General features: G+C 46.2%; 11 protein-coding genes and 2 long non-coding RNA genes across 23 annotated transcripts in view; 9 read left to right on the top strand and 4 right to left on the bottom strand.

Moving 5' to 3' along the window:
• The window catches only part of lhx5 (LIM homeobox 5), a 20,960-nt gene extending 19,467 nt beyond the window's left edge, over nucleotides 1-1,493 (top strand). For both annotated transcript variants that reach the window (XM_076029549.1, XM_076029547.1), the window contains exon 7: nucleotides 703-1,493. In XM_076029549.1, the coding sequence (XP_075885664.1) occupies nucleotides 703-1,052 (350 nt within the window). In that variant the 3' untranslated portion in view covers nucleotides 1,053-1,493. The remainder of the gene's footprint in view (nucleotides 1-702) is intronic.
• Nucleotides 1,494-12,366: 10,873 nt separating this feature from the next.
• On the bottom strand, nucleotides 12,367-16,530 carry LOC142890473 (beta-1,3-galactosyl-O-glycosyl-glycoprotein beta-1,6-N-acetylglucosaminyltransferase 4-like). Its single transcript, XM_076029540.1, has 2 exons — nucleotides 16,067-16,530; nucleotides 12,367-14,908 (listed from the first exon to the last, which is right to left on the bottom strand). The coding sequence occupies exon 2, from the start codon at nucleotides 14,905-14,907 to the stop codon at nucleotides 13,621-13,623; it is 1,287 nt and encodes a 428-aa protein (XP_075885655.1). The 5' UTR covers nucleotide 14,908; nucleotides 16,067-16,530; the 3' UTR covers nucleotides 12,367-13,620.
• A 2,617-nt stretch (nucleotides 16,531-19,147) lies between these two features.
• Nucleotides 19,148-30,877, top strand: LOC142890469 (3-hydroxy-3-methylglutaryl-coenzyme A reductase-like). Of its 2 annotated transcripts, none has more exons than XM_076029528.1 (20): nucleotides 19,148-19,287; nucleotides 19,761-19,966; nucleotides 20,073-20,184; nucleotides 21,034-21,121; nucleotides 21,214-21,298; nucleotides 21,419-21,524; nucleotides 21,626-21,732; nucleotides 21,913-22,032; nucleotides 22,379-22,509; nucleotides 22,593-22,828; nucleotides 22,950-23,104; nucleotides 24,031-24,225; nucleotides 25,338-25,496; nucleotides 25,601-25,758; nucleotides 26,728-26,833; nucleotides 26,929-27,099; nucleotides 27,783-27,923; nucleotides 28,008-28,166; nucleotides 29,170-29,324; nucleotides 29,439-30,877. In XM_076029528.1, exons 2-20 carry the CDS (start codon nucleotides 19,805-19,807, stop codon nucleotides 29,467-29,469), a joined length of 2,577 nt encoding a protein of 858 aa, XP_075885643.1. In that variant the 5' UTR covers nucleotides 19,148-19,287; nucleotides 19,761-19,804; the 3' UTR covers nucleotides 29,470-30,877. The 2 variants fall into 2 exon arrangements, with proteins under 2 accessions (XP_075885643.1, XP_075885644.1); XM_076029529.1 differs by having other exon boundaries at nucleotides 19,182-19,287; nucleotides 19,716-19,966.
• LOC142890471 (ceramide transfer protein-like) lies at nucleotides 30,554-50,373 on the bottom strand. 7 transcript variants are annotated; one of them, XM_076029533.1, is made up of 19 exons: nucleotides 49,628-50,373; nucleotides 47,998-48,132; nucleotides 42,623-42,739; nucleotides 42,468-42,530; nucleotides 38,715-38,822; nucleotides 38,464-38,599; nucleotides 37,269-37,349; nucleotides 36,991-37,148; nucleotides 36,806-36,898; nucleotides 36,603-36,689; nucleotides 36,384-36,476; nucleotides 36,051-36,116; nucleotides 34,323-34,418; nucleotides 34,094-34,226; nucleotides 33,934-34,004; nucleotides 33,150-33,278; nucleotides 32,939-33,068; nucleotides 32,569-32,705; nucleotides 30,554-32,480 (listed from the first exon to the last, which is right to left on the bottom strand). In XM_076029533.1, the coding sequence occupies exons 1-18, from the start codon at nucleotides 49,736-49,738 to the stop codon at nucleotides 32,578-32,580; spliced, it is 1,935 nt and encodes a 644-aa protein (XP_075885648.1). In that variant the 5' UTR covers nucleotides 49,739-50,373; the 3' UTR covers nucleotides 30,554-32,480; nucleotides 32,569-32,577. The 7 variants fall into 7 exon arrangements, with proteins under 7 accessions (XP_075885648.1, XP_075885647.1, XP_075885651.1 ...); XM_076029532.1 differs by having other exon boundaries at nucleotides 38,464-38,602; nucleotides 49,628-50,372; XM_076029536.1 differs by lacking the exon at nucleotides 42,468-42,530.
• Nucleotides 44,863-124,492, top strand: LOC142890478 (uncharacterized). Its single transcript, XR_012927077.1, has 3 exons — nucleotides 44,863-44,872; nucleotides 123,473-124,145; nucleotides 124,478-124,492. It is a non-coding gene; the product is annotated as an uncharacterized LOC142890478 (long non-coding RNA).
• LOC142889888 (uncharacterized) lies at nucleotides 57,730-61,303 on the top strand. Of its 2 annotated transcripts, none has more exons than XR_012927018.1 (3): nucleotides 57,730-57,813; nucleotides 58,734-58,844; nucleotides 61,032-61,303. It is a non-coding gene; the product is annotated as an uncharacterized LOC142889888 (long non-coding RNA). The 2 variants fall into 2 exon arrangements; XR_012927019.1 differs by having other exon boundaries at nucleotides 57,736-57,817.
• On the top strand, nucleotides 64,529-101,421 carry LOC142890470 (synaptic vesicle glycoprotein 2C-like). Its single transcript, XM_076029530.1, has 14 exons — nucleotides 64,529-64,876; nucleotides 73,084-74,001; nucleotides 82,191-82,371; nucleotides 84,967-85,118; nucleotides 91,104-91,237; nucleotides 92,857-92,946; nucleotides 93,036-93,146; nucleotides 93,243-93,331; nucleotides 94,246-94,410; nucleotides 95,786-95,919; nucleotides 97,106-97,309; nucleotides 97,559-97,718; nucleotides 98,432-99,218; nucleotides 99,291-101,421. Exons 2-13 carry the CDS (start codon nucleotides 73,395-73,397, stop codon nucleotides 98,613-98,615), a joined length of 2,211 nt encoding a protein of 736 aa, XP_075885645.1. The 5' UTR covers nucleotides 64,529-64,876; nucleotides 73,084-73,394; the 3' UTR covers nucleotides 98,616-99,218; nucleotides 99,291-101,421.
• On the bottom strand, nucleotides 104,226-108,432 carry LOC142890476 (proteinase-activated receptor 3). Its single transcript, XM_076029544.1, has 2 exons — nucleotides 107,554-108,432; nucleotides 104,226-106,561 (listed from the first exon to the last, which is right to left on the bottom strand). Exons 1-2 carry the CDS (start codon nucleotides 107,618-107,620, stop codon nucleotides 105,489-105,491), a joined length of 1,140 nt encoding a protein of 379 aa, XP_075885659.1. The 5' UTR covers nucleotides 107,621-108,432; the 3' UTR covers nucleotides 104,226-105,488.
• On the top strand, nucleotides 113,111-115,786 carry LOC142890472 (proteinase-activated receptor 1-like). The gene is made up of 2 exons (XM_076029539.1): nucleotides 113,111-113,294; nucleotides 113,855-115,786. Exons 1-2 carry the CDS (start codon nucleotides 113,219-113,221, stop codon nucleotides 115,078-115,080), a joined length of 1,302 nt encoding a protein of 433 aa, XP_075885654.1. The 5' UTR covers nucleotides 113,111-113,218; the 3' UTR covers nucleotides 115,081-115,786.
• Nucleotides 116,858-119,660, top strand: f2rl1.1 (coagulation factor II (thrombin) receptor-like 1, tandem duplicate 1). Its single transcript, XM_076029543.1, has 2 exons — nucleotides 116,858-116,980; nucleotides 118,140-119,660. The coding sequence occupies exons 1-2, from the start codon at nucleotides 116,902-116,904 to the stop codon at nucleotides 119,201-119,203; spliced, it is 1,143 nt and encodes a 380-aa protein (XP_075885658.1). The 5' UTR covers nucleotides 116,858-116,901; the 3' UTR covers nucleotides 119,204-119,660.
• Nucleotides 121,381-123,641, top strand: f2rl1.2 (coagulation factor II (thrombin) receptor-like 1, tandem duplicate 2). Its single transcript, XM_076029542.1, has 2 exons — nucleotides 121,381-121,552; nucleotides 122,283-123,641. The coding sequence occupies exons 1-2, from the start codon at nucleotides 121,486-121,488 to the stop codon at nucleotides 123,374-123,376; spliced, it is 1,161 nt and encodes a 386-aa protein (XP_075885657.1). The 5' UTR covers nucleotides 121,381-121,485; the 3' UTR covers nucleotides 123,377-123,641.
• Nucleotides 124,493-126,536: 2,044 nt separating the features above from the next.
• On the bottom strand, nucleotides 126,537-127,436 carry ch25hl2 (cholesterol 25-hydroxylase like 2). Its single transcript, XM_076029525.1, has one exon. It carries the CDS (start codon nucleotides 127,434-127,436, stop codon nucleotides 126,537-126,539), a length of 900 nt encoding a protein of 299 aa, XP_075885640.1.
• Nucleotides 127,437-131,441: 4,005 nt separating this feature from the next.
• s100z (S100 calcium binding protein Z) lies at nucleotides 131,442-135,539 on the top strand. Of its 2 annotated transcripts, XM_076029524.1 has the most exons (3): nucleotides 131,442-132,574; nucleotides 132,676-132,843; nucleotides 134,698-135,539. In XM_076029524.1, the coding sequence occupies exons 2-3, from the start codon at nucleotides 132,703-132,705 to the stop codon at nucleotides 134,851-134,853; spliced, it is 297 nt and encodes a 98-aa protein (XP_075885639.1). In that variant the 5' UTR covers nucleotides 131,442-132,574; nucleotides 132,676-132,702; the 3' UTR covers nucleotides 134,854-135,539. The 2 variants fall into 2 exon arrangements, with proteins under 2 accessions (XP_075885639.1, XP_075885638.1); XM_076029523.1 differs by having other exon boundaries at nucleotides 131,442-132,843.
• Nucleotides 135,540-139,290: the final 3,751 nt, after the last annotated feature.

The following is a 139,290-nucleotide window of genomic DNA, read 5'->3' as shown; positions in this document are numbered from 1 at the left end:
TCCAGCCTGTCGATGAACTTGTCAGAAATGAGAAAAGTCCAGCCTGCGCTTGACAAAACAATGAAGTAAGAAAAACAGGCCTTAGGACAGCCCTTTGTGATGTCACAAGGAGCCCTCATACCTCTCCCATTTACAGTGCCTCATTCCAGGTTTCAATCTAACTCCTTCAGACCAAAATCCAGCTGCTTTTGCTGTCCGAGTGGATTTGCAGGCAGCTGTAAACAGCGGGCTAATAAATATGTTGGTTTTTTTCTTCATTTTTGTTATTACTATTTATTACATTATTATTCGTGCAAGGCTGGAGTGCTGGATGAAAAATAAAGACGTGGGTATATCAGGGGACCTTTAGGTGTTTGTGCAACTCGGGAAGCCGCGGCGCCACAGGTTTTTGCCGCGAGCTGCGTCGCACTTGCCTGCAAGACTGGGGGGGGGGGAGCTCATTTTGGAATTCCTCATCCAGATCCACAAGTTTCCCCCGGTCGCACGGCTGCGAGCCCAACGAGTGAGGGAGACGAATGCGGTGGGCGAAAGGCGGGAGAGCTGAGGTGGAGAATTGTTTATGCACTCAAACGAGGCCGTCGGACGTGAAATTGGACATGATCAATTCCGCCACTTAGCCGCAGGTGAAGGGGGCTGCGGTGTGGGACCCTTGGAGTCTTTTGAGAACGCGCATGCTAACGCTCCCCCCCTCTCTCCCTGCAGAGTACCAAGGCGACTACTACGGACCTGGGAGCAACTACGACTTCTTCCCCCACGGACCTCCATCCTCTCAGGCTCAGTCTCCGGCCGAGTCGCCCTACATCCTGGGCTCCGGCCCGGGAGCCATCGAGGGATCGGGCCACCACCCCTCGGACGACCAAAGGTTCACGGACATGATCTCCCACGCAGAGACGCCCAGCCCCGACCCGGGTTTACCGGGCTCGCTGCAGCCCGTCCCAGGGGACGCTTACGGGGGCGGCCCCAGTCCTCCCTTCTCCTTGGCCAGCAACTCCAGCTACAGCGCTCCCATGTCCCACCAAGGCCAGGAGATGGGAGAGACCACCGCCTGGTGAAGGACGACAAAAAAAAAGAGAACGCTGGAGGAGCGACGGGGCAGCTGAATGTCGGCCCTAGTCAATTCAGGAGAAAAACTGGCAAAGGGGACAAAAAGAAAACGCCGCACTGCAAAGCGAAGAGAACTTCTCGTTTCTACGGAGGACTTTTTAACAAAAACGAAAAAAAAAAAAAAAAACGAACAAAAAAAGGAAAAAAAGAAAAAGAAACGTGGACTGATTTTCACAAGCGATGGACCTTGACCTCTGATGAACAGGTATCGTTCTGCCGGCCCGTTAGACAGTCCAAAGCATATCCCTCCCTGGAATACTGGGCTTGGATTAGACAGATACAAATAATTCTCGCCTTCCTCTCACGCTAACGTCGGCGTCGCGTCTGAAGCTCGCGCAGGAGAAAAAAAAACGCCAAAGGGGGGGGAGGGGTCATCTTTGGTTTCGCCCGTTCTGTTTCCGTTGCTCCGCGCGAGCCTCAATACATTGCCTTCATAGCTACACACAATGCGGCGGCGGTGGCAGCAAATTGCTGTTTTTATTTTCGTCATTAATTAGTTAGCACGCCGGTTAGCTTCGCAAAACCGCTTGATTTTCGACTGCATTGGGAGAAAAAAAAAATGTGTTCCAGTACCTCAGGGCCCAGAGTGATGACTTCAAATGACTTCCTTTCTTTCAACTACAGACCACAAGCCCACATAAAATCTTTTTGTTTGTTTTTTTTTGTATGAATTCGTCTGCAACAAAATACTCTTTTCAGTTAAAGAAGAAATAAACGGGAAAAAAAGAACTTGTTTTCAGCCGACGACTGGATAAACGAACCGGTTGCTGCGGCTCTAATTAAGACGCCACGTTTAAGTCCTTTTGAAACCTCAGCGAGTCAAAATGTCAAAGTCAAGGCTGCTGCTTGGCGGATACGGGCGCGCACGCACGCACACACACACACACACACACACACAAAGGCGCGCACGCATTTCTGATCTCTGGCACAAATCTCGCCCATCTCGGAACACACAGGAAAATGTCTCCTCCATCATTGTTCTGCCTGAAAACGTCTCCGACATTATTCAAAGCGTACACAATTTTGAAGACACTGGTACTCACTCAGGCACGTACACACACACACACACAATCGTGCGCGCACCCTCAGCCACACACACACACACACACACACACACACACACACACACACACACACACACCGCCAGCCAGCCAGCCAGCCAGCCAGCCAGCCAGCCCTGATAGTTCTGCTCTGCTTCACCTGACCTTCCTTTTGTTACTGTCCCTATTAAAAAACATGTTTTAATGGAAATGATTTTCAAAAGAACATTGAACCCATAATGGAGAATCTCCTTCAACAGCTGAGGTCTCCTTCCTCTAAAGGGAGAAAACAAAAGAGGGGGCAGACAACATCTGTGACATTACCGCCGTCTGCTCAGAGGCACTCATTGCCATCTAGTGGCCTTAGAGCACACGCTGAATTAAGAATCAGCTCAAGAGCGGCGGCAGCAGCAGTGGGGGTCCGACCGCGTGCACCATGCCGACGTCTCTGTGTTGCAGAGCATTGTTTTGTTTTTTGTTTTTTTCACATTTTGTTGTTGTTTTTGTTTTTGGCCCCGGCGCTCTGAATAATACACTTATAATACACTTTCAGGGCCGAGTGTTATCAGGGCCTCCCCTTTCAAAAAGTCAGCCAGCCTTTGTGGAGCAACTTTAAAAAATAAAAAAAAAAACACACAGGAGAGGAAGCCACGCTCACCTGCACATTTTCTGTTTTTATGAGTTGTTTTTTTTTTCCTTTTGCTCCGTTTCACCGCGTTTCACCACCTCGTCCGGCCGTCCGTCCGCAGCGGCTTCACTTGAATTATTGTTTTGAGATCGTCCCTGTTCCACACGGCGTCCAGAGACAATGTGTCCTCTTTTCTTTGTTCTTTTCTTTTTTCCTGATGTACCGAGATGTTCCTAGACACACAAGTGAGTGCGCGTTCATGTGGGTCTGCCTGAATGTACTGGGTGTGTGTGTGTGTGTGTGTGTGTGTGTGTGTGTGTGTGTGTGTGTGTGAGAGAGAGCGAGAGCGTGAGTGTATATGAGTGAGTGAGCATTTAAGATGTGGGGCGGGGGGGGAGGGAAGGCTGTATTATTTCTGTAATGTAAATAGCACTGGTAATAAAACCTTCTCTGAAAACTTGAAGAGCTGCGTTTCGTCTTCTGCAAGAGTCCGGCTTGCGTGCATGCAAAACTACAAACTACAACGCAGGCATTTTCCAGATTTTGAGATTTTTTTTTTTTTTTTTTATTATTGTCACAAAACAAAGAAATCCTACGGTGCGAATCGCAATGGAGTGAATAATGAATTCATTCTTGCGCACCCCCTCCCCCACCACCACCTGAGGGGGAATTAGATCAGCCATCGATTTGAGTTCTCCGAATCAATGAGGCCAGTTTTTCCCCGTTCGATCAACGACGAGCGAGACAGCGCGCAGTAAATGCAGCGGGCTAATTTATCGTACGCACGCCGAGAGGCGGCCCAGCGGAAACCAAACGAGTCCGATTGATTTCGACGCTGCCGTGTTGTGCGAAATTCACTGAAGCGATGTTTTCGAACACGTGGCCTGTCGTTTGAATGAAAGAAAGCGGAATTAAAGTTTCTGGAAATCAGTGATGTCACAAAGGGCTAGCGGCAAGGCCTTCTGTCTGTGCGAACGAGGTCCATAGGATTTTGCAGGAGGCCAAAGTGGAATTTTTCTTGGTACCAATAAAGTTATTTTTAAATGTTTTATAAAAATAAAAGCATGTGAGGCAGCTCCAAACAGGGAAAAAAAAAAAAAACAATCACCTGAGGATGCGTCCAACGTGTGGGACCCTCGTTTCCAGTTTGCGCGCCCGAAGCTTGTTTTCCGCAGAACAGCTGCCTGAGTGCGGGAGACACGAAAAGAGGCCCGACAACAACAACATCAACAACAGCGTTGCACAACACGACCAGCGGCCGATTATGAAACGCAAACATGCTGAGTGCGTGAGATCTGAAGCGCTCCCACGTCTCCTCTCATCGTTTCCCTTTCGCCACAAACCACAAATTCCCTCCATGACTCCCCCGCCCCCCCCCCCCCCCCCCCACCGACGGGGGTCACACTCCTGACCCCTTTGCCCCCGCCCCCTATCCCCCTCTTTATCCTCCTCCCCTGGCAGCGAGCCCCGCCCCCTCCTCCCTCTCGGCGGGGCCAGGTGCGCCAGCAGACATTGGCCCAGGTCTGCAGTCATTTTCCCCCTGACCGGTTTTAATGTAAAGGGTAATGTGAGAGGAGAGGAGAGCGGCAGACACTGTGTGTGTGTGTGTGTGTGTGTGTGTGTGTGTGTGTGTGCGTGCGTGCGTGTGCGTGTGCGCGCGCGCGCTCCACCGCCGCTCCATTACCGTAGAGGCTCTACATCCGAGTTATTTATTTCATCTTTGCTCTCACATTGTTTACTCTCCGGAGTGTTTTCCTTCACTCCACTTTTTTTATTACCCCCCCACCCCCCTCACCGCCACACACGCACGCGCGCGCGCGCACCGCCGGGCGAACTTTCAGCGGCGGCGGGTCTCTCCTGCGAAAAAAAACAAACAAAAAAAAAAAACAACCTCAGTCACCTTCACCCTCCCCTCACCCAGCAGCAGCAGCGCCTGGTTATCACTGTCGCCCACGCACGCACCGGGCGTGCACGGCAACTCACACGTCACACGCGCGCGCGCGCGCCATTGCCATTAACATCAGTGCTTTGGTAATCGATGTGTTTGTGACGCTGCTGCGGGAGGGAGGGAGAGAGGAGGAGGAGGAGGAGGAGGAGAACCGGAGTAGCCGCGATAAATCACCGGCTTGTCGTCTCCCTCCTGCCTCGGTAGGCGCGCGCAGGCGCACACGCACGCACGCACGTGCAGGCGCTCAATTGGCGTCACCGTATGCAGCTTTCATTCACTAAGTATGTAAAAAACGCACGCCGCTGTCCGCGTGTGCGTCTCTTGCTTTCTCTCTCTGTCTCTCAAACACATGCACTCTCTCTCTCTCTCTCTCTCTCTCTGTCTCTCCCTCTCTCTCTGTCTCTCTCTGTCTCTCTCTCTCTCTGTGTCTCTCTCTCTCTTGCATACACACACACACACACACACACACACACACACACACACACACACACACACACACACACACAGGGGCCGTTGGCTCCCCCTCCCACTCTCTTTACCGCCTGGGGTGGGGAAATCCTATTACCCTATGAAGAGGAGGAACACATCATTAATTACACCCACATATTCTTTTACACACACACACACACACACACACACACACACACATATTTGTACTCCTGGCACAGTTTGCATCATGCACACACACACACACACACACACACACACACACACACACACACACACAGAGCTCGTGGCAAACCTCACACTCAGCTGTATCACGCTGATGTGTTTTGCCGCGCACCACACGGTGGAACCCAGGATTGTGTCCTTCTCTTTTTTTCGCACCGACGCGCAGGGGCCTCGGCTCCGCCAGAGGAATACGTCAAGGCGCGCGAGCCGGCAGACTTGCGAGGGGCGCGCGGAGAGATTTCTGCCGACACGGGATCAGGCAGATCGGGGGAGCGACACGGCGGCGTCACCTCCGAGATTTATCGCCCCGCAGCCTCCGCGGCCTCCGCGGCCTCCTCAAGGTTCGGCAGATGGATGGGTGCCACCGAGCGATCTATGCCCGTTGGTTTTAAAAAAAATAATAAAAAAGAGCCGTTGGGGGAAGAGGAGGAGGAGGAGGAGGAGTGACAAGCAGCTGTTTATCCACACCGGTCAGTCACGTGAAGTCTCGGCTGCGCAAAGTAATTAACCGGCTTTGTTTGTCCTTCCTTGGGGGGAAAATTCTTTTTCAAACGCATCAAAGGTCGTGTGTTTGATCCTTTTCCTGTGTGGCAGTGCAAACTCAAAGATCTGCAGGAAACAAAAAAAACATCACTTCCTGCTAAAACTACTTCCTGGTTGGCCCGACAACATGTCTGGAAAGGGCCCAAAAACAAGAATATAGTCGTTTTTCAATATTGTACATACATCATACATTAAACAAAACGATAATTATGATAATATCCAAGCGAGTTGAAAGGTCAAGAACATGCCTGGATGCCCTTTGTGACATCACAAATGACCGAAAAGCCGATTTCACAGATGATGAAAATCGTATCTGGATATCCCTGTTAGGAAACACAATTTTAAAGAGAGTTTATGATATGTTTTGTACATCATGTGACCTTTGACCTCTATTTATACTTTTTTTTTTTTCTTGTGTCTGAGGTGTTGCCCTACTTGGCCAGATCTCCCCTTGTGGAAGAGATCTTCGATCACCAAAATAGAGATCTTTGATTACTAAAAAAAATTTAAAAATAAATACATACATGCGTAATCACAACCAATCAATCAATCAATCAATCAATCAATCTGTTTTACGCCATCGCTTTGTGTGGCTATGGGAGTCCAATCCCAGCTGTGTTTGGGACGGAGGCGGGACTGAGGGCTGGACAAGAGCAGTGTTGCTGGGATTACTCCTTGAAAGTAATCCAACTACTGATTACTTCTTTTAAAAAAAAAAAAACTAAACTACTTTATTTCATAAGTAATCAATTACTAATCACTTTAGTTAAACATAGACATAGATAAAGTGACAGTTGAGAACGTCTCGTTACCTGCACATTAACGTCCAACGAACCACAATATGCTTTCATTTAGACGAGATGAACTCAAAATAATGTTTGTATTTCCAGCCACAAACACAATCACAGTTTTTGTCTTTTTCTAGTTTTGGTGCGTCGTCGCATAGCAATGACGTCGCATGCACGGCTGCAATCATCAATCAGCGACGTCGTTGTTTTCGGTTGTTTTTCTCAATTTCAGACATTTTGTGGATAGTGAGACATTTTTAGCTTGCAAAATATGTCGGCAAAAGTAATGGAATCATCACTCTATGGAGTAATCATGATATAATTACCAGTTTTGACACAGTAATCACGTTACATCGCTCCGTTACCAAAAAAAAAAAGTCGTTTAAATACAGAAGTGGATTACTCGGTAATAGATTACTCACCAACAGTGGACAAGAGAGACAAACATTCACACCTGTTGACGATTATTGTAATTCTGTCTTTGGAGTGAGGGAGGAAGCCACAGACACGCGGACAGACAAAGACTTCCTGCTGCGAGGCGACACGCCGCACCACGCCGGTGCCACATGTGGTTTCAACCACACATTGTTCATGCACCTATGTGGAGTACAGAGTGAAAGTTGTGAGGTTTTCATTTGTTTCTTTTTCCATTGCATTTTTTGGGAGAGTTTTTGTTTTGTTTTGTTTCGTTTCTTGTGAAAAAAAAAACAGTCAGAAAGTTAATTTATGTTCGGGGAAAAGCTACAGTAGTGTTTCCATTAAACAGGCTCGACCTCGGTTCATAAGTGTCTGCCGCTGGCACAAAAGGCTTCAGTGAGACACGAGAAATCAGTTTGCCGTGTCCCCATGAATTCCATACCAGCAATGTCTTCCACCTTTCACCCGTCTCATTCATCTCCACGTTCGTCGCTCTCATTCTAAGAACGCACAGGCGTGAACGTGACAAATCCACGCGCAGGCAAGAGGGAAGAGAGAGAAAGCGGCCTCCTCGCGGTCCGCGCGAACGGCCCCCTGCTTCCTGCTAAACAGCCGCAGCGCCTCCAAGCGGTCACTGACTGTCACTACACACAAAGGGTGGCAAAAGTAAAGTAAAGGTCACGATAACGAGCACGAATAAAATATTTCCTTTTATGCTCACTTTTTTTTTTTTTTTTTTTTTTGGATCAAGGCCAGATAATAAAAACCAAAGAAAAAGTAAATTACCAAAAGCAATGATGCCAGATTTTTAGGAAGAACCTTGGATCTTTTCTGTGTAAATTTTCTCTTCACATGTACTTGCATGTCATGGCATGTTTTGCCTTTTAAATATTTAAAGTGTAAACAATGTTGCTGTTTAACGCTTGGAAATTCTCTCATGGCTGAAAACACAGTCATCCTTCTGTTATTTGCTATGTTCAAAAAAATCAGGGGTACAAAATGAGACACAAAGGCATTACATAAACATACTTTCGTTTGCGATGAACGGTTTGGAGCTTGTAACCGTTTTTAGGCTTTGCGCACGTTCTCACGCCCACAAAGCCAGTCACTTACACTTTTTTTTTCTCTCATTTAAGTTGCACTTCCTTCCTTCTAGTTACTGACGTGAGATGCCACAGAGTCCTGTTCCAATCCGATACCAAGTCAAACTGAAGTTGGTGACACTCGAACTGAAACTAGCTGTGCGATGACAGAAAATGACGGATTACCTCTGACTGTGTGGAACTGAAAAATACCTCTTTATGCCATCAACTTTTATATTTGATTACACCACAGTGTAGTTTGAATGGCTCCACTCCAAGCAACAACAACTATTATCGGTAATAAGTAGCATTACTTTGATCAGAGTACGTGTTTTTAAAAGACAAGACGTGATTTTTCGAAGTACGTGACACAACTTTGGTCGGCGCAAAGCGTTGAATGTCCTCAAGCTGCACGTGATCAAAAAGGAGAAGCTCAAAACAATTGTTGGTGACGAGCCAGGATAAAAAGTGGAACTCGGCGGCAGAATTTTATAGATGGATTAACGGAAACCAACTTTTGCCGATTCATTGTAGCTCACAGGAAATGACCCAGGGGCGGTAGCCTGGATTGTGCACAGACAAAAACCTCTTGCACACTGTTTATAAGAGATCATAAGCAGAGACAGATTATGTCAAGATCTGCAGTCATTTTCCCCCTGACCGGTTTTAATGTAAAGGGTAATGTGAGAGGAGAGGAGAGCGGCAGACACTGTGTGTGTGTGTGTGTGTGTGTGCGTGTGCGTGTGTCAGAGACAGATTATCCGTTGGCCGAAGCCAACGGATAATCGACCATTGACAGTTTATGGCGCATTTATCAGCTTGATTACAGGCAAAGCAGTTTGCCCATAATCGCCAACCAGTTCGCGTTGGTTTGCCACACCAGCAAATTAAAGCGCCGACCTGAGGGCACTGCTACAAACTCGTCACCAAGCACATGTTTAGGTTGAGAGAATATTCTGTCTGCTCTCTGGACCATCTGTTCTGCCCAGAGAGAGCAGAGGTCATTTAGCTGGACACCAGCCATTTTTGTCATTTGTCATTTGACGCTTCTTATCAAGTATTCACATTCTCTACTTGAGTATATGTATGTATATATATATATATATATATATATATGTATATATATATACATATGTATATATATATATATATATACATATGTATATATATATATATATATATATATACATATATATATATATATATATATATATATATATATATATACATATACATATACATATATGATGTATATATCCTCTGATCTAAAACAATCTCCCTCTAAAATATCATCAACTTTTATATTTGATTACACAACAGTGTAGTTTGAATGGCTCCACTCCAAGCAACAACAACTATTATCGGTAATAAATAGAATTACTTTGATCAGACTACTGTTCGTATTTTTAAAACATGACAATGTTTTTCCTTCCATCTGGGAACGAGAAAGTGCAGATATTTGTGTACAAATGTGGGGAGTAAAAGTAAAAAGTCGTCAGTCACATTGCATTGCATGTGCATCGGCTGAACGCAGGGCGACGCTGCTCAGACCACAGAGCCACCAAGACACGTTTGTCTTCGTGCCTGCGTGCACTTCTGTTTTTACCTCCCCCCTCACTCTCTCCCCCCGTCCACTTCTGCACCGCATGAGAGAAATATTTGCAAACCTTTCTCAGGTCGAACACTTGAAGCCCACATTGATAAGTTGCATTATAAATGAAATCCCAGCTCCAATCACAAAATAAAAAAAAAAATAATAAAAAATACTTCCCTCTGAAGTCAGAAGAAGTAAACTAAGGTTCAGTGTTTGGACTTTTACAGGACTTTTTACAGGACCAAAGGACACTGTGTCGCAAAGCAGAGAAGCCTCTCACGGGGTCTGAGGTTCAGGCGCTGAAGAGCAAAACAAGAACTTTTGGTGCGACCTGGGAAAGTGGCTAAGTGGTCATGTGAGAAATGTCAAGCTAAAAGGCCACGTGTCCCAGTGTGTCCTGCAAGTTCTCATTAAAAGAGTGAATTATCGTCGGATTCTTTCTTTTCTTGACAAAACTATTTTTAGACTCGCAAGTCCTCCCGTTGAGATCAGTGCAAGCAGGAAGAAACCTCTGGATATCGCTCACGTCTGCGCGCTGGCACGCCAGCTGCCCTCGCGGCTGGATCTCGTACACTTCAACACAGAACTTTCTATCTCTTTTTGCACAGACTTTTTTTTTTTTTTTTTTTAAACAAAACTCAACATTTTTGGGACACTTCATCGGCCTTGGGAAGTCGTTGCTGCGCGACCTGGGAGACCTTCTATACAGTCACCGCGATCAATAGACCGAAGTAACAAAGCGGCGTGAATAGAAGGGAAGAAAAACAGGCCTGCAGTGAGAAGTTTCAACGGCTTTCAATATTTTAAACTCTTTCTCCTGTCTATTGGTTTGTTCTGTGGCTGGAACACATGTGGTAATTTGGTGGGGGCGATTTTTCATCGGCAATAACCTCAGCCAAAAATGAGTTTTGCTAGCAAACGCTAGCAAGACAAAGGGAACATATCGGCGCACTGTTCGCGAAGAGCCGGAATATATCGGCGTTCATCTCCTCCTCTGCCGCTCATGACTTCACTCTTACACTCGACTCAATGTTGAGGCACCAGCCGACAACCGGCTCAAAGTCAAATGCGGCCAAAACCAAAAACCTTAAATTTCTGCTCGCACATTAGCATGAAGAGGGATCAGATTGCATTGTTCCCAAACGACAAAGTTCGCCCGTTGGTCAAAAACTTCTGCTTCCAGACCGATTTAGTTCCTTTCCTCCGGTTTGAATAGTCACTTCCCCCCAATCGCAGTTGGTTTATTGCCTTCAGACTCGCCTTTAAATTCTCCTCATAGCAGAGAAGGGGTGAGGGAGGGCGGGTGAGCAACACAAACACTTGACACTCGTCCGCGCAGGTCCGTCCTCTCATGTATCGCGCACTAACTGGAACTGGATCATCCCTTAAAACTAATTATTAATAACCCGGGAAGGGGTTTGGTTTGGTTTGGTTTGTCTTCTTCTTGTGTTCCTGCAACTTAATAACCTTGCAGGACTGCGTCAGTCAGCGGCAGGGCCTCACTGCCGGTAAACAACACCCTGTCTGTGGCGCGGAGGTAGTAGTTAGAGACTGGATATTAGGTATTACCCCCCCCCCCAAAAAAAAAAAAACAGGGATGTGCAACATGAGGAAACCCGTTCTGTTATTCACAAACCATTGACTCGCCGTCCGGCTGGAAGCCACACTCAGCACCTGATTTGAGTTATGGGGAAATCCAGAGCACATTGGGTGAAAGGCCATCAGTGCAACAAAAAAAACAATGACTGCAGGATGCTGCCAGATAAAGGTAAGGAATCAAATAAACAACTCCCTTGAAGCAAAACCTCCCTTGCACACTGGAGCTCATTAACAAGCCAGAAATCATTGATAATTTGAACTTTAGACAACACGGTAGATGACTGATGGCTGACTGATGACTAACGCTCCTTTCAAAATTTGTTTTTAGGCCCGTTCCGTGTCAGCACGATCCGGGAACTGTGGCGTGGGAGAGGTGGTCACGCTCAGCAAGGAGCCCGACCGGGAATGCGGAAGCACATTTGTCTGCACGTCGATGTAAGAGACAGAGAGCAACAAAGGAAACTCTCGGGTCCTCAAGTCGCCCTCGGCCTGGTGTGCTTGGCAGGGCTTGTACAAACACGCTCCCACGCTGAGCAGTTTTGACTTATCGGCAGCGAACTCCCCCCCCAAAACACACACACACACACACACACACACACACACACACACACACACGCACCTCTCGCTAGACAGAAAAGCCTCTGCTTAGCGTCTGCTCTCCCGGGCACATCACAAGGCCCACGGGAGACAGGAGCGTCGAGTCTGCGGCCCAAAAAAAATAAATAAAAAGTCACAGCGCAGCGGGTCGCAGGCTGCTATTGTTGAGGTAACGCAAGTGAAGCAAAAACGTTTGTGTGAGGAAAAAAAACAAAACAAAACCGAGCTGCATTGTTTGTTGCGCCGCGTTTGGGCCACCGATCAGCTGACTCACCGTCGACTCCCAGCCGTGCTCTGAAACAGAGGGGCAAGCCGCCAATAGCCAGGACTTCCACCACTGCACGCAGAGACGAACAGACGACTCGTTCACTGTTTTCTTTTTTTTATTGATCCTCAAAAAAGCTCCTGGAATTTTATAAACCACACACTGAGGATTCCTTTTCGGTCAGAGGATTATAAGTTATACCTGGCTGATACATTAAAAGAGGTGCCCAGAGTTGAACAGGTCACAGGATGTGTTAGGATGGGGAGGGATGGTGTTATTTATATTACAATATTCTTTATATTTTATTGAGTCACTGTCACAAAAACCAACATTAGGCAACTTCAAAATGTAACTTTGGTCCACGTCATAATAAAAAAATAAATTATCTTTATCTTTATAAATATAATTTAAGCACTCAAATTGCACTTTGGATGTGGGCTTTAAACTCAAACATACACACACAGACACGCATACAATGAACTAATCTCAGCCCTGGTCTGTACCTGAGAAAACATGATTGAATGTCACTAAGATGTGTGTGTGTGTGTGCGTGTGCGTGTGCGTGTGCGTGTGCGTGTGCGTGTGCGTGTGAGTGAGAGAGAGAGAGAGAGAGAGAGAGACAGAGGGACAGAGAGTGAGAGGGAGAGAGAGAGAGATGACAACATTTTGACATTTCCAAGCTGACCAATTCCGAAACTTGTTGTTTCCAAAGACCAGAAAAAGAATCCCTGAGAATCAAGAGCGCGGTTAGTGGGGTTCAACTTCACTTCCTGTTTAAGGTTGTCTTCGACATGGCAACAGGGCTGAGGAGTACTGAGGAGCCTCTTGACTATTTTCATGTAAACAAATTGCCTGCCTCATTTTGGATGCGTCATGTTTTTTACAAGGGAAGCTAAACGTTTAATCCTGCTGCAGCTCCGGTGACAGCCACTTAGGCCTGAGCCCTTCCTTTTGTGCTTCCACGCTTAGCGGCGGGGCATGTTCATGCTGGTTCAGATGAAGGGACAGGACGGGAGCGTACAGGTAAACTTATCCATTAACGTGTGAACGTCTCAGTCCTCCTCTACGTAAAAACTGCAAAAACTGGTTCTTGAACGCCGATTTCTCAGCGTCTTAACTCGCTAAATGCAGTGTTGGCAAGGTGTTAGCTACGTAGTGAAAAAAATGATATTTGGTACATTCGAATGCAGTGTTTGTGTCTGTCTGAGTGTCATCCACCATGTGCTACGACACATCTGAGTGAGTGTGTCATGTTTAACCACGACCCTTTGAACTAGTCCTGCCGTACGAGAGGAAGGAAGTCGTCTCGTAAAAGAAGATGAAACCTTTGCGGGGCCTCAGCCTCAGCTTGGCAGCCCGTCGACACCCGGGCATGTAGAAGCAGTGAGTGTTTGGAATGACCTTCGCCTGTCCTCCAGCCTCTCCTCCAGACACTGGATGACAACGGGGTCCACTTTGGGGTCAAACTTATTGGCGAAAAAGTGTCCGTAGTTGAGCAGCCAGCGCAATTCTGCCGCGCCGTAAACGCAGACGCTGCGAACGTGCTCACCCGTGCAGGGAGGGTACAAGTTCCCCTCCAGGTACGACCACTTCACCAGCCTGGTCCTGCTCATGAGGTCGGTGATGTCCGGCTCCGATCGGGGCACCTCGCCCGGTACGCCCGGCATTCGCACCAGGCTGGCCCAGAAGTGTTCATCCGGGGAGAAGGTGTCCTCCGACCAGGCGAGGAAATCTTTGGCCACGTCCGAGGAGTGCACGTGCGCGATGAACTCCCGCGACAAGATGAAGTAGGCGTTCCCCGTAAACATCACGATGCCATGCGGGGGCGGAGTCTTCCTCTGCTCCGTCTTCACCGGCACCTTCTGATACTCGTAGTTTGCGTCCTTCAGCACGTGGTGGAAGGTGAACCTCTCCTCCTTGACCGCCGTGGGCCGGCTCGTCTCCAGCATGCTGTACCCGTCCAGGTTCCTCAGCTCTGCCACCAGCTCGATGTTGGACTTGAGGGGCAGGTCCTGGCCGCAGAGGTTGATGACGTATTTCCACTTGACGTCCGAGCTCAGGAGGTCCGAGATGCAGTTGAGGTCAGCCTGCAGCCGGCTGACGCTCGCATAGAAGACGGACTCCCGCTTGGAGGCGATGAAGACATTGGGCAAACAACGGGCTAAGCCCTCCATGGCTGAGATGAACTCAGGGGCCGACTTCTGGTCGTAGTGGATGCAGTAGATGTTGTCGGGCGAGTACGCCGCTCGGAGGACCCTCTCCACCATCCAGGCCGACTTGTGCACGACCAGAGAATAGGCGAGAGGGAAGTCCGCCTCTTCGTCCATCACGCACACGTCGTGGTATCGGCGGAACTTGATGAACGACGGGCAGTCCGAGACCAGGGCCACCAGGCTACCGTCCTCGTCCTCCAGGTTGTGCTTCCGCCTGATGACCAGGGATTTGCCCACCTCCACCGGGTCCATGTCGTAGATGGCCGAACAGTCGATGTCGTACTTGTGAAACGCCGGTGACTTGGGTGGGCGGTGCTTCCAGTTGATTAGGAGCAGGACGGAGAAGCAAGACAGCAGCAATAGGGCCAAGAGAAGCAACTTCCCGCCCGACGTGCACGACCAAAATCCCACAACCATCCTGCAAGCGACAGAGACAACGCACAAAGCACATGATTTGAATTGACCATTGGAACTCCGGAGGCAGTCGAGCGCAACGTCGGACCTGAAAGTCGTGCGTGTGAAGCAAAGCCTGCAGCTCTGTTCTTACCAACATGTGCACTAAATGTTTACTTTTCCCCACACACACACAGTATCAATTTGCGGACCATCTAGCTTGCGGGGGGTAAACACTGGTACACAAAATAGCTTTTTTTCTTAAGTCTATTTAGGATTTATAGGCTTTATGATCTGTTCTGATAATGGTAATAAGTCCATGTCACTCAGCAACATAGATGGCAAACATGTGGCAGCAGAGGAGAGCTGCGGTTGCGGTTGGTTGACAGAGCAGCTTTAGCGATAACATCACACTTGCATAATTTTTCCTCCACTTAACTTACCGCTCCAACACCATTGTTTGGATGAGCTGCATTTCAGGGATACCAGAGTGGCAAAAAGGAACCCAGCCCTAACCATTGCCCATGGCGGAGCGAACAACAAATATACGGATGAGTTCCGATATCTTCATCACCATTCACGCCAGGACGGGTTTCACGACAAAGCAGCGAACTTTGTTTTACTGCTTCTCATCCGCGCCCTGCATATTCATTCCCACTTTGTCATCGCTGGTAATGTGTTGATAGGACGTTTATTGAACTTCACCCTACTATTACAGACAATAACACTCCAGCCTTTGGCTCATTATTGCAGAGTACATATTGTATAACAGTGTTTTCATCGGGGTATATATGAATCCAGACGCTCAGAAGGACCCTGTTGGGTAATAGTCACTGACGTTTTCAGTGTTTCTCTTCTGTCAGTAAGCTTTGCTTCTTTTGCTTGTTTCACTTTTCAAAAAAAAAAAAAAAAAGACAAAGAAACCAGCCCTTTGTGACGCCACAGAGGGCGCTGGACACCCCCTCCTCAAAACTTTGGGACATCTCCAGCCAGATGCTACTGATAAGACTACGCTTTTTCCCCTTCCAAAAAAAACAAAAAAACAAAAAAACTTTAATCTCCACCACATTTCCTCTAAAAAAAAAAAAAAAATTAAAATAAATAAATAGAAATGACCCCTTTATGATTTTTTTTTTTTTTTTTAAGTATTATTATTATTTCTCTGTAGATGAAGCGAACTCACCTTGCTCCATGGGCAGCCCCACCGGCCAGTTTTGCTTCCCGTCGTCACGCCGGTGAAAATGTCAGCTCAAGAAAACTCGAAGACGCATTTGGGCTCCTTTTTTTTTCTTTTTTTCTTTTTTTCTTTTTTTTTTTTTAAGTCGCTCTCGTTTTCCAGAAATGCGTTAGAGGAAACGAACGCATGTTTGCGGGCATTTTCCTCCTACTTTCTCTCTATTTACGCGCGGCTCGCGCGGCGGCAATATACGCAAAAGTCACACCATGGCCATCAGTTTGTCCTCCGGCGGACTCGCACACCCTAAAAAAAACACATGCAAATAAGTAGGGACCTGACGTTTAGAAATGTTGTGTCTTTCTAGTTGTGCTTCCCTCGGTCTGTTTGTGAGTGTGTGTGTGCGCGCGCGGCGAGAGGAGCGCCTACAACCCGGAAAAGAGGGAGGCGCACGCACTCAGCGGCAACTAAATAGTGGAGACAGGTATGGGGAGGAGTAGGGTTGTCATAGAGATGTCGGTTGCTCATTTTAATACCTGTGTGTGTGTGTGTGTGTGTGTGTGTGTGTGTGTGTGTGTGTGTGTGTGTGTGTGTGTTTGTGGGTGCGGGCCGGAGTTAACACAACACACTCACCAGATAAAGGGGAACTGGGAACTGTTTTCTTCCGAGCAATTTTAGATTTGTCTGGTTTTCATTTTGCATACTCGCTATATATAGATTTTATGTTATTACCCATGAACAGGCTGATAGATCTCTGGTTGATCAGAAAGAAAAAAAAAAGTTAAACAGAAAACGTTCTAGATCAGTGGTTCTAGAACATAAATTTGCAATGTTTACATTTTCTGACAGTGGTTATTCAAAAAAAAAAAAAAAATGCAATTCCTAACGTCCCAGTTCTTTTGTTCTCTTTGACAGTTACAATTAAAGGAAAAACTGTTTAAAAAGAACTAACTATGAAAACATATCACGTCAACGGTAACTTGTTTGTCATAGTATTGGGAAAGAAAACGCAATCAAATAGACCTGGGGGAAAGAATACAATGCCACCACTGTTGATAACCACATCCCACTACTTTCACACCTTCCAGTCTAATCAAATGGATATTGTTAGCTTGTCGTCAGATAAGCTTGTCGCACTGGAGGTGACAACCTCGAAGGGGAAGCAGACTCAACAGAACTAACTGTTTGACTAAATTTTGACTAAATTCACTGTGTGTGTGTGTGTCTGTGTCTGTGTCTGTGTCTGTGAGAGAGAGAGAGAGAGAGAGAGAGAGAGAGAGAGAGAGAGAGAGAGAGAGAGTGCGTTTGTGTGCGCGCGCACACATTGTTTAGGGATACTCGACCAACTAGTTTTCTTACATTAGATTTGCATGTCATACGTTTTACGGGTCAGAGGATTAACATCAGGAAATGTCAGCCAAGTATGCTTGTATTGATTGGCAAAGAAGATTGGGCCAGGCAGGCCTACCCTGCTTCAGAAGAGAAAGTGTAACTCTGTATAGATCAGCAAGTTTGACAAATATCAGTACCAAAAGAATTGTTTATGTGGATTATATGTACATTACATGGGGTTCAGCGTGCAATAGTACAGTATTCTGAATTGCAGTGTGTACTGCAGTGAAGCATACTATTGTGGCACTGTCATTGTGTGCTCGGTTATTGAGCTCATTATTGTGTTGCGGTCAAAATGACATGCCACGTTTGTTTGTCACAGTGCAGAACACTGTTTTTCAGTTGTTGTTGTTGTTGTTGATAACTGTTCCTTATTAGGTCTGATTTGCTGCCTCGGGTTTTCTGTGATGGCTCAGACAAAAGAAAAAACATCGATACAAAGGAAAAGAAAATCTTCTCATATGAAAAATAGCCCTTTTGTTTGATTTATTTTACTACGTCGTCATTCTTGCTCTTTATTTGCTTGTTTTTTTCAGGAAAAAAACATATCCGTCCAGCGTTTCTTATTACTGTCAAGTCTAATAGCCACAGGCCTCTGTGAGGATTGCCTCTCAGAGAACCAGCACTGTAGGAGACGGTGTGAGTTGCCCCACATTACTTGTTAATGTCATTTTGTACCTAAGTATTACAGCGTTAAAATAATATTTACGCCTGTCTGGATTTGGTTTACAAAAACTGATTTCACACTGGTTGCATGCACGAGCAGGATCTTGCAGTCCTCTGGCTTGATATGTCAGACAAACACTTACGGGACTGTCCCACACAAATTGGTGGAGCCCACGCTTCAGACACGCCATGTTCCAGTAAAGGTCCAGCGCCCCCCACAGGAATATCGCGGGGTGCGATTTAACTGCGGTAACTTTACATCTGAGTCCTCTCGTTCTCAGAAAATGTCAATTTCCCTTAAAATAGCTACTAACAAATAAAATGAGATCAGACACATATATTGAGAGGCAACACATCAACAACGAGTATAAGGATGCCTAATTAGGATAGACGGCTAAGGGTGCCACATGAATATGTATTTTAAACTACGTGTGCAAGCAGGGATCGGCAGGACCTCGCCGTACTTATCAACCATGTAATAGCCTGTCTGTCGACTTGTGTGTTGAATAGTGTTTAGAAATGAACTCCCAAGGCTTTGCCCAAAGAAAGACACTTAAGCCCCATATAACCGTCTTTGTAGATGTAGCTTAATATTTACTTGGTGGCACTTCAGTCTTTGAAAAAAAAAACAAACAAACAAACTCAAAATGACATTTGTTTAGTTTCAGGATGGCCTGTTAAAAGAAATAACAACATCAAAGCCACTACGGCCGCAATATGTGATTTCATGACGAAGCATTGCTCCCCACACTGTCCACATTAGAACCTGTGTTTTATTTATTTATTATTTATTTACGCCTTCCTACCTTATTTGTCCGCGCATTTTTTTCCCATGTCTTTTTTTTTCTTCTTTTTTTTTTAATCCGTTCATAGGAAACTGAGACGAATTACCCTCATTGCCGTGTGTCTTCCGTCGTCTTTACACGAACTTTGAAAGGAAATTAAAGGTATTCCAAAAAAAATAAAAAAAATAGAACAAGACGTCACAGTGGTTGCGTCCTGCCTCTTCAGCCAACGTTATTACGCGCTTACGTGAAACGTTACATGATGAGTTCCGCATCGCCATATCCGGGCAATTTCATCAGAAGGAAGTGGCTAGCAAAGTGCTTCCTTCTGGGGGTGTTATCGCCATGGGAATCGTTCTCTGACACGTTCAGTTTTTGTTTAAATTTGTAAGTACCTTCTTAAAAGAAATATTTACTTTAGTTTGTCGAGTAAACACGTTGAAAAAAAAAAACACCCTCGAAAGACTGCTGTAAAAAATGGGGTGTGACGGCTTCTGGAGCTAATGCTAAGCGAGGCTAAGACTGATGCTAATCGAAGAAAACGTGAAGCTAACCTCCAGTGTAAAATGACCACTAATTAGTAAATGTGAACGAGTCGAGTCATTGATTTATCATTTGTGCTTTACTAGCTTAATGTCTGCGGCTGCGTGTGAGCGTTCGGACGTGTCATCGGTCATTTGCGTTGTCGTGAGGGGCGTTATGGTTTCAGTTCAGATAATTGCGTCAGTACTTGTCGTGATCACGACGCGACCCTCCACTTTATCGAAATCCTGCTCATCAACAGTCTTGTTATTCCCCCCCCCGTGCTACGTCAGGTTCCCCAATGACTTTGGTCATCATTCACTGTCGATCCCCTGTAGGTGAGGCGGTGACCTTTAGGGATTAGGCAAGACGTCCCGAGACCATGTTGGCTCGCCTGTTTCGGCTTCACGGCCTGCTGGTGGCCTCCCACCCTTGGGAAGTCATAGTGGGCACACTGGCCCTCACCGTCTGCCTGGTGTCCATGAACAGCCTGGCTGCCAGCAAGCAGATGTGCACCTGGAACGAGTGCCCCAAAGTTGAGGAGGTGAGTGTGAATGGGTGTGTGGGTGTTACCGATCATAACAAATACGAGCGTTGATGAAATTTTGCAGTGCTTTGACCAACACGCACCTGTCACATTTTCTTTGCAGAAACCTGCCAGCAGTGACGTAATCGTCTTGACTGTCACTCGTTGCATGGCCATCATTTACATCTATTTCCAGTTCAAGAATCTGCGGCAACTGGGCTCCAAATATATACTGGGTCAGTAAGGTTGGGCTTGTTCCAGCACAGAGATGCCTTTGGTGTGTCTCTATCACATAAGTTATATCAGCCACTGAGAGCAGCATAACCTGTCCATTAAGATTGAATAATTCATGACCGCATTTTAAATACCCTCTGATTTTGTGGAGAAAATACCAACACAGTCTCACTCCGAAGAAGGCCCACACTGACTTCTTGTCAGAACCCCACGACTGCGCCTCCCGTCACTCATAAGACATTCATTGCGGTCCAAAGACGACGCCCAAAATGTTATTGAACGCTAATGTTATGCTAAATTTTTACAGTGTCCACCAAATGGACTCTTGCAGTTCTGTAACTAAACAATATAGGAACTGAGATATTTAGGATCTGTTTGCCTTTAGGGCTGTAGAGAAAAAAAAATTCAGAAAGAAGCTTATTAGCAAACGTTTTGGATTGCCAACGCATTATCAATTTTATTAGTGATGTCTGATATTGACATTTTTTTTTACCGATATCTGATATCCCGATGTTGTCCATCTCCTAATTTCCGACACCGATATCAACCGATGTATGCGGTCGTGGAATGAACACATTACGGCTAATTTGTGTTGCGATGTCCCGCTGCATGCAGCGACAATAATAAACGTAACAACTTCAAGCTTTTCCAAATAAAAATAAACATTCTGGTCAAAATAATAATCGTCAATTACAAACAAGCTATTATTTTTTTTTAGCAGCCAGGCCTGTATTGAAAACACAAGCAAACCCATCGAGACAAAGTCAACCATTCCAAAGACCGTTTCTGAGCGTGATGCCTGCTCGTTACCCAATTTCAATTTCAAACGTCTTCTCTCTGTCTTTCTGCAGGTATTGCAGGTTTATTCACAGTATTTTCCAGCTTTGTCTTTAGCACAGTGGTGATCCACTTTTTTGGGAAAGAGCTGACCAGTCTTAAGTAAGTATTCACTACAAAAACGCATCATCGAGTTCAACTCGAAGCGCAGATTGGTGGATTCCGTCATTTCCGTTTGCCTGGTGTCTCTGCAGCGAAGCCTTGCCCTTCTTCCTCCTGCTCATCGACCTGTCCAAAGCCTGCGCGCTGGCTAAATTTGCCCTCAGCTCCAACTCTCAGGTAACGGCCACGCTGACGAGGATTCCTGGGATTCTTTGGGGTGTTTGTTCCCCGACGAACCGAATTAAGATGCCACCGGCCATTTACATTTCCGTTCTCTCCCCTTGGCCTTGGCTGCAGGAGGAAGTGAGGGAGAACATCTCGAAGGGCATGGCCATCCTGGGCCCCACCTTCACCCTTGACGCTTTAGTTGAGTGTCTGGTTATTGGCGTTGGGACCATGTCCGGTATGTTTTTGGTTTTCTTCTTCGGAAAGTGCCCATTGCGCTTGGTGTGAAGTGAGCCGAAAAAAATAATGCGACTGTTTCCCTGTGCTCTTGTTTTGCAGGCGTGCCACAGTTAGAGATCATGTGTTGTTTCGGCTGCATGTCCGTATTGGCCAATTACTTCGTCTTCATGACGTTCTTCCCTGCGTGCGTCTCCCTGGTGCTGGAGGTGAGGACCCAGTCTAAGTCTCAGTGGAAATGCCCGACCGAGATCTGCGTGTGTGTGCGCTCATGCTCGTCTGTGTGTGTGTGTGTGTGTGTGTGTGTGTGTGTGTGTGTGTGTGTGTGTGTGTGTGTGTGTGTGTGTGTGTGTGTGTGTGTGTGTGTGTGTGTGTGTGTGTGTGTTTAGCTCTCCATGGAGAACCGTGAGGGCCGTCCAATATGGCAGCTGAGTCACTTTGCTGGTGTGCTGGCTGAAGAGGAGGACAACAAACCAAACCCAGTCACCCAGAGGGTTAAAATCATCATGGTGAGTTCTCTCCCACACCAGTACGCCGCTAATTTGAAACCGCAAATGAGCAACGCTGTTCAAAACGGACGTTTCCCCCCGTGAAATAAAAAACAAACAAACACTGCACTGGGAGTTCTTACTCAGAAAAAAAAACACACACAAAGGAGAGAAAAAGTTGCTCATCTCAAAAGTTGCTCATCTCAGCGAAACAACATTTCACAGCTTTTATTGTGACTTGAATCCGTTCAGAAACTTTACAGCCCCCACGGGAGCGTTTTTCCGTCTTTTATCGATCAATTCCTTTAAGTTGTATTTCTTAGTGGTTTGTTTGTTTTTTATTGTTTTGTTTTTTTTTATTTATCAGTCTCTGGGCCTGGCCTTGGTTCACACGCACTCTCGACTCGCATCTGAAAGTCGAAGTCAGAACCGCACCGCCGAGGGTCCCGTAGCGAAGAGGTTCGAATCGGACAACATCTTGCGCCCTAAGCTGACCAGGTAAAGGCCTTTACATCATCCACTTCCCAAACTGCGACCTTTTTAGACATTTAACATTCGCCGCCGCCTCTCTGTCCTCCAAGCATGGACCTGGAGCAGGTGATCACTCTCGGCCTGGCGCTGCTCCTGGCCGTCAAGTACGTCTTCTTCGAGCAAGCGGAGGCGGAGTCTCTGCCCTCCCTCAAGAGTCCCATCGCCGGCTCCCCAACACTTTGCTGCGGGAGGGACTTTCCAGCCGCGAGAGCCCAGAGCAACGCCTCGTGCACCGCCTCGGCCGCCTGGTCGTTCCCAGAGGCGAGCGCGGCGCTCCCGGAGAGCGGTGAGGCCTCTCGTCGACCTCCCACGCAGCTTTGTATTTCAAATCCTTGCGGGCGAGCAGCGAAAGCCGCCGCACACACACCGTTGCATCACGGCCGTTCCTCCTCATTTCTGTCCGACAGACTCCACTCAGAACCCGTCGGCCTCGGGAGAAGACAGCCGCCGTGCTTCAGCTCGGGAGGACTCCTCGCCGTCAACGTGCCAGGTTTCGCAAAGCGGCAGCGGTTCAGACGTTCGGACACTGAAGGAGTGCGTGGCCATCCTGTCGGATCCTCAGGTGAGGCAGCTGCAGGAAAATCCAACCAGTGACACAGAAACATGTGATATTTGTTTGTTGTGATATACACTACCAGTTAGGGAGGTCCGATATTATCGGCCGATAAAGGCATTAAAAATTGATATTGGGGAAAATATCGGTATTGGGGGAAAAATGTTACAAAAATATGACTTTTATTTAAATTTCTCCCGAATTCAGTAGTCATGCCAAAGAACGAATTCCTCGAATTTCCTGATATGACTAAATGGTAAATAACAATACGGCCGTTCTTTACTCGACTCTACTACGCTTGACGATGTCATCAACCCGCATCAAAGCATAACGGCAAGCGACGCGCGTGTTTCAGCAGAGTGGTTTCAGTGGTGGCTGGCCGCTAACAAAATAGCTCCCTCGTAACTGACGACATCATGCGGGACATCACAATAGAAATTAGCCATAACGTGCTAATTCCACGACTGCATATATCGGCATCGGTTGATATCGCTATCGGAAATTAGGCGTTGGACAGTATCGGGATATCGGTATTAAAAAAAAAAAGTCTATCGGACATCACTACCAGTCAAAAGTTTGGACTCACCTTGTCATGCATAGTTTTTTTTTATCTCATCAACTTTCTACACTGCAGATAGATACTGAAGATATCAAAAATATGAGCAAGATATTTAGAATTATGCAGCAAAAAAAACACGTTAAATAACTCTACTCTGAACGGTGGCTATTTTAAAGAATTCAAATATAACAGGTATTTGAGTTATTTTACACTTTTATTGTGTCCTACATAATCCCACATGTGTCAACGCGTAGTTTCGATGCCTTCAGTGAGAAACTGCAATGTCAATGAGATTGAAAGGAAAGACATTGAATTCCTAGGGTGCGAACTGAATGGTCGCGTAAGTTGTCTGAACGTTCCCGCTCTTCTTCCCCAGAGAGGCGCCAGTTTCCTCAGCGACCAAGAGGTGATGAACCTGGTGGCCTCGCGCAACATCCTCAACTACAAGCTGGAGGCCGTGTTGGAGACTCCGGAGAGGGGCGTGGCCATCCGAAGAGAAATCCTGTCACCCAAGCTGCCCGTTCGCTCTGCTTTGTCTTGTCTTCCCTACAAGGACTACGACTATTCACAGGTACTGACGCGTTCTCTCTCTCAGGGCGTTTACCCACTATCCCTGTGCGGCTAGTGCCAGCCCTTCGCGGTACGGGACGGCTCGGTTGAAAGGTATTTCCATAAGCCCGACTAGTACCTGAGCGTGGGCGGAGTCACGGTTGCAAGGCGAACCGAAGGTTTTTTTTGTGCCTCCCGTGTCCCGGAAACCATAGGATTCACTTTTTGTATTAACCGTGGTTTTGTTTTGTTTTGTGCGAGGCATTTTCATAGGGCTTAGAATGATTTTGTTTCATACTGTTGACTTGTATCAAAACACTGTCCTCGAAGAGAAAATGTAGACGCTGAAACGATCACCTTGAGTCTCACAGTCGTTTATTATTAGACAAGAATACAGAAACGTCTGTAGTTTGCCCATGGTACAGTTTCATAATCTTTTCAGTTTTTAATACGTGAAACTGTAAAAATCCACACGCGGGGCATTTAAAAAATGGCGGTTTTGGTCTTACGTGAGAGACTGCCTTTGGCTTTCGTCAAAACTTTTACCCAATCAGTGCCCTGCACGTTGCTACGTCACCCATACGGTGTCAGCTCTGCTCGCTTCGAAACCCCAAGGAGGCAGGTACCAAAATCGTAACCCCTGGGACCGTGCTGGGGCCCGTGGAAATGCATCAATACCGACCCGTACCGTACCGAGATGTTACCGAGGGCGCCTGTGGGTAAACGCCCTAAGGTCCCGCAGAAAATGGCTTCCTCCGCCCTCTGTTCCCAGCTTCCTGCCAAAACAATGAAAATCATGCTTTAGATCTTTCGTCCTGCTAAAGCTGATAACCTAATCGGCGTTAGGAAGGGAGCAGAAACAAAGTAGCCAGGAGACGGAGACTCAAGAGGAAGCAATGAAAAACTTGGCTGCATTTGGTTGCATGTCCCTTCTGGCAAGCTTTCGGTTGATTCTTTGGCCACTCCTCTTGACAGAATGGAAACAGTTCAGTTAAACCTGTTGACTCTCTGGTATGGACTTGTTTCTTCAGCACTGTCCACGCGTTCTCGAAGGGGTTTAAGTCCGGACCTCATTCTATCATTCTAGCCTTCCATTACCGCTTTTCACTTGTGTCCCGTTTGTGCCCCCTGCAGGTGACGGGAACCTGCTGCGAGAACGTCATCGGCTACATGCCGGTTCCGGTGGGCGTGGCCGGCCCCCTCCTGCTGGACGACGCGCAGTTCTACGTCCCCCTGGCGACGACGGAGGGCTGCCTGGTCGCCAGCACCAACCGAGGATGCAGAGCGCTCTCCGTAAGCGAGCGCCCTGTGACCTCGTCGTCGTGGCTCATTTCTGCCCGCTGACTTCCTCCCTCCCCCGCTCCCTCCCTCCCTCCCTCCCCCCCTATCCTCCGCAGCTCAGCGGCGGCTGCCGCAGCAGGATCCTCGCCGACAGCATGACCAGGGGTCCCGTGGTGAGGCTGCCCTCGGCCTGCCGGGCAGCAGAGGTCAAAGTCTGGCTGGAGACCTCGGAGGGATTCAGGGTCATCAAAGAGGCTTTCGACTCGACCAGCAGGTCGGTAGAGCAGCGGGTTTTCAAAGTTGGGGGCCGTCAGGTGGCGCTAGCGAGGCCTCCGAAAATCTGAGAAAACTGCACCGAGATGAATAATATATACAAATAAATATATACAAGTAAAATATATATACATATGTGTATATGTATATGTATATGTATATGTATATATATATATATATATACATACATATGTGTGTATGTATATGTATGTATATATATATGTATCTGTTAATAATTATTATTAATAATTAGATTATCTTTTAATTATTGTCATCATATATAATCTATAATCAGATAATTGCCTGCCAGTCAAAAACTGTGTGTGTGTGTGTGTGTGTGTGTGTGTGTGTGTGTGTGTGTGTGTGTGTGTGTGTGTGTGTGTGTGTGTGTGTGTGTGTGTGTGTGTGTGTGTGTGTGTGTGTGTGCCGGTTTGCGCCACTCATCGAGGTGTTTTGCTCCTCAGGTGAGCCTAGCTAGCGCAAAATGCACAACAAGTCTGTGACAAGGAGACTGAAGGAACCGACAGTTCAGCTGTGGGAAAACACTGCCGCTAAAAGAAAACTTGAGAATTGGCCTGGAAAATGTAAGGCCGGAAACCTTAAATATGGCTTGACAGCCATAGGGAACAACGGCCATGATTATCAACATGCTAGTTGATGTTATTCTTATTCTAATCAAATGTGACAAATATTGAATAGCAAATATAAGTAAGAAGAAAAAAAAAACATTCTAAAAGTTGATGTTCCTTCACATATTTTCTAGTGTGGTGTGTTGGTTTGCGATGGAGGCCAGAAGCTGAGGTTGTTTGGTGGTTTGTATTTTTAGGAACCCCTGCGGTAGAGAGAAAAAAACAATAGAACACAATGCAGACTTAAAGCTGTGTTAACCTTTTGTCGCATCAAATGAAATGTTTTTTTTGGTGTTTTTCTTGTTTTTTTTTTTTTTAAATGTTGTTTTTTTTCCCGGCAGGTTCGCTCGCCTGGAGAAACTCTTCGTGGGCTTAGCTGGGAAGAACCTGTACATCCGCTTCCACTCGCAGACCGGAGACGCCATGGGCATGAACATGATCTCCAAGGTATCGCCAGCCGTTGCCGCCGCCGCCGGGTTCAACGTGAAGCGTCCGCCGCCCCCTCGCCTTCTAACCGCCTTCTTTACGCGCGCTCCCCTCAGGGGACGGAGCAGGCCCTGCACCGGCTGCGGCATCAGTGTCCCGACGTGCAGGTGCTGGCGGTCAGCGGCAACTACTGCACCGACAAGAAATCCGGCGCCATCAACTGGATCATGGGTCGCGGGAGGTCGGCCGTCTGCGAGGCCACCGTTCCCGCCAGGGTGGTGCGAGAGGTACGGACACGTCGGACCCATTGTATCGTATCATATCATTTCAATAATCATGCAAGTAATTATATTATACTGATTGTTTATTATACTGCACAATTATTAGTATTATTATTATATTATTTTTATTACATATTATTATTATTTTACTGATTTATTATTATTATTATTTCTATTATCGCTGATATTAATGGTATAGTTTCATTGGTTTGTCAATATCTAAACAGAGTGCTAGAGAGATGAAAACAAACGCGCCTTAAAACTGCCTCGAAATGCAAAATAACTTAAAAGAATTTTACACATGCATTTCAAACCGTGATGAATCGCAGTTAACTATGAAGATTCTGCGATTATAAAAAAAAAAATTAATCAATACCATTAATACAATATGTGTTATAATATATTATATGGTACAGTATAGTATCATATTGCATAACAATGCAAACACCCTTACCCATACTTTTCCACTTTTTAAATCTTTTTAACTTGAGTTTTAATATTTTCGTATGCGTATTTGCGTGCGCAGGCCCGTAGTGTTGAGGAGCCACGCCAACATTTCACGTGGCAAATAGAATCTCTGAAGACTTGAACTCACGGGATCAGATCGGTTTTTCTAATCCTCTCAATCAACGTCTTATCAACCCCCTCCCCCATCAAACAACCCCCCCCCCACACCTCATCCCCCCCAGGTGTTGAAAAGCAGCACGGCCAAACTGGTGGAACTGAACATCAACAAGAACCTGGTGGGCTCGGCCATGGCCGGCAGCATCGGGGGCTTCAACGCCCACGCCGCCAACATCGTGGCAGCCATCTACATCGCCTGCGGGCAGGTAACGGCCAAGCGGCCGCGCTCGCGACCCCTCGTCAGCGCGGGCTGAACGACTAACGCCGTTGCGACACTTCCGCCGTTCCAGGACCCGGCCCAGACGGTGGGGAGCGCCAACTGCATCACGCAGATGGAGGCCGCCGGGCCGGCGGGCGAAGACCTGTACATCAGCTGCACCATGCCCTCCATAGAGCTGGGAACTGTGGGAGGAGGCACCAACCTGACGCCCCAGCGGGCCTGCCTGCAGGTAGAGTGGCCTCGGAACCCTGCGGCCCGGGTCACGGCAAAGACTGGCAGCACCACTCCTCTCCCTTCTGATCCGTCTCATTTTAAGTGTGAAGAACGGCGACGTGTTTTCCCAGGGACCACAGATCAGAATCGGAGTTCTTTATTGAAGATAGGGTTGCAAATGATCGATTAATCGTTAGTTGATTGACCTTAACGATCAATTAACGATTGATTGGTAAGCTGCGATTTTTTTTTTTTTCCTGAGAACCTAAATTTCACAATGAAAAATGTGTAAGGAACACATTATTTAAAATAATGTTGAGGGTCCAATGTGACCCATTTTCACATTCGAGAACAGTAAAAACACCCTATACATTTATCCTCTGACTTGAAGTTGACCTCTAATGGCTCACATTTCAACCTTGTTTTTGTTTTTGTTTTTTAAAGTTGTTTCAAAGTAACTTGTTCTAGCTATATTATGACCATCACAGTATCTACAGGTGAATTGCTCTTTCCTGCCACTACACTGTTATGATATTAACTACCCATGTAAAGAAATGTTCAATTAATTGCGATTAATCTATTAAAAGTCTAATTGAAAATTAATCGATAATCAATTAATTAACATCCCTAGTTAAAGATTAAAGGAACATTTATTTTTAAGATGGAATTTAGGAAAGTGTACTGAACAGTTGAACCTTACCTTACGTCTTTTTCTTCTCCTCCCCCTACACCCCCATGCAAGCTGGCTCGTATGATGTGTGTAAATTGCGCTATTAGCAAGTAACTATGTTATCTCAGTGTAGAGCTGTATTTTTACCAGTTGTTTTGGCAAATTTAGATAAGAGGCTCCAGGAAAAATGAAAAAACAAAACAAAAAGAAAACTCCCTTTTTTAAATACTGTGGCTTTAAGAGCAAAGTGGACCTCAAGACCTTTACACAATATTGTGTAACGCTATCTAGCTGGTGATTTGACAGCTCTCTGATGTCAAACTGTGTGTGTGTGTGTGTGTGTGTGTAGATGCTTGGAGTCCAGGGCACCAGCGCCAGCCAGCCAGGGGAAAACGCCCGGCAGCTGGCGCGAGTGGTCTGCGGCACGGTGCTGGCGGGGGAGCTCTCCCTGATGGCTGCCCTCGCTGCAGGACACCTCGTCAAAAGTCACATGACCCACAACAGGTGAGAAACTTCACACAACCCCACCCCCATTTTTTTTTTTTTTTTTTTATGTAATGCTTTTGTCGATTTTGTTAGTTGACACTTCCACCTCCACCCTCTCCGTTTCCCTCTCAGGTCTAAATCCAACTTGTCCCAGAGCTCCTGAGTGGATGCGACCTCCCCCATCTAAACCCTTTAAACTCCAGAGTTCGACCAAAGCACCTTCAACGGAGGACGACCTCGCCGTGAGGACGCACGCGGCTGCAAGAGTATCATGAGGACGCGGCCTCGGATGGGAGGCTGTGGCTTGTGAACATTCGGAAAATGAGAGACTTAACAGGATAATGATGCCCAGCCGTGTGTGTGTGTGTGTGTGTGTGTGTGTGTGTGTGTGTGTGTGTGTGTGTGTGTGTGTGTGTGTGTGTGTGTGTGTGTGTGTGTGTGTGTGTGTGTGTGTGTGTGTGTGTGTGTGTGTGTGTGTGTGCCCGCGCCCAGAGCCAGACTTTTGATTTTGTTGCGGTTACGTCTTTGTGCCATTTGTTTGCCATTATTTTCGTGTTCCAACAGAGCCTTCCCTGTTATTTGCACTGGTCTTTCAGGCAACTGTGAATTATTGATGTGGAGTCGAAGCCACAGTAACAATAAGAAAAATCCCCAGTTATATTGTGCCTCTTAGCAGCCAAAAGCACAGCTTTCCTTGTCCCGCCACGGCAAGGCGTCGGTCGGTATGGTACGGTTCTGGTTCTGACCCGCGACAGATCTCGGCTCCTTCTGTCGTCCGCCAAAAGCTTCCCCGAAGTCGGATCCACCGACTCACCGTCTGAATGTACGTTACTAATTCAGTGTCATAATTCTGAACTTGCACAACCCCTGATGGATCGGTCGGGGTGTTACTGTATACTGTGTATACTGCAGCCTGAACGTTGCTGCTCGGCTTGGGGAAGAGGTCATGAAACTGCTGACTAGGCGGCTTGTGAAAGCGGGTAAACTGAAGCCATATGACGTAGTTTGACATTGATGGCTACTGCAGTAAGTGACGGAGTGAAAGCTTCAGGAGTGGCCTTAATGCATTACGATTGCGGGTGGGGTTAATTGTTGCATGTTCGACATAGAATAATTAATTTTTTTTAATTTATTTGTGGGTTTTTTTCTCATACTTGACAAAGCTCTTATTTTGAAAAAATAAATAACACTGTCCTTATTTTATCCGCACTGGTGTCAAATGAACAAAGGAAACGAGGGAAACAAACTGGAACTTGATGAACTGGTTTATTTCACTTTTGAACAGGGCAGAAAAGTGACTCTGTCACAGTACGTGTGTTAAGTTTCTCCCACAACGTTAGTACGAATAGAGTATTTACAGAAAAGGAAAAAAAAAAGTCTCTACATTCAGCTTTCACAACTCGTTAGCAATGAATGCTGCAGCTGAAAGAGAATTCAGCTCATCTGTTTCCACCTAGAGGCGAAATCCTCCCTGGCATCACAGTCTGTCATTAGCTCTGAAATCACATTGTGTAAACTGGAAAATGAAAACAAGCTACATCTCTTTCTGATATGACCAAAACTGGGGGGGGGGGGGGGGGGATAATAACACTCGTGCTGTTCACAGGTGAAAGTAGAATTGAAATGGACTCGGAACGTGCGCGGATATGCAGTCGTAAACGTAACTGGAGAGGCTGCAGAACTTCCTAAAGGGTTTGCGTTCGCGCCGTTTAACGGGCTTCCACCACAAGATGGCGACGGCCAGAGTCAACATCCTCGAGTACGTATGCAGACAACTACAGCCAAATGCAACAGGAACCTGTGAACAATAGGTCCGTTTTGGGACCGGCGAAAGAGATCTCAAAACGCTTGACAACAGCGACAGGTTTTTAGTTCTTATCGTGCCAGTACACAGTGGAACAGAGACAGGCAGCAGGGCACAAACAGATGTTGAAATGATTCCTGGCTCCTCTTAATACTAAAATTTGACCAAAAAAAAAAAAAAAAAAAAATCCCATAAGCCCTCTGTGGAAGAACATGAAATGTTTCATCGGGTTTATTCATTCAGTGAGTTTAGTGCAGGACAAATTGTCACTCCGACAAAAGGAGCGGAGACGGTAATGCGGGTAGATTCAGCCATCAGGCACTTGTCTAGTGTATTCGGAAGGTGCGCCCCCGGCACCGCCCGTCGCATCTGCAACTATAACTTTCCCGTTACACTAAGGCATTTGGGCTCAGCTCTGTTATTAAAACGGTTTCTGAACCTTCAAGGAAATGCTCGCAATACTTATTTACAACATTCAAAATATGTGCTGTGACACTTTTGACATTGAAGCAATGTCCCGATTATAAATCCAAGCTCGTATTGTACACGGACTCTGTTTTTGTACATTTAAATACACACTGAGGGGAAACAAAAACAAACGACAACCAACTAAAGGCTCCCATCAACTTGTCGCTCCGTCGGCACCCACACGGGGGGGGGGCGCTTTCATGAGAGCGACATGGTCAGGGAGGTCAAGTCTTGCATCATCGGGGGGGTCACGAGTCGCCGACAGCCCCTCTGGACTCAACGCAAGTAAGATGATAGTCATCTCAATCAAAGCGGTTCCACTAGCAAAATATAGCAGCGTAGAAAGAAGCTGGGGAATGGCGTCTCGTTAAAAACAACAGTCAATTCGAGATTAGAGCGAGAAATGGTGACGATAAAATATTTCTATTAGCAAAGATCCGTTTCTCTCTCTCTCTCTACGTTTTTTTTTTTTTTTTTTTTTACAAACCAATTATAGAACATAGATACATTTATATATTAATATATCTGTTAGAAAAGAGACACAGACTGATGTGTTGGCTTCTCTTCAGGGTACATTTGATTGACGGCATTCCGTGGGAGCGGGAGGTCAACCAAGTGTCGCCTGAAACCGTCCGAATAGCAGCAATTTGGAGTCTCATCACAATTTATCTGGAAGTTGGGATGTGTTTCAATCAAGCATTTGCTTCTACCGCGAGAGTTTTTCAAGGAGTTGTCCGAATGCAACCGCTAGAGGGCGCCACTAGACCATTAACCGGCGCCTCTAGCCTTGAAGTGGGGGAGGGGGGAATTCAATGACAGACTCGTTATCCCGGCCGCAGCAGTCAGCCTGAGGTTTCCTCTAAAGCCTCACGTGCCGCTCCCGTCTTTCTGCTGTGTCACCGCTGCAAAACAGAGGAAGGGCTGCGTTGTTATTTTGCAAAGAAAAAAAAAATCCGTGCCGAGTTGCAGATGCGTGGAGTTCCTTGCTACCTGCCATCCTCAGAACAGGATGGGTTTGCCGGCGGTCTTCTCCTGCACGTACGAGGTGAAGCGCTTGAGGAACTTGGGGTACTCCCGCTTGGCCACAGCCCTGAGCACAGAGGCCGGGGCCCAGCCTCCGGGGTTCACTGCACGCACAGTGACATGAAAATGCAGTGTCAATAAAGGCTCAATTTCAGAGGAAGAAAATAAGCAGTTCCAACGTATAACCCTCTGATTTCCAGGCCGTTCTATACATATGTTGAAAAATACATTTCAGAAACCTCATACTAGTGCTAATACGTGCTAATATCCCTGCAAGAGAACCAGCAGAACTGCATTGCCTTGTCCAAAGCGTTTGTGTTGTAAAAACAGGACCCACCGTTGGCGACGTAGGTGATTTTACACAGGATGTTGTCTCTGCTGATCTCTTTGTCGCCCTCTGGTGGGCTGACGAGCGTCTGGCAGATCATGGCAATGTTGATTTTGGCACGGACGCACCTGCTCGACGGCTGCAGGAGGAGAGCGGAGAGTTTGGATCAGAGCCGGCGGCGGCGCTCTCGCTGGTCGTCGCGAGAGTCACCTGTGCTCACCTGCGCGTCGTCGTGGTCCACGGAGAAGTTGCAGACCAGCCACGTGTCCGGGTCGTTCTCGTTGTTGGCCAGGATCTTTCTCATGGCGGACAGGTACAGCACGTCCCTCTGAGACGCAGGCCACACCCGCTGCAACACACACCGTGCCATCAGCGCGCACTCGGAGCAAGTTTGTCGACTCCGGAAGGTCCAGTGTGTAACATTTGGCTTGATTTATGATTTCTCTATTGGTCAAAGCTTAATATACTGCCCATAAATGCACTAGTAAAAGCATATAATCACAGCACAATACAAGTAATGTGGTTTTCCTATCCTAAGAAAGGTTCTCATATATATATATATAAGAATATAGACAGATCAAGGGTCTTGCTCCCAGTTAGCTGCCATCTTGCTCTGCCATATTTCTAAGGAAGCCTGGTGTGGACAATCCAGACCACCTGACAGCTCGTTAGGTAATTAGGGTGACTGCTTGCGTCTTTAAATAAACCAACAAAGAGGAGGGTGAATGAGGTATTCAAAGCGCTGCGCCTCACTGTCAAGCTCAGGAGGGGGGATGAAGAGTGACAGGCGCAGCAAATCTAAAATGTAACCACTTGATGTCGCTCTTTCTTCTTCGAAAATCTCCAAATATTATAACGCTTAACCTTTAAGTCATTTTTTTCCCCCCCAGCTTAAATACACACGGTAAGAGGCCAGCAGAGGGTGCTGTCTCACCGTTTGGGGCTGCTTATAAAGCTGTGCGTTGTTTTCTGCTTTGTTTTTGGAATATCTGTGTTGCTCTCACCTTGTGCGTCTGGTAAATAATGGCCGCGTTGTCCGACAGCGCCTCCACAACGTTGAAGTTTTCGATGGTGGCTGAACGAGACGAGGGGACAAAATGTGAGAAAGGGCCGTGCGACCGGCGCGGGTTTCCAGGCCGGCGTATTCACTCAGCGTGCACTTACTCTCCCAGTCGTTGCGATAGGTCGTATCCCAAAAGTAGTGGCACACCTCGTGACCGGTCACCCCCCGCACCGAGTGAGTGGCCTTCAGTGGGTCCAGCACGATGCCGTTCTCTTCCACCTCTCTCCTGTAAACCTGCGCACACGGTGGCCGACAACCGGATCCCACTCGTCATCATCCGTCGGGATTTCAAATCTCGACGCGGAATCCAAAACGTGACCTCCTCCGTACCTTCATCTCGCCCTCCTCCACGACCAGCTGCCAGTTGGCATCTCCGCCCATATCCTGCAGCGAGTAGGTCATGTGATTCTGCACCATCTCCTCCACCTTGGAGAGGGGACTTAGATTAGCGCGCGCCATTGATTGCGGAAAGATGCATGAACGTGGATTTTGAAATGACAACAGTGTTGAGGTGAGAGACGGGCAAAGCGTGACGCAGGCGGCGTTGGGAGCTCGTGATACTTTAACCCCGGTGTTTGTGAGTCTGCGACTGTTTAAACTGCAGCGGGCGCGCCTGTTGCGTTGCACCGCGGCCCACCGTTGAGCAACGTCGCATCTCAAGCAGGGGAAACTCGCACAATTTGGATTTCATGGCGCCGAGGCTTCTCGTAACGAGCATTTGGCCGCAGGGAGCGATAAAAGGTAAACAAACAAATAGGTAAACGGAAAGTGGCGGTGAGCGTTGAACAAAAGGGAGACCGGCACGGTCGGGCAACTTTCTGGAATAACGTCCTCCCGAGAGGAGATGGGACGACGGGGAAGCAACCGCATTGAGACGATGAGGCGGCTGAGGCTGACGGCTGGAACGTCGGCTCAGCTATTGTTGCAGCGTGATGAGCCTTTACTGGCTTAATCAACAATTAGACTAAGCTGAGATCCTTCCCTTGGCAGGACGGTGAGAACCAACCGGGTGCAATCGCGTCAAAACTTGTTTTTTTTAAAAAGAAGTGACATCACTTTAGCCGCGTTCAGACTGCCAGCCGAAATCCGATCTTTAGCCCATCCAGATTGAAACCGGATGGCTCTTTTGTAGTCCGAACAGTCGAAAATGACGTCAAATCCGATTTTTGCAAAAACGGATTGAAACCACCTTCGGGAGGTCGTTTTTCAATTCGCGTTTGGACAGATGGGTCTCAGTGTGAACAGCTCCAAACACACCGATCGGTGTTTAGACCGTCCGTGACGTCACTCTACTCGACGCCATACCCAATGCGCCACCAGAGCGCACCATTGGAGCGGACAGAAGAAGTAGGAAACAGCGGTCCCTGGACAGAGGAGGAAGCTCATTGGCTCGTCAGTGTGTGGGGAGATACAGTAGCTCCATTCAAGCCAAGCTCCAGGCCATGTATCGCAACAAGTGGCGCAGTCGCAGTGATATGATGTCACACACTGCACGCGACGCTGGACGACGCCTCCGCTTCGAAGTCGTTGCTACAGCAACCTGTCAGATGGGTCAATAATGTGGCCCAGTCTGAACAGAGCCAGATCCCATTTGGACACTTGCTAAAAACAGTGTGCACGGTCAGCCCCTAAAAATCGGATTTCAGAAGGAATCTGTTTTGAATCAGATTCGCCTGCAGTCTGAACGCAGCCTCTGTGACATCACAGAGGGCACACCGCCAGGACTGTGTATTTTAACCGCAAGCGTAGAAATAAAGGAGGGGGGTTTTCTTTCATTACTGGGGAGTTCACTGGCAGACACATTTCACTTTGCTTGTCACACAAACTTTTGACACCACACCAAGCCTGCGAGCAACCTCGGTCGTCTTTAAATTTCAATACAGGTTAGGAAACACACACACACACAGGCGCTACGCTGCCGGGACGTTAAAGGGACCTTGGGGTTCACACAGTTACTGGGGATTCGACAGGCGCGCAAACATTGACTTTTTAAAGTCTCAACGGGGAAACACACGGGGAAGCGGGGCAGGTTAGTCTTTAGTCTTAGCGGTGAGTTACCTCTGCGCTGAATCTGTGGGCGTCGTGAGGAGGGGCCATGAGTATCAGAGAAGACTGACTACGAGGCTACGGTCAGGGAGATGAGAACGGAGGGCAGTGGATGATAAGAGATGAAAGCAGAGAGTTAGACCAAAAAAAAACAAAGGAGAGAGAGAGACAGAGAGAGAGGGAGATAGAGAGAGAGAGAGTGAGAGAGAGAGTGAGAGAGAGCATCGGATGTAAAAAAAAGAAAAGAAAAGTGAAACAAGTGTGAAATGAGGTGGAAGAGGAACCGAGGGAAGTGGGGGGGCGTGGGGGGGGGGGGACCAACTGGAAATGAAAAGTCTGGACAACCTTGTCTGAGAACCGATGTGCGCCGCTGCTGGAGTAGACGTCTCCGGGGGGGACGGGGCTGCACCTCTGTATCCTCGTCTTCTCCGTCTGACACTGGACACACACAAGTTGGGGTACACCATGGAGGAAAGTCCTTCTATACCACCAGGACGCCTTCAAACGAGTGAAACATATCCAACGTAACTTCTGCAGACGCTGCTCTTTAAATGGTGAACCCACCTGCTCTTCTATTTTGTCCTGCCTGTCCAGAGCCGCTTCAACTGCGTCGAAAAACTCGTCCTCGTTGATGAGACTGTTGGGTCCCTCCTGTCAATAGAGCGGGGGACGGCGGGGGGGTTAAAGGTCTCGATGCTTCAAGAAGTTCTTGCAAAGACCTCGGAAGTTCGAGCCGATTTACGAGTTGATTTCGAAAGCTACGTCACCTCGTAATCGGGGCCTCCAAAGTGCGACTTCTTCTTCAGGTCATTGAGCGCCGACTTGCAACTGTCCTCTATTCTTCGCCTCTTATCCATCTCCTTGACGCACGCACAGATGCACAAAAGTTTACTGCCGTCCGACAAATAAAACATACAAGTCTCAAGGCTAATTGGATTTCGGTGTTAGCTACCTTCTCCAGTCTCCTCTGCCAGCTGTCCTCCCTCTTCACCATAAGATCGATACAGTGCGACAGAGTGGCCAAGATGCCGGCTGTGGTGGCTTTGAACGTGATGGCCTCGCCCTTAAAGTCAATGCCATTGATTCCTTTGGGAGTCAGGGACTGGAAGACTGCAAAAAACGACGCAAACAAGGCAGACGAGGATCTTAAGCGGCGGCTAACTCCTTCAAACTCAGTCGCAGTCGTTGCCGTCTCAAGCCTTCGAGCAGCTTTAATATTTCACGACTCACGCTTTTCCTTGCTGCCGTTGCCGTGCAGGAACTCTCCGTCCGTCCGAGTGCTGGGGAAGTCATCCTCGTCGTCCTCCACGACTGAAAGACACAGGCAGACAGTGTCAAACGCTGCAACACACGATCCTGCTCCCGCGGGGCCCGACTGAGTCATCCCCCGGCAGGCAGCGTGCACAACTTCGGCCCGGAGCCGTGCACACTGACGGGCGGTGGAGACAGTCGGCCGTGCGGGACAGGACCACAATGGTCTGGTTTCATCTTCAGAATGGACAGAGGCTGAGAGACGGAGGTGAGCGGAACAAAAGCGGGGCTTCATTCAGTGTGGTCATCCGTGGGTCGGGCGCCCAGTCAGTCCAGGCTGAAATGAGACAATGTTCAGCCGGCCGAGATGGGGGATGGGGGGTGGGCGGGTGAGGGGGCTGCTGGAATTGCCACTCTGAGTCACCAGCACACACATGGACTTGATGACTTTTTTTTTTTCTTTTTTCAAAAAACAAACAAAAAACTATTTTATGGTTTGTTGTTGTTTAATTTTTCATTGGGATTAGGGATGTTAACAATTAATCGATTAATTGTTGATTAAGAATTTAATCGATTAGATTAAATTTGTCGCAATTAATTAATTGAACATTTACACGGGTGGTTAATATTATTATAACAGTGCAGTGACAGGAAAGAGTAATTCACCTGTAGATAGTTACTTTTATATTTATTTAAATTTAGATTATCAGGGGATCATCGATCGATAAGGTCAATCAACTAAACGATTAACGAGTTAATCGATAATTTGCATGCCTAATTGAAATGAGTATTTAAAATGGGCGTCGATGTTTTTACTGGAAGCTGTTAAAACGCTGATCCATGAGCACTTCATGCCAGGAGGCTGGTAACTGTTCAAATATTGGTCCAGCGCGTTGACATTTATTTGCATCTAATGGTAACACAGTGTATTACAAACCACGTTGGTCATGTTGTCTCACGTGATGTGAAGTCTTTCTTACGTGACTGGTGATTTCAAGGTAAGCCGTCAAGTTTGTTTTTCTTCTTAACATGACTATGTAAGACTAAATACAGGTATGCGTGTAGTTTATAGTATGCCATGCAAACACCTTAATTGTTATATACAGGGCCCCTCAATATACCTTTCATTCAATTAGGCATTCAATTGAGTGATTGATCATGTCAAGGGTCTTACTTTTATCCCTCTGCAACTCATCTTTGGACTCGGCGTCTGCGCAGCCATCGAAGTACTTCTGCAGCGTGTCCACCTGCCTGCACAGGATATCTCTGAAGGTCTCCATCTCCGCCAGCTTCTCCCTCAGGCTGTGGCCCTTCTGGACGGACGGCGCGGCGACAAGAGAATTTGGCAGAACGTTATCAGGCTGAACGCACGACACAAGTGGAAACCCAGACACTGTCAACGGCAGCTGGGGAGAAAAAGCTCACCTTGAAGGAGGATGTGGAGGTGGCGGAGTAGCCGCTGGTGGCCGAGGTGAGAGACAGCATGGAGCCATGTCTCCGCAGACTGGACTCGGAGCCGTAGCCCGAATCCGCCTGTGCGTCAGGTGACGGGAGAGACAGAGAAAGTTGCGTGATGCAGCGGCGAGAGCGAGCCTCCCAATCAGTCCATCAGTAAATCCCAATGAAGACTATATGTGACACAAGCGGTGCGTTTCACCGTGACTCGCTGAGACACATCCAGTGACACGCAGTGCAAGCGTAACTAATCCTTTACTGGAACTGATCTAAGTCATCTCTCTTACTGCCGTCTATCTGTCCTCATCTCGCAAAAATAAACACAAGCAAACAGGTTCAAATTCCCACGTTCTCGTTTCAATGACAGCACAGTTTGCTGTGCGTTTTCGATCGCACAGTCAATTAAAACCCAGTTACCCTGAGTTCTGTGTGTGCTCTGTGTTCAGCAGCATGTGCTGCTGTCAATGTTTCTTTTGCGTAACTACGCATCGCTGTTGTTCCAGCCAAAGCCCCCCTGTGCACTTTGTTCTCGGAACTGGAGAGGCTCAAAATGTCTTGCATGTCAGGTTTCTCATGCCAAAAAAACACACACACATAATGACTGACAAAACATTTGACCTCAGTCATATTCAACTAACATAGCACTAAAATATTTATATATATATATGTATATATATATATATATATATATATATATATATATATATATATATATATATATACAGTGCATATTTAAACTTTTTTTTTTTAAAATAAAAAGCAGCTGTGATTAAGTAATCCATGATTATCTGTTTACACAAGTGCTTTATTTGAAATGAAACCTAATCTGATTATTGTTTCTTTGCTTAACTTTCTATAATGAGATTACATAATAGCAACTCCATGTAATCTCCTCACACAGCAACAAGTTCCCTTTATGTTCCGTTCAGTTTTCTGCTTTGGCTTAAACAATTTTTTTTCCCCCCTATATGACTTTGAATTTGAAGTAAACATGAAGAGAGATGGAGTCAAAAAAAAAAAAAAAAAAAAAAGAATTAGTATTGAAATGTTTTGAGAGCAGGGAAGCGTTGACGCATAGCTACAACAACATGCCACAGATCCAGTGGCCATGGCGACACCAGTAAATAGACCACCGACTTCCCGTAAACCCTCGCTGGTGCCTCTTCTGCTCTTACGTAACGGCTTGGCACTCGAAAATAGACGAGTCAGCGGCAGCGGCTAACGGGACAGGTTTCAAGCAGCGCCAGCGGGGAAGGGACGCGTTTCCCCTTTAAGAAACACTCCCGACTTCCGCCGGCAGAGGGCGGCAGATGGACAGGCACGTGACTGCCGTGTTGAACGAGCCTGGGGTAACTATCGGTCAGCGGCCAGAAGTAACTCCGCCCGCGTTCGCGCGGCTCTCGGGCAGAGAGCCTCGCGGCCTTTAGCCAACACACTGCCGGCTGCCCCACTGATAGGCAGCACAGCCTCACCGTATGGCGGCCGCTTAATCTGTCTGCTGACGGAACAGGAACCAGGTTGCTTTGCGACAAAACAGTCGACAGCACCCGCAGCGGCTTGCTGGGCAAAAGGGCGGCAAGCCACTGCGGGCGTGTTCGGTGCAAAAAATAAATAAATAAATAAAAATAAAATGCGATTGAGTCAATCACATTTTTATTCCAAATGCACGATATTAAAGCTTATCAACACCCTCCCCCCCAGCCGACGTGTGAAGTCCAGACTGATGAGAAAAGTGTTGCAAAACGCAGAGATACCTCACCGACAGCTCACCCAGGTTAGTGACAACACACCCAACCCAGCCAGGTGCTCGCTCCCACGGGCCCCTCCTCCTCAAACTTTCCGAGGATACAATGCAACGGTTTTAGCCAGAGGCTAAACAGAGGGATAATTATGCTGCTTTGTGGATGATGAATCATGCCAGATTGCCTCACTGGTTATCATATTGGGACTTTGAGGGCTCCGTTTGTAAGGCTGTCGTGAAGAGAGATGTTATTCTGATGTGCCCACTTGATCTCATATCTTCCCCGCATCAGTTGTGATATTGCCCCTTCCTGCTCCTTATGCGAATTCAATGCCAATTATTAGTAGTATTTATTTGAATGACTTCATCTGACATAAAATATTTGTTTCATTCATTCCTTTAGATGCTTGAAAATGTTACACATTAGAAGTAGAGAAAATCATTCAGCGTACACGCAATTTCAGGAGGTAACAAAAAGTAGCAGATATCTGAGTGTATTTGTTATATTGTATTAATTTCTTTTTGCTTTTTTACGCAATGCTACACAAACACCCCTCATTTAAGACTCTTGTGGAAATGTAGCGCTACGTGGAACTTGTGCACAAATATCATGATTCAAAATGAGAGAAGTTCCAGTCATATAATGTTTTTCAAGAGGAGTTTTTTTTTCCCTTCAAACACCATAGTAGACTTTTGTGACCACAGTTTCCTTGAAAAACAAGAGTTATCCTGGAAACAAGCTGTTGTTTGACTGTGACCATCTTCTGTTGATGATTTAATCTGAAGGAGGGGGGCGAGGGGGGAAGGAATTTGGTGTATGTTGCGTCTCCCTGGAGACACTGGGAGGCTGAGTGCTGTTGTGAGTCTTGCGGGCTCAGAAGTGGGGGAAGCGGAGGCAGAGTTTTTCAGCAGTGAGTCACGGCGGGTGTGGCCGCTGGCGGCCCCGCGGTGAGCCCCCGTGTGCATACATAATTCTCTCCGTCTGACTCACGGTGCCTCTCTGATGCTGGGGTGAGTAAGCCGGGAGGGGCGGGGGGGGGGTTTCCCAGTGTCAGGGCCGCGGGTGAGCGTGCACGTGCTAAAAGGTGGGGCTCACAGCCTCCTCATCACTCCCAAAACTGAGTCAATGTTATTTTATTTTTTTTAAACTTGTTTTAAACTGTTGCCCACTTTGGATTACAGCTTTAAACAAGCAAACCTTTTTTTTTTTTCTAAATACATGTTTCTGTTTCTCTTTTGCTGAAACGGGTGTTAAAGCAAACTAACGCCAGATGCCACTTCAGCTCCTGGCTTTCATTTCCTAATTCAGAGCAGGCTTGTATGCAAAGGCCTCAGGACAACCGTTCCTTCCGATGTCTTCTCAGCTACTTCTACTCTTGACTACGCTACGTTGCCCTTTTCGACTTGCCTCCGCGTTGTCAAGCGACCCAGTTTCCGTCTGCTTCCTCCGGTGCCGCACGTGCGCGGGAATAAATGTGACGTAGCCGCTGAGTGCGTTTCGCGTCGGCCGTCCCGAGCAGGGACGCTGGGACGTCGGCGTTAACGCGAGTCGAAGTGCAATGCGAGTCTGCGGACTGCTTGAACACAGATGCAAAACCAGTTATGTCATGGCGGGCGGCTCTTTCCCAGTGGCTAAGCTGAGCTGGATTTTTAAAGTGCAACCGCTATTCTGTGCGTCTCTCATGGCGCTTCAGAGCAGCGACTGGAGCTTTCTTTGCTTTACTTCTGAGGCACAGACTGCCCGAAAACCCTAGGGGCCAAATGTTTGTTCGCGTTCGCGGTGTTAGGAATCCTCCAACAGCAGTGTCAAGAGCAAGCATGGATCTCTCTACGAAGCCTGCATGCTCTCGTGCAAAAGTGGTTTTGTGTGCTGCATGAACAGAGGTGTACAGGTGGACACAAACACAGGGCACGTGCTGCGCCCGCAGCCGGACTCGGCCCTAATTGAATCCTAATGTCCTACAGACATTGACAAGACGCACCAGTGGTGGAGGGATGATTATTGTCCCCTGGACGCCTTTTTCTCTCCTGCCCTCTCTGATACTCTGATAGAAACACACACACACACATTCACAATTTACAACACACAATTGGGTTTTTCAGCTTGTATTGCTTGTCTGCAGCTGAGACGACTTACCCTGTGCAGCTCAATGGACTCGATCCACTGCTGTCTGTGCTCGGGGTCCTGCGCTCTCAGGTACCACACGCTGTCGTTTACACTGATGTCCAACCGGCACTCGTCAAACTCGTGGGGCTAAGCAAAAAAAGAGAAAGAGAAGAGCGTGAGCAGATCGGTCAGGTGTCTTTTTATATATTTTTCTTTTCAGACTATTTAGCAGCGGTAGCCCGGCATGAAAAATTACGATGGGAAAATTCAGGATAATATGGAACCTTTGAGAGAAGTAAGTATCCAGTATGTTGCCAGGACCAGTAGTTAGTTAGTTCATTTATTGTCCACAATGTGGAAATTTGTCTTTGGGCTCATAAAACAACAAACTGGACGGCAACAACAGCAACAACGCTGACACACAAACATCCTCAGGGCAAAAAAAACAGGACAGCAGTGGCGATTACATTAAAAAACGCATAGGCGAGACATGGTGGTCAGTGCTCCAATGGCAATAAAGGCAATACGGTTTGCCTTCGGTAGTTTGTATCGTCTACCAGACAGAAGAAGTTCAAACTCCCTATTGAGGGGATGAGAGGGGTCGTTTACAAATACAGTATACAGTCACAGTCCTTGTAAGGCAATATAGAATGCATTGCCAGTGTATGGGCCAGTATTTGAATATGGCAGATGGAGCAAATGTTTATCCAATCACTTTGCAGGATCTTTTTTTTTTTTTTTTTTTTGAAATAGTGCTCTTTGGAAACATCCCCGACTGAACCAACTTATGTCGGTGCCACCTGTTTTCAGGCCACGCCTTCCTGCGCTGTTCACAAACCAAAAAGGAAAGGAAGGAAGTCGAATCTGTTCCCTGATCAGCCGCAACACGTACATGGCTATTAAAAGTGGAACTGAAATAGCGAAACATTTCACCTCCGCAACGTGCCGCCACCACCACCACTACCACCACTACCCCTCTTTTCAGATAGCGTCGACCGCTTTCAACATCGTAACTCAGCGCGGTCGCAGTGATGTCGACCGGACCCGACCTCACTGAAGCCCTATCTGCTGAATACATCACAGAGAGAGAGAGAGAGAGGCCGAGGAGAACGGAGGCACCGTGGACCGCATTGAGCGATAATGTCTCTTGGAGGGAGAAGTGGCAGATGAGCGGCCTTTTAAGGCGAGTGGCGGTACGAGATGTCGTCTCCGCAGCGCTCTGGGGCCACCCGTAAAAAAAAAAACGCTGCACGCGCTGCACGGGGGGGCTGCACGGTGGACACTTTGACGAGGGACTCGTCTTGTGTATTGAGTCCGGCGGATGGTTACATAGACGTCAGTAGGAGAAAAAACAAAAGAAAAGACTGCAGCTGCGGAAACAGCAGTCCGGCTGGGTGAAACTAGTGCGCGCAATCACGTCATGCATGAACCATCACAGCACAATTTTTTATAATTAGAGAGAGACAAATCAAAGCTGCTGTGTTTCTATGACCAATGCATTTCCTCTGGATAGCCGTTATCATTACTGATGCTTTGGGGTTGGGACCGGCCCATCGAGTCCTGCAAGCTCGCAAAGCTGATTTCCCCCTTCCGGTGTGCAGGAGCGCAGAGGCGGCCCCGCGCCAAGTCATTACTGAAGACTGGGCTCAGTTCAGCGAGCTGGCAATATGACAAACGGCCCACTGTGGTGGTAGTGGTGGTGGTGGTGCCTTTGGAGCAGGGGGTCGTCGGAAGGAGGGCGACGTGCGCGCGAGGAGCCTCGCACCTGGCCCGCCTCGACCAGACGCTCGGCTTTTAACCACACACAGTTCAAGCGTTACTCGCGGCCACATGCGTCAAGGTTGGACGACAAAATCCCAGTGTTAAGCATCAAAAGTCAAGGCGTACCACCGGACTGAGGGGTGGGGGGGGGGGTCAAGGGCTAATCGGCTGACTGTCCTAGGGAGGAAGCCAGAGTGGGGCCACTAGGGATGAGCTGCTGGGTTCCGAGGCTACGGTGAACAATAATCCATCACAAGAAGGTCAGCGTGGCGGCAGCCTTGCGCTTCACCAGTGACATGACGTGCTGGCAGTGATCTCAGACCGGACTCCGCGTCAAAGATAAACCAAAAAAAGAACAAGCCTGGCTGGGCAGGCACTGCTCGCTATGTGAGGTCACTCTGATGAGCGAGGAGGGGATTTCTGAGGCCACGGACGCGCGGGAGCAACAAAAGCAAAGGAAGAATCTGACAAGGTTAGAAAAAAAAAAAAAAAAGGACGGCGCTCAGGCAGCGGCAGTAAGTATTCATTCCGTCCTGAGAGCTGCGTTCCACCGCGCCGCTTTTTCAACGAATGTTCTGAGCGACCGTCTAAAGGGAGAAGCGTGGCCGTGCAGGACGAGCGGACGTAAATTTGTGGGCCCCCACACCGGATTGTGCCGTAACGTCCTCGAGACGCATCAGGACTCCAGTTTGATGCATTAAAAAAAAGAGAAAAAAAATACTGCAGATTTTGCAGTGCTGCTGCAGCACTTCCCTTGAATAGACCGTCTGGCTATAGGAAAGGCCCGACGCTGTCATAATTCTAAACACCACTGGCGGCTGGTGCCCTTTCATTCTGACGACTCCAACTGGGGGGGGGGGGGGGGTTGTTTTGTGTAATAATCAATTACAGCGTCCTATAAAAAGGGAGGAGATTTGTTCCAAGACTCCATTAGAGATGTTAATTGTTTTTTCCGCCGGTTTACTTTTGTCTTCATGATTGCAGTGTAACAGGCGTTGTGAATGACAAATTTGAGACGAGACAAAACAGTCTCAGCTCTTCTTCTCCCTTCCAACTCCTCTGGAGTTGGTGTATGTGTTGTGTTCTCAGTCACAGAACTGAATGGATGGGATTCCTTCCAAAAAAAAAAAAAAAAACTATCAGGTTTTGGGCCACTAATAGGTATTTTTTAAGGGGACTTTGACCGATACATCTGCAGAGAGACATTAAAAGCGGTGCAGTAAATCCCCAAATTTCTATTACAGTCACTTCAACTTAAGAGTTATCTCCACCGCTGTGGAGCGTCAGGAAAAAAAAATAAAAAAATCTTCCATTCTGGCTGCTACCAAGGACATTTCTCTTCAAGTTCACAAGACGGACTCGCAAAGAAGTCCAAGGGAAACGCAGCGAGACGGAAGGCTACTTTTGAAAAGGATGCCGTCCAGAACGTCCATCATGGAAACGCCCCCCCCCCCCCCCCGAAACATAAACACAGAGTCGGGGCTATCTGGACCTTGACCCTCTTGGTGAACCCCCCCCCGCGCGCTGATGCAGCGGAAGTTACGCGGCTCCGGGGAAGTCGAGGAAGAGCCTCGACTTCCTGAACGAAGACACTCACGCGCTTTCCGGCCCGAGCCTGGCGTCACTCTCGCCGCACTGCGCGACCTCTGCTTGAACTTCGGCCGTGTCCCTGCGACTCGCGGTCAAGCGCCACAGAGGTTGCGCGCCTGTGCTGGAAATACACCGTGGAGAAAAAGCGATGCGCAACCTTGACGGGCAGAGAAGGCACGATGTCACGTTGTCCGCGGACCCAAGGCTACGCGAGGCCCGCCTGCTTGTACATCTGTGTGATTGACCTAAAAATGTCGACGGAGGCAAAACCCCCTTTGGGAGGCACTTATGAGGGCGTATTTTCCATGACACAGTTGATGTCCCGGTCGCCCGTCTATATTTGGCGCCCGGGATTCACTCTCGTCCGAGATGCAAACGTAAGACGTAAAAAATAATATCGGAAACTCTGATGGGAAAATAAGCGACGGGATTTTAGCGATCCGACAAATAAATCCGCGAGTCCAGGGCGGCCCGGTGGTCTGCGCTCTCTCCGAGAGACCCGCCGCTGCGCATTTCCACTGGGATGAAAAATGACGACAGCGAAGTGCCACGTGAAGGTTAATATTTACATAGGCTGTGAATGAATGAAGCTGAACAAATACGGCAAATAGCACAGAAAGCGCCGCCCCCCGGGGCGGTCGCCGCCGCTTTCGGGCATTTGACTTATTCATTGCCTATTGTTGCTGTTCAGTGAGGGAGTTAAGAGTGAGAGGCAGTCAATGAATGACCCGGCTCTCTTTTGAAAACAGGAACGCAGCATTAAAAATGGATGCGATCGCAACGATTGCCTTTTCTTCTTTTTTTTCCCCTCTCCGTGCTCTGACTGATTTGCGCAGCACATTTAAATGTGAAACAACACATTCTTAACGCTGAATAGAGACATCAAAATGAACCAAATGGCCTGCCCGCGTGTCTCGATCCATTCCGCGCAGTGACGAAATGTTTCCCGGCTAATGGCAGGGTTTTATAGGTGAAGGGTTACCGCACAACGTGCTGTTTTGAAACCAGAACGGTCACCTGACAGAGCAGTTACCCCTGCAGCATGACTTGGGATACAATCAGCAGTTCTTAGTAAAATAGGTTCTTAGTGAGAAAAAAAAAAAGAAAAAAAAGAAACAACAGCTATTCATAACCTGCAGTTGAACAGCAAGCATGAAAACCTTCCTCCGGATTAGAATGCTATGCAACGCTGCAGGCCTCCGAAAAGCTCTGTCATGAATTGAATAGAAACACGTGGTTGATCCCTGACATCTGATTCAAATACATGATAATACAAACAAGCAGTTTTTTTGTTTTGTTTTTGTTTTTACTTTAGTTTCTGAAAGGTTGCAGAAAAGAGGGACATGCAAGCAAGTTAGATTGTGCATTTTGTTGTCTTTTAAATCAGATGTTGCATTTCAGTTTATCGCAGGCAACAGCACCTTTTGCTCTTCCAAAGTCAATTATCGTGGACAAGAGCTTGCGTCTTCCCCCAGCTCACTTGTGCGAGTGTCACACCTCTAGCCTCACTGCAGAGCAGTGTCTGTGCGAGAGTGTGAAAAGCAAAAATTGCTCTCGACAGCTTTTTTCTTTTTTTCAACAGACGTCTTCGTGATACCACCGGCGCCTGCGAATGGGCGGCTACCGATTCACCAGCCTCAACGTGCATTTACATACACCTGCCAAGCGTGTATTCCGCAATTTGTTTAGCATGATATCATTTCAAATGACTCGGCTGCTACGGAAAAAAGTTTGAGTGACCTTGAACAAAGAGGACGGACAAACCTCCACAGAAGTCTTCGCATCTATTAGCTCGTCGGCGAGTCGCACTCTCTCAACTAACCTGGAAACCTCACTGTGGTTGGAACAGGTACCACACATTCTCAGAAGCAATTGTGACACTTCCTCTATGACCCACTTGCACAACTAACAGCAGTTCATGCATACCTTTTTTTGCCAGTGTGAGTCACATTCAAGAGCTTCCAAAGCGCTCTTGGATACACTCTGGCGCTTTGTGATCAACAAAGCGACGGCGTTACAGGGGGAAGTGTGTCAATATTTTCAGTTGTACTCACAGTAATGACAGCCTTGCTGAGGCAGAGAGAGCCCCGGCAGCCGTACTCAGTCTCGTCCTGTGATTTGTAGTAGCTCAAGGTGTTGTTTTTCAGCACGACCCAGCGGTCCTGCCATCCATGGATGTAATTTGTCCACTGGAAATGTCAAAGGGGGGTAAAGTTAGTGATGTAACAGTAATAACTTGAATATGATAAAGAACAAGTGAGTGTGTTAAAACTTTGTGAGGCAAAACTGAAATTTGACATTCTAGTAATGACGCCAAACATGTTTGTAATTTGTTGTGAGGCAGCTAGTTAGGGTAATTTATATACAACACAATATAAGAATCAGTGTTGGCGAGTAATCCATTACCAAGTAATCCACTACTGTAATTAAACTACTTTTTGAGTAACAGAGTAATGTAACTAGAGTACTGTGGCAAAACTGGTAACTATATCACGGTCAACAATTCCGTTACTTTCCTGAAATATTTCGCAAGCTAAAAATGCCTCCTTATGCACAAAATGTCGGCGGCGGCAAAAGAAAGAAAAAAAAAAAGCGATTGTGTTTGATAGCTGGAAATGTGACAATTAAGTTTGATCGTGTTTTTAGGTAAGACTACACAATTTACACGTATGTGCTGTGGTGAGTATTGCCCAACCGTTGCCCTCTTCCCTGCACTGTGACCATGACATCACCAGTTTTTCAAGAAGTCACTACTGGTCAGCTCCCCCGCTAGACTGACTAATCCTCATGAGGTCCATGACGCGTGGGAGGCTTAGTATGATGGAACAGGTGAGCCTCCCTGGATACAGATCTGCTTAATCTAACAATATGCTTGGTTAGCGGGTCACCGTGCAATCTGTTTACAGAGTGGACAGTGGGATTAATACCACATTAGCGAGCGAGCGAGCAGCTTAAGTCATTAAATCCATGGCCGACGTGTCCAAAACAACTGTCTTGCACAACTGAGCAGAAAGCATATGGCAAAATAGGTTTCCAGGACATAGCCTTCCATTACATTTAACTGCCTGTTGAACAAAGAGGACAAACAACGGCTTGCAGAGGCGTCATTATACACGTTCCCTCAAGTTTTGCTAGAGTTTTTAGGACCGATAACAGTGCATGTGGCCAATAACAGACGATATTTTCCGATTTGCATTCATGCCAAACACAAGGAACAGACAGGTGGTGGTTTGTGTGTGTGTGTGTGTGTGTGTGTGTGTGTGTGTGTGTGTGTGTGTGTGTGTGTGTGTGTGTGTGTGTGTGTGTTTTGATCTTATACATTTGCCATGGGAGCAAAATAGAAGGAAAATTAAAAGCTGTCATCATCACTGCTACGGTATCAGCAGCCTCAGCTCGCACAACCCATGTCTGAAATTAATATGCAAGTAAGAAATATATATAACGACTTAATAAAACCTAAAATAAAAGCCACTTGGATCACTGCTGTGGCGTTTCCAAGGCTATTTTCCATCTCTCTGCGGAAGGTGTTTCTCGCTGTGGACAATGTTGCACCGTCGTTAGCTTGCGTGGGAAAACCCGGAAAACTCCTCGATCGGGGGAGACGCGACATGCGATTGGCCGCCAGATTGGCTCACATCGCCACGTTTTGTTCTTTATCGGAGTAATTAATAGAAAACAACTCACCTTGCTGAGCACTCCGCTCAGGTCGACAACGCCAACGTGATGCCCGGGCTCCTCTCTCGGCTCGATGTCCTCCTCGGAACCGGAGGAGTTCCAGCTCTGGTTGTCTGACATTTTCCGCCTCTGACTAAACGCGTGTTTTTTTAAAAATAAAAATAAAAACACAATAAACTTGGCACGCGCTCACGTCCGGCTAGTGAGAGTCGGGGCTGACGCTTCCAATGGTCAAAAACGCTTCAGCGGAGCATCGCGTGTTGCTCATCGATTGTCGAGCGGGCTCCGAAGTGCGCGCGGCGGAAGGAGCTCGTGACGGGATCGATAACCAGCGGGCTCCCACTGCGCAACTTAAACGGTGTTAGCTAGGGAGTTAGCTAATGTCCTCCTTAGCTAAAGCCCTCTCCAATACACGTTAGCTGTCAACTCGACTCTTCCGTGTTTTTTTTTCCTGTCAATTTAATTCTCCGCCGTTTCGTTAAAATTCTGGAATTTGCCGAGCGAACGCGGAACGTTGACGAACCCCCGTAACGTGAGGCAGGCAGGACCGTCTGCTCGGTGCTGGCTCCGTCGTCGCTGGCTCTCAGATAAACGCGGCGGCCGCGACAGCTGCTGTTTTCCTGTGAGGACCTGTGACACCTCTTCTGTCCAACGCCATGTTCGACTGACGTGCGGGGCTTCTTTTCGCTCGGTGGGTGGGTGCGCGAGAGGTCCGACGAGCGTGCTGCGCACTCTGCGCAGGGGCGCTGGCTCGTGTGACGTCATCAAATCGCTCCTAATCCCGTAGCCAGGCCCCGCCCACTGTTTTGAGAAGCTCTGTAAATAGACCGAGCGGAGCGGGAGACCCGTATCTTTCTCAACAGTGAGCGGAGTGAATCACCTAAAGACGACGTCCCTGATGTGTATAATTTCATTGTATATACGTAATTTGCGTTTAATATGTTTTTTTGTTGTTGTTTTTTTTTCATTTATTATATCTGTAGACTCTTGGTTTTCTGTCATCCTCTGGATACAGTATGTCTGTTCTTAAAGGCCCAGTGTGTAAGATTCAGCAGCATCTATTTATTGGCAAACCATTGATTCTGATGGCTTCTACGAGCAAACAGTTCATTAAGTGTTGAACCTTTATTTAAAAGTGCCCTGTCCTCAAGTGTCCTCATGGTCCTCAAATGGAGTTGGTAAAATACGTTTTGGGGTTGATTTGAATGAAATCAAAAGAGTTCTTAAGTAGTTGTTTTTTTGTTTTGTTTTTTTCATTTTGGTTGGGCTGGTGAAACCGTAGGTTACCTAACAAAATGGGAGTGCGGTCAGACGCCAAGAGCCTCAGAGTTCAGGATGCAGTTCAAGTTGTTTTAATTCAGGAGAATGTGTGGCTGACATGAGTTGTTTCACTGTTTTTTTTTCTTCTAGAAAAAGGTAAACACAAATATATACAGCTTAACTTAGCGTAGTTAAATTCAATTCCAAACAATATAAATATTACAAATTAAATCAACCCGAATGCCAAAACATTAAACAAATGTATGGAAGAAGAACTTACAAATAACACAGTGCCAACTACGACGCTGGTTTGGTGGAGGGCTGCAGGTGTAGTGAGAGGAAGACACACCTGCAGCCACCCAAATTTTATGCCTTCCAGCAGGAGGGATCAGATCCATCTTTTCCTCCACCTCTTCCAGTTCTTCCTCCTCCTCTTCCTCTTCCTGTTCTTCACTACAGTAGTTGTTGAGTATGTTGCAAGTAATACACGTGTGTGTGTGTGTATACACACAAATGCATATATAATTGTGGCACGCAGAAGAGGGCCCAGGCAGGCTTTGAACCCTGGACCCCTGGGTAACAGTCATGTGCGCTAACCAGTCGGCCAAAGGGAGATCCCCTTGGCCAAGTAGCCAGGCCACATGATCAATTGGATTGGAGGCATAGTGACAGGACCCTCAACTGTCACATAAGATATATTAATTTTCCTCATGAAAGATCATGCCTTACTAATGGGGCCTCTCGCTCACATCAATTGAAATCTACTTGCGTGCTAAGTAGCAGTCAGCTGAACTGTTGACATTTCTTGAAGGCATGTACCCCGTGCTCCGTGCCAGACAGGATAAAGGAATCCTGTGAATGAGAGGCAAAATATCCCCAACAAACTTCTATAGTTTGGTTGTCCAGTACTATGGCACATAGGAGACATTATTTGTTCCTCAAACATGTGATCTATTTCCTCAATCCCTATCTTCTGAGGCCCACCTCTCGGTTGTCCTGACTATTGGCCACAGATTGATTCTGAGTTGTGTAGCTCTGGGCAGTAATAGGGCAGTAACACTGACTTAGCAAGCAATTCAGATTGCTTTAATGGCTCATTCACTGTTTATGATCAGGCAACATGTCTCAAGTTAAAGTATAATTACACCATCTGTGGCTGTAAAAGTGATTTAATTAGTGGCCAAAGAGTCATAGGTTCGATCATTTGTTAAAATTTAAATCGAAATTCAAATAAGAAAGGAAAACCAGCGTAGTCAACACAGTGTTTGACTTCAGTTTAGAGTAAAATAAATCAAATTCCTTCAGAAATTCATTCAAAGACTTTTCCTTTCTCCCTCCCTCTTCTCTCTTAGCCAGGAGTCATGTGACAATCCTTGTGGAATTTAGTCTGTACACACACACACACACACACACACACACACACACACACACACACACGCACACACACCCAGTCAAACTAATAGTCCTGTTTTGAATTAGGGGAGCATCTCAAACCAAATATCCCCGAATTAGGAGAGGAGAGAGGAGTGAGGACAAGACTAGAGTGATCAGCTGTTGGCGTGTCATGAGACTTGCAACTCTGATAAAATCATGAGACCTGGAAACCAAGAAACCACAAGATTTGTGTTAGCCGCACAATGCAGCGCATTGAGAGACAAAAATGAGGCAGAGGCTGAAATTGCAAACACAGATAAGTCAGTGAGCAGAGTTTTGAAAAGCACAGACCGGTGGATTGGTGGGTGCTGGATCCACACCGTTCCTACCGTGCACCTGTCACCATCTGCGGGAGCCTTCAACGATTTTATACAATATTGTGATTTCACTGTTCCACTTTAAAAGAAACGTTCACAAGATTTGCGTCAGCAGTCTGTGTGAAAAGTTGGCAGTTTCTGTCCTTATAGCATTCCTTTCTCTATGAATATATTTTTTTTTCAGTCTAACAGAAATCAGATGTGATGATCCAATTCAGGAGAAATTGGGCTGCAGCAAAAGTAGGGAAAAGGGCAAGATGAAGCTCTTTTCTCTGAGTCTCTGTGGGTACAATACCCTTTCGCTTTTAGCCATAGGAGACTTTCATTCTTCATTTCTGGTCAAGACCCTGATAATCCTCCCAGTCACATGACCTGCAGCTGGCACTCTGCAGGGAAAGTCCATGTGCACGACCTGTTTGTTTACTCGTTTATTTGCGGACTTGATTCAGCTGTGCCAATATGCAAGTTGGCCCCGATTTAGAAGAACTGTGATTCATTTAGGGACCAGGAGTCGGGAAGCATGACTCAGGCAGGCTGTTCGGACGGTAATGTGATTAAATCACATCCCCTTCCAGGGCGCGTATACCTCATGGGTCAGCAGTTACAAGTGGGTGAAAGTTAAGGATGCAGCTGATCCTCCTGGATGGATTATTCTACTTCATGTCACTTTCATTTTCTGGTCATCAGCTGACCATGTGTATTCGTGTTCAGAATTTGCAGCTGTTTATATATATCAAAATAAACCAGTTTTACACTTTGCTTTTACCATTTAGTTGCTGGCTAAAAAGAAACCGATGATTAACAGGTTACACCATTCGCATGTGGACGTGACTGCCGAGCACCAGAGTCATGGGGAAAGACTTAGTGGAGAACGGTCTTGCATAAGGAAGCTCAGAGAGGAACCTGAATTTGCGTCTAAGCGCGCCCTCTGGCGGCGGTTATTGGTTTGCGCTCGTTTGTGTGCGTTCACCTCATTGAAGTGCTATGGTTGTGTCTTCAAAGAGTCAACGGAAAGGCAGGAGGAAGTAATAACTTTCTGCCAGGATGTGTGCTTTCCTGTTTGATACAATGCCGTACAGTAGGCCATTGGATTTTCAACAAGATAAGAGAAACACTTACACTTGTTTTGTTTTTTTTCTTTTAATATATTGGCAAGCCCTTGATTCTGATGTCTTCAATGCGCAAAGCATAACAAGTTTTGAAGTTTTGAATTTTAATTTGAAAGTGCACAGGGGGTCCTCATGGTCCTCAAATACAGTTTTGGTGATATATATATATACATATATAAGAAAATCACAATAATGTAGTGCGTAGTGCTTTAGGCAAGGATTGACGTAGGTCATATTTCCCTTCCAAACAGTGAATGTGTCATTGTGGAAAACTAAAGGAAGGCGATCGAGGCAGCCACTGTCTGAGTGGATTTAGCTGAGGGGCGAGAACACCTAGAAATTTCAAATGGTCTTCAGCCAGACAGATCAGCGCGGACTCATGCATTATGGATGAGCCGCGCTCGCTGTTCTTCTGTCTAGACAAATGAGAAATGTTTGCCTCGAGTGGCTCCAATTTCCTCCACAGAAACCGAACGGGATCACTGTTTAATATAATTTATATTTAATGCATCCTTCCTTCATTCCTTCCGTCCTCTTCCCTTCCCTCCATCTTCCTCTGAAATCCTGTTGTGAATTCCTACTCCCTATAATGCATTATAATGTATTTATACCGTGAGACATATTTTCCACACAGATTCACCTGATTAATTGAAATTCTATTTCCACAAAAAAGTTTCTTTTTCTCGGTATCATGGATGATCCTGAAGAGCTTTATTGTTCAGCCTTTTTTTTTTTTTAATAAATATATATATACCGTTTGACCAGTAGAAGGCAGTGTCGTTGTATTTTGATCACCCCTGTCTCTCAATATTCTTGTAACTTTCAACTGTTATGACTATAAACGACATTTTTTGACTGTTATAGTACAACAAAATAGTAGCATCATAGTCGTTCAGTTGTACCTGCTACTTTTTGAAAGCACAGAGATGTGCTGCCTTGTAGAGATAATAATTAACCATGTTGCCCATCACCTGTTCAGACATTAAAATCCCTTGCAGTTATTTCCCGCAATTTCACAGTGCATGTTTATGATAAGTGAGTAATCCAAACAGCAACAGTATTACAAGCGGATTTAAGGAATTCACTGAAATCAATTCCATAAAACTATTATTCCATAAATAGCCAATTGAAAGCATTTCAAAGGGATATAATAGCTAAGAATAATTGAAGAAATGTTTTTTTTTGGCTATATAAACTAAAAAAATAAAGAAAAGGAGACAACTATTGTGTGTTTATTTGCTAATAATAACAGCTATTTTCACATCAGATTGATGAGATTAAGTTTGATTTCAGAAAACTGGGATAACCATTTTCATTGTTTACAGTGCGCTTTGCCAACATTTGATACAGGCAAATCTTGCACCTAAGTAGAAAAGAAGTTGTAGTGAAGTAAAGTAATTGCAGCCATCGTCTGAATTCCAACCGCTAACATAAATGGACTTGAAATCGAAGACAAAAGGCAAATTGCCAGCATTAGCATTACATTACATAAAACCTAATTTTCACCCTGAAGACACACATAAATACGCATACACATACACACACACACACACACACACACACACACACACACACACACACACACACACACACACACACACACACACACACCTGCAGCCCCCGCCACCTCGTCCCCTGCCCCCATTTAAGGCATTTTGTCACGGTACACTTGCTCAGCTATTTCCATAATGGTATACAGAATGTATCCTTTCTCCTGAAAGAGGATACATTAAGCTGCTGAACTGTGTAGCGCTTCATAACAAAGAAACCCACCGCCTTTCCAAAATTAGCCGGGGAGGGTTGGCTAACATTAAACTGTTTCCTGATGACTCAGTGCAAAGCGGAGACTACCTACTCTGACTGCCTACCTCTTCAGCAAGCGTAATGGAAGAATCCTAATTTTTGTTTGCTGCGAGAGTGTGTATGTGTGTGTGTGTGTGTGTGTGTGTGTGTGTGTGTGTGTGTGTGTGTGTGTGCATGCGCGCGGGGGGAGGGTTTGTGTGTGTCCCCTCCCTCCTTCCCCTATACTTTAGAGACACCGGAGCAGAACGCCGGCCTGAAATACAGCTCATTTGTCAGTGACACGGGAATGCTTTGACCTTCCCAAGACAGGCAGGCTTTGCCAACTCAGCGATTTCTCATTCTCCGCGAATTACAGTCGTCATCCGCATGAGTGAGAATGACTCTACTAATACAAAGCGAGCGGTATAATAATCATGGGCTAAAGCAAAAGCTGGAGATCTGGGAGCCGCGCAGCTCCGGTGCTGAATACTGATTGTGGTGGATCTGTGTTAGTTGTATAAGCTCCCGCAGTTCTGTTCCGTCTGTTCATATAGATCAATGCTGATATGAGGCAGTGCTTTGTCTTTTCTGTTTTGTTTTTTTTTTTGCGGGGGGGGAAGAGAGATCGTACCCCCAAACAATGTTGGATCAAGTCCAATGTGATGTCTACGTGGGCGGCAGCAGCTGTTTTCAGAGTATGTTTGTGTGTGGACAACACCTGTAAATCAAGTTCTGGGGCAAGTTTTCTATTGAATTTGCCTTCAAAAACTGACAGCAGTGCAGAAATACAACGCCTCCCTTTGTTACAGACAGATGTGGTTCAGCACTGCTGCACACCTGTTTCATGTGGTAGATAATAACACTAAGACCAAAACAACAACACTGAACACATAGGAGTGATAATAATAAAAAAAAAAAATCATATTTGTTTTCTGCTACTTGTTGCACAGTTTATTTTTGCATGTTCACATATACTCGTGCTAGCATTCTGTTCCTGATGAGCGGAAAAAAGAAGTAAAATATGCTTTTCTCAATTCCAGGGGAGTTCATTGTTAAATACACAAATTGTCAAGTCTACAAAATACCTTTGTGTTTTATTTACTAAACCCTCAGCAATAGCTATAAAGAGAATAACATGGAATATCCCATGTACAGCACTGAGCATAGAGCTTTCCTGCACCTGTCAGGTATGCTGTGGATTTCTTTGGATTTGTGATTTATTATTATTATTATTATTATTATTATTATTATTATTATTATTATTATTGTAAAGCCTTAAGCTTGAACGCTGCTTAGCATCTCTCCTCACACAGTCTGCAGGAAGGAAGTCGGGGTCTGCGCTGCTATATTAATGGCTGCAGCTTCTGTAAGCCGGCTCTCTCTCTCTCTCTCGCCGCACCGGGGATGGATTTGTCCGTGTGCTGCGCGAGCTAACAGGACAGAGAGGTCCATTCTTTGCACCCCGCGCCAACTAATGGCCGCTTGTTACGGTCGTAATTGAGAGCGGGAGCTATTTGTGGCTCGAAACCTGCGGGCTCTACGCGTCAGATGAAAGCGCTGAGGCAACGATACCGCTGGCTCGATAGGGATTCCCAGCCCGTGAGTCAGAGGGAGGCTGCTGCTGTGAGAAATGTGTGGGCATGCAGGGAAGTGGCAGAAATCTCAGGTTCCCTCCGCTGATTATATCTGCCTCAGAGAAAATCTCCTGGCGGGATCCACGTGCAGTTCCGCTCGAAAGATGTCAAGACGCGAGACAAATAACATCGCACAGCGGACGGAGGAGCTCAGATTTCACCTCTAGAATCGAACTCATCCATCTTGCCAGTCTAGCGTAGGAAACATTTTCACTTGGTCTGAAAACGTTACATTTACAGCGAGAAGCAACTGCGCCAAGATGCACTGAACAAACCACATCCAGACGATCAAGGGCCAAGAACTCAAGTGTGCGTTTTTGTTGTCGTTTCATACAAGCTTTCCCAGACTGTCAACGTCTGATTTCTTCTCTTGCCCCTATGAGCGAAGACACACAGTGTTCCATCTGCGCGTTAGAGCTGCATTCTGAAATCCTTGAAAGGTTGAAACATCCGTCAGAGAGAGAGAAAAAAAGAAAAGAAGAAGAAGATGACAGCATTTCAAAATATTCCCTTTCAATGTCTCATGTGAAAAAAAATGCACAACATGAGCGTGTGGCCCTGTTTTACTTGTTATATTCTCTTCAAAGGTCACATCATGCAGACTGCACTGTTTTCTAACAGTACCATGTGTGTCTGGACTGTTAGCGGCCGCCACAACAGTGGGTAAAAAAAATTCATCTTTTGTATTTTTTTTAGTTTGCGCCACATTTATGTAAGGACATGCTAAAGCAAGCAGGTCTGAAAATCAGCCCTTTGTGATGTCACAAATGGTACTGATAGTAGGGACAACCATCCCTAGCCAGGTGTTTGTCCCATCCTTACAAACTGAGCATTTTTAAGGGTGGCTGAAAACAGAAGGCTAAATGTACTATTATTTCTAATATGGATTTTTTTTTTTATATTTTATTAATAAAGGCTGTTTCATGGGAGTCCTGTTGGAAAACAAAGGAAAATGCATACGATGTTTGCCCATCATTTTTCTCCCCCCCCTCTTGAAAGACACAAAACACAAGACAGCACAAAGCCTCAACTGTCATTGTAAATATCTCCGTCTTCAGATTATTATTCACCGACTAGTGGACCATGGAAACTCACCTCTGGTCTGAACGGCCCAGCTGCTGCTTATGCAGAGATTGCTCATCCATTTCCATCTCGGGCTGGAAACAAAAAAAACAACAACAAAAAAAACAACCCAACCCAACAACAACAACAACACTCCTCTGCATTTTACGGGCGTCGCCGCCCCCGTTCCTGACTGCAGGCAACCGGAGCGACATGACCAGCTTTTGCATAACAATCACAAAGTGTTTATTAATGTCGCTGCGAACTCACTCTCACACACAGTCTCTCCTCCTCTCCAGTCGTCTCGCCATTCTTCAAGAACCTTCAACACGGGACTCGAATCTTTAATAATTCACAATAAGTATCGCGTGTGATATTAAAGTGTCACTGAACCACGGCGGATCGGATTCCTTTCTTCTTCTTTTTTTTTTCATTTTCACATCATCACTCACTCTCTCTCTCTCTCTCTCTCTCTCTCTCTCTCTCTCTCTCTCTCTCTCTCTCTCTCGCTTTCCAGGGGGAGCGGTCAGGGCTTCCCTGAATACCGATCCTCCACTTGTCATCACGGGGACGGCTCCTCTCTTTTCACATCCGCTGAAGTGGCCGCGTCCCCCGTGACAACCAATAAGTAAGAATCGCCGCGAAATTGCTTCGTCGCGCTCGTAAAAAAAAAAAAAAAATGAATGCGGACGGCGTCCTTCCCCCTCAAAGCTTCGCCGCGCGTGTGACACGTGTGTCAGGCCGTGGGGCCCGCTGGAAGAGGGACGGGGTCGGCATTCTAATAGGATTAGCCTTGTCAGTCATTTCTGGGGGAGCTCCGTACTGTAAAACTGGCCGTTGATTCAATTACAGAAAGAAAAATAAATAAAATAGAAAGAGTGAAGAGATTCACACCACATACACGGACCACGTATCCGGCAATAGAATCTGGCGGGAGCTACTTCAGACTAGCAGCTTTTTTTTTCCCCGCCCTCACCTTGTTTACGAGCCATTCATCCATATTTTTTTTGTCTGCAACCCTCAACCTCTGTCGGTTGTCTTGCTGCCCTTGGATACCGAAATTAAATGTGAATCCCGGTCAATACTCGCCGCCATCACTCTGCGCCTTTCACCCTGAGAGTATGCACTTCTTGCCAGGGCTTGGCTGAATAATATCCAGCCATTAAATAAAGTCCATTCAGCGGCTGATGTACAGTCCCTGCGCGTTTGTAACGAGAGGTCAGCACTTTGGAAAAAGCAAGGTTGGAAAAAGGCTTTTTTTTTTTTTTTTTTTTTTTTTTACAGGGAACTCGTCGAATTCGTGAAATACGCTCGTAAAAAACATCTTGAAAGGATAAAAAAAAAAAAAGGGGGAATTTGTAACTTTCAAAATATTCAAAAGTTATGGATCCTCTTCCATGCTTTCTTTCCGTCTTTCTTTCTTTCTGTCTCTTTGGCCCAGTCGCTCGCTGATGAGCTAGAGGGAAGCAATTAACATCCCTGTCAACGCCCATCTATTATCCTCCACCTTAATGGGAGATGACAAATTCTGCAGACATCCTGCGCCAGTGGAGAAAGTGGAGAAAAGCAGCATCTTTTTTTTTTATTTATTTTTTTTATTAAAAGTGGTTTGACTCCAGCATTACGCAACCGTGCCTCATCCGTCGTTCTTCCCATTAAAGGAATAATTCTCACACGGTGATGCCTACGGTCTCTGGATTATGCCGGGTTATTGGCCAAATTGCCAGGTTTTTTTTTTTGCAAACGCCGCATCGCTCGCCTACGCGCGGTGTCTGCAGAGCCTCTCTCCAGGTTTCTCTCCCCTCGGCTGAGGTTCCGCATCCTCATGCACAGCCATCCGAGTGGATATCTCTGGACCCCGAGGGGCAAAATGAGTCAGTGTTCATTTCTCCAGTAATAGAAAGTTCTACCTCTACTTCACCCAGCGGCGGTCTGTGATTCTTGGTGCAGACTGCAGATGGTATTTCTCATCTTGGGTATCGGGCTCCAGGCCGCAGCACTCCCACTTCTCCTCCTCCTCCTAAATGCTCCACAGATTCTCTTTGTTTCGCCGTACGTGCAGAAGAAGAAAAAAAAATAAAGGGATGCACAGATGCTGGCTGGCTGGCTGGCTGGCTTGCTCTCCTCTCCGCCGACCCAAACTTTTATGACTCGCTGTTTATAGAGTGTGAAATCACAGTCCCCGTAGCCGCCGCACAGGTCGGCAGGAAGTGGTCACGTGGCGTTTTTTTTTTTTTTGGGCTTATGGAATCCAGCTACATGCTGCCGCCCACACCTTGTCTCAATGCATTATGCTTCATGCGACACTTATTTATTTATTTATCAATTTATTTTTCGCCCCTGGCTGGCGGGCAACTTAACGCCCACACAGAGGCGGTGACGGTAAAGCAAGTATGTTGTCACGGAATATCGGTGTTGTCATCACATGGGGACGACCGATTTGAAGATGTGTCCATCAGGGAAGATGATGATGATGATGATGATGATGATGATGATGATGATGATGAACTTTCAGCCTAATTCTGCAAGGGTGAGAAACAACACCAAGATGGACATGACATGGCACTGGACACTGGATGTGCACATGCCGCCACAGCAAACAATGGTGATCGTACACAGAATTACAAACGCCACGATTAAGCTGGTTTGTGTTCTCAGAACAAAGGCATTTCATCCAACAAACAGCCGAAGCACTCCTGACTAGCCCAAGTCAGACTGTTGTGCAAGAAGCCAAAGAACAACGTCTTTCTTTAAATAGACTTTTTGCGTCATTTTCTCCCAGGATCGCACTGACTTGACATTTTGGCATTTGCAGGCTTTTGTAGATGAGAGTATCTGTTCTCTCGGGGCTTTGGAGACGGTGACACGGAAAAGAGCAGAGGGCGCTGGTCAACCAGCTGTTGTCATGGAACTGTGCGGGACACAGACTGAGCACATGTCAGAAATATATCCCGTCCGCCGGCTGTTTCCACCTCGGCTCAGGCAGGATCAACAGCAGCTCCGGTGTTCTGCTATCATTTCCTGCCACTGATATGCGACGTCAAAGCTGTATAGTGACATGACTGGAGCATAAACGTGAGCGTTTCAAGTAGATGCAACAAGGACTGGCTTCGGTTACTAGAACATGTTCAACTCTCTTTATAAATGTTATGAATATCACCCTGTAGTGTCAAGTTGTTTCCCATCATCGTCAGGTTTATTCCTAAAAAAATCTGTGTTGCTTTGAACTGAATGATGCAGTGCTGCTCCATTGAGAAGCCGTAAAGCACGCTCCTGTCTGTCGACACAACTCCTTCCTTTAATGTGGCCACGGCAAGCGCATAATGACTCAGACAGTAACTCAATGCTGTTGTCATGTGGGGCCGTCCTCGCTCCCCTCTTTGTTTCTGTGCGCTTTCGCACCTGTGTGTCCCAGAAGATTTAATTAACTTGTCAGACGACTGCAGAGGCAATTCCTCTTGTGACTTGCCACGCTCCGAAACATACTATCGCAGCCGCCACAAGGTTCTCTGATGCCGCTTTACAATGGCTGCTCTGCCCTGCAGTAAATTCTCCTGGATGAGCAGTTCAATCCCGCGTCTCTTTTATTTACCGATAAAATAAAGACTCAACTTTGTCTGGCTCAAAGGTTTCCCCGCTTTTAAAATCCCGGCCGAGTGGTTTTGTTTCGGTGGAGGAGGCTGCGATATGATCAATAAAAATAATAAAATACCCCTTTAGTCAGCATCCATAGACACAACTGCTCTGCGATAAACTCAGCAGACTGATAGTGAGAGGCAACAAGTAATTACCTGCCCCTTAAAGCGCATTTTCCAAAGGTGTGCTTGAGCAAGACGATGAGTGGTGTGTGTAATTACAGGGAGAAACAAAGCGGTGCGTCCTCATGCATTCTAAAGCAGTGCCTGCGTACAAACCGCCTTTGTTATTTTTTTATGCATGAAATTATGCACCCACCAGGCTGTATAATTAGAAATCAATTAAACTCCGTATTAGTCACCCAGCCAAATGACTCTACGTGCGCTACCGCAAAGTAGCATTAAGACGTTTGATTTGAAGACAGAAATACTGCGGTTGTTTTCTGACAGTGCTATAGCCCGTCAGCGAACTGCCAATATTTACAAAAGTCCATGCTGTACTTCTCTCGCTTGCTGGGCTTTGTGCGCAACGTGTGGGCTAAAGCAGCGGTTCTTGGAAAAACAGACCTCTGTGGTGTCACAAAGGGCACTGATACCTCTGCCAGATTAGTAACAACACACCCATCCCGGGTGTTTGTCCCACAATGGCACCTTGATTTTGTCCCTTTCCAAAAAATGAGAAGGTCCAACGAAGACCCACTTTTAGTAGGCAGGGACCTTCAAGATAAGAATACAAACAGGTTCCACAGTGTATATTTTCTGTTTCGTCACCTTTTGCAAACCCACTCACCTGCTCACGTCATAAAAAAAGGGGGCGTGTTTTTGACCCGATCGATGGCCGGGGGTGACAGATCCTCTAAAGGGAAATGGAAAAGATAATGATGATAAAATATAGGCTGCTAGTGTGGATGCCTACAGCTAAAGATAATTGAAATTTCAATAGAAAAAACAAAACACCCTCATGCTTGGTAAACTGATGCATTCTTGGCAGGTCTATGTTTACGTCTGTGCTTTTTTTCCCTGCCATATTGTGACCCAATTAGTTTCTGTTTATTCAGTTCAACTGTAGTAGGCTGCAGACCATCGCGCACGTTTTCTTTAGAATTCCTTTTGCTCCTCGAGCTTTTTCTCTGCAGTTTCCCTTTCGCTTCTTCTGGGAGCAGAAAGACAAGTGCCCATTCACGGGGCTCGCACAATGGCACTTCTCTCAGCACGCAGAGTAGAGTAGGTTTCCTGGGAATTGCTTTCGCTCTCTGCACTGACATCTGCTCTGAACTCTTTAAGCCTCAGCTATCTTTTGGTAATTGTTAAGGGATGACGAGGAGCCGCCGCCAAGTGTAAACACACGGCCACTCTGTGCAGACACTCAGAGAGAGGAGGTAGGGTGTCACGGAAAGCATAACAAACTGTAGGAATACACTGCACATAGTGCTTTGCACAGTGTGAGAATGAGTCAAAGAGTTCTCCCGGCTTGTACGCATTTACATGAAGATCACATCCACTTGTGTGGAGGCAGCCGTATCGCACCAGCACTGATTGAATAGAGCGGTTTGTCTTTTAAATGGTCTCCAGTCATTTTACCTTGCAATTAAATTTGGGCATACACATAATTCATACAGACGAGTAAATACAAATCACCAAGGATTGTAATTTTTTCATATGAGTGCAACGACAGAATAAAGAAGGTTTGAAAAGGGAAGAAAAACTGTTGATAGGCAGAGTTGGCAAGTAATCGTCTACTAAGTAATCCACTACTGTAATCCAACTACTTTTTTGTAACAGAGTAACGTAACGGGGAATACTCTGGCAAAAATGGTAATTATATCATAGTTACTTTATCAAGTAACGATTCCGTTACTTTTCTGATCTATTTTTCAAGCTAAAAATTTCTTATAATCCACAAAATGTCTGAAATTTAGAAAAGCAACCCAAAACAACGATGTCGCAGATTGATGATGCAGCCGTGCACGCAACGTCGTTGATATGCGACGACGCACCAAGACAAGCATGGCGACGGAAACAGCCATTGCGTTTGATAGCTGGAAATACAAACATTATTTTGACTTCATCTCATTTAATGAAATAATATTGTGGTTTGTTGTACGCTATGTGCAGGAAACAAGATGTTCTCAACTGCACTTTATCTTTTTTAAACTAAAGTAATTAGTAATTGATTACTTACGAATAAAAGTAGCGAAAGAAGTATTTAGATTACTTTTTTTTTAGGGAGTAATCAGTAGTTGGATTACTTTTATGGAGTAATCCCAACAACACTGTCGATGGGTTTGAATCGTGTCGTAACTGGTGTGACACACATTTCCGAACAGTACTAATCCAATCAAAAACTTGAAAATCATTCACGCGGCACACTCCGGGCACGTGCAGCTTCATAGGTGCATGAATTATTTAGCGTGATTAAACTGCTACTCCCCCCCCCCCCCCCCCCCCAATCCTTTTTTGTCAGCCGCAGCACTTTTACGAGGAGCCCTGCTGCACATTCAGCAACAGTCCGCCCGCCAACAGTCCCTCAGTCAAACTTCTCCCCCGCCGCCGCCTGCAGGAGCAGCAGCAGCAGTTGCGGGGCTCCTCTTCAAGCGTTCCGCTCGGTAGCGTCGCCGCAGCCTGCAGACGGCGGGCCGATTCCGCGGGGGGGTGGGTGTGTGTGTGTGGGGGGGGTTCGCGAATTGGACAATAAGCGCGACGGTTCTCCTCGCTGCTTCTGCCTGTTGGAACTCCCTGGCTCCGGCCGGCCGCGCCTCCCTCAACCACTACGTCCGCACCCACCACGTCCCACCTCCCCCCTCCCTCCTCCCACTTCCACCTCTTCATCATCCCCCCCTCCCTCCCCACCGCCTCTCTCGTGCTTTCCCCGGACTGCAGCAGACAAACCGCTGCATCGGAGGAGACGAGGAAGAGGAAAACCTCGGTGCGATGCTGCCCGCCTCCGCCTCCGCCTCCGCCTAGACTAGACTAGACTAGAGCAACCAGGGGGAACCGAAAACATCCTCTCCGGGCTGCGGCACCTGTGAGTATCTGTCCTCTCTTTTTGTTTCCCCTGAAATGAATAGATTAATAATAATAATACATAAAAGAAATGCGTAGAACTTCATCCTCACCGGGCAGAACCACCCCTGCCGTTCGTCGAGTTACCGCCGTAACGGGTGTAGTAGTCATTATCTGTGACGCTCAGTGGAAAGCAGTCAAAGATGATGGGGTGAATCCGGGGGATCGTAAACGCCTCTTTGGTTGAAATGGCGCAAGAAAAAAAAAAAGAAAAAAAGAAAAAAAGAAAAAAGTATGCGCACGAATATTAGGATTTGGAGGGGGAGTCAGAGAAGTTTTGTGAACTTTTTTTCCCCCCCACACCCACGTATGTGGTGTCAATGAAGAGTGTTTCAGGGTGTCCTGTTTGGGACACATCGAGCACAACGGTGCTATTTTTGTTTCCTTTTTCAAATCAGTGAAGAAAAGAAAGGCGCCAGACAGGTTGATTTTTATTTTATTATTATTTTTAGATCCTTGAAAGGTGCTGATCTTTGCACAATCTGAATATGACTCGTCACTCGGCTGTTAAATTTCTGTATTGATGATGATGATGGTGCTGATGCTGATGCTGCTGATGATGGTGATGATGATGATGATGATGATGATGCGGTGTCCTACCATCTGACGCTGCTCGCCGCTCGCCGCGCACACGCGCGCGCAACGGTGGAGGCAACCCCGAGCTTTTCCCAAACGCGCGAGCAGACAGGCGGCGGGATGGGATGGGACGAACCTGCAGAGGCAGAGCGTCCATCCAGCTCGTGATTTAAGAGCGCGGCGCTGCGTGCAGGCTGTCACAGCGGCGGGAGGGATTGATCCCTGGGCAGCGAGCACCTAGTTATGGGGGGGAAGCTGGGCTGGAGAGAGGCGTCCTACGTTAAAAAAAAAAAAAAAAAAAAAAAAAAAATAGAGTGATGATGAATGTCCCTGCACTTGGTGCATGCAGGCTGCAGCATTTGCGAGCGCAACAGAGAGGAAAGTGACAGATGATTGCTGCTGTGCATGGAGCAGCCTCAGCTGGGTGAACGAACCATTGATGAGATGAGACTCAAGGAGATGAAAATGAATTAGATGAACCCAAACGTGCAGAGTTCCTGACCAGGTGTTGCCTACAAGACGGGATAAAAGGCTGACGTGAACGCAGTATTTGCACAACATCCGAGTCGGCCAATGGATGTTGACTCTTCAGTCTGAACGCGGCTCGAGTGTTTGTTTTAGCTCAGCAAGAAGACAATCTGGGCCCGGCGTCCGCTCAGTTTACTTAGCCATTTTCGATCATCCCATTCGTAGTTGTCAATGGTCGGCGAGCACAAAGGGAAAGGGCTCGCGTGGCTCATGCTAGGTGGTGGTGGTGGTGGTGGTGGTGGTGGGGGGGGGTTGGCTTCACATGGCAGAACGAGGGCAGGGAGTCGAGGCAGAGGCTGTCAGCAGATCACCAGCGTGGAAAAGGGAGAGGCAGTGACGTTGTCAAGCTGTTTGAATGTGCGTTTTCATCAAAAAAAAAAAAAAAGGCAAGAAAAACAAGGCAGGGATGAATCTGTTGCGGGTCCCTGCATCCCTGCCTGCTGGAATAAAAGTTTTCAATGAGAGCTGAGAGGAGCGATTGCGATATTTATTGGATTTAAAAAAAAAATACAGTCTGAGAGCTAATATTCAAAGAGAAACATGACCTGTGTGTGTGTGTGTGTGGGGGGGGGGTCCTATTGTATCCTTCTAACAAAGAGATGAAGGAAAGAAATGTGTCTATTGAGACATGAGCACACGCCAGTCTGACACACACACACGCACACACACACTTTCCACCGGAATCGTGATGTCGGCAGGCACGCAGGAACCCCCCCCCCCCCCCCCCCCCCACAGCAGCTGGCCAAACTCCAGCGAGCAGTAAAACCCCCCACAGCCACCGTTATACACAAGCAATCAAGCAGCCCCCGAGTGTGTGTTCGTGCCAGTGTGTGTGTGTGATGGTGTGTGTGATGGTGTGTGGTGTTTGCGCGCGTGCGAGCTTGTGTTTACGCAGCAGAAACTAAGCGCTGCGCCTCTCCGTAGTTTTTTCCTTTGCGGCGGTGCACCTGTAAATGACGTGACGCTGTGCCTTTGTCGTGTCTGTCTGACGATGTTGCCGTCTGCAGCACCCCCCCCCCGCCCCTGCCCCCCCCCCCAACTCTCCACACACACACACTCTCTCTCTCGCTCTCTCTGTCATCACTTTTTCTCCAATATCCTCTTAAACACGAAAGAATATCTAAAAAAAAAAAAAAAAAAAAATCAGTCAAAAGATGCACACTGCCCTGCCCCGCCACCTCCTGTGCTAGTGGGGCAGCAGACACAACAACCCTCACACTGGTCAGACTTCGGTCCGCCTCTAGAGTTTAACATTTTCACCTTCCCATCAGTCGTGTCACAACGCCAGCTGCGTCAATGAAAGAGATCGTTCACATGAAGTTATTTCATGCAGAGCTTCAGCCAGTCCAGTCCTCTTAACAAAATGAAACAGCTGTTTTTTGAAGAAGAGAAAGGTTGAGTGGCAGAAAGGTTTCACTGTCAGCTGCCAGGAGGACCCTCAGCGCTGTGCTGACGAGTCTTTTTTAAATCCAGTCCGAAAAGCCTGCAATTGTTTTTTATTTTTCTCTTGCCGGAACCTTGGACCCTCGCTCGAGTGGCATCTGCTGAGCTTGGCTTGTCATTTTTTTTTTTTTTTTTTTTTTCTTTTTCGCTCACACGACGTGCGTTTCGCGAATTGCTCGCTCGCCGCTGCCATCTGTGGGCACGGCAGAAAGCCTGCAGGGCCCGGGCGCCCTCGCGTTTGACGTGCGAGCGAGGCGGCGTGTCGCAGGATCAACCGTACGCCAGGCGGACACCGCGGTGAGATGTTCGTCTAAAAGAATCAGGAGGAAGATTTTTTTTTTTCCTTCCGTCTGCTACACCTTTGTGACTGTAGTCAGTGTATCATCTATGTCCACCTCTAGCTTCCATGTGTGTGTGTTTGCGCACATTTGGGTGAGTGATTAATGAACGTGGCCGGGGTAGCGTCAGCGGGCCATGACAGCACGACTGAGAGCAAATGATTTCTTCTCTCTCTCTCTCTCTCTCTCTCTCTCTCTCTCTCTCTCTCTCTCTCTCTCGACAGACTGCTGATTCAGAGCTCGCAGGAATTTCTTGCTGATTGCTGAAAAAAAAAAAAAAACACATCGGGGGGGGGGGGGGGGGCAGGAGGCAGGGGGATTGCTGTTGTAATAACCCCAATCACAGCATCACAGCAGAGGGCGAGCCGCCCGAGCCATCAAAAAGGAAATAGGAGTGGCCGTAAATGATATTAGCTCGGCTGCGCGCGGGCAAAGGCCAAAAGTTGCGGCGGTTGAAATGGCGTTATCTTGCGCGCACCACGCGTTTCCCGTGGCTGCGTGTGAGATGAGTTAAAAAAAAAAAAAAATGTATAGGTTATTTCGAAAAGAAAAAAAAAGGGAGCGGATAGTTTGGCCCGGACTTTTAAGGAATTATCTCGGCGGCTGAGAAAAAAAGGGGGCCTCAAAATGTCAACATTCAACGGTGATTTGCATGAGGAGGTGGAGAGCGTTCATGAATAACGAAATGTCAACGGACGCGGGACGCCTTTCATGTGCCAACGGTGACCATCGGGAGTTCTGGAATGAAAGCGTGTGGGTGGTGGGGTGGGTGGTTGGTCATGGAGGAAGCTGGTGTTGTCCCTAGGAAAGACTCGATGGGCCAGTGCAGATGTCTGCTGGTCTTCCTGGACAATTATGTTTAATCGCTTGTTCGTCGCCGGTGATTAATTAGCAGTGTTTGCGAGTAATCTATTACTAAGTAATCCACTACTGTAATCAAACTACCTTTTTCTTTTAGTAACGGAGTATTGTAATGGGATGACTGTGGCAAAAGTGGTAATTATATCACAATTACTTTATCAAGTGACGATTCCATTACTTTTCTGAAACATTTTGCAAGCTAAAAATTTCTTATTATCCACAAAATGAATGAAATTTAGAAAAACAACCGAAAGCAATTATGCCGCAGATTGACGATGCAGTCGATCACGCACCAAAACAAGCATGGTGGCGACGAGAGATAAAACAGCGACTGCGTTTGTAGCTGGAAATACAAACATTACTTTGAGTTTATCTCGTCCAAATCAAAGAATATTGTGGTTCGTTCAGGAAACAAGATGTTCTCAACTGTTACTTTATCTTTTGTAACTAAAGTAATTAGTAATTAGTAATTGATTACTTATGAAACAAAGTAGTTAAAGTAATTGGATTACTTTTTAAGGAGTAATCAATAGTCAGTAGTTGGATTACTTGTATGGAGTAATCCCAACAACACTGTTAATTAGCTTTCACTTGAAATAAGGCAAAGTAGTCGAGGATCTGAGGAATTTCTTGCAGGCTTACTGATAGATGAAGAAAATTGTGCAGCAACCTGGGCTCTTCCAAAATTATCACAGCAAAACAAAACAACAGCCAATGGTGGACCGACAATGAGCCATTAAAGATGCTGTCTCCGGTCTTTTGGGCATCCCAATAAAGAGTTGTTCTTTTGGCGGGTTACTCCTGTGTACAGATCAATAGCCCATCACGCAGGAGGTGGCGTCGCAACCTCTGAAGTGCCTCAGAGTGTCTACGTATCGTTGTCAACTGTACGTGCCCATCCGAAAGGCAGATGTTCTGCTGTTATTGTCAGGGTAGTCTTTTCTGCTTGCACCAGACAGACGCTCGAGTTAAAAACTGCCACACTGCCAGAGATCAGCGAAGGCGGAGGTTGAAATGAGACTCTGACCGTTCTCCGGCACTCTCGGCACGTTTGCGGCGGTTCACTCACTATTTTTCATTTACTGCAGAAACATCCCAGAGCCTATCACGAAGTTGATCGCAGCGTTTCGACCTTCCGCCCCACGTCAATGCTATCGAGACAAATTTCCCAGAAGAGCAGCGCTTGGCGAGGGGGCGTCGGGATTTTCGGCACCGCTTGCCAGCATTTAGACTTTTACAAGCTACCAGTCCTGTGGCTGGCCGCTGGTGGGCTGTGACCCTCCCAGGGTGGTTGTAGATGGGTGGAAGGGAGCATTTGTCAGGGCCTCCTTCAAGTGTTTTCTTCCCGGATGGACATTTGACTTGCTGGGATTTTCTGCCAACATTCTGCTGGCATCTCAGGTTTCATGCACATTTCAGGACAGGCGTGAATCTTTTAGTCTTGAGTCTTTGAAGTGGAATGTTTCCCATATCCATTGGATGTGACTTGCAGATTCACCTGGCGACGAGAGACATTTGGAATTGGGAGGGCAAACAATAAAATAACTCAATAATTAAAAGCTTTTTCGTGCTCTTATTTGCTGCTTTTCTAATTAAAGTAAGTAGGTAAATGCAGTCCAGCACCTATAAAACTTTCCTTCATTTGCAGCATCCTTGCTGAGGCTGACGTTGGCTAAAAGCTTGGGCTACTTTTGGCACAGCTACCACATCTTTCAGTCCAAAAAGTGATGCTGCTTAGTCAGTGTCGGACAGGCTTTAGACGATTCAGATCGGAGCTTCCCAAGACGGATATGCGAGAGCTCAAAACTTGAACTCACTTGAACCGCTCGCCCTATTAAAAGCGTGCCAGGCCCTTCAACGGACTCTTCACATTTCCCCTCGCGCTCTCACTGGAAGCGACTCTAGAGTTGAGTGTGAGTTTTTTCTGTTTTGCCACCCCCCTCCCCTTGCAGCATAATGCAGATGGTGACGCCTATATCGCCGCTATGGGGAGTTGGGGAGACACACCTGGCCATGCAGGAAGTTAGTCGGAACACACGTCCCACCTCATTTCATTGCTGCATTGCACCAAAAACCCTCCTCGGCCTTCGTTACGTTCGCAGCAATAGCTTCACGTTTCGAGGCGCGAATCCCAAACTGATCTTTTATCTAATGCTGCCGAGCAAAGGTGAGCAGAAACACCATACATCAACCTGCCACCGCTCCGTTTGGGCACTTAACCCAGATCCAACACCTTGTCGTCCTTTCCTCTCCAGGGACTGCAGATGCAAATTCATGTTAAGCTTCATGATTTTTTTTTTCCTTCTGTCTTTTTGTGACTTTGAAACTGCATCGTGTAGTAGCGTTTTGGAGATCATGGTATTCAAAACCCAACTGTGTCACTGAGGCATCTCCGGTCTCTTTTCCACTCAGCGATACCGCGACTGCTCGGGCTCGTTGCTATATTTATATGCCGACTTTTGATAAGCAGATGGCGCTGACTGCTGTTCGCCTTTGTGTCGTCACGCCGCTCGCAGGGCTGCATCAGACTGTGAGCGAGTATTGCATCATTTGAAGACACTTGGGTTGCCACATCCTAGTTTGACCTTTGGCCCGAGGCCCACCCAAAGTCCTTCAACACAGATGGCGCGTTAGAGTTCTCATGGCAGCGACCTCGCCGTATTTTTGAGCCCCTATGTCGATGCCTGATTTTAATGAGCAGGGGGCGGAGCTACGTGGTGGCGTAATGTGTAATATGTATTAATATATGTATGTATTTAATATGTGTAATGTATTTTTGACTTGATGATTGGCCCAGATTTTGTACCTTAATTCTAGGACAGTAGGAACAAGCTTATCTTGGTTTTTTCCGGGGGTGTGGTTATGGCGCTGAACTAAGCAATCCTCCTTTAACTGCATAAGCAAGGAAAGCTATTCATTTGTGGCGACAATATGCCATTGAAGAAAGCTCAAAATAAAACTTTTTCGAGTGAGGAAGAAGATGCTACTCCGGCTCGCGACATGGACTTCAGTCAGATACTCGAAATGATCAGAAATGATTTTCATGAAATGAAGCAGAAGGGCGCATTAGCAACGTTTCCTTATTATTAGCATTAACAAATATTTTGTCACCCTGAAACTGCAGGACCCTTAACTGTAAATTAAATGTAACTGTATTTAACTGAAACTGCAGAACAGAATAGTAATACAAACAGTCATGTAGTCATTTCAGGTATCTACTTATTGCCCCCCGTGTGTGTGAGTGAGTCATGATCTCCCCTGTGGCCACCACACGGGAAAAAAAAAAAAATTCTGGCCCTGCCAATGTTAATAAGTGAAAGAGTTTTCCAGTCAAATGGCACGTAAGATGTGAAAATGCTACTTCCCACTGATTGCTGTTTGTTCTGCCTGAGCCGTCTGAAATTGCCCTGTCAGCGACGGCGTGGCTGAAGGGGTTTTTACGGTGGAACATGAAGGCTTGGCGCTCGCTCGTGTATTCCTCCAGCCCGGCTGCAGTTGCGGCGACAGACTGGCCCCTCGCACTGGATTGGTTGACAGGTCCTCTAAATGACCATGTCAGTGTGGCAGACGGATAGAGTGAGAGAGAGAGGGAGAGGGAGAGGGAGAGGGAGAGAGAGAGAGCCCAAAGGGAGAAGCAGTCACCCACTCTGACGTGTTGTAAGAGCTTGGACACTTATCCCAGAATTATATTAGCCATGACAGGGAATAGGCGACACGGTCCAGATTCTTCACGTCTGTACTGAATACTTTAATCGCTGTATTCTGAGTGCATGACGTGTGGTGTTTATGTGAATGAATGCAAATATAGTTTTCCTATTTGCACTCTTCTACAGTCCGTTTCTTTTACAATGGTCAGGTTGCAGACATCAAACAAGCGCTTTTCTCAGTCTCTTCAGTAGCAGTAGCTTTAATTTTCCACATTTTCTGAACTTTTTCCAAAACTGATTACTTTAATTTTCAAAATTCTTCAAAAACCGACTTCCCTGCAGGACCATCAAAACAGACTGCTCATTAAAAAGCCCCAAGATGTTATGACTTTTTTACCGTGCTCGCCCCTATTTTTGGTGCAAGTCGCTTAACATCAGAGAGGCCAACATGCGGTGCTTAATGGTCGGATTTCAAAGTGTTGGATGCCAGCATTTGCAGTTGCTCTGAGATGCTTGAAGTATTAAAGACTGTAATCATAAATAATAAATGCGCAAAGACACTGTGCAATTTTTATTCTTAATGAGGCGCTCTATATGTTTCCTCCTGTTAGTTGAGCTTTGTGGTGTTATTTGCCGACTTGCAGTTGTGCCTACCAGTGAGTCTTTTGGCATCTTGAGTTTATATTCAGATTGCCATGAAATGGCAGAATCCTCCGCTGTGTTCGTGATGTAAAGATTTAAATAAAGCTGAAAGTCTTTTTGTCTCTCCTCTGCAGACGGATGGTCTCCAACCGACTGTGGATCTTTTCCATCTGACAGCAACTGTTTCCACTCCAGCGCTTTCTGGCTGCACACTCCGATGGAATCAGACATCATTACTTAATTATTAGCCTCCCGACAGCTGACTGGCTCTCTCTCTTCTTGGCGCTGAGGAACTGTCTCGAGCTTTCCTCCTGTCTGGAGACCGGAAGACAAGAACGCGTGAAACAGTAAAAGGGCCGAGTCTTAGATTTGTTGCACCTGGTGGAATAAAAGTTTAATCGAGTTAACTTAAGAGACTTTCGGTGCTGGCTGTCTCTGTGCCAAGATGGATGAAACCCACAACCACAGGACTTCCCTGGTCAAAGGCGCCAAGGACATCGCCAAAGAGGCCAAGAGGCAAACGTCCAAAAACCTCAACAAAGCGGTCGACCGCGCCTCCGACGAGTACTCGGCCCACCGCAGCTACAACCGCTTCCAGAACGAGGACGAAGACGAGGACAATTACAACACCTACGGCCGGCAGGACGACCACCACGGCGGCGAGGCGGCCAACGATGAGGACGGCGCCTCCAGCGACGCCACGGAGGGCCACGACGACGAGGACGAGATCTACGAGGGGGAGTACCAGGGCGTGCCCGCCTACGGCAACGGGAAGCACCAGGACGGTCAGGTGGCCCTGGGCCAGCCGGTGTCCGACAGCGCCAAGAGCAGCAAGGAGCTGGAGAACGAGAGGCAGGCAGACGAGGAGGAGCTAGCGCAGCAGTACGAGCTCATCATGCAGGAGTGCGGCCACGGCCGCTTCCAGTGGCAGCTCTTCTTCGTCCTGGGCCTGGCGCTCATGTCCGACGGTGTAGAGGTCTTCGTGGTGGGCTTCGTGCTGCCCAGCGCCGAGACCGACATGTGCGTCCCCAACTCCGGCGCCGGGTGGCTCGGTAAGGAACCCCCCCCCCCGGGATTACACCGGATTAAGTTGTTGCGAGCGTGCCACTCTGCTTCTCCCACCCAGTGATCACCCGAGTTTTGACTCGGGCGGCCGGGAGAGGGATAAGGCGCAGCGACCTCGGCTTAGAGCGGCAAATTTAGCAGAGGTGGCAACAGAATCCACATTCTGTAATAAAGTAATAGTACGGATGTGTTAAAAAAAAGAAATTCTCTGGTAAAAGTAAAAGTACTGATTCAACTTCTTTACTCAAGTAGAAATAAGAAAGTCCTGGTTCTGACATGATCTCAATTAAAAGTAAAATTGTTTTTTTCTCCCATAAATGAAACTAAACATTCGTTGATAATTTATTGGCACAACCAAACTGTAATTAGTAATAGATATGACAAGTGTCATATCTATTACATATCTATGACCAGCGTCATATGACCATTATTGGTTTACACTTTTAATAACTGATAACAACAACTAATGTTATTCTCTACATTTTTATTTGTATATGTACTTAAAATGTACTGAAGAGTGACCCCAAAGCCGATGTACTCAAAAATAATCTCCCTCCAAAATATGATCAACTCTTATATTTAACTACACAACAGCACAATTCAAATAACTCCACCTCAAGCAATGACAGCTATGATAGTAACTAGGGAATGAACAGAATTTGTAGTTTTGAGACACTTATAAATACAAAAGTAACATACGTGTTTTTCGAATGTGAGAAGTAGAACGTACAGATATTTGTGTACAAATGTAGGGAGTATTAGTGAAAAGTACAGATAGCTTAAAAATCTACTTAAGCACGTGTAACAAAGTATTTGTACTTCGTTACTTCCCACCTCTGGCGTGTAGGCGTTGCATGCAGTAGAATTGGTGTCTCGATCTCTGAGTTTTCTCGCCCGGAGCTCCTCGTTTACCCTCCGCATGACTCACTTTGCTCCTGGCTAGCGTGCTAGATTCACACATGCATCTCTGTTTCTCCCTGGTTGGGGATCCGTTCGAAAGAGGCTTTCTGCTCCTGCTACCTCCAGAATGAATCTGATTGACAGTGTGACTCGCCAGAGCTGCGGTCAGTTTCGTTAAAAAAAAAAAAACGAGCGACGATCGACTTGAAATTCATCGGAGTTTGAAGGAGGGAAATGATCAAAAAAAACGACCTGCATTTTTGATGTCACGGCTCACCTGGTGCCGGCCCGCTGACGCTGTGTGTCGCTCATGACACTCGTGCGGCGGCGGTGGTGGCGGCGACACTTTCAACTGCGATGTATCGCTGCTCGTGGAGCTTGTCGGCGGCAGGTTGTCATGGCACCAGGTATTTGGGTACATGAGTGGGAGGAGTGTTAAGCTCGATGGATCTCTCCCACTCCAGGGAAAAGTTCTGTGTTTGCCAAGTCCAACTTGTTTTGGTGGTTTGCGTGTAGAATGAAAATAGCTGCACGGCACTGCGCCTTTTTTCCCCCCCTCCTAAATACATTTACATTAGAAAGCTAGCATTAGCCACTAAATGGCGAAACACTCTTTTCTTTGCACGACATACAGCAACTGCCTCGAGGCTTCATCACCAGTAGGGGTTGAAGCCGAACGTTTGCTTTCGCTGAAGAAGGGTTGGATCATTATTCACCCTGATCTCACCCGTATTTCTGACTCATCGCTCGGTGGGAGACGACAGCGAGAGGATGGGAAGGGTGAGTCACTGCGCCAGCTCCACCTCCCAGCGCGTACATGAAGGGCAGATCCGTATTCTCTCACTCGCGGAAATGCCCGCTGGTAATGAAGAGCGCACGACCAGACCTGATCCTTGGCTCTCCTATAAGCACCGTCAAAAGAGATCTGGCTCTGCAGAGGCACACTTAATGAGTCGGCGGTGGAAGGAGATCGTTCTCTGACTTGGTTACCTATAAAATCTTTCACCTGCCGCCGGCGCGGCCTCTCCTTTGAAGCGCCAGTTCAGGCGGGATGCTTTGACGCGAGTGCTGCCGGACCGGCTCTCTGAAGTAGCTGGCGAGCAGATTTATTTTGGCTGCGGCTTATGTTCCGTCTACTACGCCGGCCGCTCGCGCTATTGATTCGGCAAGAAGGGGTGGTGGGGGGGGGGGGTTTCCACTCGTGTGCAGCAAAAAGGGGCAAGGCCAGGAGAAGTTTAAGTGTTGGCAAGGTATAATCACCATTGCTTTTTTTTTTTGGCAACCACAGTATAATTCTCACACAAAAACAAAAAGGACTATATGAATAATTTGCTTGATAAGCAAAAAGAAGGAACCGGTCCTTTATATTAAGATCTTCCACATGTGATGGAACTCAGCAGGTGCAGTGGAGTCTGAGCCAGCAAGTGTCAGATCTGCACGGTTCACATTAAATTGACCCCCTCTGATACTGAGAAAAGTTAACATCAACAAACATTTCTACGTCATTGGAAAACATCGCAATACGTTTTGCCACGGGAATTCTGTTAATAAATACAGAAGGCGCAAACAGGAAATGACGATGACCAGATGAATGAGTCCTTTTATTCACTTTGCAAGCATGTGTCGTACATTGCTTTGGATAAAAGTGTCTGTTAAGACTAATTTAGTAGAACAGTTTGAATTATTATTTTTGCAATTATAGACAGCTAAATTTAGGTAAGATTATTGAGGATCGAAATATGTTTTTGCATTGAATAAGTTTAGATGTCATAATATAATTGAAAAATTGCCTTCACACCTGCGATGTGTGATGTGCTAAATAAAATTGCGGAAATGAAAAATTCAAGCGTGGGTCCGAGGCTGTGCACTTTCCCACCGTAGTTTGCAAAGACATCCCGGACAGTAGCAGAAGTGCCCCGAGACAAGACAACCAATCAGAGCGCATTTTGTTTTCTGACGATCTTTGTATCTATCCAGTTGAGTGAGGGGTAGTTAGTTTTGTCTAGTTATCCATTCTTAGCTCTAAACTAGTCTGTATATATGTGTATAGATCTATGCTGGATAACAGTAAATGTCTATAGATGTACAGACAGTGTTGTTCTTTGACTAATAACTGTGCTTTTTAAAAAAAAAAAAATCTATTTGTGTATCTTTACCAGACATTATCATTTGACTCCAGCTGTGCCTCCCTTAAGCTAACTCAAACCTGACACAGGTTGACAGGGTCGGAGTTTAGAAAACTCTGAGCAATTAAAACACTCTTCAAAGACGCCCGGACTGCTTCAGTTTCCTCCAGTGAAGAGACGAAATCCATCACTCCAAAATATTTCCGTTGGCTATGACAAAGTGCAAAAGTCCAGATTCTATTCAGATGTAGGATTTCTCAGGCTTTTTCTTTTAATGTTATTATTTCCCTGCCGTCCCGCTCCTGCCGTCCCCTCTGCTCTCTACCTGCTGCGATCCCCCTCTCGCGCTCTCTCCAGGTCTCAGCAGCCACGCGGCTGATGTGAAGACAGGGGGCTGGACTTAATCTCTGCAGCATTGTGCTCCACTGCAGTTTAGCCATGGTAGACTGGCTCACGTACCTCCCCGGCGAAGGAGAGAGGGGGAGGAAAGGGAGAGGGGAAAGAGATCGCTTTTATGCACTTCCTGCTGCACGGCCCCCCCTTCTTTTCTTTTCTTTTTTTTGTTCTTCGGCAGCATGCGGCATCAGTTCTTTATTTTTTTTTCTGCGGCTGCTTCTCAACTTTCGACGTCGTGCGGCCGCTGGGCGAAGTGAAGTGCGCGCTCAGTCCTGACAACACACATCTGCACGGCTGTTGGGGCTTGGCGCCAGAAATCTTTATCTTTTCGTTGTTGTTTTTTTTTTTTTTTTTTCCAATTCGGCTTCGTGCAGTTCAGCCTCCTAACACATAAACACCACTGGCAGCGAAGGTTAATCAACACAATGAATAGGCTCGGCGGCAGAGCTGAGGTCGGCTAATTAAATAGTCCAAGGATAACAACATTTACTGCCATCTCTCCAGTGCCCGCATGTGCGTCTCTCTCTCTCTCTCTCTCTCTCTCTCTCTCTCTCTCTCTCCCTCTCCCTCTCTCTCTCTGCTCTCTCTGCTCTCTCTGCTTGACAACAAAGCGCCGCTGCGGGATCCATTCAGCTTTTCGCAATTCAGAGCGACTGTGTTGCTCGAGCTGGTGTGGCGTCCTGGAGCTCTTCTGCTTCGAAGGGAATGTTAAAACAGAAACGGGGGTAATTTTGACAGCAGACAGAATCTTGGACCCCCGATGACGACCTGCGTTTGCTGCGAAACGCGTTAGCAGTCAGTCATGTGAGAACAGTGTTGGGGTTAGTTTAAGAGATTCTCACAAAAAGCTCTTTCAGAACATGGATTCTGTTGCGCAGGTTGTTTCCAGTCGGAGCCGTTTCCAATGTCAATTTGGTTTCATATTATTCTGTTGTGTCTAACCTTTTAAAGTAGCTTCATTTAGTCTAATCGTGTGTGTGTGTGTGTGTGTGTGTGTGTTTGTGTGCTAGTGTGACTGGCCAAACACAAAAGCCCAGGAAAAGAGAAGAGCTTCCTCAACCTTTTCTCCTCCTTTCACTCCGCGTCTCTTTTTCGTCCGTCCGCCGCTCTCAGCCTCCGCTGCCAACCATCTGTCAGTCACGCGCAACCCTCCGGGAATCCCCTCGTCTGCTGAAGCCTCCCCCCCTGGCCCCCCCGCAGCTTCGACAGAACGTCCACGTCGCTCCCACCGAGAAAATTAGCGCTCCTTCGTTCCGCCGAGCTCCGTCTGCCTCCGCTCATCCATGCCTGTGGTGGTGGTGGTGGTGGCGTGTTTGTTGGGGGGTAAATATGTCAAAAGAGAATTACACTCCAACATAAGAGCTAATTATAATTGAGTAAAAAGTAAAAAAAAAAAGAAAAGAAAAGAAAAAAAGAGGCGGCAAGCGTTAAGAAAGATGGAGAGAGTTTAAGGGCTGGAGTCCCGGCGGAGGCAGAGAAAAGTAGCGCCTTGTGCCGTTTAACAGAGCGTAGACGGCCTGCTGGGAGCTTTGGAGGAAACTTTCTCTTTTTTTTTTTTTGTTCTCCGAGGATGACAAAGCTGCAACTTTTTTTGGCTGCGTAATTATGCGCGCAACACTCTACTCACCCAGCGCGTACGGCCAAAAAGTTTTTGCCATCCACATTAATGGGCCCATAGAGAATGTGCAGTGGTGTCACTTCGCATCACGCCTTCGTAACTCACATGATTTTTGCTGCAGTACCTCGAGTGGCCACTGGAATCCTTCAGCTCCAGCCACCTTCTACTTTCTGCCCCCCCAACCCCCTCATCCTGATTTGGTTAGGCCGGTCGGATCGGATGGCCCTCAGCGGTCAGAGGCTTCGTTTGAGATGTTGAGATTGTGACGGAGACGCCGCTGCATCCAACAAATGCGTGATCTTCGCAACTGGCACATCGTTTGGAAGGCGAATGACTCAGCTTTCCAACGGCACGCCGCTCACGATAACGCTGCTACCGAAGATATCATTGGCCAGGCACTTTTTTATATTATTCTTTTTTTTTTTACATTTTTTATCTTTCGCCTTGCCCCTGCCTGTAAACAGGTCTAGATCAGAGCTGCCTTTGCTTGTGTGTTCCTGCAGGATTCCCTGCTCTGCCAGCAGTGCTCTCCCCCCAGCAGGTGTCTTTGGGTAAACCAGCCGCGGTTTTATCTGTTCTCTCCACACAGCTCTGCCTTGCAGCGCGTCCAGCTTTTTTCCACTAAAGCTGAATATTTTATTTTTTGCAGAAACACGCTTTTGGGAATCCAGGAGGAAACGCGATGCAGAAAAGAAACAAAGGAACCGAAGTTCACCCTGCATTGTTGCCGGTGGCGTTAAGACTTTTCCCTTTTAAAGCAGTTGGCTCAATCTGAAACAATTTAATCTTGCAGGCTTGGCAGTTCCCTAATACAAACTATCTGGCCATCAATAATTTCCTGGCATTGTCGGGGTAACGACTTTTGAGTTTGCTGGCGTTTTTCAGATAGTGAGCATCCACTGTTTGTCTGGAAACAAAGTTAATTTCAAATAGAATCCACTGAATTTCAAGCGGAGTCGTGGTTTAAAAACGCTCGCTGCCAATGATCCAGCTGCCGTGCAAGTTCGTGGTTAACGGTTCCTAATATCTGAGGCTGACGTGAAGGGGGAACAAAAAAAGGGGGCGTGGCCGATTCCACCATCGCCTGCCAACAGAAGCAAAGTGATTGGGAGCTTGGGGGCTTGCGCCATCTTTCTCATTGTTAATTAAAGAAAAAGCTTTTAATGCGTGGCAAACAAAAAGTTGATTTACTTACAGTTGGAATGATGAGTTTGAGTTTACCGGCGCGTTTCCAAACTCTGTAAATTCCGCTGCCAGGCGGCAGTTTTTCAAGCAACGTCAAGCAACGAGACGTTCAAGACGCACTTCCTCTCGTCGCTCTTGGTTAACCCTTCGACGTCCACACTGTAGCCTTCGGGCCAGCGAGAGGTCTGACCTGAGATTGAACCCTGTAAATCCAATCTGGGAAGAGATTCACACCCCATCTCCGACGTCCCATCGGCCCCTGCGCCCCTCCCCCGCTTTTATTACACATACAAGTCGCCGGTGTAAAGGGGAGCCATAAAACAAATGAGCAGTTGTTTCCAGATAGCATCTACCCGGGTTGCCGTGCATTGTTTTGCCACGGCGATCAAGAAGATTCGGCTGGGTTTTTTTTTTTTAAGCAGAAGGCGGTGGCGGCCGCGGCAGTGGCAGCTGCGGCAGCGGCGGCTGCGGCAGCGCTGATATCCACTTTGATATTCGCAGCTGCCTGCTCTTTATGTAGCGCTGCCTGTGGGAGAGTCCGCTCTGCAGTAGCCGCAGCGCTGTCACCTGTAATGAATCACTGGCTCTCAGCGTCATGTCTGCGCAGCTCGATAAGGCCTCTCCACTTTGGGCCGTATCGGTCCCATCACCTCCGACGGCAGCGGAGAAAACAAAAGAGGGAAACCGAGTCGGGGGAGGGAATAGGAGAAAAAACTCTGGCGCTGCCTCGTCTAACTATTGCGTCTCGCCTTCCTCGGGCATTAGCATTTTTATTAGCACGTACAGAGTGAAGGGGATTATTTACTGGCCTGATACCTCACCCTCCTCACCCCCTTTCGATCCAACCACCAGCTTTTTAATGCCCAGTCTTGCAGCGGACAGAAAGAGAAACTGGGTTCTAGTTCCTGCGGAAAAAGAAGCAGGAGATGAATGTAGGTTTTAAAAGAAGAAGCCTGAGGTCGGCCACTGGGTTTCTGCCACAGCCTCTCTGAATAACAGTAGAGGGGCCATCCATCCCATCCACCCATCATCCATTCATCCATCATTTATCCCTCCATCCATCCCATCCATCCATCCATCCCTCCCTCTATCCCATCCATCCATCTATTTATCCTTCAACCCTTCCTCCATCCATCATCCATCCCTCCATCCATCCATCCATCTATCATCCCTCCCTCATCCATCCATCATCCATCCATCTATCATCTCTCACTCCCTCCATTCATCCATCCATCCATCCATCCCTCCATCCATTCCTTCCTCCCTCCATCATCCCATCGTCCATCATTCATCCCTCCCTCTGTCCATCCATCCATCCATCCATCCATTCATCCATACCTCTCCCATCCCTCCCTCCATCCATCCATTCATCCCTCCATCCATCCATCCATTCATCCAAGGAAAACCACGACAAATGTGTTGGCTGCTAATCTCTTTGATTCCACCACTTGTACTTACTCTCAGGTTTTTCCCATTATCATGTCTAAATGTAATATTCCTTTCTCCCTGCACCCCCACCCCACCCCCTCCCTTTTTTTTTTTTGCAACGGGTCTCTTTGGATGTCTGCTGGAGCGGCACGTTAGTTCACCTCGGCTGCTTTTCTTTTCCTTTTTACAGTGAAACTCTGACAAACCCATCTGTTCAGCACCAAACTGCAGACAGACGTGCTGAGTCGCTGGCTGAGGCAGGGAGGAAAAAAAAAGAGAACGCTTAGCTGCTAAACAGCCCAGTATTTCCCTCTGGACTGGACTCGAACAAAACAAAGTACAACTATAACTGTACTGTAACTCTGCACTGTGTCTCCCAATCCGCCGAGCACTTGTCTTCCTACACGAGTTCCAAAGGTCTTTATTAAACATGTTTGTTGAGTGCGACGTGTGTCGTCTTAACTGACATTCTGATCCGGCTTTGCCGAGATCGCTCACTGCTCCGCCGTCTCTGCGTCTCCAGGCAGCATCGTGTATCTCGGGATGATGTTCGGCGCCTTCTTCTGGGGCGGCCTGTCGGACAAGTTGGGCCGCAAACAATGCCTCCTCATATCCATGTCCGTCAACGGCTTCTTCGCCTTCCTCTCCTCCTTCGTGCAAGGCTACAGCATGTTCCTGCTTTGCCGCATGGTGTCTGGTTTCGGGTGAGTACAGTTGGCGCCTCTCTCAGTTTCTCTCTCTCTCTCCCTCTCTCCCTCTCCACACCCCATTTCCCTTTAATATGTCGGAGAGATCCGGCACTCCTCTGAGGGGCTTCTCTACCCTCCCTTTGGTTCCTCCTGCTGTCCTCCGCAGAATAGGCATGTGACCAAAGGTTATTCTAAGTGGCTGGCACAAGCATATCCTCATCCAACCTTCCCCCCACATGCCCCCCAAGCAGGAACAAAAGAGCTAAAACTGAAGCAAAATTAGCCCCGGGCTGTTAATGAACATCTGTCCGTTATTTTTTTTCTTTTCAGTGCTGCTGTGGCCTGATGTATAACATGGCCCTGCATCTCCATGACCTAACGTCCCTCGTCATCATTGTTGTTGGGATTACTCCATAAAAGTAATACAGCTACTGATTACTCCTTTAAAAGTAATCTAATTACCACTTTAATTTCTTTTCCCGTTAAATTACTCTGTCACTAAAAAAAAGTAAGTAGTTTATTTACAGTAGTGGATTACTTAGTAATAGATTACTCGCCAACACTGCTCGTCATATATGATTTTGATGGTTCACTGTACGAGACTTCAAACTGTGGTGAAGCCCAGTTTACAGAGGATTAAAATTAAAGGGGAAAAAAAACAACAAAGTTTCAATGATTATATTTTTGATTTGGTTGATACTGAGGACTCAGCTGGTTTTCAGTCATTAGAAAAAGATGTTTCGGTCGTTTTCACATGTAATAGTCCAACAGACTTTTTCAAAAGGATACAATAGGGTACTCGGAATGTCGTGACAACATTCGGCATGATGCACTTTGCATTCTTTTGGAATAACGTATCCCCCTCCTCACCTGTGGTGGCGCTGTATGAAGACACACCAGACTTATGTAAGAAGGGTTGGCAAAATGAGCAAAGGCTTCAGCCTACACCTTTTTGGCCGATGTATGATATTATGATTATTGTTTTGTTTGATGTATTTGCATGTACAATATTGAAAAACAACCAAAAATAAACTCACTAAAACTCACCAAACTAAACACACAGGTAGCCTTGCAGTTGTTTCATGCTGGCTAACTGGATTGACATTGTTTTGGTGATGTATTTTAGTCTGACCATCATTTCACTTATACATAATAGAAATTAATAAAAAAAAAAAAAAAGTGGCATTTGTTTGGCTGCATCTATTCTAAAAGGTTTTCTGAGACTATTATTTCCAACCTGCAAAAGTCTCTCTGCGCGTTGCTGTTCACGGTCCGGTACAACCCGCTGCATAAACAGCTTAATGGCAATGTGTTGCATTTGTTAATAAGTTCAGTAAGTGTTCAGCCTTTTTCCCAGGTAAATTTTACCTGCTGAGAGAATATCAAAGTAAGTAGGTAAAAAAACAACAAAAAGTTGGGCCAGTCATACTATTTTCTTGCCCTCAGTGTGATGATATTCAGTATAACAACACTGCTTGCATGCAATGATGCTTCAGTATCAGACCCGAAAAGGGCTCAAAGCCCCGTTATGTAAAAAGAGAAATCGACCACAGTTCTGAACACTTCACAAAACATTTTACACGAACATCACAATAACTTGCCATTCACTCCAGGTCACCACTGCTGCTTCCCTTTGCTGAATCCCACTCCCAAGTCAAGCCGTGTGCCGTTTAGGTTTTTTCCCCTCTCATCATCTAATGAGTTTACGGCTGGAACCGTGAAACACACGAGGGAGCCAGCCAGGCGCAGGCACAGATGGGCTCTGCATGACGCCTCACTTATTGCCACTGATGTCACAAGTCACATTCACAAAATGTACCTTGGAGAAAGAGGTCAAAAGTTGAGGTTGCGGGGGAGGATTGAGCTGCAAACACTTTCCTGGCGATTTGAAATGCGTTACTGTGGGGTTCATGGCTGTTGTTTTCTACATCAGTGAATAGTTGTTCTTCTGATTGCCGAGTGTTTCAAGCTTATATTCAAAGTAATATCAATTCTTGCTTTTGTAAATACTCTATGTCTGTTTCAGAGTCGACTTCCGGTTAGTTCTGGGTGAAAGCGTTTCGTTTTTTTTTTTCTTTGACCGCACTGCAGAAAGCGATTGGACTATTTACAGAAAGTATTCCCTATTGGTTGGTAGTTCATAATTCAACATGTAAGGTGAACTACGGTAGAATGCCCCCCTTCCATATGTGCCTTTACATATGGCTCCACTCCAGCAGAGCCGCAAGGTGACGACGGCCGAACGTGAATAAATATCAGGGGAGTGAAAAAAAAAACCTAAAAGAATAAAAGAATTTTGTTTTTTGAACCCCAAAAGAGAATCCAACATGTCCAAAGGCGGCTCTGGCACACACGAGCTGTGTAACTGCAGCAAATAGCAAAATGAGATGCGTAAATTAAGGCGTGTAAATGAGTTTCACAGCCCGTGTGCTCATCTTGTCAGAGTGACAAATCGAGGAACGCGGCTCCTTTGCCTCCCTTTCCCCCCCCGACTTGAATGATTCCTACTGGTCGTTGATCGTTGATCTGCTCCACGTGTTTCTAAAGTGTACATTGCCTCGTGCGCTAGCGTGATGGAGCGAGCCCATTTTAAAAACGTCTCCTCCGCAGGATTGGCGGGGCGGTGCCCATCGTCTTCTCCTACTTTGCCGAGGTGCTGGCCCGGGAGAAGAGAGGAGAACATCTGAGCTGGCTGTGCATGTTCTGGATGATCGGCGGCATTTACGCCTCGGCCATGGCCTGGGCCATCATCCCACACTACGGTGAGTAGTGGCCAGTCACTTCACAGCCACGCTGCATTGTACACCTTTACTTACAGTTAATGAAAATGGGATTCCAACCCGGCTCGCTTTAATTGGTTTTCCTTTAGTGAGGCTCCATCACAGAGTGTTCCTGACTTGAATCAATCCGTGTTAATATTCAAGCAGCAGGACATTAAAGCCCATAATAAGAAATCCTCTTCTTAAATGAATGCAAAGGAGCTGCTGGTTGTTGATTTTTTTTCATCATCAGATTTTAACATTTAAAATTGCTAAAGGGACAGTTAAGTGTAATGCATTGAGGAGCTCAGCAAAAGTAAAGTGCATGCTGTATGTTTAAAGGGACAGTTCGGAACAGCGAAACTCGTTCCTGCTGTTGTTCTCGGCTGAACGATGGAATCCATCTTCATTCCGGTGACGCACGTGTTCAGTGTTGTGCCGCCTCTGGTTCTCATAGCCGTCGTGTGAAATCATGCGGCTTATTGCCCTGTTACCTCGTCCCCCTTTGTGACATTTTCTCAGCTATTGACGCGACGTTGGCTGCTCGCGGGAAAGATTTTTCTCAACCCTTCGTGTTCGGTGTTTTGACTTATGGCTCCGCGATCTGGCCACTGACCCTGTAGTTGATTGAGGCTAATTCTGTGTCAACCCAACCAGAGCTTGACAGCACAAACATTTGATTTTGATAGTACAGCATTTTTATCTTTTTTTTTTAAAGAACCTGACTTGATCTGTGGGCATCGTGCAGTGAGTGTCTGCTAAGAAATAGTAAAAATGAATGAATGCGAGAGGGTGACAAATCCTCCCATATAAATCAGTTTATTGCCGAACGACCTGTCTACCTCACCCATATAACATTTTATATTTTACAGTTTGGTGTGTTCTGTTCGGGCTTTTATTCGAATCATTATTTTCTCAATTGAATGATAGTGAATCTTGTATTTTCATTTGCTGCAATATTCCCTAATATTATATCAGTAAGTGAGTAATCTAAGTGAAAATTTCATGTGCATTTAGTTTGCAGGAACAGAATCGTGGTCCATCATGTCATCATGTAATAATTCCATCAATGTATTGTCAGTTATTGCCAGTTAAGGCATCAGGAGAACATGTTGGCAGCCTCTGCTTTACTGTCCGGCAAACTTGAGAACTTAAGGATAAGCACGCTTCATAGTAATAATAATAATAAACATGATAATAAAGCATGGATTAGATGCTTAATCATTTAATCACAGTTAATTATTTTGATGCAAATAATCGATGACATAATTTTTTTTGTTTTTGTTTTTTTTTAGCTATTGAGGAAGCCTCTGTGTTTTTACACTTGTGCGTCGTACATTTCAGCTGTTCTTTGCATTCAGACAGCCCAATTCATCAAACCTTTCATCAGCGCCAATCCAATATCGCAGTACAGCACGTGCTCGGGCGGCGGGAGATGATTGATGACGTGTGTTTACCCGGGCAGACACGGATACAGACAGCCGGCAGAAGCAGAAACAGTACGAGCGGAGTGAATCAAATGCGACGTCCCGCTCTCGTCTCCGAGCTGCGGCTTCGCTCCTTCTGTCGGGAATCACGTCGCTGGGTCCGAAACAACGACGAGCAGAGTCCCAAGAACGACGACGTCGACGACGACGACGTCGCTCGGTCGGCGCGGCGGCGCTGAGGACGGAGCCTCCTGCCGCTCTGCTGCGAGCACGTCGACACGATGGAAAACACGCGTGACGGAAATGCAAAACAGTCGGCGTCGCGCGAGACCCCCCTCCAGGAGGCGCGTAAACATAAAGCAGGTGGCAGCGTAGGCGGAGGACGTTTTTACGGGAGGATAAAAGGCGGCCCAAAAAAAAAAAAAAAAAAGGTTTTGTGTGTCAGCACAAGCAGTAGCTGTGGAAGTCGAAAAACGCAAAAAAAAAAAAAGGCGAAGGGGAGCTGGTGACACGCAAGCTGCCAGCGGACGTTCAGTGCTGAACACGACGTCCAGAACAAACAGCTGCGCTGGCGTTTTTGTCTTTAAATTCCAGTTTAATGGCTCATAAACACAGGCATTAAAAGGCGGCCTAATATAAACAGGTGGATATAATCTTGCACAACAGCTGGATCTCGAAGATTTCAATATTAAATCTCACTAATCCACAGTGTTGGCGAGTAATCTATTACTAAATAATCCACTACTTGCGATTAACTTTTTTAGTAAAAGAGTAATGTAAGGGGATTACTGTGGCAAAACTGGTAATTATATTATAATTACTTTATGAAGTAACGATTCCATTACTTTTCTGAAATATTTTGCAGCGGCCAAAGAAAAAAACAGCGATTGCGTTTGATAGCTGGAAATACAAACATTATTTTGAGGTCATCTCATCTGAATCAAAGAATATTGTGTTTCGTTGTACGCTATGTGCAGGAAACAAGACGTCCTCAACTGCTACTTTATCTTTTTTTAACTAAAGCAATTAGTAATTAGTAATTGATTACTTATGAAACAAAGTGGTTAAAGGAATTATTAGATTACTTTTTCATGGAGTCAATCATTAGTTGGACTACTTTTATAGAGTAATCTCAACAACACTGCTCATCCGTCTTGCCAGGCTCCAGTGGAAAACATTTTGTGTCAGTCTTAAAAATCGCACAAGATTCCGTGACCAGTCAGCTTCAGTTGCGATGACGCTGGAAAAAAACAGCTGCCTTTTTTTTTTTAAAGCGCATGGGAAGAGGAGGAAAGGTTTAACAAAGTGTCCCGCTGTCCGACTGCAGTCGCAGTCGTTTTTATGAGAACGGTGCTGACGGCTTTTCTCGACGTTTTCTACTTTGCTCCCTGCCGGGACTTCAGTTAAACACCGTGGCGCATTGCAGTCGGCCGTTTGGGCGGTGACGCACGTCTCACGTCGTCCCTGGAACCAGTAGAGCCTCGCTGGGTGTAGCCATGTGTCTCAACTGTCAGCTTCCCTTCTGAAAATCGGAACTGGCCCTGTTTGAACCTCCGGTTTCCATTTTGCCTCCTATTTTCAAACGCTCCCCCTTCGGGCTGAGCTAACCTAACGGGCTCTGCAGCACGTTTTGCGGGAAAACGCGACGGTCCGCGCGGGAGAGTGATTTCGCGCGAGAGGGTGAGAACAGGAGCGACGACGTGACATGACATCGGTTTTCGGGGCGCGGGGGGCGGAGGACGTGGAGGAGAGGAGGAGCTGAGAGAGTGAGATAGGGAGGAGCAGAGGGAAGGAGAGGCGGCGGGCGCGGCTGATTTATGAGGCCCGCGTCGGGGGATAATCGAAAGGTGAAGGGATACAGCTGAGGGCTGGAGGGAGGGCGGTGGCACACAACAAAGGGAGGGGGACAGGGTGAGGAATTAGTTAATGAAAAGAGGAGTGGGAGGATGAGTCATGGGGTGGGAGGTAGAAGGGGCGTCGAGGGGGAGGGGTTACGCCTGGGCGTCGCACTGTTAAATGCAAGATGGCGGGTCAAACGAGAGCTACACCCAAAGCCATCTGGAGTCAACCCTTCTGTTTCCTGACCGCAGTGTACTGCAGTGTGAATTCAATTAAATGAATCGCAATTAACTGAACATTTTTGACACGTGTAGTTAATATCATCATAACAGCGTAGTGGCAGGAAAGAGCAATTCACCTGTAGATACTGTGATGGTCATGATATAGCTAGAACAGGTTACTTTTAAACAACTTTTTTTTTTTAAAGAAAAAGTTGAAATGTGACCCATTAGAAGTCAACTTAAAGTCAGAGGATAAATGTATAGGGTGTTGTTACTGTTCTCTAATGTAAAAATTAACATCAACATTATTTAAGGGTTAAATAATGTGTTCCTCACTCATTTTTCATTGTGAAATTTAGGTTCTCAGGAAAAATCGCAGCTTATCAATTAATCGTTGATCGATCGATAAGGTCAATCAACTCATGATTAATTAATTCATCAGAAACTTGCTTCCCTATTTCTGATCCTGAGCTGAGCTGATCATATCGCCCCGACGTTTCCCACACTTGCAAGAATTCCTCCTTCCCCGTGTGTGTGCAGTCGCACAGTTGTCTGTGCTGTACTCACCTCTTCGTCCTGGAAACTGCTGCACCCTCCCGCTCGCTTCATTACAGGCTCGGCTCACAAGCACACTAAAGCAGTTTTTGTGGTCTTGTGTAGCTGTGTAACAATGACAAGATTCTTTGTGGAAGTTCTCTTACACATGAGTAAGCACACGCCTGTGTGTCGTGTGTGTGTGAGCGATCCGACTGAGGGTCATAATTGAGGTCAATTGATTAGACGCCAGTGTTTTAACACATTTTTCCTCCCAGACGCAGTGGTGTGTGTGTAATAGGTTCTGCCGCAGTGCACTTTGCATTGACTGGAGTTGTTGGCTGGTGGGCTAAGGCCAGACAACTGTGTGTGTGTGTGTGTGTGTGTGTGTGTGTGTGTGTGTGTGTGTGCGTGTGCGTTTGTGTGTTGGTCTTCTATTCTGTTTCAAGATCTCGGCAAATTCCATTAGAGAACAACTGTCGTTTGTGAATGCGACGTGTGTACAATACACTGCAGTGCGAGTCCCTGTGTGCTGTAAAATATGTGTCACTGCATTGAAGAGAAGCCAAGGACAGTGTGTGTGTGTGTGTGTGTGTGTGTGTGTGTGTGTGTGTGTGTGTGTGTGTGCGCGTGCTCACTTACTGTAGAGTAGGAACATAAATCTCGCTGAGTATCTGAATCAGTCAGCCGTCCCCTCCAGTCCATTAAAGCTTTAATCCCCCTAATGAGGTTTGTACTGGTGCAGGCTGGAGCCCCACAGGCAGCGAGGGGCTTACGGCGCCTATGACAGGGCCCCCGTGCGCACCGCTACCACTGGCCCTGAAGCTTAAATCAGAAAGATGATTTGGGGGAAAACCGCAGCGGCACTTCGTGGTGCTGAAAATGTTCACACTCTCATTTTTGTTCGTTCTTTGTTACGATGTGCTTTTTATTTAAAAAAAAAAAATTTCAATGTCCCCTTTGGTCAGTATGTAAAATGTATCATCGTCCAGACAGCTTTTCCAGCTCCACATGAAGAATGTGTTCAGCCTGCATTAGCTCCCCGGATCGCGGTCATGCTTGAGGTTACCCATTAACGCTACATTACTCTGGGACAGCAAACACTCTTAATTTCACATTCATGCATCCGCGATCACTGACACTTATGATCCATTCCAAGAAGCTCAGATTGAAATTTCTTTTTTGGGGAGGGGGGGGTATTCCGGAACCAGTGAGTCGTCTTTTAGTTTTTGGCAAAGGCAAGACACAGCTGCTGCTGATCTGCTGCTTGAAACCACAGAAGAAGCCTTGCCGCTGACTAGATCGCTGCAGAAATTCATCTTATCTGAAATGAAAGGTGCTTTTTGCAAGTCTTTATTCCCTAACTGGCCGTGGCAGTTCAGATAAATACCTTGGTGCACTGCAGCTCCCCGTGAGGAGTTGCAGTGCAGCTGGCAACAGCTCGAGTTTAGTCGAGCTGTTGCCAACTGGCTCAACTGGCAAGTAAAAATAAAAGCTGATTGGTTTGCTGTGAATTTGATAGACAGCGGGATAATCGGATAATGTTCCGTTCGTTTATAGTGATGGTTCTCCCTTCTCCTGTTTTATTTCACCTCTCTGTTGCTTTTTTACGAGACATGTGCGTGAAATAAAGCCGGTGGATGTAGAAATGTGGCACTGCAGCGACATCTGAGTCTTATAGATTGTGGCTTTATCAGTGCGCTGCTGCAAGCTATTAAAAGCTTCAGGTTTACAAAAAAGCAGGTTCATTGGTTTCACCAACTTGTGGAAGCTGCGCCTGTCATTCAGCCCTGAGACGTGACACAAAGCAGGGAATGTGTTTTCTGTCCGTGCGTATTTTCTGTTCCTTTTTCTTTTTCTCTCCGCACTCGATTTCGGCTGTTTGCAAGGTCCCCACGCGGCGCCGTCGCATCCATCTCTCTCCCTCACGCCTCTCTCAACGCGGCTGCTTCTCTCCCCCTCGGCAGGCTGGAGCTTCAGCATGGGCTCGGCCTACCAGTTCCACAGCTGGAGGGTGTTCGTGGTGGTGTGCGCGCTGCCGTGCGTCTCCGCAGTGGTGGCGCTCACTTTTATGCCAGAGAGCCCTCGCTTCTACCTGGAGGTAAGAGACACGCACGCGCGCACGCGCGCACGCACGCACGCACGCACGCACGCACGGACCTCTAGTGTGGCGCCGCCATTTTCACTCCTAATGGTGGCGATAATGACTTCCGCAGGAATCAGAGTGCAGGGAAAAAAGAAGGAATCTGCTTCTGTGTGTCATCTTTACCTTAATGTTGCCCTTTTAAACAGACCGTTAGTGTGGTGATGAGTGGGTACAGAAAATGTGTGAGGTTCAGTGTTGGCGACTAATCTATTACTAAGTAATCCACCACTATAATTAAACAACTTTTTAAATAATGGACAAATCGTAATTACTACAGCAAGTAACGAATCCATTACTTTTCCAAAATATTTTGCAAGCTAAAAATGTTTTATTTACAAAATGTCCAAAACTTAGAAAAACAACCAAAAACAACAATGTCGCAGATTGATGATGCAGCCGTGCACGCAACGTCACTGATATGCGACGACGCACCAAAACAAGCATGGCGGCGGCAAAAGAAAAAGCATAGATTGGGTTTGATAGCTGGAAACGACATTGTTTTGAGTTCATCTCGTCTAAATCAAAGAATGTTGTGGTTCGTTGGACGTTATGTGCAGGAAACAAGACGTTCTGTTCATCATAAAGTGTTGAAAGCCATGTTTGCGAGTAAGTCAGCAGTACTCTGCGCAGTAGAGGTCTTTTAACTACTGTGCTTCTGATTATTTTAACAATATGGGCTGTGCAGAAGGCACCAGTGCTGTATATCAGTTGGTTCTATGAAATGTGCAGTTTGCATTCAGAGAGCCAACATTCCTTCATGTTAAGAGGACAGAGGCAATATTTGGAATTGCAGAATTTGCACTTAATGAAGTTCATTCCAAAGCACTGAGCAACTGTTACTTGATCTCTTTTGCAACTAAATTAATTAGTAATTAGTAATTGATTACTTATGAAACAAAGTAGTTAAGGAGTACTCAGTAATCAGTAGTTGGATTACTTTTTTTGGAGTAATCCCAACAACACTGGTGAAGTTCAGTAAAGTGCTTCTGACATCTTTGGAAATCTGTTAACACAACATGCACAAGCAAAAAGCCACTATAAGAAAATTCACAAAAAAAAACAACCTGTAAATGCATAAGAGTTCATTGGACGCGCTGGAGACATGTCATTTATTGACAGTGCCAGTTTTTCAAAAGGAGTCCACACATACGAGCAGCGTGATAAGAGTTGTAAATCCTTGTCTTCCAACCAACCAATCAATCAATCAATCAATCAATCAATGTAATTGCCGCCAAACTTAGCAACTGTAACGCACTCCACGGCGCTGTGCGGAGGGTCGGCGTTTGAGCCACGAGAGGCTTAATTCTGCGCTGCGCGCCAGCAGGGGAATGAGGTGCGGCCGCGTAGATCAGGGTGGAAACGCAGTTATTAAAGAGTCAAAGGGCCTGAATACAAACCTAATGGCGTGAAAATGTGTCATTAGGAACGGAAAACGAAGGCAAGTGGGGAAATAAGAAGAAAAAAAAGAAAAAACGTTCATGCTTTCTTTGTTTCATTTTACAAATTTGTGAGGAAATGTTGACTGGGTTTTTTGGGGGGGACAATTTTTCTTCTTTTGACGCCTCCCCCTCCAGACGGGCAAACACGACGAGGCCTGGATGGTGCTCAAGCACATCCACGACACCAACATGCGCGCTCGCGGCGAGCCCGAGAGAGTGTTCACGGTGAGTGCACGCTTCCCCGATCCCCCCCCGCCCCCCTCTCTCTTCCCCCATCACACAGGCGGGTGACAGGTCGGTGTCTCCCCCTGCAGGTCAACAGGATCAAGATCCCCAAGCAGCTGGACGAGCTGGTGGAGATGCAGAATGAGTCAGCCAACCCTGTGCTCAAGGTGCTCTCCAAGATCAAGGCCGAGCTCAGAGGGGTACGTTTGTTTTTCTTCTGCTAATTTTCTCCTTTTCTTTCTGCGCTGATTTCCGCTACGAACAAACGACTTGCTTTTTATTCTTTTTTGTAACAGATCTGGGTAACATTCATGAAATGCTTCAGCTACCCAGTGAAAGACAACACTATCAAGCTGGCTGCCGTCTGGTTCACACTCTCTTTTGGGTAGGAAGTTTTTTTTGTTTTTTGAAAAAAAATAATAAAATAACATCTCCACTCGAGCGCTACTCACACCCATTCTCCGCATTATCATCCCAGACTTTTGTCACGCTGAACGGCACCTCGCTGAGTCACCACTCCGCCCCACACTAGCTTAATATCAGCTACAGCGAGGCAGTTAGCGCGAGGCCAGAGCTTCTAATCACTGCTGACAGGACACATCGCAAAGACGGCGCCCTTGTCTTCTCAAAGATCTGCTTAAAAATGCAAACGTGTCAGAAGGTCTTGGCACGTCTTCCTGACAATATGATATAAGTGTGTCTGATAAAACCTGAAAGTCATTCGCTCCGGCAACATGACCTATCACCTGCGCAAGAGGCAGCAGCTAGAATAGCTTTCAAGTGATCGCCCCCAAAAGCTGGTCTTGCTCAGTTTAATCACATGACCAGGGAGTAGCCTTGTTAAAACACTTTAAAAGGGCTTTCAAATACGTTACAAAAAAAGGAGAAGCTGAGAGAGGAAAGTGTCTCGTCCGTGAGCTTTATTACTTTGACCCTCCACAGACTGCAGGCGAATCTGATTCTAATCAGATTCCTCCTCAAATCCGATTTTTAGGGCTGACTGTCACACACTGGTTTTAGCAAGTGTCCAAATGGGATCTGGCCATCCATCAGTGTGTTTGGAGCTGTTCACACTGAGACGCATCTGTCCAAATGCGATTTGAAACTACCTCCCGAAGGTGGTTTCAATCCGTTTTGCAAAAATCTGAATGAATCTGATTTGTGACTGTTCAGACTACAAAAGAGCCATCCGGTTTCAATCTGGATCTGGGCTGGAAAAAAAAAAAAATCGGATTTCGGCTGGCAATCTGAACGCGGCCGAAGTTTCACTACGTCGAGTCAAACGGCGGATGTGCGCAGGTTCTACGGGCTCTCCGTGTGGTTCCCCGACGTCATCAAGCACCTCCAGGCCGACGAGTACGCCTCCCGGGTGAAGATCCACAAAGGCGAGAGCATCGAGGACTTCACCTTCAACTTCACCCTGGAGAACCAGATCCACCGGAACGGAGTGTTTCTCAACGACAGGTGAGGGGGGGGGGCCACGCCGATCTCAAGTTCCTGGGCCTTAGAAACCCAAACGCGGCTTGAAACTCACTCGGCAGTCTCCCTCGGCGGCGCCGTGTTGCGCTGCCCTGGGATAGCCGGCCGCGCTATCCGTCATCGCCGCCCCCGGCAGCACTGCGCCGCCGGTGAAATGAATCCTGCCTTTTTATCTCTCGCACCGCCAGGAAATTAAAAGACTTATCTCCCTCGCTCTCTCCCACTTTTTCTTTCTTTCCCCTGCGCACACAAACACACACACACACACATGCACACTCACACACATACACACGCACACACACACACAAACACGCGCAAGAAGACTCTCTCTCGCACAAAGGCTTCAGAGGAGACGCATAAATGCTTCCTTTTTTGTTATTTCTGCACCGTCCTCGCTGGGGGAGGACAGAGCGCGGGTTTATTTTGGAGATTACATCGACGCTCATGCGATCCGTCACGCTGCACGCAGATCGTTCACCGGCAGCCGGGCCCTGCCATGTGACTATAAGACGTGCTGGAAGTTGGACTTCCCTGGCAGGAGAGCTGCTCGTGCATTTGAATTCACAGATCAAAGGCTTGACCAGCGGTTTCCATTAACCTTCAGTTAAGAGCTTTGGGATGAAACGCACTCTCCGCTGCTAATCCGTGACATGCTTGACATTTGTTTGTCATGGAGATCAACTGAACTTTGAGGATTTGTTTTAAAGGCCCCGTCTCGGTCGAAATTAGCTTTGACAATCTTTGCTAAACATAACAGTTGCGTCCAGCCGTCAGTGAACTCCCCACAAGTGAGAAAAGTCCATCGTTTACTTCTTTTGCAGGTCTTTGCCAGGTAATGATGTCACAAAGGGTAGGGGTACATCCCCCAGGTCAGCGACCAACACCAGTGGCAATGTGTTGGCTCCGCCCTCTGAGACCTCCTTTCCAAACATCAGTATTGCAACAAGATAATCTTGAGCATTATTGCAGCAGGCTGTAAACAGAGGGCTAAATCCGCTTTTTCATAGCTCAGTGGAGTTTGTTTTTTTTTCTTTCAAATTGGGTTGAAAGAGTTGAAAATGTATTACGTGGGGCCTTTAACCAGACTGAATAATGTCACCCGGTAAACAAAATGTTGAAGGTAACTAATATCTTTAAAGGCTGTGGGAGAATTTGTTATTCAGAAGAGAAGCTTCTTTGTTTTATTCGCCTTCGTGGGGTTAAAAATAGGAAAAAAATTACTCAGCCTCTGCTTGCTTTTCTTTCAAAATACTTCCTGCCACCACGGGTTTGTGTTTTTTTTTTTTCATCTTCTGCCGACTGTCTTTTCCACGCGTGCATTAATTTCCTCTCCCGCCGCCTCCGCCCTCCCTCCCACCAGGTTCATCGGCATGAAGTTCAAAGCCGTCACGTTCATCGACTCGTCTTTCCTCAACTGCTACTTCGAGGACGTCTCCTCCGTGGGCTCCTCCTTCAACAACTGCACCTTCGTCGACTCCTTCTTCTACAACACCGGTGAGCGTGAGCGTGCGCTCGAACGCGCCGAAGCCTTCCTCCTTACCTGAACTGTACGCGTGCACGCCGAGGTGTTTCCTGCTGGGGGCCGGGGGGGAAAAAAAAAAAAAAAAAATCCTATTACGCCGACGGTGCCTCGCACATAAGTCTCACTCAGTCTCTCGCTGACAGTTCATTTGGGCTGTAACGTCCGGTGCTTGTGGGAAAAAGAAAGAAAGCGTTTGATCATTTATGGCTGTGCTTTATGCCGCCAAATTACTGCTTAACCTCCCTCACCCCTGGCCTGATTGCCTCTCTGAGGCCGAGGCTCCAAAAAAAGAAACGGAACAAAGTCAGAACGGGGAAATCGCACCTGGAGTTCGTCTCCTTTCTTTTTTTCTTTCATAACACCAAAAGATTTTGAGGTGGACGCCGACCGAAGGTTGAATTTCCGCCGCGCAATCGTGACCTTTATCCCTCGGTTGTGCGACGAAATATCCAAGAAAGAAAAGTCGTTGAAAGGGTTAGGGTTAGGAAAATGGTTGTGTTACACAAGTGCAACAGCGGGAGGAGGAGGAGGAGGAGGAGGAGGAGGAAAGCGTTCCGCGAGGAAGCCGAGCTGAATCAGACCTTGTGGGAGCGCGGGATGGAAAATAGTTCCCTCCAGCGTTCGGGAAAAGCGCTGAACATGGAAACAGTAATGGCACGTCAGGTTTGCGCCAGTGCCTCTTTCGCCCGCCCCCCCCCCGCCCCAGCAGTGCGCCTAGGGAGGATGGAGGGAGGTGAGCGAGGAAAGGCAGAGTGAAGGAGAGCGGAGGGAGGGAGGGAGGCGTGAGGCCGGAGTTTGTCCGTTTAGAGTCAGTGAATGTTTAAAATGTCTGCAAAAGTAAAACAGCAAGGCACTTGAAGTGTGGTTCAACTAAAAGCAAAGAAAAATATTTGTATTTTTTGGCAAAATGCATTTAATACGTCGCTTCTTTAAGGCACTTTTACATTGAATTTAACTTTAAATAAAACCTTTATTTATATAATAACAAATCTGAATAAAAAAATATAATTTAAATCTGAAATAGTATCTTGCAAATAAATTTTTTATTTATTGAATTTTTTTTTTTAGGATCACATCAGCGACCACAGTCATTAAGCAGAAGTCGACCGAGTCGGTTCTCAGACGTCTCTCCTTGTTTTTCGCCCCTCTGTCTCTCAGACATTGACGACGTCAAGCTGACCAACTCGCGGGTGATCAACAGCTCCTTCCACCACAACAAGACGGGCTGTCAGATGACGTTTGACGACGACTACAGCGCCTACTGGGTCTACTTTGTCAACTTCCTGGGAACGCTGGCCGTGCTGCCTGGCAACATCGTCTCCGCTCTCCTTATGGACAAAATAGGACGTCTGAGCATGTTGGGTATGACGCAACTCCATCACTGGCCCAAGGGGGGGCCGCTTAGACCTCTGAACTTGGAGCGTTAATCTCAATGGGACTTTCCTGGTAATATAAAGGTTAAATAAATTTACTGTCTGTTTTTTTTTTTTTCTTTTTTTTTTTTATTACAGTTAAAAGTTCTCAGTCCTCAGAGTTCCGTGCAGAGTCAACCCATACATTGATATCATTGTAAATGTTGACATGAACGTTGTTACGTGTGTTATCCTGCAGGGGGCTCCATGGTGCTGTCGGGCATCAGCTGCTTCTTCCTTTGGTTCGGCACCAGCGAGTCCATGATGATCTTCATGCTCTGTCTGTACAACGGCCTCAGCATCTCGGCGTGGAACTCCCTGGACGTGGTCACCACGGAGCTCTACCCGACAGACAGGAGGTACGGCACTGCAGACCCCCCCCCCCCCCCCACCCACCCCCCACCCCCAGCTACCCAATGCTTTCTTTGTATTCCTACCACGGCTGATCATTTGTGAGCAATCGAAGCAACAGTGAGAAGGGTTTGAAGCGACTTCCTGGCAAACTGAGAATAAGTTAAAAAAATAAAAATAAAAAATCTGTGTTAAACAGAAGTTGTTTTTGGGCCCCATTTTTATTTGTAGTCACAATTCTCAGTCAAATAAGGACGCATCCTTATTTGATCTCTGCTGGCATAAAAGTTATTTGGAATTTGGAATACCAAAGGTTAAAGATCAGACTCTGCTCCCAAAACAAGTCATTTTTTCAGGCCTTGTTGTGACTGAACACTCTTGTACAGCTGCAGTTTTTCAAGGCCAAGTATTTCCTGCAATTATCCTGGTACTTTTTGACGTGCAGCAACTGAACTTTTCAAAAGAAAAAGAAAAATGCTGAATCATCGTGAGTATCTGGTTGGTTTTTTAGTTTAAACACAACCAGGAAAGAAAAGTAGAAACGCTCTTTCTAAAATTGGGCTGGCAGCAGATATTTTGATGATAGTATAGATTAGTGATAGTAACATACAATAGTATAACGGCGGTAGGGCCATCCTCAGGAAACATAGGTATGTGTTTTTACATGATTGTATCGCATTAAACAAAAAAACTGTTACCTCTGTTTTCTCTCTGTTCTCAGGGGCACCGGCTTCGGCTTCTGTAACGCCATGTGTAAACTGGCAGCGGTGCTGGGCAACCTGATCTTTGGCTCGCTGGTTGGCATCACCAAGGCCATCCCCATCCTGCTGGCGTCGTCCGTGCTGGTTGGCGGCGGGCTGGTGGGGCTCCGTCTGCCAGACACCCGAGCCAACGTCCTCATGTGAACGCGGCTCGCGGCGCGTTGTTTACCTGGCGTTTGCCCAGTCTCCCGGATAACCAGTCAGTCGCGGAGGAGTATTTTTTTGTTTTTGTTTGAGTATCACTGTAGTAAACTGTCGGCTGTCATTCCTCCTCACTATTTATTGTTTGACGAATGGTGTCGCACATGTTCGCAAACGCAGGACGACTGATTGTGTTATTGCCGACTCAAATACCCGGTAAACAACCTGGGGTTTATGAAACGCAGTTTAGCTTTGCGCCGAGCAGATGTCGAGAGTTTGAAAGCTACCGCTATAATGCTAGAAAACAAGCGCTCCCGATGAAAGGTGAGGCCGTGTGAAAACAAGTCAGGATCTGTCAGCGGTGATCAAACTCTGGATATCTTCAGCTCAGCGTCGTACTCGGGCTGCTCCACACACACAGCCCATAAATAATCTGTTACAGCTGCAAAAGGCTTGAACGTCTGACTGCTGATCAGGCTAAAAATATCTCTCATTAGGTAAATGCTAATTCACCACTTTGTACGACAGGTTAAAACCGGCGGATAGAAGCTAGCTTAACACTGAATTAGCGAGGCTAGCAGGCCTCACTTCGAGGACACTCTGTAAGTCTGCCCTGTCGACACTCCTAACTTATTTATTTTAAGTCCATTTAAATCACCAGGCTCCTTAGCAAATTAGATCTGTAACATTTATAGTTGAGTTTTTAGATTTGGTTGAGCATTTTTGTTATCTCTCGAGATTGACAGGCTAGCAGCTAAGCTAATTTACGCAGCTGATGCCAGTAACGAGACAAAAAGTGTCTGTAAAATGTTAAAAAACAGTGAGCATGAGTCATTACTTCAAAGCTTACTGGTAGACTTAGATTTCTTTTAAATGTATTTATTGTGTAATTTATTCCTTGTTTGGAAATTTGGGAATTCGCCTTTTCTGTGTCCCAGCATCCCAGTGTTTGATGCCACTCAAGCCTTTTGCAGCAACCGTGAAAGAATACCATGGCCATAGAAGAGAAACTTCAACGAGCAAATCACACTATCGTAGTTCAGTCACGACGTCAGCAGCTACATTTCTAACGTGGAAACAAACAAACAAACAAAAAAAAAAAAGAAGTTTACATTTTATGCTTTTTACAGTGAGAGACTTTTGAGATTGGAACCCCCTTCCTTGGTCCGGATGCTCCCGCTCTCGCTCTCTCTCTCTCCGCTCCCCGTCCTCTTTGTGTCCTGTGGTTGTGTTTGTCTCGTGGCGCCGAGCTCACCGTGAAGGCTCGCCCTCCCCGCTCCCCGCTGCAATCTGATCTGTCAAGGAGAACTCATACTCCGTTGCTGTAATCTGCTCTTTCTGTTTGCATCCTCCTCCTTCTCTTCTATCTTGTGCCACCGTCTCGGCTCCCTCGCAAGCGTCTCTCATGCTGTCTTGTCCTCTCGCCGTGTTTATCTCCCGTCGCCTCGCTGCTGCTGCTCCTGCTGCTGCTGCTGCTGCTGCTGCTGCTGTTCCTGCTGCTGCTGCTCCCTCCGACACTCAAAGGCCTTTCTCAGATGTCGTGCCTCTCTCTCTCTCTCTCCATCGAGCCCGTCTCTCCTTCCAAACCTTGCTGGAAGCTTTGCTGCACTCTCTCTCTCTCTCGCTCTTTCTTAGTCTTGCATCTCTTGATACTACTGTGTGCATGCATGCGTGTGCGCGTGTTTGTGTGTGTCTATATGCATAAAGTCAAGTGTTATGATTTTCTTTTTCCAATGCCAAGGAAATGGGAGTCTTAGTGGATTAGACCCACTTGATTAAGTGAAAATAAAAGCCATGACTAAAGAGGCGCTTCTCTTCCGCCGACACAAAAAAAGGAGCCATGCAGATTGTTTTGATTTAGCATCTTGGTGCTGAAATTGTATAGCCATTAATCCTATCATTTGAAACAGGCTGTCTTTAATTCCCTGCTATTCTAGAATGTCAGATTTCCCCTTAAAACATAGAGAAATGGTCAGTCAGTTCAGAGAAATTAGGATTAATTCATTAATTAATCAGTCGTCCTTTTTTTCTGGCATTCAATAATTTTCAACTCCATTCAAATCAGTCACTGTCTTTACTGCTTTTGTCCTCTCAAATACTTTTTCTTAAAAAAAAAACAAAAAACGCATTGCCACCTTTAAGCCAGCTAAAAAAAGTGACCTCAGTCAGTACACCGAATTCACTGCACAATACACAGTGAGTGATTGAATTGGCTACACCAGTGTGATGTGAATATTATGTATTGATGCCAGTATTGCTCCTGGGTCGATAGGAGCTATCAGTTCCTCTCCCAGCATTCAGTCGTAGCTAAATCATCTCTGTTGCATGAGAGAATAGAGATGTTGGCGTAAACACACTTCCTTCACATGATGCATTGCACACTATGACAAATATTGCCGTTGAGTTCTTGTAGCAAGGGTATCGGTCTCATCCATACCACCGATTTTGTAGTAACACACACCAATCGTGTTTTTTTTCCCATTGATTCCTCGATTCTTTAATTCATTTACTGTGTTGTAACGAGCCTCAAAATGGTGTAGTCCCTCTCTGACCTTCAAGTCCTGGATGATATGAATCAACAACTGCAAGTAAAACCAAAAATCCAAAATCTGCATGGCTGCAAAGTCTCATTGGGCACAGCAGACCCTTTAAAACCTCCAGTGAATGAAACTCTTGCTGCTACTGTGCCAGTGCTTTGGTGTTCAAACGACCATCCAATGACTTTTAGATAAAACCTGTGCAACGTTCTCCTTGGTTTATTCAGAATGAATGACAAAAACAAGTTCCATAGCAACAAAAAAAAACTAAACTTAACTAAAAACACTACAGTAGTTTTTCATTCAGCCGTTTTCCGAACTTTTCAGGTTCTGATGTTGTGTTGTTTGTTTTTCTTATCCTGGAGATACTCTTGGCAACATGTTACCTCTTGACCTGCAGCCAATCAAGTTACGACTTTTGAAGTGAGATGACCAGATTTGGGATCTACGGTGTCACTACGATGCTTTGTGTCTGTCCGCTTGTCTGCATCCTTCCCTCCACCAACAGAGCCACTGCGCCAACCCTGCATGTTTGTTACCGACGTCCTACTTTTCTCTGTGCGTGTGAGTGCGTGTGTGCGCGTGCGTGTCTTCCGTTTCGCCATGTCGTCGTCTCCACTGCTCCCCTGCGACGGGAACAGACGTGTGTTTCCCAGGTCAAAGGTGAATGTATCATTCTGCTGTGTTGTCAGATTTGTTGTGGGCGGACTATAAGTGTACTGATACGACTTTTTGGGGTCACTGTGAGAGGGCGTGCCGGTCGGTTGGATGACTGCGTGCGTTTCTGGGATAGCTACCAGCAGCGTTGCTCGGATGCGCTTTTGTAAAGAGATCCGGTCGGATTTAGCGTTGACACTGGAGCCGGAGATGCAGGAGTAGAAAATAATATGGAACTCCCTGCTGTTCGTCAACATGTGGAAACGCGTGTCCCTGATATGATTTATTTTGATAAGAAAAGGCTAAAGTGAAGGCAGTGCAATGGTGGATTTATCTGGTGTCTACATAACGAATAAAAGAGTTTCATTCGAACGTCTGTGGGAGCCTTCTGTCATTGTGTTTATTGATTGTACACCAGCAGACAGCCACCATTAACACAAAAGTTGTTTGAAATCCCTTTAGGTATTAAACAGGTCTGTAGCAACACCATTAGTGTTATTAGAAAAGAATGAAAAACAGAAAATGTCACTAAAATTCTGAAAGTAAGCACTCTTTAGGAGATGGCTGGTTAAAATTATAGTCAAAAACACAACCTCACTCGCACCTCAACAATGTGCAGTTTTTTGTGTGCAGCCAAGCAGAAGCTGCTTTTTCATTTTGGGCCCTCCCTTTCCCGTAAACCATCTCTCTTATGTGAGCCTCTGACACCTCAACGCCAATCGACACAAGATGCTCCGGCTTCCTGCCCGAAGGCAAAGGCAGACTTTGACGGGCATCGGGTTGATTGCGACTACAATGGGTAATGTTACAGACATCGAAGAGGAACCTTAGCAGTGTCCGTGATCAGATAACCGTGTGTGGACAGTTCATGGACTGCTAGTCAGTGGAATATCAACACGCTTCTGATTGTTTTGACATGAGTTTGAAGTGGCTAATGTGGCTATGCAGCAGCTGGCCATTGATCCTTGGAATCAAAAGGAGCGCTGTTGTTTTCGCTGTGGGAAACTGCGGTTTGCATTAATGGCTCACTAGCTTGAGTGCCAGCAGACATACTCAAATATAGAACAACATCAAGTATTCCCAATGCCCTCTCACGCAAATGTCAAAAAAGGAGTTTTTTTTTTTTTTCGTAGACTTGTTTTTCCACCCAATAAGGTTTTGGGGACATTGCCAAAATATTGCATCCCCCCCCCCCCTCCCCCCCAAGGTTCAGGCAGTTCTCTGGCCCCCCATTAACATTCAGATGCTAAACCAGCTAAAGCTGAACCATGACTAACAGACAGATTCCGAGAAGATGATGATGGTGATGATGATGATGATGATGAATATGTACTTCAAAGACCTCATTAAATTATTTCTTAGATCTTTCTTCTTTTTTTTTTAGTCCTGGATCCCAAAAGAACAGCCTCAGATGATTTATTATCCATTGTATGACCATGGCTATTATTAGCTATCACTGTTTAGGTCTCCAGTAAACAGCATACATATACTTTCCATTTATAAACCGACCTCCTGTGGTTTTAGCTTCCAGGCTTTGTTGGACCTTCCACATGTTGCAGGGGTAAAAAACGAAGGCGTCTCCGAGCGCAGAAAAAAAAAAACTGTTCTCGACTTGTGGTGTTGTCTGAGTACATTAACAGGCGGACACAGGCAGACGCTGGTTATTGGTAGGAGGTTAGTAGAAAAGCGGCAGAGTGAATTTTGACTAATATGTTTGGATTTGAAAATACCCTTAAAGTCTATTCCTACAGTCCAAATGTGACATTAGTGCAAGCCCATTTCAATCTTCAGTACTACTTTCAGGCCATCATTAAAGTAAAAGTTTTCATCATTAAGGTACAGTACATCTCATCTTGGGAGAGAAAAAAAAACACACAGGAGCGGCTCAACTTTGTCTTCTTTTCAGCCAAGTGGTTCGTCATGAACGTCAGTGGTTATTGCTGGTTTATGTAACACCAGCTGACGCCCAAAAAAGGTGTTATTATATGCAAGACGGAAATCTAATGCCATAGTGGCACAAGATTAATTATTTTAAGCCTGTCGACAGAACACTAAGATTGTTCACTTTCCGCAGTCTCAGAAAAAAACAAACAAACAAAAAAACAGCAGTTAATTTCAGAGGCCTTGTCATAAGCTATTTGTCTGGGTATGTGTGTCATCTTGTGCTCTGTCACACTCTGGGTAGGAAATGCCAACTCAGAGGCGTAATTACAGGCGGCGCATGGTTATCATGGTTAAAGAGCGTTGGTGATAAGATACACAGAAGTAAAAATAGATTGGCAGGAAGGAGGAGGACGTATGCAGGGGAAGTAGATCACAAGGCTTAACTTTGACAGTCTACATTTTACAGACAAAACATCCGGGCAATAGGGGCGTAAGTATGTAGGAGTGAAAGACAAAACGCCAGGTCAAACAACAATTTGTTTTCACAGGTTTTATTATTACTTCACCTGCAGTAACAGAGGAAACAGAGTTTTGTTTTTTTTTTAAAAATTGTCTTTCTCCTTTTTTATTTTAGTAAATCATTGTACAAGCGCTGCTCTTAATACTGCTTAATATAACAACTTTCACACTGTACAAATGTAATACACATTATAAAAGATGATGCATTGCCATTGTTATGGACATGATCTTCAAATTTAAGTGCTCTGAAAACCTTTAACATTTCACACATCGCTTTTGTTGTGTCATAAATATCAACATCTTATATACTTTGTACAATATAGAATATTTATCAGCATATATACATAGCTATACATTAACATATTGACCATAGACTGTCCCTTCGCTTCAAGACAGAGCGTACATGTCATGTCAAACACATCACATTTTCAATCCAACAAAAAAAAGTTCTGCAGTCTGCTTTGGCTAACCTGGATCGCCAAGTTGAATCCATAATCTCATTGTATTCATTTTTACGCAGCAATCTGGTAAAGTGCCCAAAGGAAATTTACAAAGTGATCGTCCGTCGCATTTGTGTAGGCACTCAGAGCAGTTTGGATTTATTGATTTTTGAATGTTGGCAGTTCATCCATATAAGCATATTTCAAGTTTGTTGACGTGAGGAGCTACCCGAACTCCGTGTCGCTACCATGTTGCTAGCTGAGATTGTTCACAGTGTTTGACAAAAACTCCCGTCACAGCAGTCAGGAAGTAAAGTGAAATTGTATTGTCAACAAGAAAAGACTTCAATTGTGTCCCTTGGTGGTCTTTTGATATGAAAATACCATCTTGTTGCTAAATAAAAACAACAACTAGAAACTGCAACACCCCCTGCTAATCTACAGTATTTAGCCGCAGTCAGGCTAGCAGTAACTTCCTGTTTTTCTCTGCCCTCTTCGGGGGTTTTCATAGCACTTTAGCAGCTATTGCTTCCTGCTTTTGTCACATAGTGAATAGGAAGCCAGTTGCGCGTGGGATGGTGCTAAACGCAGCCGAAAACTCTTCACTTTCAAGTTTGCAGACATGGATGTTTGAGACTTTGGAAGTGCAACTCTCAAGGCATCCAACTGCTGTGCAGGGTTGGTCACAAATACAAACATCAAAGTCCTTTTTCTCTCTCTTTGGATTCCAGCCACAGAGACAAGAGCACAACCGCAACCCTGACCTTCCATGATACAAAATAATAATAATAATAATAATAATAATAATAATTAAAAAAGAGGTCTGTCACCAGCAGACGCTAAATGGAGATGCTCAGATTTTTAACTGCGAAGTTCTTGAAGCGAAGCTTGGAGCCGGCCGACCTGGACATGAGCAGGAAGAGGAACGGATCCAGGCAGGCGTGGAGGCAACACAGGCACGCCGCCACTTTGAAGTGCACGTACAACCTGTCCGAGCCGCCGGCAGAAAGCTCCACGTGATGGAGGAGGTTCAAGGCCCCGGCCGGGGCGAAGCACACCATGAAGATGACGAACACCAGCGAGCTGGCCCGGATGTACGCGTCCCAGTCGTGGTGGGAGCGGCCGAGCGCACACACGATGCGCCCGTAGCACACGGCGGTGATGACCAGCGGCAGCAGGAGCCCGATGGCCGTCAGGAACAGGTCGTAGAAGAGCAGGACGAAGTGCGGGCCGTGGCTCAGGGGCAGCACGTCGTGGCAGGTGGTGCGGCCCACCTCGGGGAGCCAGTAGCTCTGCCGCACCAGCAGCTGTGGGACGGCGGCGGCCGCAAACAGGCCCCACACTGCCACGCTCACCCAGGCCGTGTACATCCTCTTGGGGAGACTCTTGTACTTGAAGGGGTGCACCACCGCCACGTAGCGCTTGACGCTGATGCAGGCCAGCGTCTGGGCCGAGCAGTACAGGTTGCCATAGAAACAGGCGGTGACCACCCGGCAGGCGGCCTCCCCGAGCGCCCAGTGGTTTCCATGGAAATGGTAGTGGGCCTTGAAGACCAGCGAGAGGAGCAGGAGGAGGTCGGAGACAGCCAGGCTGCAGTAGAGGATGGCCGAGGACACCTTCCGGACCTTGGTGGCCAGCGCACACAGGATGGCCACGTTGGCCGGCACCCCGACGGCCACCGCCAGCACGTAGACGGCGGGGATGACCCGGGTGCTGAGGGCGCCGCGGAGGAATCCCACCGTGGCGTTGCTGAGCGACCGCAGGGCAGGCGGGCCCGGGGTCGCGGCGGGGGGCAGCGTCCCGTTTGCAGCGGGGTACGATTTAGTGGTGACGACCGGGTCGCCTCTGAATACTCTGGGCTGAGGGCCACAGATGTCGGTGCAGTTTTTCGCCGCTTTCTTTCGCTTTTTCCCTGCGGCGAAAACAAAGGGAACAAAGAAAGTGGAAACTTTGTTTTGCATCTTTGGATTTAACACCCTCCGTTTAACATTTACAGGAGCAGAACAGAAAAACGCATCCTTGTGCTTGTCTCTAGTGGCATAAGGTTGCTAAAAAAAAAAAATAGCTATCTTTTCAATTAATATTGAATGATAAGCATTTATATTTACATGAAAAACCGTATGCTTGTAAGGATTGTTTGTACCATGTTTTTACAGTTCAGTAAAAAAAAAAAATCATAACGATTAGCACCTGTTGAATCAATAAATGGTTGCTAATCTCACCATTAGGGGTCACTAAATCTCACATAATGGAGCTTTAGGACGGCATGCGCTGATAAATGTGGTTCAAGAGGGAACCGTCAGTTTCGTTGAATTTCTCAATTCTACTTCTGTGTGCTCAACCTCAGTGAACTTCAAATGTATCGACTTTTCCTTTTATAGTCATCATCATACTCAGCCTTTGAAAATTAGTAATAATCAGGATTCATATTAATGCAGAGACTTTTAAAGTTCTTTAAGGGCACTTTCTTAAGCGTCTGTTTTACAGTGAGAACCTTGAACCGATTCAAACTAAATAGAATATAATTGAGATTTTTCAAAAGCCTTTTGTGTATCATAAACAACAACACCACAACCCCCTGTAACCAGTGGTCCGCAGGTGCGACTACAGTCTGAAGAGGAAATCGACCTGCAGGCCTCTGATTGCCTCATAGATCAGAGATCTTATGTGTTGTAATGTGTAAGGTAAATCGCAGACAGTCACACAACAGATCAGCTACAGCTACAAGCTGAAGCTTGTAGCTGTAGCTGATCTGATTCCTGATTCCTTGAAGCAGTGAGAAATAAGAAGTGGATGTGGTTCGCTTAAGCATTCAAAAACACGAACGTCTGCCAGCACTTTTAAAGAGAGTTGCGTCTACAAAGTTGCCAAAGAAGGAGAAAATGTCGCAAAAGCGCCTCCTACCTTTTCCCTGGAGCGTCACACTCAGGCACAGGATAAAGATGAGGGAAAAGAGAAGTTTTCTCCCCATTTTTGCCAACCCAAAAACAACAGCAGGGTAAATGTCTTTTCCCTCCGTGAGCTCAGCCTCACATTTCACCCTCGTTGGTTGTTCGCTTCACGTCTCTCGCTGCTGCTCTGTAGGAGTATTCAAGCCACGAAAAAACACCCCCTCGAGGGGTGAAAAAAAAAAAAAAACTCCCTCGACATCCCCTCTGCTTTCGCAATGTGGGTAGTCTGCCTTAACATGTGTGTTACTGCTGTGAGGTAGCAGTGGCTCCTCCTTCCTCAAGTCTGCCACACAACCTGAGAGTCAGAGGTCGCGCTCTCAGTCTAGCTTCCTGGTTCGGATGCATCAGAAATTTGTTCCGAGTGAAAGTTTGCCTCGTAAAACGTCAGTTCCACGGCGTCCATGCGAGGCCCGCGAGGCCTCTTTGGAAACATTTTGTCCCTGCGGTTCGAGCACGGTGATGACGATAGCCGGAGGACAGAGGGAAGAGAAAGGGGAAAGGGGGCCCCACTAAACAAGGAAATGTTGCACTGCTTGATAAGCTCGTCTGAGCGCAAGAGTTTTACTCCCCTTCTGTCTTACACAAATAACAAAAAGATGTTCTGTTAAACACGAAAAAAAAAAAAAGTTAAACTTTCGTCCAGTTTCGTTGGAAAACTCACAGCTGTTGTGTCTCCAACTGCAGATGCACACTCTCTGATTAATCAGCAATCAGCGTTCACTTTCATTCCAACAACATTCCAACTTGATCATTTTCTAACCGGTTTCTTCACTTTCAAGTGTTTTTTTTTTCTTTATTATCGGAGCCCGATCTGGACTGCCCGCCGATCGCAGCTGTGACCTTTGCCCTGTTTTCTCGACATGTTTATCGCTGGATGTGTTTTTCTTCGCCACATCTGTTTGAAGGCGGCTCGCCCACAAAGAGACCTCTCGCGTTTCCTGCAGGCCGACTTCCCTCCGCTGACGCAAGTGCGACGGAAGAAAGGAAAACCCGCAGCGCGTGCAACTCAGACCGGGACTGAATGAACATACGTGCTGCGGGTTACCGCCATCAGTCAGAGCAGCGCCTCTGGTTTTCTGCACACAACTGCAGCTTCATCTGCATGCTGAGGTGTTGAATTTACTGTAAGAGGTGGAATTTATCAGAAATTAATAACTTTGTTTCCAGCCATTCTAACCATATTTAATCTCTTATAAAGGGTGTGAGAGATTAAATATTGTCCAGAGTGTAAAATCTTTACAGATGCCCAGTATTTTAAGGGACGTCGTCTGACTGTACAATTTGTATTTAGTGCACCGTCAGTCAGGCAAACTCAGAGCAAGACCCTTATTGCTCTATGTATATTCTTACACTGTGTATATGAGAACTGTTCTAAGGGTAGGAAAACCAAGTGAGTTTTACTGTAATGCGAGTGTACACTTTTATTAACGTATTTATGGGCAGTATGTCCAGCTTTTACCAGTACAGAAATCATAAATCAAGCCAAATTTTGCACACTGCCCCTTTAAATTCGGTTTTCTAAAAATAAAAAAAATAAAAAAAAAAAAACAGGTCATCTCTTTCAGGCTGTTGAGAGAGAGGGAGGCATAAAATATCGGATGGGGGGGGGGGGGGGGGACAATGGAAGAAGGTCAGATCCAAGGCAAACAACTGTTTCCTTCTTCACTCTATATTCATAAAAAAAGAGTCCTTGCACGTGCTGAGATATTCTTTGCCATTTTGTTTTGTTTTTTATCTTCAAGAAGAAGGAAAAATTTCAAGAGACACTTGGCAAAAGCGAAACAACACAAACGGTGACTGTGTGATCTTTCGCGCTGCCGCCTCTGTTGTCTGCGCTTGGGGTCCGGAGCTCATTTGCTCCCGGGCTCTAACCTGCCAGGGGAGATTCCTTCATTGTTGCCTGAGTGTCCATGGCAACTTGACCGGCTTTAATTCAACCTGCCTTTGTTGCGACCAAGGCACCAAGACTGAATTCAGCCAGAGCGGATGGAAAATAGGCCTTTATCCATTAACACCACAAGAGGGCGACCGTTCATCCTAGTTCAGCACTTTCAAAAGGCTCAGGTATACGAAGCTTTTAATATTATCTCCGGCGAAGTGACGCCTGTTGCGCTGCGGCCAATGTTTTTATGACATTGTTTTCATTATTTTGGTTAATAAAAAAAACAATATTTCTGTGTGTGTGTTGAACGTCTTTTCTGTGACAGGAAAGAAAAAAATATGGTTTTTGCTGTGTTGTCTATGTGACCTGATCAATGATTAGTTTTCTTTTGGGATGAGGACAAGAATGAGGTTTGCATGTAGCTTGAAGTGTTTGAATACAACAATAAGTGTTCTATTCTGTATTATTCATTATTCTATCTATCTATCTATCTATCTATCTATCTATCTATCTATCTATCTATCTATCTATCTAAAGAGCACACACCAGAGTTGTCATTTCCAGAGACTTCCAGTTGTTCAGGCATAGTTTCACACGGAATCACACCCATCACTTTGTGTCTAAGGGAATGAATCATTCTGTTTCCAAGCAAAACAAAGCGCATGACTGTGCAAGGATTCAAGATGTTGGTGTCACCTGGAATAATAGTTTATAATCAAAATTTGATCAGGGGTGTTACTTCATTAAAAAGTAAAAGAAGAGGGGGAAAAAAAACAACAAAAGGAACTCTTGGAGGATCAGCAAAAATGACTGGCCCAGAAAAAAATCTCATCTTTAATGGAAACCATCCCTTTGCCTGGTCACTTCCCGAAAGGAGAAGAGACGAGGAGCCGGAACAAATAGAAAGCAGGCTGAGTGAAGTGTCGGCTCAGATTCCGGCAGCTGCCGCAATCACACACCGCTATAGAAACACCTCCGCCTAAAGTTAAAAAATGACTGAATTAGTTGGGATTTGGCACTGCGCGGAAGCTTATTCCAACAGTGAGAATGATGTCATGTACTGAGCCGCAAAGACTGTGGCGTTTGCACATTCCAGTCCCTAGTTTATGGATATTGTCGTGACTGATGTGGGTTTGTTGGAGCCACCGAGATTTAGGAGTAGGTTTCCTGAGAGAGGATTCTTCGCAGGTCTACACGGGAATGGACACAAACCCTTTTGTCGTCATTCTAGATGGAAAAACACAAGTTCATCTGAAAAAAGTTCAAATGCCAGAACATTTTAGACACTCATGGAATTCGTTTAATATTTCCATCTGGTGAACAGCCAGTAGAAAATATTTGGAAAGTTGCATACTTTTGAACAGCCAATGAGAAACGGCAGATGTAAATAAATGGTATTTATACCAATTTGGTTAATTTTAATAGTCACATTTGTAGATTTACACCTTAAAACTTGCAGTGAAATGTGTGTTTGAAATAGAAAAGCTATTTCAGGATCATGATCTAATGAATATTTAAATACTCTGCAGTTCTATTTTCATTTGTTGACCTGAAACACAACCCCAAACTGTTGAGATGTTAAAAGCTAACAAAATAGAAAAGTGACATCATCCATTGACATCATCCTTTATTCTGTTTCTTGGGAATCTGGAGGGGAGGATTTTCTTTATTTTTTTTGTGTGTGTATATCTACATTTCTGTCCAGCTGCAACATTTCTTTCCCCTGTGACTCAGTAGCAGGCCTCGTATCCCTGACCCACCTTTTGTCCTTGTCCATCTTTGGACCTGCTCCTCTCCTCCGGTGGACGTGGCCAAGCCACAGAAGGCGATAAAAATGTGTCAGAGTGCACTCGGAAGACAACAGCGCATATTAGACTTGTGAAACTCTGGCCTGGAGTCGTGCCACCGTCTTCACCCTGGACCCTAATCTCCCACAGTCAGTTTCCTGCTCCCACCGTGGAGAGCGGAATGAGCTTGTGTTAGTTCAACTACGCCCAGGACTCTGCATGCTGCCACAGCGGCAGACCTCGGGAGTGAACCTAAAGTCCAGCTGCACTTTATTCTCACAAGTGAAGAGCAGCTTTGGACGACATTAACCCTTCAGAGGGAACTCGCTGCTCATTAGTGGAGATAAGAAGACACTTTTTTGGTCAGTCATGCAAAGTCTGCTATGTACCATGGGCTATATGCGGGTGTGAACAATTACATATTGCACAGCAATCTGCTAAAACAAAATGCATATGGGTCAAATGTTTAGTGACTTCAGTTACTTCTTGCCTGTTGGCTCTACGGACAACTGTAATGTCCACAGGGTGTTCATATATCTCTCCAAACCAGCTCTTAAAAATGACCAGTTTCCTAACAGACACAGCAAACATGTTGACCTTCGCGAAGTGATCCTCTCTCTGAAGTTTTGTTGTTTTTTTTTTGTTTTTTGTTTTTTTTTTTACTGTAGACACACGAAACAGATCATTGTGACAAATGTTATTGTGAGGAAATAGCTCCAGTCTGGCCGTCTGTGAGCTCAGATACTGAGTCCCAGAGGATAAAAAAGCTCAGGATGAATGAGTCAGACTCCCTCCCCATCCTGCCCCTGTCCTCTTCCTTTGTCAGAGACGCTCATTTTCCTTTATCTTGCTTCGAGAAAGTTCACGTTGCGTACTTGTTTTTTATCCAAAAAGCCACGGACACAGACATAAACAAGTCATTGGGCCTACTGAACTAGACACACAGTGGGAGAGATGTTCTCATAACTTGAACTTCTCCCAGAAGCAGTGGGACATTTCTCAGCATGTGCAGAACATTAAGTGCTCGCAGTCTCCCGGGGATAAGAGGCCATTTCACATATACATATACACCAACTGCTTAGGACAGAGGCAAAAAAAAAAAAGAAGAAGAAGTAGAGGAACAAATAACACAATATCCGGTCTCAGTGGTGTATTGAGAGCATTTGAGTGCTACACCCAAGCCAATTAGATTAGATCAAAGAAAGGGTAAATGTGATCTAATCGCAACGTTCAGGCTTTCGGCTGTAAACAGAGGAAGGAAAGGCCAAATGATGTGGTTTCGCATTCGGGCGCTAGAGTGACATTAGTGGTTGTTTTTACAGGCAGAAAGCACTGGGCCACTCATCCGGTACTTGAACCTCATCACCCACAGCACAGAAAAAACACAGCGGGTTTTTTGGAGTAGGTTTTCTGCCGTGTCATGGCATGTTGTAAAGTCCTGCAAAGAAGGAATCACAACCTATGTTTTTTTTTTTTTTTTTTAATAATACGAAATATGTAGTAAAACAATCCCTACAGAGGAGAAACATACGAGAGTCTTGAAATATCCACATAAACTTCACAATTAATCCCCAAATCATAACAACCACTCGATCAAAAACCTCATCGTTTGCTTACTTCCCAGATTCTAAACAAAACGGTCCCCTGTTTATGGTTCATTAAGTGCCGTTTTTATGCGATTGGATGCGTCTGCTTGCTGTGTGACGGGAAAGGTGACATCAGCCCGCAGGAATGTGTCTCAATGTGCAGACTGCGGCTGATTGGTGGACTGGCCGTGAGGGCCCGGGCGGCGAGTGGGCGGAAACGCAACACGGTTCGCTGGACCTCCGAAGACGTCCATCCTCACAGAGCGAGCTGGGAGATAGAGAACTGAGACGCACACGGAGCGCGAAGATCGGCATTTACCAAATTTATTCCACGTTCTCTCTGGTGTTTGTATTGCGCCAAACATGTTTTCGACGCTGCCTCGGAGTTTGTTCCTGGCGCTGCTGTGTGCGCTGGTTGCCTGGGCTGCAGACAAAAACGGTAAGGAGACTTCCACCCCCTTTCGTCAAGAATGCAAAAACCGAGATGACTCCTGAAGGGAACAGCTCAAAGAATTTAGTTTTTGATTGGATTTGTAATCTTGTATTTTTTTTCTTTGACAAGAAACAAAACAAAAAATAAAAAATAAAATAAAAAAAATGAAAAACTGTGTTTCAATTTTTTTACCCACGAAATTGTGTCTTCTGGGAATCAGTTCAAAATATGACGATGAAAGAAATTATTTCATGTGTCCTGGATAATAATCTGTCTCAGCGTTTGCTATTAAGCTGCTGGTTCTCTATTATACTATTTTGTGGTAGTACTTTTTTGTTTGAAAACTTTATTTTTTTCTTCCTTTACCGAGCATTGGTCTATTTGGTCTATAAACCAAAACAGGGGTGGTTGTTAGTTCTCCAGGTCATCGTTGCCTTGCAGTTGCATTCTTTTGTATTTGTTCTTCACTAAACAAAGTCAACTTCCCCTCAACTCAACTGTCAAAGATTGGAACCACATATGATTGACCAATGCATCGACCTGACGCCTCTTGCCTGTCTCTCCAGGTAGCGCACGCGGCAGGAGTTTTTCATTCTTTCCCAGCGCGTCCCCCTTTGAGCCGTTCTCGATCTATTCGTATGACGACGGCAATGTCGACACCGACGACGACAGCCGCACGGCGAGGCCTCGCGACAATGCCACGGTGAGGCCGAGGATCTCGGAGGAGGCCCTGCTCTTCCTCACGGGCCCCGTGTCCACCATCCTCATCCCGTCCTTCTACACGGTGGTCTGCCTCATCAGCGTGCCCATCAACATCTGCGCCCTGATGGCCTTCGGCCGGAGGATCCGCCCCAAGAAGCCCGCCGCCATCTACATGCTCAACCTGGCCTGCGCCGACCTGATCTTCGCCATGCTCCTGCCCTTCAAGATCGTCTACCACTTTGGCGGCAACAACTGGCTGTTCGGCCCGGTGATGTGCCGCGTGGTCACCGCCGCCTTTTACTGGAACATGTACTGCTCCGTCCTCCTCATCGCTTGCATCAGCGTGGACCGCCTCCTCGCCGTCGCCTACCCCATCGATTCCCTGGTCTGGAGGAGGCCGAGGAACTCCATCATAGCCTGCGCGACCATGTGGATTCTGTCCTTCGCCGGCTCGGTGCCCCTCGTCCTCTCGGAGCAGACTGTTTACCTCAAGGAGTTGGGCGTCACCACCTGCCATGACGTCCTGCCGGTGCAGGAGCAAATTTGGCACAGCAAGTTCTACTTCATCGCCCTCTGCTGCGCGCTCTTCTTCCTGCCGCTGCTCGTCACCGCGGTGTCCTACGCCAAGGTGATCTGGGCGCTGACCAGCGTCCCGCGCGGGGTGCCGGGCAGCTCTCGCCGAAGAACCAGAGCGGTGGTGATGGCTCTGACGGTGCTGGTGATGTTTGTGGTGTGCTTCGCACCCACAAACTGCCTGCTCCTGGTGCACTTCCTGCAATTCAACACGGGGATCAGTCAGGCCCAGGAGGCCCCGGACGGTTCCTACGCGGCGTATCTGGTGTTTCTGTGTGTGGGAAGTCTCAACTGCCTCTTGGACCCGTTGGTCTACTACTTTGGATCGTCCCAGTGCCAGAGGCAACTGTTCAGCGTGCTGACGTGCAAGAAGAGCCCCGAGCGCAGCCTCGGCGCTTGCTCCTCGCACAGGTCCAGCAGCCAAACGAAGTCCGGTCGTACCGAAAGCTCCAAAATAAACACGTCGGACTCTTTCCAGCAAAGCCTCAACAGCCAGTACAAAAAGCTGCTGGTCTGATGCACAGTGCGGGGCGTTAATAGGAGACATTTAACTGACTTTTATCAGGCAAATGAAGTACTTTTGCTATGAAGGTGCAGCAAGCCATGAGCACACAGTTAGCCTGTCCCTCACTGTCTCTATTGTTCTCACGTTAACAGGAGGAAAACTGAAGCTATCGCACCGGCGGAAGTAGTAGAAAACCTTCTAAATGTGCTTTGAGCCTCTTCAAGGATGAATGACGTACGAAACAATGTGCGGAAGGAAGAATGAGTCGATAAGAATGTGGTCTCTTGACAAGCTTTAGTTTGTGCACTTTCAGTTTTGACTGCAACATTCAATGTTGAGTGCATAACATGTATTTTCTTTTCTTTTATTGAAAGCACCAGTGTCATAATTATTGTTTATTTTTCTGTACATATATTTGTAGAAATATTCTTCTGCCTCAATACACACTTTTTAACTCTTAAAATGTGTCTTGTTTTGTCTGCTTAATTTATAGAATTTCTTCTTAACTAGCATTTCATAAGTGCTTTGCTCTTATATTTATCATTATTCGGGACGGAGCCCAGGCGATAGGACCAGCTCTGGAGCAGAGCAGGTTGTGTTGTTATACTTTGGTTGTAATAGTTTCAAGTGAACGTGTCACTTTATCAAGTTCATTTAGTGCTGCACTCTGCTGGTGAAAATGAGAACTGCTTAGTGCAACCTTCACGTGTGTTTAGGAGGAATAGAAGGGAGCAATGTTATTTTTTATTTGTATTTTAATTTTTTTTTTTTTTTTTTTTTTACAGAAAGCCAATGAGAATCACTTTGGAATGTTGTGAGTTAATCTCAGTGAGTTTGTGTAAACTCTATATAATAATATATCCAACATTAGTGGTTCAAAAGAAGTGGGTTTTCTGATGTCTCCTCAGGAAATGCACAGTACTCTTTAAAAAAAAAAGAAAAAAAGAAGAAGTGTTTCATGCAAAAACTCAACTTGGAAACAGTATTCATACATTCGAGGGGCTTTAGGTAATGGGTGCAGGTCCGAAGCAAAGATCAAAGTGACAAAAATAAATCTCTGCGATTAAGATGGGATATAAGAGAACTGGTTGAAGCGTGTGTAATTCTCCTTTTTGACCACTGCATGGCGCCGTATCGAGAGAAATGTCCGTTCATCGCTTTTTTTTGTTATTGACACAAATTGTCGCATACAATTACTGTTAGTGGGAAAGCAAGATGGAAAAACACGGATGCTAGTGTTAGGCTTTAAATAAAATGACACCGAATACAGGAACGCTTACTTTGAATAACTGCATTCAAAAGTCGTGAAAATGTCACACCAATGTACAGCTTCTGCGTCAATGTAACGATGTATAAATCGTTGCAAGTTTTGAAACCCACCTTTTTACGAGAGAGAATGTTTTCTTTCACCAAATTGTGTTTTAAACCAAGGAGTCGTCTTTAAAAGCAAATTTACTCACGACGCTGCAGTGCAGTTCCTTTTCTTGTCCAGATGATGGGGCTGCTGGCCTACTAAATGAAATAAGGGGAACCCCTGTAAAACAATACAAGCTCATTAACCTCAACAACAAGGCGACCCGGCAGCAGTGTGTCATTTCTTGACACATTTCTCTTACTGGCTGGTTAACACCGACAGCGGCTTGAAAAAAAAAATGTGTTTGTCTTGCACTTTTAAATAAAACAAAAATGTAAAATTTGCTTCTATTTCCGTTTTTTTTTTTTCTTCTTCCCCACCCTGGTCACCTGACCGTGGCGTCACGCAGGTGTTTAGACCAGCGCGTGGCTGCATAGGGTCGAGACAGGCAGTGAGACGCAGAGCAGCCGCACCCGCGGATGTTAGCAGTCATGAGTCTGACTTCTGGCCTGTTCCTGCTGTTGTGCTGCATTAAAACTGGTTGGTCGCAGGAGGACGGTGAGTTTTACCCCACGACCTTTTTTTTTTAAACGCCTGTTTTGTTGACGTTCTGGTTATTTTTGTTTTTTGTGAAACTCGAATTAAACGACAAAACACCCAGTGTTCCACTGGGTTCCCATAAAAGTAGTTTGCTTTGTCTCGTGCCCCTACGCCTAAAGGCGGAAAGAACAAGTTGTGCAACACGTTTTTGTTTTGTTTTTTAACATTAAACTCCGAAGTCTATTAACTGTAAAGTCGTGGATTTGTCAGAGCTGAGACGACTGAGTACGGACGTGATCCCAATCAGTTTGATTGAGACATTTCAGGGGGTTAAGCGTTTTCGCTTGCTGTCATAAATGACACCCATGGCCTATTTTGAAAGCAAAAAAATTAACAATGTAATGGAGAGACAGGCTGAATTAATTACTAGTAGAAGATTCGTTTGCAGTGTTTTTATTTTATTGATTGATTTATGTCAAAATTGTTTGTTTTTTTTTCCATCTTTGTGTAATCACTTGGTTTGCCAATCGTGCATCCCTTTTTCATTATTATTGAATTGCATTGCAGATAAATCTAAAGCTGAAGTAAGGATCGCTGAAATTCACTTTCGGTTCTGGCTGGTCCATTTTGGCGGGACTTCCTAAATATTTCAAAATGTTTTGGATGGACTTCAGTCAAATGTCTGTCGCTCTAATCATTCTTTGGGGAAATGAAAACTAGATTATGGAAATCTCTTTATTACTGCTGTAATTTACGTTTCTGTCTTTAAATTTGTTTGCTCCTGTCAGTATTGCTTTCAATGGCTGGTGGTTGCATCTTGTCCTGCCGGTTGTCTGCTGTTGACCCCCCCCAGTTGGGGTAGAGTTTTAGAAACCTTCATCAAAACAGTGAAATATAGAAAATGTGTTAATTTATTGTAGCAAGCAGCCACCAAGGAAGGGAGATTCAAGTTGAGGCTGTAATTCACCTGCCAACTGAATGAATTGAATGACTGATTGAGAGTTTACACCTTTGTCCCAGATTGATATGTGAATTAAATCCAGGGGATTTGGGAATCCTTCCACTATTTACCAAACCTGGTACGCAGGGGAAAGGTGATCTGCTTACATTGCTGACATTGTTTCCGTACTAAATCAGAAAAGTAAGCGGCTTTGCTTCTTCTGACTATTTTTCGCAGATCCAAATCTCAGAGGTTTTCCCGGCACAGAGACCAACAATGGCGTCTGGGTCACATCCGAAGGCCAGAAGGTCCTCAGCAGTGGTCTCACCACAATCTTCCTGCCAATCGTCTACATCATTGTTATTGTCGTGGGACTCCCTACCAACGCCATGGCCCTCTGGGTCTTTCTCTTTCGGACCAAGAAGAAGCACCCGTCGTCCATCTACATGGCCAACCTGGCTCTGGCCGACCTGCTCTTTGTCATCTGGGTCCCTCTCAAGATATCGTACCACTTCAACGGCAACGACTGGACCTACGGACCAGGGCTGTGCAAGGTCCTGGTGGCGTTTTTCTACGGCAACATGTACTGCTCCATCGCCTTCATCGCCTGCATCAGTGTCCAGCGCTACAGGGCCGTGGTCAACCCGCTGGGCCTGAAGCAGAGCAGCAGCTGCACAGCCACGGCCGTCTCCGTCACCATTTGGCTAGTGGTGTGGATCTCAACCGTCCCGCTCTACCTGTACGACCAGGAGGTCAGGGTCGCCAACCTCAACATCCACACGTGCCACGACGTCACAAAACCCAGCCAGAAGAAGATGGCGGCGGGCTACTTCCTGACGATGGGCATCGTGGGATTCGTGGTCCCCACCGCGGTTTGCATCGTGTCCTACATCCTCATGCTCAAGGCTCTCAGGGAAAGCATGACCGATCCGTCCATCGCGCAGAAGCGGCGCAAGGCCATCGTGCTGATCGTCACCGTGCTGGTCATGTTCGTCGTGTGCTTCACCCCCAGCAACGTCATGCTGCTGGTGCACTATTTTCTCCTCCTGCACGAGGCGGACAACAGCCTATACGGGTTTTACATCACGACGCTGTGCCTGGCCAGCCTCAACAGCTGCCTGGACCCCTTTGTTTACTACTTCATCTCCGAGGACTTCCGCGAGCACGTGAAGAACACGTTCCTCTGCAGGAGTGAGCGGACTGCGCAGAGGATGAGGGTCTCCTTCAGCGCGCTGAAGTACTCCAAGAAGAAGAGCTCGTACACGTCGAGCTCGCAGAACACTCGGAGCACTGACTGCTAATCAGTCTCACTATGCAGAAACTCCTGGTCAGCTCCGACAATGCTGCAATGAAAAGGGGAACGCCTGTGTCTGTTTTAATTCCATTGAGTTGATATGTGGAATACTGGTTTGTGGCCCTCCAAAAGCATTTGTTAGCTGTTTAAAGTCATTCTATTATTCTTGTAGATGGATTGCTGTTTTGTTCTTATTGGGATTAAAGATTTTTTATTTATTCAAAACATTTCTTTGTTTTATTTTTGAAGTTTTTTTTTTTTGAGATGCCTTGATCTTCTGAAGTGCTATATTTATCAGGATTGATGTTTTGATCGAACCTAAAAACAGCAAAATTATGTAAGTTCATCTTATATATATTTTTACCTGCTGTCACGTCGTTGTTGTTGTTGTTTTAAATCTTGGTTGCATCTATTCACTGCAATTGTTGTTAATAAAGTAAACTACTCAAATGTAACTATGTTCTTTCTCTGGACCTTTTTTTCAATTTAAGACTGAAAAGGTAATTTAAAAGTGGATGGCGGCTGTGTGGGTGCATTAATTATGGCAGCACTGGGAACTTTAGCTTCGCATTTTAAGCCTCATCTTTTTTTACAATACAATTCAACAATTTCACTCTAGATGAGATGAATATGATTAACTGTTCTGGAGTAGAGTCACTGTTTACTTTTTAAGCTTTACAGTAGATTGTTTTGCTTAAAGTGGGGTAATCTAGAGAGAGAGAGAGAGAGAGAGAGGGAGAGATTAGATCTTAGCATTTCCCATGGTGTGTTTTTCTTCTGAAATGACTGAACTTTCCGCAGACCGGAACCTTATACCAGCAGTGGAGGAACACCAGATGTTAATCTTGAACATACTGAAATAGCATACGAGATGTTGAACATGTAGATGACCCAATTAGCTGACCATTCCTGAGATGGAGAATTAGACATCACACATGTAATGAGTGAAGCCGCTGCAATGTAAGTATTTTTTTTCTTCCTTTCTTTCTCTCTGTCTTTCTTTTTTTTCTTGAATAGGACCCACATATCTCTGGATTAAAATTGGTCCTTTAAGTAAATTCAATACAGATAATTGGTCCTTTTATCAGAGAAAATGGTTATCTAAAAATGTTGAAAATGAGAATGTGTTGTACTTTTCCATTACACATTACATTCCAACACAACTTGACATCAAAAGTTTCACTGCATCAGCATGACTTCTTAGTGTGAATTTGTTTGTTTCTTAAAAAAAACAAAAAACAAAGTTTAAAGTTTTCATCGAATTGATTGCGTCAAGGGGCGACACGGTGGCGCAGTGGTTAGCGCCTCACAGCAAGAAGGTCGTGGGTTCGATTCCGGGCCTGGGACCTTTCTGTGTGGAGTTTGCAATTTCTCCCTGTGTCTGCGTGGGTTCTCTCCGGGTTCTCCAGCTTCCTCCCACAGTCCAAAAACATGCATGTGAGGTCAATTGAATACTCTAAATTGTCCAGAGGTGTGCATGTGAGTGTGAATGGTTGTTTGTCTTTGTTTGTCTCTATGTGGCCCTGCGATGAACTGGCGACTTGTCCAGGGTGTCACCCTGCCTTCGCCCTATGACAGCTGGGATAGGCTCCAGCAGACCCCTGTGACCCTGAGCTCGGGAATAAGCGGGTATGGAAGATGAATGAATGATGAATGATTGCGTCAAAGTCAATTTCCAAAAAATGTGTACAGGGTAAGCTACCTTTTTAGACATCATATGGAGACAGAAATTGCAAGAGGAAATTGTGAAACCTACTTGTTGCAACTTGCAAGCCAAAAACTAATCTGGTCAGTATACGTAAATTATAGTATGAGTAAATTGGTTTCATTTATTCTTTTACGTACACACACATTTACAATAAAATAAACATATTTTTTTCTTCATTTAGCTTGTTGGTATGGCTAGATAAATGAATTGTATTTTAAAACCATGAGAAATGTTGATGAGTGAGATACAGACTGCTCTCAAGTCTACACACCTACACCCTCGACAGAAACTCGGTTGTGCTGCTCTGATATGACACTGTGTGTTTGTTTACTCTTGTTTTCCCTCCTAACCTCCTTTCACAAATGAAAAAAAAAAAAAAAAAATGGTTGGCAAAACAAGTCCTGCGAGACGGGAGAATGGGCGGGGCTGAGATGACGTCAGTGTCGTCCAAGCAGGTAGTCTCTGGGTGGGACCTAGAGGGGAAGTTGAGGCTTCCTCACAAGTTCTCAGTGCTCCAGGTCGAACGCTTTATAAAGAGCAGCGAAACAAGTCGAAGCAAATAGTCTCTTACGGTCGCCGACATGGATTTGATTCGGTTAGCGTCGCTCCTGGTTTGTTTCTGCTGGATTTCAGCCGCCAACGCGACAGGTAAGGTCATAACCCGTTTAACTGTTTAATGTCACTCAAGTGCGACGGCGCCATAAAACACATTTGAACACGGTGACGAAGTCACATTTTCTTTTTTTTTTTGGCGTCTGACTATCAAATGTACGCGAGAGCCCTTGCGTCATACTTCTAAAATAAATGTTAATATAAATGATTGGTTAGGTCTTTAAAAAAAAAAAATAAAAAAAAAAAAGGGTGAAAAGGGTTAACATTTAATGTAACGTTTAAGCTCCGGTTTATAGAGGGAAAAGAAATCTGTCGGTCCGAGTAATGGAGAAGCATAATAATGGCGACTGTTTTTACGTTTCGTCAGCCAGAAAAATGAATCTCATTAGAACACAGTGCGCTGATTTAGTTATTGCGAGATTATTGATGTCATTTGATTAGTCTAACAACTGCTGTGACTTTAAACCCTGCCCCTTATCACTTATTATGGATGTTTGTAGCAGTTGTGTTTTAAATGTTTTGTTTTTTTGTTTTTAAATCTGCCTTATTGTGCAAATACAGTGAGCCACAATTATTAACCCAAAGTGTAAAGACTCTTTTACAGAATGTTAGAGAATGTTTAACACTTTGTTTAAAAAAAAAAGAGAGAAATAAATAGTTCCTCACAAACTAGAGTGTGTGTATATACATACATGGATACATATTTTATTATACACATTTTCTTTTAATTACATCCTAAAGTGTCTTATTAATTCTCGTCCCCTAGGTAAAGGACGGGGGTTTGTTGGTTTTGAGGACCCTAACGACTCTAACCTGGTTTCTGTGGACGAGGTGACTGCTGAAACGCTGAGGAGTACCCTCACCACCGTCTTCATCCCAGTCCTGTACATTATTGTGTTTGTTATCGGGCTCCCTGCCAATGGCATGGCCATTTGGGTCTTCCTCTTCAGGACCAAGAAGAAGCATCCGTCCACCGTCTACATGGCCAACCTCGCTCTGGCAGACCTGCTCTTTGTCATCTGGGTTCCGCTGAAAATATCCTACCATTTTAACGGCAACAACTGGATTTACGGGGAGCCGCTGTGCAAAGTCCTTGTGAGCTTCTTCTACAGTAACATGTACTGCTCGGTGCTTTTCATCGCCTGCCTCAGCGTGCAGAGGTACTGGGTGGTGGCCCACCCCCTGTCCCAGCAGAGGAAGAACACCAAGTTGGCGGTGGGCATCTGCGTGGCCATCTGGGCGTTCATCTGGCTCACCACCACGCCTCTGTACCTGTACAACCAGACCGCCAAGCTCAAAGACCCCAACATAACCACCTGCCACGACGTCAACGTCATAAAGGACCCGTTGGATCCGTTCCCGTCGGTGAAGCTCCCCTACTTCTACTTCATGTTCATGGGTTTGGTCGTGTTCCTCGTCCCGTGCGTGGTCATCGTGGTGGCCTACATCCTGTTGCTCAGAGCCCTGGGGCAGAACTCCGTGGACGACAGCTCGGCATCCAAGAACCGCCACAGGGCCGTGGTGCTGATCGTGACCGTCCTGGTCACCTTCCTCGTGTGCTTCATCCCCAGCAACATCATGCTGGTGGTGCACTACTCCCTGGTGAAGGACGGCACGGTCGACAACGGCTACGGCTTCTACATCTCCACGCTGTGCCTGGCCAGCCTCAACAGCTGCCTGGACCCGTTCATCTACTACTTTGTGTCGGAGGACTTCAGGAACCACGTGAAGAACACGCTGCTGTGCAGGAGCAGCAGGTCCGTGGAGAGGATGAGGGTGTCGTTCAGCTCCATGAAGTACTCCAGGAAGAGCAAGTCGTACGTGTCCGACAGCGGGAACACGCAGAGCAGCACCTGTTAGTCTGAGGAACGGCGCTAAGAAAAGACTAGAATGGGACGCGATTGTACGCAAAGCTGTCCTGGAAACGCAGCGGCGCCCGGACCCGGTTGGCAGTAGGATTTACTACAATTGGGAAGTAAGAAGTCACGTGGCGCAACAATTCTAGCCGACGACTGCAGCACATCGCCAAAGAAGGACTGAAACTGTGACACACAGCAGTGCTTGGAGGAGTTCATTAGGAGACAGATAAAACCTCATAAACAGCTTCTCACTGCTACCAATTTTTTTTTTTTTTTTAAATGTGAATTCATGCTTTTCAAGAATGGAGGGAGCTGCTCGATACGTTTTATTGTGTCGGTCCCACAAATGGACATGGAGAAGATATTTTAACGTGACATAACGTGAAGCCTTGCTCAACTTGCCGCTGGCAGAGGTGTATTTGTAATCCCTCTGTTTATATTCTTGCTTGTAGCTGTACAACTTTTATCTGCTTTAGTCCGTCTGTGCCGCAATTTTTGCCTTTGTTTTGAGTTTAAGGTAATGTCTGTTGAGATGTTACATAGTGTTTTTAAATAAATGATAAACCAAAGTAATCCGGTATCTGTGAAACCTCTTTACATTGCGTAACCGACTGGATACCTGTGTGACGCGAGTCACCGGAACTGTGTTTTTTTTTGTCACGGGATGGGAGGGAGGGGGCCGTCCACAGGGCTCACTGGTGTGAATCATCGCCCCGGGGAAACGCAAGGAAGCTCTGGAATGCACTCCGGTGATCTCTTCATCCTCCAAAGTATATACATACTACTTTTTTTTCCTACCTAATAATGTACAGTAGTCCTGTTTGTTAGCTTCTTGAATAAGCAACCAGAGAGAAAGCAGGTCAGGCACGAAAGATGTGAGGAATGTCTGCCAGCGTGATAAAACATGTTGAGTAGACGACCTGAACGTCCTGTTTCGGAGCCAGACGTCCAATTTGGAGTCACCTTCAAGGCTTTCTTTGCCTTTTGTTTGACAGTTTGTGCTCAGAAACTGTGCAGTTTTTAGTCAAACAATGAATGTTTTGCCCCTCTTGTTGACATGGGGGTCAATCCAAAATGAATTCCCTCGATCCTTTATCTGCAGATAAGGACCAAAAATGGCTCCACCTGGTGAGACCCTCCCATCCCCCTCCTTGCCCCTCAGGTAAACACGCACACACACACACACACACACACTCGGATCTCCGGGCCGGTAAAAGGTAAATGATCATGTGTGTCAGAGTGTCGTCTTACCCTTTGTCAGCACTCGTGTCAAATACCTTCTCGTCAGAGGTCTGAGCTGAGCCACTCCCTGTCGCTGTGTTGCACTCACACTCTCTCACTTAGCCGGCGCATTGTCCGATCCGCTTTCACATCAAGATATAAACACAGTGTCATATTTGTAAAAAAAAAAAAAGTTACAATTATTTTTAATTGGAATTAGTATTATTTTCAAATAATAAATATTTTTCTGATACCAATAAAATCAAGTTGTCCACATGCAAAGTGCTGTTGCTAGAAGAGCACGAATGAGTCATGGACGTTCTCATCTTGTTGCTCATGGCTATGAATAATTGCGCTGAAATGAGGGTCAGACGACGTGGTTGCAAATCTCGGATTGCACACATTTAAGTTCCTCCTGGTCTCGATCCGTTTTTAGCATTCAGTGTTGCCACAATGTCTGAGGTACATCCAGGAAGTATTGACCGATGGGAACTTTCCTTGTTGAACATGCTGTCTATTTCAGAAGTGTGTTTTGTTTGTTGCTGTTTTAAACCGCACATGCATTTCAGATCCACGAAGGCACTTCAGCTCTCGCTCACACGTGCGGTCGGCGTTGCACACAAGCACCTTTGCAACTCACACATGGCAACATGCAGGCTTAAGGTTCTTGCAGGTTGAGACACATTCAGTTGGGTGTTAGATTTTTTTTTATTTTTTTTTTACTTTTTGAAAATATTTGCTTCAGTTGTTTGTGGTTCTCGTAATTTTTTTTTTATTTTTTTTTATGAAAAACCCTGCTTCACAGTTTGACCAAATTGTTTATTTAATTTGCAGCGTAAATCAGACTTGAGTTCATGTAAAACAAATAGAGACGAACGTGCTTCAATGCATTGTCTGTAATGTAGGCGTGACCTTTTCCAACAGACTGTGATTCACAGAGTAGAAACACGCCAAACCAGTTCTTCCGCCCGTGTCATTACTGAGTAACCGGCAACAAACGCAGTGGGAGCAGCTAACAGCTGTTCTCATTCTGTTTGTGCCGTGTTTTCTTACTGTTGAAAAGTGTTGAAAAGGTGTCTCGTTTATTCTTTAAAAGTGTCGACATACATTTTGCAAACGAGGCTTCTGATGATGGGATAAAAAAACTGAGACTCTGCTGGTATTTTCAGTGAAAAGCAAGCAATGCCTCGGTAAGGGGGTGGGAACCTGTTGCGCAATAAAGGTGAAGCGGTCATTCATTCACCAGGGTTGGATTTGATTTGCGCAACCCCTTTTAATGATTAGAAATTAAAATAGGCGGGAAATATCTGCAGATTTTCTGCAAATTTGTTAAATTTTTTTACTAAAACCCAGCGTCAGTCTTTTTGTAAAGTGAGCTGATAACAGTTAGCACCAAAGACATCCTGTTTCAAAGTGAGCATGATTGATTAGTATTGCGGCCACGCATCATACTGGGATGCAGCTAAAAGGCTGCTATTCATGCGGGAGAGCGAGTGGGCCGGTGCTGAGGAGACGGAGGGGAAGAATGTGCGCGCTAAACGTGTGTAATCACCCCGACACATCCACCATCAGCAAATACCATGCAAAGAAACGGCTCGTTAAGGCTGTTTTAATTCCTCACATTTTATTTTTTGCAAGGAAGCACAAGACACGTGAAGCACAGTAAGGAGACCCGCGAGTGCCGCGGTGGCGAATATTAATAACACTGGTCGTCCAGCAGAGTCTTCTCCATTCATCAACCGGACATGTTAATCACAGTCCCTACGCTTTTGAAGGACGTCGCTTCTGTTAGTGAGCTGCGCAAAACGGAGGGGCAGAGTTGTGCGGTATAACGACAACCAGGAGGGCAAACTGTAGGGGGGAAGAGAGCATGCTGCATTGAAAGCAGGTACAACAAGAGGCCCTTTGAATGAGAAACGGAGAGTCAGCGGGAAGCTCTTTTAGTCTTTTCTCAATTTGGTCTTGTCTGGCTTACCCGCTGCAGCGTGGCCCGAGGGGGTTGGCGCGCCGTGGGTGCCCCCCAGCATGTCCCAGTGGGAGAAGAACGGGGCGTAGTTGGTGCTGGGTCGTTGGTGGTGGGCATCGTGCTTGGGGGCGCCGCCCCACAGGCCAAAGGGCACCAGATTGTGCAGCGCCCAGGGGAAGTCGTAGCCGCAGTGCTGCTCCACCGAAACGTAGACGTTGAAGACCATGAAGCTCCACGCCGTCAGGCAGTGGCACCGCAGCAGGATGGGGTTGACGGTGGTCCAGAGTCCCACGCTGAACAGCTCCCAGCCGGACAGGTACTGGGTGACGAGGCCGAACGTCTGGTGGTACTGGTGGTGGACGGCGTGGAAGGTGCGGTACAGCCACGGCACCTGGTGGTGCAGCAGGTGCCACACGTAGTACTGGAAGTCAAAGAGCACCATGCAGCCCAGGATGCCCAGGAGGAAGCTCAGCAGCGTGGGCGCCTCGCGGGGCAGCGGGGTGGGCGGCCGCCACAGCCACTGGGCCACGGTCGCGGGGAAGACGTACAAGAGGTGGTTGTGGGTGGTCAGACCCAGGGTGGCCCAGATGTTGGGCCAGGTGACGTGCCTGCCAGGGTGGAGCTTGTAGCGGTTGAGACGAGGCCAGGTGGGTGCCAGCAGGTCCAGCGCCGTGTAGAGGCCGACCAAGACGAAGTAGGTGCTGATGGAGAGCACCGCCGGGAAGTGCGGGCTCCTCAGGAGGTCGTGGTGATTCCGGTGGAGGCAATCCCAAAAAGGCTGCAGGACCGAACCCCGGAAACGGCTCCCGGTCACGTTGTCCCTCTCCGACACCCAGGATAGAGCCTCGGTTATAAATAACCTGCCGCCGCTCATCACTAAGCGCAGTGATTCTTCCCCCGAAAAGAGTTCCGATTATTCACCCAGGAAGCCCAGAAGAGCGCGAATGAGGGTCCCCTCGGAAAGAAAAACCCAATCAGCGTCCCTATATAGGTTAAGCAACAGCAAATTGGACTGGCGCGCCGCCTTGAGCCTCTTATGCATGTTCAAGCCCCACCTCCACCCCCGCCAGCCCCTGTCTTTTAAAAGAAGGCGCTCTGTGAAGGGCCTTTTTCATGGGCACAAGGAAGGCAGCCAGGGCTCAGGAGCCGCGCCACAGCAGCACCAATCTTTGGCCCGAGCCGGAGAGAGGGAGCTTCCGTTCGCTGGTGAATTTGACTTTGTCACCCCCAAAACACACTGGTCTTTGGTTGACTTTGTCTCTAACCTCCCTCGTTACAAAACCTTCCGCTTTGTACACGCTCGACAAAACGCAGCAAGTCACTTCAGTCGCTGCTGCAGGCCTATAGTGAGCGCATTAATCGCTAGCCAATGTAAGTTATGCACACATGCGCGCATGGAGCGCCAGAGAGTAATTAATCATAGAGAAGCTGTCAAATGAGACGTGGACTGGAAAAGCACTTCCTTTCAGATGCGGAACTGTGACCGGTCCGCTGCTCAGTTTGAGTTTGTTCACAGAGAGGAAAACAATTTGATTATTGAAAACCGAGCCGCAGCAGCGACCGCAGCCTCTGTTTCTATGGTGTGATGAAGATATTTTGTTGATCATGCGATAGCCAAGGGCTTAATAGACAGTAAGGCATATTTAAAAAAGAAAAAAATGGATGTCACTTGTCAGCTATTAGAAAAATTTTAATCAACTTTTAATTAAACTGATCAAGACACCCAGACCCTAAATGTAACTAATTCCTCCTGTTAATCTATAAAACTCTGAATGTAAGTATGCACAACGTGTTGCATGAGAAACACAAGCAGTACTTGACAGAGAGTCGATGGCCAATCAATACTCTACTATAAAGCAAGCAAGCATTATTCACCGCCTCATTTCGGTGAATAACAAAAATGTATCTCAAATTGATTAAACGCAAATAATTTCTGTGACAAAGTTCTATTCAAATAAAAGTATTCATGATAGGATGACAGAACATTTAAGAAAAACAAAAAAATTACTTTACAGTCCTTAGCCCTGTAAATCACCCCTTTGTGGTGGGAGAATGTCCAGTTTTATTCCTCCAAAGTCAGTTTGTTTTCGTCATGAACTTTGACCCTGCACTCCTGCTAATGCTCTTGTAAATTTCCCGCAATCTTCGTTGGTGTAGAGTGAATTCATTTCAGAGCAGCTGTGAGTCACTGCAAACATTTGCTCCCACTGAAAAGGGACACAATGAGAAATGTGCGCAGCTTAAACAGTTACAGGCAAAAACCGTCATAAACGCACCCTTTCTTTCATTCAACGCTCAAAGTACACATCGTGTTCACTAATAAATAAAGGACAAAGCAGGCTGCAACTCACCATATCGGCACAGACTTTGATACCACTTTTTCACCAGTAGAGGGCAGAAATGACCAGGTTTGCGCCAAGAGACACAGCATGGAAAGTCACCGCGCCGAATTCTCCTCAGTTTTTGGCCCATTTGAAAATTGGACAAGAAGAGTTGATGATGACTTCAGGGATACCGCTATAGTTGTGCCAGGTGGTGAGCTCAGTTCAAGGAGAATTAGGTTTTAAAGGACCCAAGACTTAGTCCCACCTAGTGGTAAGGGGCTGCAAAACAAAACAGTTACTTAAACATTGAATTTGAACTTAAATAAGATTGCAATGAAACTCGTCAATTACTGGAGAATTGCCCCTTTCTTTTTTTTCTTCCTGATGTCCCACTTGATCTCACGCCTTACATATACAGGCTGTGATATGAAAAATGACTAAATCTTTGGCGGATCAATATTGTGGGTTACGATAAAAAAAAAAACAACGACATGATCTTATTTTTAATATTGAATGAATACACAAGAGTTAATATATAAATGTGCCATCAAAATTTCAACAACCGGCAAAGCCAGTTTTACACTTTATAGTATTTCTCTGCACAGTCACAGCTAATTCAACATGATAGTAGCCTGTTACAGTATTTGAGTTTTGGTTGAGTGGGCGATACTGCCCCAGGAAACGTCAGAGGTTGGTGACTCACAGACAAAAAGCGTCCACTGAGAACGCACCGCATGCTTGACCGCCTTGTGCGGGCCCGTTATTACGTCGCCGTCGGTGTTGCCATTTCCTCTGCAACTCGGATATAAAGTGGATCCCAGAGGACAAACTGAACAGAAGTCAAAAAATAATTATCAGCCCCGAGGTGATGGACCGCGGCCTCGGCCTGACCGCAGCGTCACATCCAAAAATTATTGACCCTTACGAGAAATAGATTGCAGCCGTGGGCGCGCTGTCAGGTACAATAAGAAGAAGTTGCCTCGGTGCCGCCGCGCCGCAACAGTTCGAGAGGACCCGTAAACCATTTTTGGCTCTGTGTGACCGCGTGGCAGACAAGTGTTGGCGGAATAAATGAGAATCAATTTCTCACTCCGTACTCCGAACGCATCACTACAACAAGGTGTCTGAGGAGATGATGACAGGGTGTCAGACTTCTCTCTGCACATCCAGTGAGCTGCGCGGCCCTCAGCACTCCCAGAAGACTCTCTCCAGCTCCACAGCGCCCAGTTTGCTACTCGCTGGCCTCTACAGGACCTGCGTTTGTATGGATAAATGACTTTTTCCACGCACAATCAGAGGCACAGTAACAATGGTTTTGCACAATTTAGCTCATCCTCGTCATTTATTTATTTTTTTTTACTGTTGGATCCACTGTGAAATTTCCTTATGACTCTAAAAGCAAAATCACTAAGCAGACGATGATGATCGCAGAACTCTTCGGACACATTTTGGACTCCACGCACAGCGAAAAAGGGAAAAGCCCTGAATCGCCTAATAATCACCTTCACTTCACGCATTGATGAGGTCAAATGTAGTCGGTCACATATTAATAAGAAGCAGCATTTTTAAAGGTGACATCAACCTGCAGCTGAGGGTCATCCAAGGGTGAGCTCAGATCTTCTGCCTCTCTATTAGAACTCAACAGTCAAAACAACCTTTATCAGACTTTGGAATTTCTTTTGTTTAAAAATGTCATTAAAAAAAAAACAACTGCTGGAAACATTGATGAGATCCACTGATAAGAAAAGAGGAATGATGATATTCTCACCCTACTGCAAGTACTGTAGTATTGCAGTTATTGTTATGTAAAAGTAAAAGAAAATTTTATGTAAAACATTAACAAAAAGTGAGACACATGGATTTTCACACCACACCAAACAGTGCAACCGTGTCCCTATTATTAGTCATAATCACTGTCTGTTTTTCTCACTATGAATGGAACTTATACTAGAGGCTAAAAGCGAAGTTCAATACACTTTAAAGAAAGGTTTTTACACTTTGAGTCATAGATATGATGTTAATATACATAACGGCTGCCGTCATCGATTATGGGACTGCGTGTTGCATCCATCAGCTTCAAATCCAATCCACGTCAGAAATCTTAATTAGCTCATGTGTGTGGATATGTGGATATGGATCGTGTTGTGACATTACGATGTGATGCCAGCCGGTGCAAAGGGTTGCACTCGCCGTCGTCCGCGACACCAACCTTTGGTAAGCCAGAAGGGAAAGAGGGGGAAACAAACAGGCTTTCGTCAGCCTAACAAGTGGAAAGTGGTTTTCTCCGCGTCGGCGGCTATATTGAGGGGGGAAAAGTTGCAGGTGCAGCTGACACCCTAGAATCCCCTCAGGTGTTGTCTTTGGGGGTTTGAGGGATTGAGCGGGAGTGTTGTTCTCCGCTGTCAGTTATGACACAGTGACTGAGGAGGAGCAGCCAAGTCCTGACATGAAATGACAGAGGACACAAGCTGCCTGTGTTAAAAATAGACCCCCGCAATGACAACGCCAAACTTCGGCTGTGCGCACGGCCAGGATGAGGAAAATTTGTGAAGGGAAAGATTTAAGATTAGGTGAAAACCTGTTGTCATCACTTCAAGCGACACACACATCACACCCTTGAATGCAACTCAACTTCTGCTTATGTTTCAAACTTTTATTAGACGTTTCGTGATTTTGATTAAAAAAAAAAAAAAAAAAAAAGATTATCGAAGAGGCAACAGAGAGACGGATCACATGTCCTTGACATTCCAATGCAGCTGAAAAAGTACAAAAAAAAAATCCAAAATATATTTACAATTAAAGATAAAAACATTTAATGTGTGAAGTGATATTTGTATAAAAATAATAACTAATTTTAATTAAAAAAAAAAAAGAAAAGAAATAAATAATACTAACCGTATAAAACATCACCTTGGGTTAGGGTTCTGTCCAAGTACGAACGACCTTCACACCAGGTGGAAGGTAGTTTGAAAAGTCCAGATGGGATAATTTGGGAAGATCAATTTAAATTTTAACTTTAAAAATTCACTAACAGTTTTTAAAGCAATCAGACAAGTTTTATGGTATGTCATGCACGATACAGATTTCTTTTTTCCCTAGTTGAACAACAATGTAGGACAGTAGGCCTCTAAATCATCAGGCAGGGTTCATTCAGGATGGTTTTCAGTTTCTATGAAAAAAATCTGGTAAGAAATACTTTACATTATGGGGTTAAAACTGCCTTGAATTTTACACATGCAATTCAAACCGCGATTAATCGCAGTTAACTTTGAAGATTCTGCGATTAATCGGGATTTTAAAAAATTCATCGTTTGACAGCCCTAGTAATGAACAAACAAATAATTGCACTTGGAGATGGGCGGATATTTCCCAGCTGCTCCCGGATGCGTCTCCCCGACTGAGTCGTCACCCTCAGTCGCAGGTTCACCTCGACCGTCCCGCCGTGCCAATGCCGTGATGAATCCCCGCGAGGGCTTCCAGGGTTACACTGGCACATGTTTTGTTTTCCACTCTGCGGCCGTCATTAAGGCCTGGAAAGAGAGACAGTTACCATGGGCATCTCACCTGTGGAATTAATTATCGCCACGGAGAAAAGAGGAAGGCCAGCGGAGCTCTTTCCCCTCATTTCCTCATAAACAAGCTCAACGGCGGCTCCTCTTCCCATCATTCCCGTCGCCTCTCTGATCAGGTAAGAGCGGCTCATGCTCCGCTCCTGCAGGGATCTTTTTCCTAATAGTAACTGATCTATTTTCATGTGTTTGCGTCTTGTTTTTTCAATGCACCCGGCAGGAAGAATCTCACCTCCCAAGCAGCAGAATGCCGAGTCAACTCGAGGGCGCCATGGACGCGCTGATCACGGTTTTCTACAACTACTCTGGAAACGACGGGGACAAATACAAACTCAACAAGGGCGAGTTGAAGCAGCTGCTCAACAGCGAGCTCACCGACTTCCTGACGGTAAAAGACGATATTCCCTTTGAGATTTCTCAATCAGTAAGGGTTTTTTTTTTTGGCTCTGCATGCAAATTCCTCAGTCTGAGCAAAACCTGCAGACTTGAACACACTTGGCTTTGCAGTCTGGCCGTTAATGTGTTTGCGCGCGGAGGTGTGACCCAAACATCTCTCTAGATTTACTCCATTGACGCCTAACGATCAGTCGGCACTGTGGTGCGTCGCATGACTCGCTTCAAAGCTCCATTACGCGACGGCACGTTTGAAACGATTTTAAAGGAGGACCATTCTGACCTTGTTGGAGGAAATTGTTTTCTCATTGATTGCCTACCCCCCCCTCCTCCCCCTCCCTGTGTCAGCGTCCGTGGCCCTCCGCTGGCCCCCCGGAAAACTGCGAGGAGTAACGACGTGAGCTGGGGGAGACGGATAAGGTCGTTTCAGATAAGCCCGGGAGTGTGTGAGATAGCAGGCTGTAATTCCGCGTACTGGGAACAGAAAGACGGGGGGGGACATAACCCCCCAAAAAAACCTCTCAGAACCACCGAGGTGAGACGATGATGTATGTCGGCCTTCCATTGTTGTCCTGCCCGCATGAGAATGAGAAGCCTCAGGTGCTCGCCCATCATCATCATCATCACCACCACCACTGGTGGCCCATGTCCTGTCCAAATATAGACTCCTATGATGTCATTGCATCCCCCTGGGCCGTCGCCACCTCTGAGTGAAGACGCCTCACCGGCGTAACATTCAACCTCTCTTCTGGCCGGGACTTGGAAGGACGGGTCTTTCTTTCAAAATGAGAATTTCTAATAATAAAGGGAAGAAAAACTAGTAGTTTTTTCAGTTTTGATGAATGACCTCTTTCAGTCTGCACTGAAAGATCAAAGAGGGTAGTTATAGGGTTTTGATAAATTCTTATTTAATCTTTTGTTACCCAGATAAATGTCTGCTGAAAGGTCCCATATCACTTCACAAATGTTGTCTAAGAATAATGTGCTTGTGTGTGTGTGTGTGTGTGTGTGTGTGTGTGTGTGTGTTAACCCCGTCAACAGCCTTCTTAGTTTTGATTGCTCCACTATGTAAAACTTGTTTGCTTGAAGAAGCGGTTGTGGCGATCAACCCTCTGCGATGTCACAAAGGGCACTGATCCAACGCAACATTGGATTATCGCCAGAAGCTAAAATCATGTTTTTATTTATGGTGGCTGTAAACATAGTGCTAAAAATACATGTCTTCTGGAGCTATGTGGAGTTTTCTGAACATGAAAATCAACCCCATTGAAGTCAATGGGGTAAAAAGAAATCAATCAAATTTGACTTTGAAGAATGATTTTTTTTTTTCTTTTAGAAACTTTAGTCTAAATTTCATTGATGTTTACTATTAACCCTGTAAAAGTTTGATATATTCAGAATTTTGATTCTTGTCATTAGTTTTTTTGTTTTTTAAATAAAAATATCCAAGTATTTGACTCTTGGTTTATCTAGTATCCCATGAGGAAGGTTTGTTCACCAGAACCTCATGTGTTTGGTTTCAAAGGCACATAAACAAGACATAAAAAAGCTCTAGCGGTGATGTCTGGGTTACACTTCAAGCTCAAGACGGAAATGGAAAAGTTAGCATTTGGCGTCCTTGTCCGAGAGAGGAAATGAGCAAACGTTGTACGCGATCGGCTGCCGCTTCACGGCTCGTTGGGCGGTGACACGGCTCTGCTCTCCGCCGGACACGGCCGTCAGCGTCCCTTCCTCGGCTCAGCACTTTAAGCACTGATATCTATCAAACAGCTGCGTGTTGCTCACTCTCCCAGGGGACGTATTTCCTTCACCGATACCATCAAATGACTCTCTGTGTCTTTCTCAACAGTCCCAGAAAGACCCCATGTTGGTGGAGAAAATCATGAACGACCTGGACTCCAACCAAGACAACGAGGTGGACTTCAACGAGTTTGTGGTGCTGGTGGCCGCCCTCACCGTCGCCTGCAACGACTTCTTCCAGGAGCAGAAGAAGAAAGCCAAGTAACCCCACCAGTTGCCTTCTGCTCGCCGACCTGCGCAACCTCCAGCTAACGGTCGCTGTGCTCGTGCTTGTGCCTGCTGTAGGATAGTGTGTAGCGCTAATGAATGAACTCCAGACAGAGGCCTGTTTTCAGCCTGGAGCTGTGAAACTCTGTCCGATGCCAGTCGTAGTTAACCGTCTTGTATCTTGAGAACATAAAACGCAAAACGTGAAATTATTATTTTCTATACAAAAAAACCCTTACAGTTGTTTTTATTACGATGTAAAATGTCATTATTTTAAGCTTCTCTGTAATAGTTGCACACTGAGTTCTTGACTCATCCTGTATTTTGGTTTTGCACCAACGCTGTTTTTGCTCAGCCTTTGGATTCACTGTCACCTGGCTGATGGTGCAGTTAGTAGGGAAAAAGAAATATTGACCATTAAAGCTCCTTTCACTGTCTATATATCCCCCAAAGGATGAGTTCTTGGTGCAGAAGTGGAGTCACATAAAATTTGTGCTGTCAACTTGCTAGTTTTAGACTCCGTCATTGCGCTAGCCGACAGCTAATTGGAAGCTAGCGACCTACATCCACCACTAAATACCTTTATCCACCACCACGACTGGCTCCATTTTCACAGCCAACAGCACTACAACTAGCTAAGTGTTGAACTTTGTTTGTGTGCTGCGAATGCAACTGCGCCTCAATATTCCTACTGGATGAAATGTTGATTTCAGAATCCAGAAAAGTCATAACTTTGTTTGTTGTTATTGGATTTTTTTTTTTTTTTTTTTAAGAAACTTGACAGAATAGCAAGTGAAACAGCTAAGCTTTTTATGATTTGATGTGTTTAGTTAAATTAGACCAAAGGAATGGTTTTCGAGATTACGCAAAAGTGACGTTCTCCCATAGACTTTGTGAGAGTTCACTGGTTTTCTGACCCCATGCTGCACACGCGCAAACTCAAGGGGTTCTGTGCCACGTTTAGACGCATTGCATGCGTCAGTTTCACCACGACGACTTCAAGTGTACAAATGGCTCCAGGGGTGACTTCACGCAATGGATAAGTGACAGAGACTTAAGTGAATAAAACATTCGAATCCTCTGGAAACTGGAGCACCGAGTCTTACTTCCTGGTTTACTAGACTATCCTTAAAAATGTGTACCTGTGTGTAGGTTTGCAGAAGAATCAATCCTCAGAGAAGCACTTATAAATATGTCGAACCAGTCGGTGCCATTACGCAGACATCTCTCCGGATCTCTGCGGTTAGTTTTTTTCCTTTAAATGCGTGAGTTGTGTGTAATGTACCCTAAAAGTCTTTCACTCTGTGGACGTGTGACAAGATGCTGCTGAGCTTCAGGGAGATGACCCAGTTGCATGTCTTGGATGACGCGCAGGGGGGGGGGGGATAGGAACAGGCACGGACCACCTGGGTCTGCCGCCTCACGCCCACGTGTCTTCCCCCCCGCCCTCTGCCCACCCAGAGCAGATATTTTTCACCTTGGGGGAGGACAGAGAAGTACGCGCTCCGAGTCCACCTGCTCTTTCTCAGGGTTTTCCACCGCAGCGCAGCGCCCGTCCCAGAATTTCCCAGAATACCACGCCAGCCCGTTCATCCGCGGTGGTGACATTCTCAGCTGTGACGTGGAGGAAAATTACCGAAACGCAACACAAGCGAGCTGCTTTTTTTTTTTTTTTTTTTAATGTGCCCAGATGGCGCTTGCACCAAACCCCACGTGCCACAGTGCAATCTGCGCGCGTGATTGGCTGCAGCCGAGCAGAATAATCATCATCGCCAACCTCCCGCGGGAAGACGCCGCGCTGCAATTAAGCGTTTTGCTCCAATTTTCAAAAGGTTGCAATCATCTGCAAGTGTCATCCGACACTTCAAAAGCACTCGCGTCACTTCGACCGTCTCTTTGTTTCCCGTCACACAACACAGTAAAGGCCCTGCAATCGCATTACTGATTACAAGGATGTTTTGGTATTTTCTCATTTTGGAGTTTGGTGTGAGGTTCTTGTTCTGGTTCGAGACTTCTCAGTCAGACCAGCACCTCCGAAAGAGGAACAGAACACACTTTAGCAATGGGATGCACAAAAGGCAACACACTTGGCAATTATCCACAAGTGCGTGGGAATATCTGTGCATTCCAGCTCGCAATCAAAGCGCTCAACAACGTTTATGCTAATTTTATGAGCTTCAGTAAAGCCACTCTGGTTGAATATTTTCACAATGTTTTTTGTTGGGAAAATGCAGTTTTTTGTTTTTGTACTTTGTTTAACGTCATCCTCTGTTTGCGCAGTCTGCGTAACTTTTCCCCCCCATATTGCATAAAAAGATTATAAGGTCGTGAAGTTAATTAGGAAAGATAATTGCTTTGAAAACATGCAATGGATGGATGAAAAGAACGCAGAAGAAATAATGAATTCCAATTCCAATTCCATCCATCCATCCATCCACCCATTGTCATTATTAACATACAGGAAGTAACTTCACAGTTCAAGATCAGGATCTCCTCCCCACTGTGCTACTGCCTGTGACAAATGATGCCTTCAAAAGGCGCCTCGGGGGGCTCTGCACCCCAACGCCGTGTCCATGTTGTTTCGTCACTGTGTGCGTCACTGTTTGTGTCATAACCTGTCGTTAAGAATGAGCCGTGTGTGTGTGTGTGTGTGTGTGTGTGTGAGAGAGAGAGAGAGAGAGAGAGAGAGAGAGAGAGAGAGAGAGAGATACAACTGCAAACAGGTGCAGATCATCATCCTTGATGACAGCGGCTGAGAGGGTTTCCTACGAACCCGGATGTAGATGTTTGACGCTGATTTATTTGTACGCCAGTCGAGTTTTGCTCGGCATCATTTCCCCGTTGCTCTCTCTCAGCACGTGGCGTTCCCGACGATTGATTGCCTCGTCTGCACTTTGAGCCCCCGCCCTCACTCTGCCACTTCCTCAACTCCCCCCCGAGTGATTGACAAAGTATTGATAACGTTGCTTCTCGGAAAGGCTACATTTAAATGTCACGCTTGATTCCCCCCCCGTCCAATTAAACCGTCAGTCTGCGACAAACTCAATCTGCGCGCGCGACGTGACGGGAGTTTTTACCGATGATTTGTCGCCGCACGTGGAGGGAACGTGTCTACCGAGATGAATGTGAAGCTGAACGCGGCGGGGGGAGGACCTGGATTGTGTCGTTTTATTTCCCTGTCCCATGTTACAGTGCTGTTATGTTGTTATATTATAATTGGGGGGGGAATCAAAACTGATTGAAAACAAAAGTGTTCTAATATACATATATGTAAAAAAGAAAAAAAAAATCTCATCCAATTAGTGTTACGTCCTCAGGTCGTTGTATCGATGTTTTAGTCTCCAGGCTTCGCCCATCCTCAATACTCCCCCTCACCTGCTTGCAAATTAGCACAGGTGAAGCCACTTTGCAATCAAGCCGGCGGAGCGCTGCATTCTTGACTAGTGGAGCGCGAGCGAGCAGCCATCCAGCCATGGACACACGCAGTGCGTGTTGGTGGTAGCTGGTGTATTGTGCCTTCATCTGATGTGAGTCCACCTTAGCTAAAGCAATTGTTGTTTTCTTTGGGACGGCGACTTCTATTCTGGAACTACTTCCGTTTGTGACCAGCTCCAGAATTTTGTGAGTCTGTTTTTTTGGTCGTTTGTTTTTGGATACTTAAAAAAAAAAAAAAAAAAAAAAAGTGACACTAGTGTGAAGTTTGTTTTCAATTTTTGGACGGTTTGAGATTTTCCAGTCTACCAGTTTGTCTCATGCAGTGGTGTAGTCGTCCCTGAAGAAGTGGGTGTACTCTTTATTCATGCACCTTTTTTTTTTTTTTTTTTTTTTTTTTAAACAATCCATTCAGCAAAGTATGCACGCCTTGACGTGCATCAGAGAGGATGTAGAAGTGGTTATACGCAATGCTGATTGAAAATGAATGGGTATCCTGCTTATACCCTGCACTGTACCACTAGTGTCATGCTAAGCTACTATAAGATGGTGAGTTCTGAAAAAAAAATTACAATAGTATGATGTAATTTTTGGACATGTTGAGATTTTGCATCCTACCAGTCGCTCTGTCAATGATTAATGACTTCCTATTGGTTCTTTCAAATTGAGTCTTTAATTGGCTTGTGTAAAACAAGGCTTCTTATTGGCTTGTGCAAAACAAGACTTCTTATTTGCTCATGTAAGACAATAGGCAATAGAGCATATTGCTCTTTACATACTTGGTGACGTACAGTGCCATGCACAATTGATATGACTCGTGAAGTGAAATCTGTCCTTCTGTCTCAAAGTAAATTACCAGAGGTTGATGATTTTGGGGAGTTTTGGGCCCCCCCTTAGCAAATGCATTGGACACTACTTTTCCTGTAATTTTTTATTGGCTAATTAATGAGAGGCCACAAGAGGGGCTTCCACACACGCGTGTAGTCACACACTGACTTGTGAC

Source organism: Nelusetta ayraudi, unplaced genomic scaffold, assembly GCF_046127955.1.
Source record: "Nelusetta ayraudi isolate G7.1 ecotype Tasmania unplaced genomic scaffold, CSIRO-AGI_Nayr_v1 ptg000026l, whole genome shotgun sequence".
Classification (NCBI taxonomy): Eukaryota; Metazoa; Chordata; class Actinopteri; order Tetraodontiformes; family Monacanthidae; genus Nelusetta; species Nelusetta ayraudi.
This window is presented reverse-complemented; position numbering and strand designations above follow the sequence as displayed.

Excerpts from the sequence above, each read along its gene's own strand:
- LOC142890473 (XM_076029540.1), bottom strand. The coding sequence starts at position 14,907 with ATGGTTGTGGGATTTTGGTCGTGCACGTCGGGCGGGAAGTTGCTTCTC.
- LOC142890469 (XM_076029528.1), top strand. The coding sequence starts at position 19,805 with ATGTTGGCTCGCCTGTTTCGGCTTCACGGCCTGCTGGTGGCCTCCCAC. Across the intron at positions 24,226-25,337 it reads AGGACTACGACTATTCACAG|GTGACGGGAACCTGCTGCGA; the intron begins GTACTGACGCGT and ends TGCCCCCTGCAG. Across the intron at positions 25,497-25,600 it reads GAGGATGCAGAGCGCTCTCC|CTCAGCGGCGGCTGCCGCAG; the intron begins GTAAGCGAGCGC and ends TATCCTCCGCAG.
- LOC142890471 (XM_076029532.1), bottom strand. The coding sequence starts at position 49,738 with ATGTCAGACAACCAGAGCTGGAACTCCTCCGGTTCCGAGGAGGACATC. Across the intron at positions 38,823-42,467 it reads TAATCATCCCTCCACCACTG|GCGGATTCGGGCTACGGCTC; the intron begins GTGCGTCTTGTC and ends CCTGACGCACAG. Across the intron at positions 36,477-36,602 it reads AGGACAAAATAGAAGAGCAG|TGTCAGACGGAGAAGACGAG; the intron begins GTGGGTTCACCA and ends GTGTGTGTCCAG.
- LOC142890470 (XM_076029530.1), top strand. The coding sequence starts at position 73,395 with ATGGATGAAACCCACAACCACAGGACTTCCCTGGTCAAAGGCGCCAAG. Across the intron at positions 92,947-93,035 it reads AGCCCGAGAGAGTGTTCACG|GTCAACAGGATCAAGATCCC; the intron begins GTGAGTGCACGC and ends CTCCCCCTGCAG. Across the intron at positions 93,147-93,242 it reads TCAAGGCCGAGCTCAGAGGG|ATCTGGGTAACATTCATGAA; the intron begins GTACGTTTGTTT and ends TTTTTGTAACAG.
- LOC142890476 (XM_076029544.1), bottom strand. The coding sequence starts at position 107,620 with ATGGGGAGAAAACTTCTCTTTTCCCTCATCTTTATCCTGTGCCTGAGT. Across the intron at positions 106,562-107,553 it reads TGTGACGCTCCAGGGAAAAG|GGAAAAAGCGAAAGAAAGCG; the intron begins GTAGGAGGCGCT and ends TTTTCGCCGCAG.
- LOC142890472 (XM_076029539.1), top strand. The coding sequence starts at position 113,219 with ATGTTTTCGACGCTGCCTCGGAGTTTGTTCCTGGCGCTGCTGTGTGCG. Across the intron at positions 113,295-113,854 it reads CTGGGCTGCAGACAAAAACG|GTAGCGCACGCGGCAGGAGT; the intron begins GTAAGGAGACTT and ends CTGTCTCTCCAG.
- f2rl1.1 (XM_076029543.1), top strand. The coding sequence starts at position 116,902 with ATGTTAGCAGTCATGAGTCTGACTTCTGGCCTGTTCCTGCTGTTGTGC. Across the intron at positions 116,981-118,139 it reads TGGTTGGTCGCAGGAGGACG|ATCCAAATCTCAGAGGTTTT; the intron begins GTGAGTTTTACC and ends TATTTTTCGCAG.
- f2rl1.2 (XM_076029542.1), top strand. The coding sequence starts at position 121,486 with ATGGATTTGATTCGGTTAGCGTCGCTCCTGGTTTGTTTCTGCTGGATT. Across the intron at positions 121,553-122,282 it reads TTCAGCCGCCAACGCGACAG|GTAAAGGACGGGGGTTTGTT; the intron begins GTAAGGTCATAA and ends CTCGTCCCCTAG.
- ch25hl2 (XM_076029525.1), bottom strand. The coding sequence starts at position 127,436 with ATGAGCGGCGGCAGGTTATTTATAACCGAGGCTCTATCCTGGGTGTCG.
- s100z (XM_076029524.1), top strand. The coding sequence starts at position 132,703 with ATGCCGAGTCAACTCGAGGGCGCCATGGACGCGCTGATCACGGTTTTC. Across the intron at positions 132,844-134,697 it reads AGCTCACCGACTTCCTGACG|TCCCAGAAAGACCCCATGTT; the intron begins GTAAAAGACGAT and ends CTTTCTCAACAG.